Source organism: Homo sapiens, chromosome 2 (assembly GCF_000001405.40).
Source record: "Homo sapiens chromosome 2, GRCh38.p14 Primary Assembly".
Taxonomy (NCBI): domain Eukaryota; kingdom Metazoa; phylum Chordata; class Mammalia; order Primates; family Hominidae; genus Homo; species Homo sapiens.
The window spans coordinates 36551516-36675861 of NC_000002.12; the positions used below are offsets into that span (position 1 = coordinate 36551516).

At 39.8% G+C, this 124346-nt stretch overlaps 1 protein-coding gene and 1 pseudogene across 3 annotated transcripts, besides 9 other annotated features; both read right to left on the reverse strand.

The window, feature by feature from the left end:
• Positions 1–742: 742 nt before the first annotated feature.
• On the reverse strand, positions 743–46653 carry FEZ2 (fasciculation and elongation protein zeta 2). Of its 3 annotated transcripts, NM_001042548.2 has the most exons (9): positions 46362–46653; positions 39388–39496; positions 31838–31954; positions 29775–29916; positions 27082–27350; positions 9270–9350; positions 6923–6998; positions 4168–4233; positions 743–1664 (listed from the first exon to the last, which is right to left on the reverse strand). In NM_001042548.2, the coding sequence occupies exons 1-9, from the start codon at positions 46625–46627 to the stop codon at positions 1648–1650; spliced, it is 1143 nt and encodes a 380-aa protein (NP_001036013.1). In that variant the 5' UTR covers positions 46628–46653; the 3' UTR covers positions 743–1647. The 3 variants fall into 3 exon arrangements, 2 of the variants coding, with proteins under 2 accessions (NP_001036013.1, NP_005093.2); NM_005102.3 differs by lacking the exon at positions 9270–9350; XR_244972.4 differs by lacking the exons at positions 6923–6998; positions 9270–9350.
• Positions 9563–10762: an enhancer, noted in NCBI's record as "P300/CBP strongly-dependent group 1 enhancer chr2:36788221-36789420 (GRCh37/hg19 assembly coordinates)". NCBI's record gives its function as "activates an origin of replication core promoter dependent on BRD2, BRD4, P300/CBP, MED14 and CDK7 cofactors, with strong dependence on P300/CBP, by STARR-seq in HCT116 cells {active_cell/tissue: HCT116}" and the evidence as "EXISTENCE:reporter gene assay evidence [ECO:0000049][PMID:35650434]".
• Positions 45794–46721: an enhancer, noted in NCBI's record as "H3K27ac hESC enhancer chr2:36824452-36825379 (GRCh37/hg19 assembly coordinates)". NCBI's record gives its function as "activates a minimal SCP1, AML or CMV promoter by ChIP-STARR-seq in primed H9 embryonic stem cells {active_cell/tissue: H9 hESC(primed)}" and the evidence as "EXISTENCE:reporter gene assay evidence [ECO:0000049][PMID:30033119]".
• Positions 46102–46461: a silencer, noted in NCBI's record as "silent region_11350". NCBI's record gives its function as "represses an Ori minimal core promoter by ATAC-STARR-seq in GM12878 lymphoblastoid cells {active_cell/tissue: GM12878}" and the evidence as "EXISTENCE:reporter gene assay evidence [ECO:0000049][PMID:35858748]".
• Positions 46502–46721: a silencer, noted in NCBI's record as "silent region_11351". NCBI's record gives its function as "represses an Ori minimal core promoter by ATAC-STARR-seq in GM12878 lymphoblastoid cells {active_cell/tissue: GM12878}" and the evidence as "EXISTENCE:reporter gene assay evidence [ECO:0000049][PMID:35858748]".
• Positions 46722–47648: an enhancer, noted in NCBI's record as "H3K27ac hESC enhancer chr2:36825380-36826306 (GRCh37/hg19 assembly coordinates)". NCBI's record gives its function as "activates a minimal SCP1, AML or CMV promoter by ChIP-STARR-seq in primed H9 embryonic stem cells {active_cell/tissue: H9 hESC(primed)}" and the evidence as "EXISTENCE:reporter gene assay evidence [ECO:0000049][PMID:30033119]".
• Positions 48576–49501: an enhancer, noted in NCBI's record as "H3K27ac hESC enhancer chr2:36827234-36828159 (GRCh37/hg19 assembly coordinates)". NCBI's record gives its function as "activates a minimal SCP1, AML or CMV promoter by ChIP-STARR-seq in naive H9 embryonic stem cells {active_cell/tissue: H9 hESC(naive)}" and the evidence as "EXISTENCE:reporter gene assay evidence [ECO:0000049][PMID:30033119]".
• Positions 66932–66981: an enhancer, noted in NCBI's record as "active region_15575". NCBI's record gives its function as "activates an Ori minimal core promoter by ATAC-STARR-seq in GM12878 lymphoblastoid cells {active_cell/tissue: GM12878}" and the evidence as "EXISTENCE:reporter gene assay evidence [ECO:0000049][PMID:35858748]".
• Positions 98660–98859: an enhancer, noted in NCBI's record as "active region_15576". NCBI's record gives its function as "activates an Ori minimal core promoter by ATAC-STARR-seq in GM12878 lymphoblastoid cells {active_cell/tissue: GM12878}" and the evidence as "EXISTENCE:reporter gene assay evidence [ECO:0000049][PMID:35858748]".
• On the reverse strand, positions 104807–105426 carry RACK1P2 (RACK1 pseudogene 2; annotated as a pseudogene).
• Positions 108471–108765: an enhancer, noted in NCBI's record as "tiled region #2322; HepG2 Activating DNase matched - State 5:Enh". NCBI's record gives its function as "activates a minimal TATA promoter and a strong SV40 promoter by Sharpr-MPRA in HepG2 cells {active_cell/tissue: HepG2}" and the evidence as "EXISTENCE:reporter gene assay evidence [ECO:0000049][PMID:27701403]".

Here is a 124346-nt window from a genome sequence, read left to right on the forward strand (position 1 = left end):
TATTTTCATACATTTTAGAAGCATCAATTTAAGAATGAGCTATAAACAGACCAATGTTGAATCTCCTTTAAAAAAATATATCCCCCTAAGGACTTTCTACTATATCATATACCCTTTAAAGCTACATTTCTTCAGTACAAGGCGTCATTTTTACAAATTCAAATTAATTTAAATTATTAATATTACTGTGTAAGTACATGTATCTGGGGAAAGGGCCAGTAAGTTCCAAATAAGAACATTAATAAAACAAGGAAACCATCTCGAGTTTCTCATACCCCTAGAGATGATGGCTGAAATGCCAAGCAGGCATTAAACTTCAAACCGCGCCCCTGCCTTTGCAGTCATGGTGTCTCAGTTGCTGAGTGGAGTGAGGAATATGTTAGCCCTGTTTGTTTTGCTCACAGGTGTTTAAGTGGAATTGTGAAAGCCGCCTGTAGCAGGTCCTATATAGACTCTTAATTCATTCATGTCGTCTATGGGAGGGGTCTGCATGGCTGTTTTTGAAATGTCTCACAGCCCCAGAAAAAGAGCAGGACTTACTTCTGTCATTCCACAGCAGCTCAGCATACTCTAATAAACGTCCTCCTCTTCCCCTTCGTAGCATTCTGGGACTAATCAGGGTTTCATCTGCTCACATATTGTAGCGATGGGTTCTGTGTGGAATTAAGGGAAAGAATCTAGCACTGTAAGGAAAAAAAAAATACAACACAAAACTCCCAAATATAAGGCTCTCAAACATGTATTTTTACTTCTTAAAAAATTTATTAAATGCCATTGATTTGACTGGAACCAGCAAAAGTGCTCATGATATTGATGAATCCATAAGTAGCTGTATCTAGAATTCATACTTAAGAAAAACACACAGGCATGAATAAAATAGGACACAGTAATGAGAATGGGCAGTTCTGCAGTGTACACTTTCTCAAGCACCTCAGAGGACACACACTTAAAGTACAATTCTTCACAGACACATGAAGCAGAACATTTGAAAATCAAAACTTAAATACAAGATTCTAAAAGTGAATGGCAATTTAATGGTTAAAATTTGACCAGTGGTGAAACAAGCAGCAAGCTACAAAATCCATCACCACCAACAGTTTCAATGTTAGCACTAAGTATTAAACCAAAGTAATGCATATTCTGGTTTTGCTTCTTCAAGAACAGCCCGTTTATTCTGTTTCAATCTCTCTGAACAATACTGGTAGGTAATAGTTACACTGACAATTCTCACAAAAAAACAGTGTTGGTTCTTGCCATCACTGAATTTATAGTATAAATCTCCCAAGGCTTTAATCTAGTTCATCAGTGCAGTTTAGATAAGAAAGCCATAAAAACAAATGGGCATACTGTCAGTTAATGAGAAATACAACTGCACATGCACAATTAATATTACTCTCTCTTAATCTACTAAGAGAACAGTTTATTAGTAGATTTAACAAAAACCATCTCTAGAATTCAAAATAGTGCCCATATTTCCGTTGGTTCTATAATATAAAGAATTAGTGTAGTCAAGATCTGTTAATACTGAATCAAACCCAAGTTCAAATGTGCTGAGTTTCCAATAGCAAGAAGGGTAATGGTAGCCAGCTCTCAGAATAATGCTGTCGGAAATCTAGCTTGGAGCCCACCGCAGATAAAGTTGCTGCTCTATGTAGGACACAGAACTAGAAGAAAAAGAGAACTTTTAGCTACAAATGTATATTTTGTATACATTTACACAAAACATACATTTTACATGTACATTTAAAAACCATTAAGTAATGAGAACTAAATGTTAATGCAAAGATCTATGTAGCAATTTTTTAAAGGTTTTAAGAGGCTATACCCAACAAGGATGAGTTCTCTCAACACACATTAGAATTTCCCAGAAATGAGATACCAAAAGGCCATGTCTCTTAGGGTGCCACTTGGAGATAGAAGCCCCTAACATTCGCCCTATACCATGAGGCTTGTGACACAACAAACAGGATCCCTAGGGAAGTCAAAGAAGGGTGCAAGTTTCTGCACACATTTTTATTCCTAACTAGCAGCACGGCAGCAGCCACGCGTACATTACTTCAGAATCAGCCTTGGGTACTACTGTCAAGGCAGCAGTGGCGGCAGGCTGCAGTGGGGTCATTAGGCAGGTGCGAGAAAGAGAAGCTCAATTAGCCCATACAGTGCCCACCCTACTCCCTTTTCTCAGGCCAAATGAGACCACTTTTCTACCTTCTTTCACTTCTGACATTTGCATTAAAACTAAGTGGTGTATTTAGGCAGCCAAGCCACACTCTCATCTGTGTTAAAACAACAACAAACCACCCAAAAAAGGGGAAGGAGTATTCTCCCCTTGAGCAATATCCCCCTCCCGGGCAAAGTGTCGTATTATTGGTCCCCAAGGAAGAGGAACAGTTAACCAGCTGTGAACTTTCAGGATGGGTGGAAAAGAGCATTTTCAATGACCCGACTTCCCCACCTTCCCACACACATTTGGGTAAATACATCTCCACATTGCACTCCCGTCTTCATTTTCTCTGACTACAGTCTCCACTGTAGTCTAAATCCTTGCTGCTTTTCCACCCAGTCCTCACAATACAAAGCCAAGACAAAACCACAACACATGCACACAGACAGCTCATCAGAAGCAGGTACAGTATAGATAGAACTGGGCTTACAGACAGGAGCCAGCGGCCCGAGCATGAGGAGCAGAATTAGATGGGTGCTGCTTCCCTAAGGCATGCGGTATAGGTAGGTTCACAATTATAGTCCTAGGTTTTCAGAGTAAAGAATTAAAAATCATTTTTCCCCAGAGGACTCTGTTCTTTGGGTCATAACATCCTTCCATGCAGTTAAATGCTAAAATAGCTAGAGAATGCTTCAGAAGCTCATTCTATCTCTGGCCCTCATAGAGGCCTAGGAACCCGATATAATTAAAATTTAAGACATGTTCTTTATGTTCGTCTCATTCCTGTTTCACATCTAGAAGAACGAACCTCAGAACAATCCAGCTTTCATACCAATGCTAGCACAACACAAAAGCAAACAAAGATGTCAGGTATTAAAAAAAAAATTTTTCAGAATTTTATAGGGAGAAAAAGTCCTCCATCAGAAAAAAAGCTTATTTTTTAAAATGATGTCAACTCAGTCTGTTCTACTCCAGTGTCAACCCACTAGTGTCTAGCTCATGCTTCTTACTCTCACCGCATCAAGACTCTTACAAGTGAAATGTGTGATTCACTTTGAGCACCCTGTGTATACTACTGAGGTTCCCCTTTCATGACACTATGGTTTAAGAAAAGACCATCAGAGGTTTCTAATGTCTCAGAAATCTTCATCTTCCTTGTGCTCAGCTAACTTTAATGGAGAAGAGAGAGAACCCAGAGAAGAAGACTGTTACTAGAAGAGGATTGCTCTCAAAATTTGATCAAACACTACAAAGATGCATTTTGTGATGCTTTCAAAATCTGGTCCCTGAATACCTGCTACTTTAAAAAAATATTTCATCGTAAAGTATTAATTTTGCCTCTAATTAAGTTCTTCCGTCCCTTCTTTATCATCCAAACTTTGCTCTTTTCTCGGCAAAGCAACTCAACCTCTCACTCTTCTTTTGCCTCATCAATATTCCCACCCTGTGTGAGCCTCACCTTGCCTCTAAGATTTGTGGCTGCTTTTTCACTTTCCTGGGTTTATGCAAGTCCATTCTTTTTATTTCCCCGCTTCCCTCCCTGTGTCTTACATCAGTCCCTTTCGTATTCCCTTTGGCACTGTTCACAGATGTGACTCTTCCTTCCTTCATCCGTCCTCACTAATGATCTGTCCTCCTTTCCACTGTCCTCAAGATGACAGAGACCACCCTTCTCAAATTTCCCAGTGCCAATCTGCCAACATCTGATACCCACATGATTATGGTGCCATCTCACTAATTTTCTTCTACTACCTCTCTTGATGTTTATAGTTTAACTGTGGAGATTATTTCCAACCCAGAACCTCCAATAAAACTTAAATTATATAAAACCATGATATATAATGTTGGTAGAAGTCAGTCATGTAGCTAATCCTCACCCTGCATAATAAGATTAATGAAAGTTGTGCATTGGGAAGTTACTGTCTAATGTATTAGCAAGGCGATGTATTTACTGACTAATCCAAACCTCCCAGCCATCGCACCTATACCATTATAAAACTCACCTTTCAGAATATAATCAGTTAACAAGCTCGGAACTTTTTCACTGTCCTCCTTCATGGCACGAAGAACTGCAAAATAGAAGAGGGGAAAAAAGACAACAATTAAAAATTTAGATCAAAAATATTATTTAATTTCAATCATTGTGGCCTTAATCTTCCTTAATTATAGGATATAACTGACTCATACAAATTATAGGTGATTTTCCTGATAAGGGGATACAACAATAAAGGCCCAATAATTTATTTTAGTGGAGTAAGTCCACAAGAATTTATTTTCGGTAAGAATATCCCACTTACCTGAGAGTTGCTTCCCTGATTTAAAATTTCCAAACAGTGGAGACAAAAAAAGAGGAACTGGGTTATTTACAAGGAGCCTTCGCTCTGTAATAATACCGGAAAGTGGGTTACTATAATGTGCACCTCAATGAACTCTGTGCAGCAAGAAAACCTCAGTGCTGCAGATCAAGCAAACTAGAGAAACTCTTAAAGAAATGGACAGCTATACCCTCCAACAAGCGTATCCTGTCAGACTCCTTAGAAACTTTCAAAGAAAAGACCCAAATGAAGAACAGACTTCCATGAAGCAGCATCGGGCATCTGCCTGGCTGTTGCCTCCTCTGCACTAGGGAGAAACCTGGGAGAATTAGCCTCATTCTAATTTGACAAATTTATCTTCTAAGTAAAAACTAAAATAGAAAAAGCAGCCACCTAGTATAACGTTTTTCTTTTTTAAGCTAGACCATTCAGGTTGAGATAAACTCACAAATATTATACTTTAACAGAGATTGCCAACTCAAATTTTCTCCAAAGCATCCTGGTAAAAATATTTCACTGTTTTTCCCCACCAATACGACAAGGCAAAATAGTGTAACTGTCAAATCAGCCTTCCTGGGTTTAAACCCTGGCTCTGCCACTTCCTAATTGTGTGACGCTGAGCAAGCTACTTAACCACTTTTGCACCAAGCTCTTCATCTGTGAAATGAGAATAATAATTAGATTTAATCTCAAAGGTTTGTTATGAGGACTAAGCTACTAATTCAGATATAAAGGTCATATCATAGTGCCTGGCACATAGTACATGCTATGTATTAACTGTAACTAACACTACTCAAATTATTTAAATTTTTATTAACTATTATTATTGCACCCAAAATCCCCTAATAGCTTTTATCAGGAAGACTATATATCCATAAACACTGTGACTGTCTCCACAGGGCTCTTCTTTTGGAAAGAAAAGGAGCTTTGGACCCAAATATGTCCAGAGATTCCAAACTGTGACAACCTATAAAGACATCTCGATGCTGGAATTATGATGACTTTAGTTTGACCAATGAAGTATTTGTTCTTGATCTGAGAAGCTGAGGCCTGCCAGTAATTCCTGGCTTATGAGCAATATTTATGTTCCCTTCTTTAGAGGGCTACCATGTTCAGTATTTCTGCTTCCAATCATGTTTAAAATTTTTTCTAACTTCTAAATAAAATCACATACCAAAAACCAGCATCATTAAAAGTATAATTGCCTGGGAATTAAGAGATCCAGCTCTGTAACTAACCATCCCCCTGTGTGATCTTGGACACATATAACTTAAGTTCTTCCTGAAAATAAGAGGGCTAGCTACCCAGTTAATCTCTTGATTTTTTATTTCAGACTGGCTGGCATCACTTGATTTATCCATATTTAAATATAAAATTTTTAAAGAATTATTCACCAAAGGAAAGAATAAAAGCTCCAAGTTAGCAGGCAGGGAGCTAAGAAATAAGACACTTGCTTCTACTCTTAGGTTTTCCTTGCCCATTCCTCTTAAATTTCCAAAATAAGTATCATCATCCATACTCATCCATGTGATGCTCTTTCATTTGGTTCCCCCCTAATTAGCAAGTATCATAAATATTTACCATAACAAAGACCTAACAGATCAGCAAATTCAATCCCTCCATTTTAACGGCTAATTGATAGTAACTTAGCCAAAATCATACATATATTAATCTATTTACTGTGAGGTAAATAGAACAAATATTTTTTATCCTAGTTTTTCAATGTAAGCAAAAGAGAGTAAGTAACTTCCAAGGATATCCCTGAAAATAACAGGGATAGAACCAGAATTCAAGGCTCATTTGCGGCCATCATAAGAGATACTCAATATCATGTATATTTAAATCTAACAATTTTTTTTTTAAGGCAAGCCCCTTGAAGGTGCATTATCTTTGTCTGCTTTGTTCACTAAAGTATCCCAAGTGCCCAGATCATGGCCTGGTACAGAGTAGGCCTTCACTAAATATTTGCTGAATGAATGCATGTTCTTAAAACATCACTGTCAATTTATGTTCTACCTATAACTACTACCTCGGGTTCTACATTCATAAGAAATAAAAAGTGTTTACCGTAAATCTTTCCTATTCAGTTACTGACAATCATAGATATATAAGATCCATAAGGAATTTTATTTATGATAAATGGATATGTTCTTAAACATGTAAGAGATGATGGAGATTTAGGTTATGCTTTTTCCCAAAATTTTAGCTCATAAATATTTCACAAGGTAAGAAAAACAGAAAAAGTACAAATCAACACTAGAGTTACTGTTGTATTTAATGTCACAGCCATTTTTGGCTTCATTCTTATAAAAATAAACAATTATATGCATCATTTACATCCTAAACTGACAAAACACTAACAACAAAATCAGCCAACTAAAGTCAGGTGTTTACCAATCAGCAAAAGGAAATCAGGTAATAGTTTCATTTTGTCTTTGCTCACTTTTTGTTAATATTTGAAGATCTTCAACAGACGGTGGTCCGTTTTTTTTCTCATAAGGAATGACTGTAGTCAAATACTGCCAAGTTTAAAAAAAAAAAGTGTCACTTAAATCGGAATTACCTTATCTGCAAAAAATTTGATACTGTTACTAGAAGGTCTATCTGATAATATAAAACACAAGCTACTTTGGTAATGAAAACACAGGTATTGTATGGGAATAAAGTTATCTTACTATCTCAGATGGAGCTCATTTTTTTTTGCCCACCTCTATTTGCTTCATACAAACCTAATGTCAACAGAAACAACCACCTTTTTGCATTTCAGTTATTGAAAATTTCATAGGACTAAGTCTGAGGATGGTTTACTCAATTTGTTCATTTTTAAAGTGAAGTATTATCTCACATTCTACTTGCATATTTTTCAACACATTTTAAAAATAGCAATTTAAACTAAAAACATAGTTTTAACAGTTCTGCACAATAAAGTAATTTCCAACAGCAAAATAATTCTGTTTCAGACCATTTTTATTCTGGTTGAACAAATGGTCCACATATATAACATGACAACTTTGAAAAACACACACTAGCTTCTTTCAGAAGCTAACAAAGACACACTTAAATCGTTTTAGAAATGCGTTACTATTATTTTAAATTATTGGGTAAGTCATTGTAAACGTTTTTAGGCATTAAAGGAGAAAAGTTAAAGTAGAGAATGGCCTAAGGGGAAATGAATAATGAAAATTAATGTCTGAAATTGAGATAAACTTCCTAGTTCACTACTTGTAAAGGCTCACAAGTAACAGCGCCATGTCTTTTAACTAATCCCATGAAAGCATAATCCATAAATGATTGTCCAGATTTTCCTGTTCTTACCATCCCACCAAAAAAATAGTTCCGTGCATTTCACATATGCTCATATAGAAAGCCAGTGGTTTTTACCTGGAATCTCTTAGCTCCACCCATTATTTAACCTCGTGCCCTAAATCTCAGCTCTGTGGCTAATCCTCACTGAGTGATCTTATCCTGCCCATAACTGAAAAACAGGATAAAGAAAGCTGCTTTACAGTAACTGGATCCCTAAGTCCAGAAAAGTGGTAAAACTGCATAGTTCAATCTCTGAGACACGTTAAGTGTCCCACCGTCTTTTTGACGTAGACTTCTTGCAGGTGATGCCCAATTGTATAATCGAATGTTTCTTTGTAAAGAACAACAACAACAAAAGGCCAGAAATGATGTCCTCCTGGCTTCACTCTGCATGTGTGAGGCAACCTGGAGAGGCACCAGGCGGCTGCACCCTGGCCCGCTCTCTGGCTACCTGGCTGCATCTTCAGGCCTCCCTGCTCCACTGACAGTCTGGAAGATTCCTTGTCTTCTTTTGAGGTTGAGAGAGGTGAGAGGCAACGGAATGAAAACAAAAACTCAAACATCCCTTCATGGAGCTCATTGATGAGCTGCAAATGTCAGTGTGAGGCTTCCCTCTTTAATAGGAATGATCTCCCTTCCGGAGAAACACTTAACTACCTGCAGTAAAAACTCCAGGCATTTGATCTAGGCGTTCTTTTGCTAAACTTCCTACAAGCTACATTTTGTACACCTTCTTAATCTGCACAGAAGAGCTAACTTAAAGACTTTTCTTTTTCAAGGTGAAAATTTCATATAGTGAAAGGTAATTTTAAGCATACCCATTAATGTGAATGTTTCCCATGTTCATGATATTCCTTCAATCATTATACAAAAATGTGAATAAAAAGCAAATTGCTAGATACTTGATTATATATTCATATCTGTGTATAATTTTGTATAAATAATGTCGCATGCCTCGTTTGGCAGACAACTGAGTTGGCTGACTATGCAATACACCTTAAAAACACATGAATTTCATTTAAAGGAGGTAAGATACACTCTATACATATTTTTGACCTAGAACTCTAGTCTCAAACATACCGACATCTGGCCTTCTTCCCCCAAAAATGACATCTTGCGACTTAGACTTTTAGAATTAGAGTCACATATTTTAGTTTAGTTATTTTCACAAGCAGATTTTCTACACATGCAATACATTATGTTAAAATGTTAATATTTGTTTAAAACTAAGAGTGAAAAATGGAGCTATAAAACACGTCTTAAGAATGCATTTAATCTATTGTCGAATTTGAAAAATGCTTTTTCCTCAAAGGGAAATTCTGTTCATTATCAAGACTATAAATATAATGAACTTTTATAATAAACTTTTATTTCTCTCGTTAAGCAATGGTCTTAGTAAATTAGTAAACTACCAGCTTTCAGGATCTTCACTTACACAGAAAATGAAAAAGCAGAGAATGAGGAAAATAAGGATAACCGAGCACCTGTTTCTCTCCACCTGAATTTCCAAAGGTGTGGCGGAGGCCATTCTGAATGACATTTGAGATCCCTTCCATGCTGAAGCGCTAAAGGCGGCAATATACGGCCCAGAAGAAAAGGACAGAGAAAGAAGTTCAAAGTCTATTAGTAAGAATGTACCATGATGACTTATGTGCCCAAGAGGCAAGCAGTTAGAAAATGCCACTACTCATCCAGATAAAGCACATAAACCCATGCTCTTTTTAAAATGCTGTTGCTTCCATTTCTTTGCAAGTTAAATGCAAAAGCAACTGTTTTTATGCTACTATATTCATGCAGGCATTTTTCTGATGTAGCTAATTGTTCCAATGTAAATGTTGTAAGTTGTACACATATTTGTTCTATACAAAATTTACTGTGTAATTTTTAAGATACTTTTTGATATTATTTACCTACATTTTATCAGAAGTCTGAAAACTTAAGATGAACAGTATGCGTATTTTCAGCCTAAGTTTGTATAATTCTACCATCAGTTTGGAGAACATTAACATAACATTTAGCAAATGAAAATGCTGTTACTTGGAGAGCTGATTATTGCTTCCCACTCACTCTTCGGGCCACCTGCCACTGCCTTGGTGCAGAAATGCGAACTAGAAGATGGCATACGCTTCCTGGAGAGCAGAGTGGATCCCATGTGCCAGCCAGGCCCCCAAAAACTTCTCCAAAGACTTTTCCACTCCGTTTCTAGGAAACAATTCTACTTTCTTTCTCCCAGCAACCTCCAAGACTTCCTAGAATTCTTTGTACTGAAAAGGGAGTATTTTTTTCCTAAACAACTTATCTTGATTTGTAACCAGTCTACAATGTCATCAAGCATAGTAAAAAGCGTCTGGTGGCACCTCTATGGCGGCTGAGTCAAAGGAGTGAGATGGATTCTTACAGCATGACTAATTAAGGGGAAAGGCTTCGTGAAAAGGAAGTGAAGGCCTGACTCACTTGATGGTTCCTTCCCCTGGAATTTTATAGAGGAAATTTAAATCAGTAAACACATTTGAGGAGTCAACATAAAGAATATTTTACCAGGCCCCAAGGGGCAGAAGAAAGGAAACCAAGGGAATGGTCATCAAGAAATACATATAGTTTCATCCAGTGGTTCTCAAAGTGTAGTCCAGGGACCCCCTCCCACCCAACTCCTGCCAAGAGGTCCCTGAAATCCTCTCAGGAGTTCAGGAGTTCAAAAATGTTTTCTTAATACTACTAAAATATAAGTTGTCTTTTTTACTCTCATTCTCTCATGACTTACAGTGAAATATTCCAAATGACAGACTGAATGCAGAAGCACATTTGTGAATCTAGCTGTCTTTAATCAAGCCAGATGTTAATGAGATTGACAAAAATGCACAGCAATGATATTTTTTCATGATTTTGTAAAATATTATTTTTCATAAATATATGCTCTTTATAATGAATTTATTTTTGGTATTTTTCATGAATTTATATTTTTAATTTTATCACTTTTAATTTGTAACATGGCTAATATTAAGTTTCTTGGGGTCCTTGATAAATTTTAAGAGCGTAAAGAAGTCTTGATAACAAAAAGCTAAGAAATGCCAACAGGCTGAATCACTGAGGGAGCTATGTGCTTCTGTATCAGTCATGTAACTCTATGGAGTTACTGAAAATCTGAGTTCCAAATTTTACTACCTTACAGGAGACTGTACAAATATGCCTCTCCTCCTAAACCATCCAACTTCCCTACCTAGCCTTTCCCAGATTTGCAAGCCAGTTTTGCTTCAGCAAGAATCAAATGTCTAGTCAAGATACTTTGCTGACTACTCTTCACTTCACTGAAAGCATAACTATTAGCTTTGATGGAGGAGGCTAGTTATAAAACAAAAACCTACAGAAAACTATTTCTGTAAATTTTTCCAATGCTATCATAATTCATTCATATTTTTTAAGCAGATTATCAAATGAGATAACATCTTAGGCTTCAGAGTATATAATAACAATTATGAGAAACTATTCTCAAATAACCAAGTCAGTTTATTTTTTAAATTATTTTCATAAAATATATTTTCTTTCAAATGTGACAAAGAGAAGAGTACTTGTTTTTAAGTACTTAGTCTATATTACCTGGCTCCATTATCTATGAGCATGTTTAAGCTAGATACAAATTCATAAAATCTAAAGCTAGATAAAAAGTTTCAGAATCCACCTATCAGGAAACTAAGACACACTTTCTATTTGGAAAGCACATTCCAAAAACACTAGCTTTGTTTTCGCAATCAGAAAGCCAATTCCTGTCACTAGAAAAAACAAAAGTTGATGCAGTTTCAATTTCGTAACATGCAGATGTAATTTAGGTTTTCTTTATTAAATGTGTGGTTGCAGACATTACTGAGCCATCTCAACTACTGACAGCCTGACTACTTGTGAAAGATGGCTTTTGTGCCACCAGAATTTTAGGCTTAGGGGAAATTAGTGAAAATGCAACCCCATGGGAAGCCAAGGTAACCTGGAAAAACAAAACTAACAGCTGATGCCAGTGAAAGAAGGTAAAGTAAGGAATGCAGCAGAACCTCTGTCCTTGCTGCTGATGGCTGCTGAGTCAGTGGCTGCAGCTGACAAGACCCTACTGTCCCCAGCTCTTTCACTGGCAATGAACCAGGGAAGCAATGTGCAGCATGTACAGTTCAATCGCCTCTTGATCCATTGGAAAATTACAGAACAAGGAAATCAGAAGGTTCTACAGGAAAAAAAAGAAAAAAAAAAAAAACTAAAATCTACGTCTGAGAACGTGCTCCTATCAAACGCTTCAGTTGCAATCAACTCCTACCTCCCCAGAAGTCAGGCAGCATCAATATTCTCCCTCCACTGCATTTCCAAACTCTCCCTCTCTACTAGCTCCTTCCTGACAGCATCCCGAAATTCTCAAACCCTCAACCTCTTTCCTTTCCCAAGGTTTTCCTGAAACAGCTCTTCCCAACATCATTTATTTGATCTGGAAGACCACGGCCACTTTTCAGATCTCTGAGACATCCAGGAATCCCTCCTCCCTGAACCGCTTCCTTGGATTCAGAGACACCACACTCTCCCAGATTTCCCTCACCCCAACCCTCCTGCTCTCTAGTTGCTTCTTCTAAGAGGGGCCACTTTCTTCACTCATCCCTTAAATGCCAGTGTTCCCTAGGATCTTGTGCCTCTTTCTTGACTCACCTCTCAGATGCTGCTGTGCCTCTGGATTCTGTCCCTATTTAATTATCATGCACCCCCTCTGGGTATTACCAATCAATAGCTTCATCTTCTGCTTCCATAAATTGATAGCTCCACTTTACTAAGATCAGTAAAGTGCTAAGAACAGAGACTGGCACATGGCAAAGCTCAGTACATGTTAGCTATCTTTACTGTAATTTCCCTGAGCTTCACTCTGCATGTTTAATGGCCAATTGGACATCTGTACCTATTGTATGTTTAATGGCCTATTGACAAGCCTATGTTCCTGTCTATATTTAATATCAATATTTCTAAAACTCATATCCAAAACTGAATTCAATGTCCTCTTCCCCACCAAAACACAAACAAAAAAATTTAAAAACCGGTTCCTCCTTCAGCATTTTATTCTCCTCGTTCATTCATTTCCTCTTTCTTTCAAAAAACATCCTGAGCCAGATACCATTCCAGGTATTAGAGATTCAGAGTGAACACATCAGCCAAGGCCCCTCCCACCCTCCTGACCTTACATTCCAGCATAAGGGGGCACAAAAAGCACAACACGTAAATGAAGCGAATGCTGCAGATAACTAACACATGCCCTATCCCTAGCTCCAGCAAGGCGATTAAAAACTGGATGCCTACTTTCTACTCGGACGCCAGAGAAAAGCTGCCTGAGGAGATGACATCTGAGCTGAAATATGACGTATACACCCATCCTAGATGAGCCACAAAGGACAATGGACAAGGGAGATCTTCTCAGAGAACAAAACCAAAAGCAGCCAACCGGGCCAACTCGGGAGTTCACGCCACAGCTAGTGTGCAGGAGGTCTTGCAATTCTCATTCAATGGGATGGAACACAGCATCTATGGAATATGTCCATTCTCTCCTCCTTTTTATAAGATGTTATTGCAGCAACCCTGTCTTCTCTCCCCCGTTGTGTGCCAATGTGTTGCAATGGCTGGCTTAACTTTCAGACCATAGGTTGACGGAAAAGAGAGACATCCCCTCATTTGCTGGACTTGAAGCTAGAAGCAGGTACTGCTGACAAGATTTACATACCTCCCTTTGGGGAAGGGGCACATGTGCTTTATCTATGTTTGCCCTCGTCAACAATCAATGACCTGACCCTAACTCCTCCCTTCTTTGGTGTCCGAAACAATCAACCTCACCAATATCTCTGAAATTCAACTATTTATATTTCCATCCCTACTTTCACTTCCCTGGCTCAATTCTTACATGAAATCGCTGCAACAGCCTCCTAATTAACTTATCTCCAGTTGCCTCCTTCCAATTAGTTCTCCTTGAAACCACTGAAGTTCTCTTCCAAAACAGACAAACCCAAACATGTAACTACCTGACCTAAAATCCATTTTTGGTTCTCTAAACCCTTTAAACAAAAACCAGGTGCCTCAGAATGTCGTACGACGCCATCCATTTTCCAGCTTCCACTGTGCAATTTCCATAGCCTCTTCTTGAGTTTCTTGCCCCCTCACCTTCTAGCTTTCACCATAATGAGCAGCCTGCATTTCCCCAGATGTCCCTAACTGTCCCCTCCAAGTGGTGGCACACACCACCCCCTCTGCTGTCTGTGCCTGTTCCCTCCTCCTTCTACCTGACCTCCGGGTGCAACTCAGCCTTCCCAGACCCCTAAACCTAGCTAGGGGCAATAGTAATATATGTCCACCTTGACCACAGAACAGAGCCAGGCTCAGAAAACACTAAAAACGTGGTAGTTGTTTTGAATATAGCAATTATCACACCCTGTACCTAGGTTTCTCCACGTTGACACTACTGACATTTCCAGTCAGATCATTCTTGTCACGGGGGTCAGTGTAGTGGGGTGGGATCTCCACTAGCACCTCCGGTCTCTGTTCACCAGGATGCCAGCAGTACCACCCCCATCCTTCCCCACCCTGCCCAGTTGTGACAACAACAAATGTTTTCAGACATTGACTCATGTCCCATGGGGGGCAAAATTGGCCTGGTTGAGAATCACCGCACTAAAGCACATTGGATGGTTCATCATTCAATCTGCAACCCATGGGCAGCACATTCCTGGAAAACTGAAATTGGTTCTACATCCTTAACACCCATGCCAGGGACACAACTGTGGATCAATTAATGTTTGCCTAATAGTAGTATAAGAAAAGTTCAGGAGATGGAGACCATCCTGGCTAACACAGTGAAACACCATCTCTACTAAAAATACAAAAAATTCGCCAGGCACGGTGGCGGGCACCTGTAGTCCCAGCTACTCGGGAGGCTGAGGCAGGAGAATGGCGTGAATCCGGGAGGCGGAGCTTGCAGTGAGCCGAGATCGCGCCACTGCACTCCACCCTGGACGACAGAGCGAGACTCCGTCTCAAAAAAAAAAAAAAGTAATCAAGATATTTTTAATGGGGAGGTAGAGTGCACAAGATCTAAAGAGAAACAATAAAGAAAGAAAAATGAAAATTCTGGTCAGGTTAATTTTTCATAAATTCAACTCAAGTTCTCAAAATCCTTAAGGACAGAAAAAAAAAAATGTCAGATACTTCTTTCATATGCTCCAAAAAGCAAAAACCAGACCAGTATGTAGGAGGCATCTGACTGATAGTCAGTGACTTAACCTGCAAAACGCTACAGCGATCATTACCAATACCAGTGGGATACTTCCAGATTTCTGTATGAAACCAGGAATCATAGCTCAGGCAAAAGTCTTAGAATCAAGAAATTTTTAAACGGTCAACTTGGACAGAAAAGTGCTGAATTAGAAATCGAAGATCTGGGTTCTTTCCCAGCTTTGCCACTAATTGTGTGACAGGAGGGCAGTCACTTTACTGCCAAGGCCTGTTACCTCACCTGTAAAACAGATGATTAAATCATATTAACTTTAAACGTCTTCTTATTTGTAAATCCTACGAGTCTATGGATTAATTCAATCAAAAAGATCCATTATTAAGCAAATTAAAAACACACACATACGCATAGACACACACACACTCTCTCTCTCTCTCTATAGGACTAAATAAATGAGTGCTCCAGAATGGCAGAACTGCACAGCCAGATGATACATTCAGAGTCCAGTGGCTTCATTTTCTTATGAGGAAATGACTACATTCTGAAGGGAGAGACAGGTCTTAGGCATCTTTCCATCCCCGCAGCTTGCATAGTGCCTGGGCCATAGCAGTCATTTTTAAACGTCTCATAAGCTGAGGCTGTGACACTCCTAACACCAGAACCCAAGAGCCTTAGAGCCTATGATCGTTTCACCATATCATGAGGTGTCTTGACTTCTTGCAGGAGAGAAAGAAAAAAAAAAAGCCCAAAATAAGTGGAGTATGAACAGAATAAAGATGACAGGACAGAACATCAAGTTATTTTTCAGAAGAGTGAACAACGGAGTTCTGGAAAAGTCCACTGAAGAATCTAGTCTAGGAAAGTAAGATGAGATTAATGAAATAATCTTGTTGGCGTGGTTTATAAAACATAAAACAATGGAGTGACTAAGAAATCTCAAACCCCGGCCAGGCACGGAGGCTCACGCCTGTAATCCCAGCACTTTGGGAGGCCGAGGTGGGTGGATCACCTGACGTCAGGAGTTCGAGACCAGCCTGGCCAACCTGGTGAAACCTCATCTCTACTAAAAGTACAAAAATTAGCCAGACGTGGTGGCGGGTGCCTGTAATCCCAGCTACTCGAGAGGCTCAGGCAGGAGAATCACTTGAACCCGGGAGGCGGAGGTTGCAGTGAGCCAAGATCGCACCATTGCACTCCAGCCTGGGCAATAGAGCGAGACTCTGTCTCAAAAAAAAAAAAAAGAAATCTCAAACCCCTAGCTAGGATAATCAAAGAGTAGCAAGTAGGAGATCAGTGAACTAGAAGGATAAAGGAAAAGAGAGACCAGGGCAGTGAGACCAGGAAGAAACAGGAAACGAGCTGTGTAGAGCATACTGTGCATTCTGTTTTATAGCTGCCCTGTAAATTCCAAAAAATAACACACCCTTTTGGAAGGCAAAATGAATTTTAAAAAGATAAAACCTCAGAGGCAGGTTAAATATACTTTTTAGTAAACGTCACCTCATTTAGAAACACTACATTTACAACCTTGAGAGCAGATGCGGTATTATTAGGTGCTTATGGTGCTTAACTGGGCCAGAGGGAAGATTTTCTCTATGCTTAAATTTTATAAGTAGGAGGACAAGGAAAGGGAGAGACAGAAGGGGTAGGGGAGGAGGGAGACAGAGTGGGAGGGGGAAGGGAGGGAAGCATTTCTTTGATAACATTTCTCAAGGTTAAAGTACCAAAGACATACCAAAGCGCCAACAGAACTAAGTCTCAGGGTTATGAATGCTGAATGAAATGAAGGACATTAAAGATTTGTTACTAAATAAATAAGTAAATAATTTTTTAAAAGAAAAGAAAAAACAATTTGTTACAGTTTAATTTAAATAACTGCAATAACGCAGTATATCAGAAAACCCAATCCTCCCTCCATTTAATCTACCATTTCCAAGTTTGAAATAAAGAATCCAAGTGTTCAAATTCAAAGTGAAGAACTGGTGAAAATTCTGAATCTGAAGTTATTTTGTAATTGATTCATCCATTTCCCACTACGTCTTTAGGAAGGAGTTAATAGTGCTATAAAATGCCCCCTCTCAGGATGGAATTTTTGATAGGAGCCCATTTGTGAGCAGGGAAATGATTAAGCATTACAGTATTTACTTTATTGTTGCCCTCACTACTGACAAATGCCAAAGTAATGTGGCAAGGACGGAGGAAGAGGGTATTCAATACACAGCTTCAACACCAGTATTTACGCTGAGAATACTCACCACTGCCTCGTGGTTGTTTCCTTCCCTGGCATAAGTATGTATTGAAAGTCTCAAAATCAGTCCTTATCTGGAAACTTTTCTCAGACAAAACCAGTAGCAACAATGTATAAACAGGATATAGATTTATAAAAATTCACCAAAATCTGAAAGACGAAGAAATGGGCCAAGATCCCCAAGGCCCATTTACAACATCCTTGCAAAGCTCAGAAAACGAAAATTCAAGCCAAGGATCCTTCCATCCACCTCTAAATAACTCCACATCCTCATTCCAATGCATGCTGGTTCTGTGAGCTAAGGTCCCTGTTAAGCTTTTGTTTACTCATTTATGAAATGGAAATAATAACAATAATACCTTCTTTATAGAGTTGTTGTGAAGGTTACATGGAATAATCCATGCAAGTACCTAGCAAAGTGCTCAGCAAATATCAATATTCAAAAAAGTATTGGCTATAATTCCTAAAAATAAAAAGGATAGAATAATATTTTAGACACAACTCCCAAAGAGAAATAACCACACCTTTCTACTTTTCTCCAGAACAGCAAAAACAGCATTTCAAGTTCTTCTAATATAAATAAAATTGCAGCTGAGAAAAAATAAATCCCCGATTATAGTTCCTAGCTGATAGGACTGAAAACAACATAAAGAGACATTACTATCTATGACTAAGCACAGAATCAGCAAAAAAGCTTAAACAGAAAACAAGTTAACACTTAAATAATTCGGTCTTTCTGAACAATAAAAAGAAAAGAGCTAGAGAACACTATGCTACATAAAAGTGAACAAGAATCAGATACAGTGCTGCAGTTTGTTAGTTCTTCTGTGGTATCTTAAATATATCAGCTTCTTCTACACACAGCATATTCACCAGTTCAACCAGCTTCACAGAAAGCAACATCCAAGACAGGGAAAAGCAAGACAACAAAGGGCTCAGGAAATTTACACTATTCCCGCTATCAAACTTGTTTCTCAGCCTCACCTGACACCAACTGGTACAGATTTCTAACTGGCCAGGAAATCATTTTAAAATCTCAATATCAAAGCTCAATGACAGAAAAAAGGTTTGAAAAAGCACTCAAGGAATGCTTTTCATCTATTTCTGACTCTTACTCTAATCTACTCTTACTTCATTAATATTCTTTATACTCAGGAGGTTCAAATGAAAGCAAAATGAAAACATAATTATTGTTCCTGATAAATCACGACACTTTCAATAGCTTGAATATGATTTTCAAACATTATAAAACAGTAGGTTTAATTTTTAATAAATTAAAATAATCAAAATGAGGAAACAAGTGTAAAAAATTTAGAGTAAAAATATTCAAATAGTTAAGATATTATTTAAGATGTAAAAGTAATATCTTGTTTTAATACTTCAAATAATTTTAATGTGAATTATAAAGCAGTTATAAAAGCAAATTCTACCAAAAATTTTTTTAAAAAAACAGATCTAAGTAAATTAGAAAATATACATTATACCAAAGCAGATACACACTTGAAAATCTTCAATATTAAACAACTGTTATATGAGTTTATTTTTATGGCAGAAAAAATATAATACAAAGATCTTCAAAATTAGCATTAAATAATTTAATTTTTATCTTTGAAGATCTTTTTAAAATTTTTTATGTAACTTAATATTAATGTGGAAACTAAACTAATTATTGCCAAATATTTTCAAAACCACTAAAACTAGAATATAATAATTGATCTTGGCAATTTTAGAAATTCCTTCCTGAAACATAAATACTCTAAGTACAGTCATGTGCTGCTTAAAAATGAGGATACATTCTAAGAAATGAGTCAGGCAACTTTGTCGTATAGACCATGACAGAGTGTACTTACACAAACCTACATAATTGTATAGTCTACTCCATACTTAGGCTACATGGTATAGTCTACTGCTCCTAGGCTACAAACCTATATAGCCTGTTACTGTACTGAATAATGTAGACAACAGTAACACAATGGTAAGTATTTGTGTATCTAAATATAGATAAACATAGAAAAAGTACAGTAAAAATACAGCATTATAATCCTGACTCCATCATCTATCTATACGCAGTCCATGACTGACCGAAATATCACTATGTGGCACAAGACTGTATACAAGAAGAACACAATTTCCTGGCACATTACAGCTTTTATGTGAACTTGTTTATATTAACAATGACCTCTCTAACACATAAAGAAGTCAAGAATGGACTCCTGATTTTTACTACATTAACTGATGGATCATGAAAGTTCACTATTACCAGCCTACCACCAAAAACCATTGCAGAAAACAAAGTGTAGATGATAAAAACATATCGAAAACTGATGATGACATATATTTCTCTAGGTAATATTATTTTTCATAAAACAAATTTGTTCCACATCTAAAGTAATTCATAATTCATAGGTTTGAATTATTAAAATAATAGCCATTATATAGTCAAGTTTTTCTCCACCCTACAATGACCTTCTATCATGCTAATAGTAATTCTTAGTAAATGCTTTGCACTAAAGAAAATGCAGCAAGATACTATCAAATATCACCAACAAATTATTGTTAAAATGTGTCAATATTTACATTCAAGAATGCGTATCAGAGCCGGGCACGGTTGCTCACGCCTGTAATCCCAGCACTTTGGGAGGCCGAGGTGGGCGGATCGCTTGAGGCCAGTAGTTCAAGACCATCCTGGCCAACTTGGTGAAACCCCATCTCTACTAAAAAAAATTAGCCGAGTGTGCTGGCGGGCGCCGTCATCCCAGCTACTCAGGAGGCTGAGGCAGGAGAACCGCTTGAACCCAGGAGGTAGAGGCTGCAGTGGGCCCAGATGGCACCACTGCACTCCAGCCTGGGCAATAGAGCAAGACCCTGTCTCAAAAAAAAAGAATGTATGTCAGGTAGAATTTAGTATCTCAAGCACCACTGCTTAGATAAAGGGGAAAAAGGCTGGGCACTGTGGCTCACTCCTGTAATCCCAGCACTTTGGGAGTCCAGGGCAGGTGGATCACCTGAGATCAGGAGTTCAAGACAAGCCTGGCCAACATGGTGAAACCCCACCTCTACTGAAAAAAAAAAAAATACAAAAGTTAGCCGGGCGGGGTGGACCACACTTGTAATCCCAGCTACTCGGGAGGCTGAGGCAGGAGAATCGCTGGAACCGGGGATGCGGAGGTTGCAGTGAGCCGAGATCGCGCCCCTGCACTCCAGCATGAGCGGCTGAGTGAGACTCCGTCTCAGGAAAAAAAAAAAAAAAAAAAAAAAAAAAGATAAAGGGGAAAAAAACTCATGCCTTTTCCACTTCTCCTCTAACCTTCTTTTAAAACCACATTTTATCACTGTGTATAATACAACATTTTTATTCCTTTTGTTTGTCTCCATATTTAGAGAACACTGGTCTACCTGCTCACTCTCTTTACCTAGCCACCGGGATTCAGACACACACAGCACAGAGGTCTGCTGTTAGACAAGAAGCTGCCACACGTAGCTTGGAGATTGGCTGGCCAAGGTGTCACTATCACTCAGGCTGCTGCTGAAGGGGCCCCAAGAAAAGGAACAATTCAACATAATCTCAAGATAAAACAAAGTAACCTTTTAAATACAAACTTTAGAAACATTACAGTACTCTTTTTATCTATGCAAACTCACTTAACTGGAGTTCATAACTTTTTGTTCTACTTTTTAATTTTACTAAGTCTAAATCAGAGATTGGCAAACTTTTTCTGTCAAGAGCCAGGCATTAATTATTTTAGGCTTTGTAAGCCACACAGTCTCTACGGCAACCACTCAACTCTGTCCATATAGCCCCAAAGCTGCTACAGATGATATATAAATGAATGAACATAGCTGTGTTCCAGTAAAACTGTATTCATAAAACAGGTGAAGAGTTGATTTAGCCCTTGGACAGTAGTCTGCCTTGACAATCCCTGGTTTAAATCATCTGAGCAAATGTGCTGTTAAAAAAATTCCAAATTAAAAAGAAGGGGGGAAAAAGCCAGGTCCATGTTGTTTTAAACAGAAGCCCCAAACAAAGGCTATCAATCATATTATAACATGAGCTGAGTCACAGAAACGGAGCAATGTAGCTGTGAAAGAAAATATATACAAGAAAGAGTGTATATCATCTAAGCCCTAGCTCTCCCCCATCCTTCAGCAATTCTCTCCCTAACCCCCGAAAAGCAATAAATTAGGGTAATGTGATTCTTTTTACAGTTTTTTCTTTTCTCTACTACCGTTAGTCACTGATTGCTAATATCCCAAAAGTTGTCCGTATAAACTTTTTCAGGGTTGACTGACGCAGTTATGCATTTTTGATGGTGGAGTGTAACACAGTAGAAATTCTCTCTTCAAAGTTCAATGTCATTATGGCAAACAGAAAAGACTATCGATTCCTATCTTCTCAACAAGACTTAGCATAAACAACCTTACATGTGACATTCAATTCAAAGATTTGTTACTAGATACTCAGAGGGTAACTATTCCATTTTCATACATATAAGTTTACTAAGTTATGATGCTAAGCAGGTAGGCCATAATGCCCAGACAACTGCAGATAACACTAGATGAACAGCAACTACTAAATTACAACATAACCTGGTGTTGTTCAACCTATTCTTGTATTCATGAGAACTGCTACTGAAATTCAATGACCTGTGAATGTCTGATGTAACAGAAGCCTGGCTCCCCCAATAAAAATCCCCAATAGAACAATAATAATTCAAATACTACAAATCTAAATCCTCCGGGATTCAATCTCCTGTACACTGAAGTTTCAATTCAACAAACATGCATTAAGTGATGTGCGAAGAACAAGAAATTAGGTGAGGTGCTGGGAAAGCAGTGTGAATGAGCCTTTAAAGAGCTTGCACTCTGTTAGAAGAGAGGTTTAAGCCAATGATTACAACACAGTGTGGTACTTCAATATCACAAGTATGTGTACCCTCACAAATAAATATGAAAACACCTCATAACAGGCATATAAACATAATAGGCAACTCATAAAAGAATACAAATGGTCAACAGATCAAACCCATTGTTTGCCTGTGCAGTGTATATTCAAAAGCTCTTAATATCTCCTGTTGGCGGGAGGTGTGGGAAAATGGTCACTCTTACGCTCTACTGGGCTACACTTCTACACAATAATTTGAAAAGCTGGTCATTTAAAGCCATTTAAAACTCTATATTCTTTGACTTGGAAATTCTATCAGTTTCAGTGAGTGGATAAACTAGTTTTGCTAACCAAAAGAAAATAATTCAATTTTAGGAAAATGGTAACTTTGGTTTAATAGTATAAATTTCAGACTCCTACAAGATATCCAAAGGGAATTGTCTAGTAGGCAGTTGGACATATATAACAATTAGCATTTACTCATGGTGTTTGCTATGTTTGCTAATCTTATATACATTATTTCATTTAATCTCTCCAAAATTCAAAGCCGTCTGTATGTAGGACGAAGATTCAAACACAGCTCTTAACCCAAAGCTCTTAGTCAATATTCTATTGTCTTAGACAATATTCACTGTCCATGGGTTTGACACCTGGCAGAAAGATCCAATATAGAAATATATATTTGCAAGTTTATCTTTCGTTCACTCATTCATTCAGCAGAAATTTATTAGGTACCTAAGGTTGGATCTACGAATACCGAGAAAGTAAAGTTAAATTTCTTATCATTAGGGACATAAAACAGAGATAGGCATGAAAACAAAAAATTGCAGTATGATACAACAGTGATAATAGAAATACTAAAGAGGAGTAACACTAACCCCTCTAAAAAGAGAGAGTAGTCAACTCTGCATCGGACAGAGTCATCAAGGAAGGTTCTAAGAAAGGAAGACAATGCTTGGCCATGATTTTAAAGGATGAGTGAGAAAAAAAAAAAATCCCCCAAGTGGACAGAAGCAGCAGGTAAGGAATTTGATTCCAGAAGAAGAGCATTGAATATAAAGAAGTGTCACCCAAAACAGCATGGTCAGCACAAAGAAATACATGTAGGTCACCATAGTGATAAACAGACAGTGCCCTTTAACCACTCTCTAACCCCCCATCCTCTGCTCCTCCAGATGCTGCAAAAAAGGACAGAGGAAATATAAAGCCTGCCACTCTCTTGAGTTGCACTTCCCAAAGAGGTCCACTCCTTTAACCTCCTCTTCAAACGGAGAATTGGAAAGGGACTAGGCAGGCTCCCTTGTCAATGAGGAGAAGCAGTGGTGTAGTGACACTCTCCAAAACAGCTTCCCAACAGCATCACCATCTACCACCTCACCCAGCCTTTGGTTTTCTTCATGGCCTTTATTTACTACTAAAATTCCATCATCTATTCATTTTTTCCTTGTTTATTGCCTTTCTCCGTCATTAGACTATAAGCTCCAGGAAGGCATGGGATGGGCCTCATCTATTCTATTCTATTCACCACTGTGGTTTTTCTGTTTTTTGTTTGAGACAAGGTCGGGCTGTAAGTGGAGTGGTGTGACCATGGCCCACTGCAGCCTCAACCTCCTGGGCTCAAGCAATCCTCTCGCCTCAGACTCCCAAGTAGTTGGGACTACAGGTGCATGCCACCACACCTGGCTAATTTTATAATTTTTATTTTGTAAAGACAAGGTCTCACTATATTGCCCAGTCTGGCCTCAAACTCCTGGGCTCAAGGAATCCTCCCACCTCAGCCTCTCAAAGTCCTAGAATTACCATCATGAGTCATCCTGCCCACTGTATCTTGAAGAACACCTGCCACAGGAAAGCACTCCACAAATCCTTGCTGAATGAATGAATATTGTTTCATCTTACCCAACATACAGCATTATGGTTATTTTAAACCTAAAACTCCAATCAAAATCATATTTCACTTTTATAAGATAATACTTTCTGTAACATTTCACATATTTTCATGGTCTAATGAAATTTTCCAATGCTCTAAATAGCATCCCTATGCCCTCTATTTTTTTTTTCACCACAACAAATATTTAAAACAAAATCTGTCTCCAAGTTTAACTCTGCTCTATACCCACTCCAATATTTCATTAGAGTATCTTTGGACCAAAGAGAACAAGGTAACAATTTTAGATTAAGTGGTATGCCAACTACAAATTGATGTACTGCTTCAGTGAAACATACATGAAGAAAAATGGAAGCTATTCTATACTTAACGAAAAACTTCAAGTCCTGCTAATAAAACAAAAATATCTCAGGCAGGAGAAAAAAAAAAGTGACTTATGTTATTGGAAAAACAGGTAACATATGACAATTCTAAGGAGGTCACCATTTTTTAGGAATTAGTATCACTGATAATAGCAAACTCATAGAGACCAGGTCTTGCCAAGACTGCATGTGATATAAAATGCTTGGTAAAATGTTTGGCAAGCTCCTGGAATCTGTTTATCCAACTGCCTATTTCACTTTGGGTTTCTTTTGAGCAACCTACCACTATTTTCAGAATCACCCTTCCAGCCTACTTGTGTCACAGATAGGAAGGTCTTTCCCTGGCATTTTAGGCTTTTTATTTTTTTTTTTTGAGACAGAGCCTCGTTCTGTTGCCCGGGCTGGAGTACAGTGGAGCAATCTTGGCTCGCTGCAACCTCCGCCTCCTGGGTTCAAGCGATTCTCATGCCTCAGCCTCCCGAGTAGCTGGGATTACAGGCATGCGCCACCACGCCCAACTAATTTTTGTATTTTTTAGTAGAAACGGAGTTTCACCATGTTGGCCAGGCTGGTCTTGAACTCCTGACGTCAGGTGATCCGCCCACCTTGGCCTCCCAAAGTGCTGGGATTACAGGCGTGAGCCACCGCGCCCGGCCGCATTTTAGGCTTTAAAAGGATACAGGAAACTAGTACTGCAAGCTTAGCCGTGCCATTACTGAACTGATTAAAATTTTTGACACAAATTGTAAATCAGGCAAAATGCAACTTCAAAAGTTCAAATATTATGAAAAATATTTACTGTTACTATGAATCTATTTCAAGACCAATGAAGGCTGAAGTAAGACCTAACTGTTGCCTTGCCAAATCCATTTCTCAATATAAATGCCATGTAAAATTACACAATAGATTTACTCTAACCCTTTTTACATGGGAGTTACAAAACGAAGCCTTTAAACCCCTCTAGGGATAAATTTACTTTTCTCAGCCAAGTGTTAACAGCAATAAATGGAGGATTTACATGTAATCCCTAAAAGCAAATAGGCAGAAATTACCAACCATGCTATGACTTTTTAACTAAGCATTTTATTTAATCTCACTTGCATAACAGGGCAATTTAAAGGGTGCCAGTTCTAAAAATATGAGATGCAAATGCAAAATAGTGTCCCTAATATTTTAAAGCAAATTTTCTAGGATTGTATATTCAAACAAATGTGGGTTGGTTTTGGGTTTTTTTCAGAGTACTCACTAGGAATAACTAAATAAACACCTATTCAATCAATACTGCCATTTCTTAAAAATAATAGATACCTGAGAACTTTTTTCAAAGTCAGTGCATAAGCAATGTCCTTTTTTTTTTTTTGAGATGGAGTTTCGCTTTTGTTGCCCAGGCTGGAGGGCAATGGCACGATCTTGGCTCACCGCAATCTCCGCCTCCTGGGTTCAAGCAATTCTCCTGCCTCAGCCTCCAGAGTAGCTGGAATTACAGGCATGCAGCACCACACCCGGCTAATTTTATATTTTTAGTAGAGACGGGGTTTCTCCATGTTGAGGCTGGTCTCGAACTCCTGACCTCAGGTGATCAGCCCACCTCGGCCTCCCAAAGTGCTGGGATTACAGGCGCGAGCCACCGTGCCCAGCCACGATGTCCTTTCAAAATAGATACAAATGAACATTACACTGAAAAAAATGGATTTATTCATAGGCTAATTACAGCATAATAAATGAGCTATATGGTAAGACTCTTTTTGTGTTAACTGCTCATTGGTGGCCCACCATCCTAGAACTGTATTTCCAGGATTCCATCAGCATCTGCTTAATGAGATCTATTTCTCTGCTAAGTATTCTTTAGATAAGTAAATCAGACTTTATCAAAAACAGAACTCATATTATTGCAAGCCATAATAGCTAGTTTGTGATTTGTAAGACCATGTTATTGATATCACAAATTAAAAAGAGATGTCCCATTTAGAAAAAGAGATCCCTTTACCCAACCATCATACTCTAAAAATAAAACCAACATTTCTTCACACACAAACAAAATCAAGGTGGGAATACACAAGACTTCAACACAAAAAAATCTTATCAAAGGGTCAGCGTTTCAGATGTTCTAAACTTGTTTTCACCAGTCAGAAATAGTCTAGTCTGCCAAATACTAGGCCACATGGCTGATGTCACTTACCTTCTTGTATTCCAACCTCACTGAAAAATCAGGAGGAACCTGTTTACAAACAATTTGTGCCTTGAGCAGAGTTCTGATACCTCTAAATAAACCCCTTCTAATTTCTTATCACACAACTCGTAAGAGTTCAGCAAAAATAAGAAAAAAACTACTAGCCAAATATACATAACCACTCTTCACATTTTGATGTGGTAAAAATGTTCACTTGCTAAAGCTTCTTTTCTTCAAGACATTCTCCTTTTTTGCCCCCTCTTCCTTCCACTTACATCCTTGCTAAACATTTCAGTATTATTCAGATAACCAGTACACCCTAGTCAAGAAAACGACTTTCTGAAGAAGCTGAGCACAGCGGTATTCTGGAATAAAATCCCACTGGGCTCTGATTAGAAGTGTTAACACTCCTGCCCATGTACAACCTGTCGCACCTGCCACCAGCCCCAAAGGCTGGGACTACCACAGAACCTGTTTCCAGTGTTCGACGCCTCCTGCAAAACATCACTTACTGTGCCGGGCATATGACTTCTCTCATTCTTCCCATTCTGAGAGCTGCCATTTTTTAGTTTCTTTTTCTTTTTTGCTGTTTCTTTGTGCTCTTTCTGTTTGTTTTGCACTTCAATAAGAACAGAAATAAAGCTGTTTTTCACTTCCTTTTCAAACTCCAGTTCATCTCGTAAAGCCAACTGCTGCACCAGCTCCTCAGAGTACTCCTTAATGGCAGTCTCAATTTCTTCCAGGATTTCATTTAACTCAGACACTGAGAGCCTTTTCACTCCTGTGACCAAAAGCAAAATACAGCAGATATTAAGACAAAAACATTTCAAGGAAGCAAAACAGAGTAGTCACTAGGAATGACTAAATAAACACCTATGTAATCAATGCCAAAGAGCAAAAATCATATTCCAAGCAATTAAATTGACTGTGGGTGATCTTCTCAGAATTCTACAACTTCTGGAGATCAGATCTGAGTAGAGGTAAGTGGGCAGGTGAGTCACTTCTCAGCTTGCTGGCAAGAAAGTCTAACAAAAGTTTTTACTTGTGCAAATAAATCATTGCATGAATAATACTTCAGTCAAGACTGTGAAGGCTTGTACACGGAAAAGAACAAACACAAAAGTCGAGGGAAAGTACAGAATCCACCTGCTGACAAAAAACTGCAAGCCGTTCAGCAGGGTTCTGGGATATCTCTGAACAGGAAAGGAGTTGATCTGAAAGAATTAAACTAAATATACACTTAATTACATAAGTCCTGATCTGTGAATTTTGTTGAAATTGGTGATATGGTTTGTATCTGTGTCCCCACCCAAATCTCATACAGAAATGTGATGCTGGAGGTGGGGCTTGGTGGGAGGTCACTGGATCATGAGGGCAATTTCTAACAGTTTAGTACCATCCCCCTGGTGCTGTTCTCATGACAGAGTTCTTATGAGACCTGGTTGTTTAAAAGTGTGTGGCACTCCCCCCAGCCCCCTTCCTCCTGCTCCAGCCATGTGAAGATACCTGCTCCAGCTCTGCCTCCCACCATGAGTAAAAGCTCCCTGAGGCCCCCCCAGAAGCAGATGCTACCAGGCTTCCTGTATAGCCTGTGGAACCATTAGCCAATTAAACCTCTTTTCGTATAAATTACCCAGTTTCAGGCATTTTATAGCAGTGCAAGAATGGACTAAAAAAACTGGGAAGACAAAAGGGAACAATATTCCCTGAAACCCCATTTCAGTCTTTTCTCAGCACTTCTGCCCCTTGTGACAGATAGGACACTGTTAAAGTCCCAACCCACAGGGCCTCAGAATGTGGAGAGGGGGTCTTTAAAGAGGTAAATTAAGGTTAAATGAGGGCATCAGGATAGGCCCTAACCCAACATGACTGGTATTCTTATAAAATAGGGTGATCAGGACACAGTAGGAAGACCACGTGAAGACATAGGGAAAAGGCAGCCATCTGCATGTCAAGGAGAGAGGCCTCTGAAAAAAACCAAACCTGCCAACACCTTCATCTCAGACTTCTGGCCTCCAGAACTATAGAATATAAATTCCTGTTGTTTAAGCCACCCACTCTGTGGTACTTTGTTCTGGCAGCCCTAGCAAACCAATACAGATTTTAGTATCTGTATCAGGTATCAGGACTGTATTTGGGAGTCAGGACGTTAACACTGTTTAGCCCATACCTACAGGAACATGGCCAAATCAGACCATCTGAAAGAATTTGGTCTGTCTGACCATCTGTATGTTGAAGCCATACAACCCAAAGGTCTTTAGGTAACTAAGCTTTGGACTGGGCATGCCATAAAGATAAAACTAGGTGACAACACGAGTTGAGCAGATACAGACCCCATCAGTGCCTATTCAAGGAAGGGACCAGTCATATGGCAATGATTAGATACACACCTTCCAACCAGCCTCAGGCTGTTCACAGGCTGGTTATATTTATTCAGACATTTTTCATGAAAATCAACTGTAGAGTTTCTAGAGTTCATTATTCTCACATATGTCAAACAGATCCATGGTTCCCAAAATTCTTCATAGTAACACACAAGACTATTTGTACAAACAGGAATTGCATTTGACAAATAATTACTGAATATCTATTCTACACTTCAAATATGATGGGGTTTCTTATAGACTCAATTGTGTCCTCCCCAAAATTCATGTGTTGAAGTCCTAACCCCAAGTACCTCAGAATGTTACAGTATATGGTCTTTAAAGAGGTAATTACATTAAAATAAGGTCATTAGGATAGACCCTAATCCAATATGATTGCTGTCCTTGTAAGAGGAAATTTGGGGCCAGGCAATGGTGGCTCACGCCTGTAACTGCAGCACTTTGGGAGGCTAAGGCGGGCGGATCATGAGGTCAGGAGTTCGAGACCAGCCTGGCCAACATGACGAAACCCCGTCTCTACTAAAAATGTAAAAATTAGCCAGGCGTGGTGGCGGGCACCTGTAATCCTAGCTACTTGGGAGGCTGAGGCAGAATTGCTTGAACCCGGGAGGCACAGGTTGCAGTGAGCTGAAATCATGCCACTTCATTCCAGCTTGGGCCAAAAAGTGAAATCCCGTCTCAACAACAACAACAAAAATGTAAATTTGGACACAAACACAAACAGAAGGAGGATGAAATCAAAGCTTTCTGGAGATGATCATACTATACATTTGATACAGACAAAAAGCACAGAAATCATTGATTTCAGCAGGCTCCCTTACTCTCTTCATAACTGCCGGTACTAGACCTCTTGAGAGTTTGAATTTCCTGGGAAAGCATTGAAAGCCGATCTGACTGTGTAGGGGTTTCATCATCTTCTGGGTCCGGTGATTCCTGCATCATTTCTTCAATTTCTTCAATAACCTTCGAAAACACACACACCACTGTTAATCAAATATACAAAAGGAAAATGATCTATCTGGAACACAGTGCTCACCTAAGGCACCCAGAGCAGAAATGCACTGAATTCTCCATTAACCAATGGTGTTCAGGTGTGGATGCTCCAAATAATCAAAATTTTTACTGTAGGAGTGAACATGGTTTATCAAGAAAAAATTACAATATACTAAACACAAACCTAAATAGAATTGGATTTACTACGTCCATCATGATTCAGAAGGCCCTAACATGTCTTGCAAAGTCTAGGTAATCGTGCTACAAACACATAATAATTTACTTCAGACACACCAGAGCTAGATCATACAGTAATCGTTAGAAGAAAGCAAATAACAGAAAATTTACCATAGACATACAAGTGCTCAATTTAAAGGTATCTCATCAAAAATTCTGACATAAAATTTATAAAATACAATAGCACAAAAAAAGTATATATAAATGGGAAATTACCTCTATGACAGCAAAATATTCTTTCAACAGCAGAAAAATAATTTTATATATTAATTCAACGAAAAAAAGGGATTTTTTAAATTACTCAAAAAGTAGAAGTCCAAAGAGAAAAATGCTGTGAAAAGCAGAAAAACTTCAGAAATACATTTGACTTTAAACAATGATCTACTGTCTAGTGCAGTGCTGCTCAAATCTTACAACAGTATCTTGCCCTTTTCCAGATTCTAAAAGTTGAGAAGGATATAGAACTCAGCGAAAATGTAAAGGAAACCCAGGAAAATTACTCAATAGTTAGAAAAAAGGACCTAAAGTTAAAAAAAAAAATTAAACACAATTAAATGAAGGAGTAAGACATCATGAGCATATTTCCATGCTTTATGAATTAACAAGCTTAACAGGTAAGATTTCCACCAAGGAAAAACAAAGGCAAATCTGAAGGAGATGGGATTATGTTAATTATAAGAAGAGTCTCCAAAACAGGAAATATAATAAGGTACAATGAGCCACTCAAGGATCCTACAGAATCTGTTATTCTAACTCTTAAAAAAAGGGAGAGTTTACGGTATTAGGCAGGTCAGTGAGGGGACAATGAATTCTCAAGGTCATGTCTATCCCTAGATTACCCTCTACCTCAAAACAACCTTCCAACCTACTATTACCTTGCTTTTTTAAGCACCACATTCTTCCCACGCCTAGAACAATTCAACCACAAATATGACTAAGGAGGATCCAAATAACACAATTTTAATGTAAATTTTTAATGTACTCCTCCCAAGCTTGCCATAATGTATCTCCTTACTGATCTCATCTTTCCAGCCTAAAAATAGAGTGTGGTAGAACTCACAGTCCGAGTAGCCATGGAACATTTTATTTCAGGAAGAAGTTCTGGCATCACATTTCAACAATACAACAGAGGTGGGAAGAGTATTCAGAAAATGAGAAAGCTGATTCGACTGGTTTTAAGTGAATACAGGGTTGACCTTATTAGCGCATTCCACGGGAATAATGCTCACTTCTTTCTGGGGCACACAATATGTTACTTTAATACATGCTAATGCTTTTTACCCAGGGTTTTGAAGATACTAAATAATTTCTACACAGATACTTTACAGTTTGTCCGTGTTTGGGTAAATCTAAAGAAACAAGGAAATTCACAATATTTTTCTGGTTTGGGGTTAAGCAACAACCTTTCCTTGGTACCTTGCTATAATCTTCAACAAGGCCTCTGTTGGAAACCTTCCCAACTAACATAATCCCTTCTGCTTCAGATCACAAATACTTATTTTTCTCTGTGGAAGAGTTAACTATTAAGCCTGTATAACCAGAAAAAAATAGGAAAGATAAGTAAACCAACAGCCATCATTTACTGTCATAACAAGAAGCCGTTTTTCAGCTCTAGAGTCTCCTTTCCTTGCGTTGCTGAGGATCTCCTCTATACCTGGTCTGCCGTGAAGAGGGGTTCATCATTAACACAGGAGACGATGATTGAGTGCATATCCAGCTGTTCTCTCAGCTCTTCATCATCTGATGTATCAAAGAGCAAACTGTCACTTACCTAAAAACAAAAATACCCATCATTAAAAGCAGGACATCCTCATCAAAACAAAGTTAACAGCTCTGAGTAAAAGAGGCTGCAGAGAAAAGCAACTACTAAGAGCCTTCCCTCAAGAGGGAGAAATTATTACAATCACTCTGTACCAGGCAATGAGTATATATTCATCTTGAACAGAAATGAGAAGAATGTAGAATAAATATGAAATCACTGAGATGCTGCATAAGACTGCTATAAAAGCTGACAGATATGCAGAAAAAAATACGGTATTCATTAGCAAGTCATAGGGAATTACAGTGAATAGAAGGGAGAATATGGGCAGGGTTAGCAACACACACTAAGATTGGTAGACGTTAACATTCTAAAGAAAACATAAAAGTTAGTTACTTGCAAACTAACTTCTAATATCTGAGTAAAAGATGATCAACTCCCTGAAAGGCGGGATCTGTCCATGAGCGTCACACTTAGCCCTTCCAATTGCACATTCCTTCTTAACAAAAAATAATAACCCTAGGTTCCAAAAACATCTTTAAACCTAACTAAGCTGGTGATTCACCACTCACCTCCTCACCATCTTCCACCCTGCTCTGCGCTCCAGGAGGACGACCTTTATGGAAGACATCAAAGGATGCCCTTGCTGTCTGGCTTCCAGGTGGGTTAAACCCCATTGGCAGACACTGGCAGACTGGAAGGTGGGATGGTGAAGGCTGGGCATGTATTTTGCTGTCTTCCTCCCTGTCAGACTGTCATTTGTTGACTATGGCTCTTCACCAAAGCCATAGCTCTGATTAGCAGACTTCTCCCACAAGGCCAATCTCAACAGTTTATGGTAATTTCTCCCTCTCCTTACCTCTTCATGCCCAGGACTGCTAAAGTACCAGTTTCTGTTGCCAGCCCTGGGGGATTGCACCACATCAAGTTTGTTTCCCTTAACCCTGCCCACACCAATATAAACAGCCTTAGAGTTTAGTACCAGTACTGATTGTAAAAACTTTGCCTGAAAAAACTCAGCAGATTAAAATGAACAAGGGAACATCTGTCTATCATCTACCTATCTGTCATGACATGACTATTCAGGTGTTGAATGGAACTGAAACTAGAACTCTATTCCTCAGGAAGGATTAGCACACACTGAGTTTCCAAAGAATAAATGGGCAACAAGGATTACGTAAGAAGCCACCATGTCATTCTATTACATAGTGTAGAACTAACATGATAAAATTTTACCTGGCAAAATTATTTATCCATGCAGAGGATATATGTCTAAAGCTGAGGACACAATGGAATGGATGTAGGTTCCTACTGCTTCCCTAGTTCTTCATAACATGAGCATCTGAAGTTTGCAGGTGAACACAGCCTACAGAGTAAGAAACCTGCACGTGAGAAGGGCCAAGGGAAGAAGCACTGGCACACTGACTTTCCAACATTAGGCTGGGAGAAGGGCCCCATCAACACTGCACGGTCCACCTACAACCCTATAATGCAACTCCAGGCTCCTGCGCAGTGACGACAGCCCTTCTCATTTTATTTCTTACTGCACCATCAGCCTAGCAAAGGCCTGGCCATGACCTTCAACACAGCATCATGAACTAAGAACACTGTGTGGAAAAAAGGAGAATCTAAAAGCTTCCAGGGAGGGAAAAAAAAATCACATTAAAAGGATCAGGAATCAAAATGTCAAGTGAATTCTCAATAGCAACAATAGATGCTAGAAAATAATCGATGTAACTTCCATGTTTGGAGAAATTCCATCCTAGAATCCTATATCCAGCTAAAACAAGTAGGCAGGGGCTAGGATAAAGACATTTTCAGACATACAAGTTCTGAAAAAATTTACCTCTCATGTGCCCTTTCTCAAAAAGCTACCAGGAGGAAAATGAAAAAGAAAAAAGATATGTGGTCTAATAACAAGTGACAAAGAGAATTCTCGTAATGATAGTAAAGTGAAAATCCCAGAATGATGACTGTAAAGCTACACTAGAGAGTAACATTCAGATTAGAATTTTTATTGCAGAGAGCATGGAGAAGAGGGAGAGGTGGGTGGGGAGGGAGAGCAGAAGGACTAGATAGATTACCTAGTGCGGTCCATTTACTAAAATGAGTTCTACGGCTCTATTGAGGCTGAACTGGTCAGCTAATTATAAACTAAATAAACCACAAAAAGGCAGGTAGTATCCTAAGAAAAAACCTAAGTAGAAAAAGAGAAAATGTAAACATAATATATCATAATGGGTCAACTGTGCACATTTAAATAGTAAATATAAATGATGAAGATTAATTCAACCCCAGATGTTATGTAATTACATTGGGAAGATGGGGAAAGGGAAGTTTTTGGGAGGGTATAGTGTCAGGGATTGGCAAAGGACAGAAGAGAGCTAAACCTTCACCCTCTGGGTAGAAAATAAATAAAGTCTAAAATTGAGAAAATAATATCAAGTAAAATGGCATGAGCATGTTATCTGCTAAAAGAAATAGCTGATATCATTTAAAGTGGCCACCTCTGGTAAGGAGAAATCAAGTGGAGCAGAGACTGCCTTTTCATTTAAGTCCTATAGTTCTAATTTACTTTTTAAACTATGACAGCTGTTCCTTTAATAATTTAATTTTTTAAAGAAGGAGAAAGATCAAGAGACTAGGCTCTTGATGAGAGGGGATGTATGATTTCTATACTGTAGAAGATGAAAATGTGGCACACTGTGATCACAAAGGCATGTCGATACCATGGAGTAGACCTACCGATTAGTTTCATCGATCCTTACACTTCGAACACTTCACACCCCCTTCCCAATCACTCTTCCTATGTTGCAACTTGAGGACCATGATTTTGTTTTATTTTTCCCCTTCTGGCTTATAAATACTAAAAGTTTTAATTTTAAAATTAATCCGGGGTGGGCACAGTGGCTCATGCCTGTAATCCCAGCACTTTGGGAGGCTGAGGCGGGTGGATTGCTTGAGCTCAGGAGTTTGAGAACAGCCTGGGAAACATGGTGAAACCCCATTGCTACAAAAAATTAGCCAGGCATGATGGCACATGCCTGTAGTCCCAGCTATTCAGGAGGCTGAGGTGGGAGGATCACTTGAGCCCAGGAGGTGGAGGTTGCAGTGAGCCAAGATGGTGCCACTGCGCTCCAGCCTGGACAACAGAGCCAGACCATGTCTCAAAAAAAAAAAAAAAAATTACTCCTAAGGAAGCCCAGGTTGCCATGGCTCACACCTGTAATCCCAACACTTTGGGAGGCCAAGGTGGGAGGATCTCCTGAGGTCAGGACATCAAGACCACCCTGAGCAACACAGGAAGACCTCGTCTCTACAGAAATATATTTTCTTAAAATTAGCCAGGCATGGCGGTACTCGTGTGTAGTCTAGCTACTCAGGAAGCTGGAGCGGGAAGATCGCTTAAGCCCAGGAGTTGGAGGCTGCAGTAAGCTATGATGGCGCCACTGTACTCCAGCCTGGGCAACAGAGGGAGACACTCTCTCAATCTATCAATCAATCAAATTGCTTCTGTGGAAGACATTATCTTTTTCTTATTTCTACTCTTAAAGGTATAAAGATGCATACAAAAGTCCCTGTCCTGAAAGAAATGCACATGGAAGGAGAAATACAGCACAGAAGATGTTCTTAAGCTGAAATGAATGATAAGCATTCTATCATATAAGTATATTCAAGAATGGCACCAGATTTAGAATAGGGTTATGGCCAAAACACATGAGTAATAACAGTAAACTATTATAATAAATTTCCATGACAACAGAAATGATCCCAGATCATCTTTCCAGAGAGAGAGCCAAGTCCATTCCCCACAGAGATGGCATATGCTAAGAGCTGGAATATCTTTCAGGCTTTGCAAACTAGCCCTGGCTGTCATGGGTATCATTATTCACTCCTCCCTTCAGCATTAAATGTGCCTTCTCTTTGCCAAGCATTCCCATCACTCCTTCCAATGCCAGGGTTAGATACAGACCTGGTGGTACTGTTTCCCTGTATAAAACTGAAGATACATCAAATGGAAAAAATGTGCCCACGTAAGAATTTGAAAGATACCAGTTGCCTTACTCTAAAAAAGACATATCAAATTTAGAAGTGTGCCATCTTAATCTTCAATCAAAGAAAAATTTAAAACTGCAATCTAGCAAACTAGTTTTCCTGAATGTTTTTCTCTTTTTAATGCAAAAACCATTCTTCTTTTGTCAAAAAAAATTTCTATACACTTGGTTTTATAAGTAAAATAATCTAAAGAATGCTTTCAAAGGGTAAATTTTACATAGCTTAGTCACGGCACGAACAGAGCACCAGGTGGCAATGGTAAATACAGTCACTTTGCCAGATTAAAAAAAAAATGCTTAATTATATACCATGTAATAGAATGACGTGATGACTTCTTACATAGTCCTTATTGCCCATTTGTTTTTCAGAAACTCAGTGTGTGCTAATCCTCCCTGAGAAACAGAGTTCTGATTTCAATTCTATTCATCACCAGAATAGTCATGTCACAACAGAGAGATGATAGGTGAATGATCACGTGTTCACTTTCATCTGCTGAGTTTTTCCAGGTAAGGCTGTTTTTTTTTTTATTTTTTGAGACAGAGTCTCGCTCTGTCACCCAGGCTGGAGTGCAGTGGCGTGATCTCGGCGCACTGCAACCTCTGCCTCCCAGGTTCAAGCAATTCTCCTGCCTCAGCCTCCCAAGTATCTGGGATTACAGGCATGCGCCACCACGCCTGGCTAATTTTGTATTTTTAGTAGAGACGGGGTTTCACCGTGTTGGTAAGGCTGGTCTCAAACTCCTGACCTTAGGTGATCCATCCACCTCAGCCTCCCAAAGTGCTGGGATTACAGGCATGAGCCACCGCGCCCAGCCAGGTAAGGCTTTTTAATGTCAGTACTAGCATTAAACTCTACGTCATTACTAATCACTGCCTTGGCCATATCATTACCGTGGCATTGAAAATAACATTCAAAAGGCAGCAAAAGGGAGCAACCTCCCAAGATGCAATCTAAGAACAATACAAGACATACAGCAGTCCCTCGGTATCCAAGGGAAATTTGTTCCAGGACACCCCAATAGCAAAATCTGCAGATGCTCAAGTCCCTTATATAAAGTGGGGTAGTATTTGCATATAACCTGTGCACATCCCCCTATAAGCTTTAAATTATATGTAAATTACTTATAATACCTAATACAAGGTAAATGGTTTATAGTTATATTGTATATAACTATACAATATTTATATTATAAAGTTATATTGTATCGGTTTTCGGTTTTTTATTTTCATTATTTTCAATTGTTGTGTTGTTATTTTATTGTGGGGTTTTTTTTTCAAGTTTTTTAATCCACAGTTGGCTAAAGCAGCAGATGTGAAACCAGAGAATATGGTGGGCCCGCTGTACATTTAGTCAATGAAATTGGATTAAACTGTCTCACTCACGCTGCTAATGGGCCTGACTTTGAAACTATGAATGGAAACTCTTCTATGCTATTTTTTAATATGTCAAAAAAGTAGTACCCATGGACTGGTTTTGGTGCATTCTGCATTATTTTAAATAACATAGAAAATATTTTTTTAAAACCTTTCTATCACGATCTCTGGCCCTACAGTTTCACTGACAAGGCTATTCACTTATTCACTCAATAAAAAGGTATCTTCAAACTTACTATGTGCCAGGAACAGTATAGTTACTATAAAGACAAATACAAATACCTGCCGGGAAGTCACAATCTAGTGACAGACCCAGAAACATATGATTAACAAGAGAAGGCAGTGGTAATTTTAGAGACAGGGACAAAGTGATCTGGGGACTAGCACCCATGAGACAGCAAGGCTAAACCCCGTGGCACAGATAACAAGTCCTTTCAAAGTTCACAACCCCACAAGTGCCATCAGTTCCCCTAGAGGGGAGTGTGTTTTCCTTCCGTGCAGGAATTTAGGCCATGGCTAAATGACCATCTGTCAGAGATGCTGGAGGTGAGGATTCCCCCCAAGTGAGAGGCTGGATTAAGTGTCCTTTAAAGCCCCTTCCAACTCTAAAATTGTATAATTCCATGAGATCAGCAAAGGCTAAAACAGTAATAGGAAGCTTCAGAGAGGAAGGGAAACTTGAACTAAGCCCAAAATGATAGCCAGGACCTAAGTAAACAAGACAGAGCAAAAGATCCCTCATTTTATTCCTTTTCATTAAATATATGCCAGGTCAGTCTGCAAAGCTTAATGGGATTAATGACTGGCACAGTCAGGAAGATTTCCATAGCTACTGAATACTGGGAAATACAGCCAGAATTCTACATTTTACTAGAAAATAATAACAGTAGGCTTTTCTGATCACATATGTAAGAAAATCCTTTTAACAAAACATTAACAATACTATGTAAAATAGTGACAGGCCTACTGCACTATATTCTCAATAATCACATAATTACACTTAATGAAATATAGAGCACGCAAGAAGATCTGGCATGAGTTTACATTATTATTTGATAAGGAACTTAAACAGCCAGGCCCTGAAACTTAGATAATTTGGATATGTTTCTCATCAGATTTAAAAAAGCTTAACACTGTGATTTTCCATTTCAAGTAATTCTCAACCCTTTTCTGCCTCCCTACCTGTCCCACCACTCGTGCTCACACTTCTTAGTCAAGACATCTTCACTTTACAATACCAGGATGTACACAGGAGACCCCAAGAAAGGTAAGTTAGCCAAGACCGTATTTTAAAAGCCAAGAACTAAAATATCTTTTAAAGGTTCTCCAGTATTCACAGGAATACACAGTCTCCTGACAACATATCATGTCTAGCAGGTCACTACACTCATTAAAAAGTTAACTCCGTGTTGAGATTCCAATACTCTCAGTATATTAAACCAAAGGCTAGCATTTTTACTGAGGGTTTCAGTGCACCAAATTTTACTGAGTGTTTCAGTGCATCATCACTGCCAGGTGCAGTGGCTCACACCTGTAATCCCAGCACTCTGGGAGGTGAATTACCTGAGGTCAGGAGTTCGAGACCAGCCTGGCCAACACAGCGAAACCCTGTCTCTACTGAAAATACAAAAATTAGCCGGGACTGGTGGCTCATGCCTGTAATCCCAGCTACTCGGGAGTTTGAGGTGGGAGAATCGCTTGAACCCAGGAGGCAGAGGTTGTAGTAAGCCACTGTACTCCAGCCTGGGCAACAGAGTGAGACTCCGTCAAAAAAAAAAAAATTGTGATGGAAATTTAGCTACACATAAAAAATGAGTGTGCTGGAGAAGAACTGGAGGAATGTGCCAGCAAGGTGATGGCCCTACAGCCAAGACATCAAGACAGAGCCACCCAAACTGCTATAATTTCAGAAATGAGAGGCAGGTCAGTGAATCTGTGTTAAGCAGAAATGCTACTGTTTTAGTTCTATTATCAGCATCAGTTATTCAAACACTATTGGTTCAATTCCTAACTTACCCCTTTTTCTGAGAGGTTCAGAGTAAGCAAGTGCAAGGTCCTAGTATGCGATGACTTCCAGTCTACAGGCATCACATTCCCATAATTATCTGTCAGGGCATTCCAAATCCTTAAAAAGAAGAAAGCTACAATCAATGAAAATTAACATTCTGTATGTCTTTCTTAAACAAATATTCAGTGAAAGATGAACAGCAAATGTCAAAGGAAACAGAGAAAAACAGACAGCACATTGTTTCTCAGAAAAACATCAACAAAGTAGAGTCTCCTAAACAAAAACGAGGTGAAAAATCACATAACTGGGCTGACAAGAAGTCCTAAGGGAAGGTGAAGCCGTACAGAAAACTGCCAATAGGCAGTAGGCAACACTTCCATTATATTAGGTGCTAGGCACTGTTCTAAGCAATTTACATGTATTAACTCATGTAATCTTCAAAAACAACATTAGAAGGGGGAACCATTATTAACCTCATTTTACAGATGAAGAAACTGAAACACAGGGCGGGGAAGAAATGTTTCCAGGGTCACATGAATAATAAATACAACTGTGCATTACACTTATTTTTCTTCTGTAACTTCAAACAAACAGACCATTTCAAAAAGTGAAAAATCTCTCTCAAACAAAAGGTTTGTTATCCTTTCTGGAGAAAGAATTCGCTCTCAATGTGAGAACAGGATTTAATATCTAATTTGTAATAAAGAAGCTAAGCACTAAGGCAGATACAACAAAAAGGAGAAAGAGAGGGAGTTCACAATAAAACACACCCAGGCTCTATCCAATGCAGTTACCTGACCTTATTACCCAACAGCATTACAGGGAGGCAAGAGGGTCAAATGGTAAGGGCATTTGACTGAGACTAGGGAAACAAACTCTCATCTCCATCCTTCTTCAAATAACGAGTCATTGGCCAGGCCCCTTAACCTCCCTAGGTATCCTCTGCCCTTCTATAAATGAGAGACCTGGACAAGAAGCAGATACTCCTTCCAGCTCCATTACTCTAAGCATTAATTCAAATGAGGTGTATTGAAGAGAGTCCCAAACCACACCAGATAAGAACACCAAACTCAAATTTCACAACCAAAATTCAGGTTTCAATACCAAAGTAATAATCAGCACAATAAAACATGATGTTTTATGAAAAACTAAAGTTCAGAGATACAAGTGACTTGAAATCTAATTGGGATACGTAAAATCAAACACTAAACATACAAGCTACTTACTAGCTAGAGGTATACACAAAGATGTCATGTAGAAAAAAACACCCTAAAATGTTTATTAGGTATCTAATTGTGAATAAGCAATAGGCTTTCTTTCCAAGTGTGTAAGACACTAGGATACAAAAACAATCCTGGCTGGGGCATAAACATAAGAATGAATTTTTTTTTTAAGTTCCGGGGTACATGGGCAGGATGTGCAGGTTTGTTACACAGGCAAACATGTGCCATGGTGATTTGCTGCACCTATCAACCCATCACCTAGGTATTAAGCCCAAGAATGAAAATTTTAAAATACAGACATAACATAGTTAACAAATAGGGATTGGGCGCTAAAAAGAAGCAATAGGACTGCAACGGCTAAAAGCATAACATCCCAAATGATGTTTGGCTTTAAAATGCACGTTAGGGATGGGCCTGGTGGCTCATGCCTGTAATCCCAGCATTTTGGGAAGCCAAAGTGGGAGGATTGCTTGAAGCCAGGAGTTCAAGACCAGCCTGGGCAACAAAAGGGAGCCCCACATCTCTACAAAAAAAAAAAAAAAAAAAAAATTGGCCAGGCCTGTGGCATGTGCCGCAGTCCCAGCTACTTTTGGAGGGTAAGGCAGGAGGACTGCTTAAGCCCAGGAGCTCAAGGCTGTAGTGAGCTATGATGGCACCACTGTACTCCAGCCTGGGAGACAGAGCAAGACCCTGTCTCTAAAAATATATAAATAAAATAAAAAATAAAATTAGCCTTAATAAAAATGTGAACCCAAAAATCTCTAGAGAACTAACTCATCTACCCAGCAAAGCTCCCATATGCACAGTCCATTCCTATTCTCCTCTCTGTTGGAATATCTCCTCTAATGCCAGTGAAGTAGAATTAGAGGCAATGTCTGTGGACTACTAAATTTGCTGGGTTTCTGTGGACTACTAAACTTGCTGGGTTTCTGGCTCATACCTTCCTGGATAAGAAATTTTCAAACACTGAATGACTGTATAGTCCATTTTCATGCAGCTGATAAAGACATACCCAAGACTGGGACGAAAAAGAGGTTTAATTGGACTTACAGTTCCACATGGCTGAGGAGGCCTCAGAATCATGGTGGGAGACAAAAGGCACTTCTTACATGGTGGCAGCAAGAGAAAAGGAGGAAGATGCAAAAGCAGAAACCCCTGATAAACTCATGGACAGCGGCCCTCTTCTCACAACCCCACTAGGCAGTGCCCCAGTAGGGACTCTGTGTGGGGGCTCCAACCCCACATTTCCCTTCCACACTGCCCTAGCAGAGGTTCTCCATGAGGGCCCTGCCCCTGCAACAAACTTTTGCCTGGGCATCCAGGCATTTCCATACATCTTCTGAATCTAGAAGGAGGTTCCCAAACCTCAATTCTTGACTTCTGTGCACCTGTGGGCTCAACACCACATGGAAGCTGCCAAGGCTTGGGGCTTGCACCCTCTGAAGCCACAGCCTGAGCTGTACTCTCGCCCCTTTCAGCCACAGCTGGAGCAGCTGGTACACAGGGCACCAAGTCCCTAGGCCGCATACAGCAGGCAGACCCTAGGCCCAGCTCACGAAACCACTTGTTCCTTTTTGGGCCTCCAGGCCTGTGATGGGAGGAGCTGCCATGAAGGTCTCTGACATGGCCTGGAGACATTTTCCCCATGGTCGTGGGGATTAACATTAGGGTCCTTGCTACTTACGCAAATTTCTGCAGCTAGCTTGAATTTCTCCCCAGAAAATGGGTTTTTTTTTTTTCTATCGCATAGTCAGGCTGCAAATTTTCCAAACTTTTATGCTCTGCTTCCCTTATAAAACTGAATACGTTTAATAGCACCCAAGTTACCTCCTGAATGCTTTACTGCTTAGAAATTTTTTCTGCCAGATACCCTAACTCATCTCCCTCAAGTTCAAAGTTCCACAAATCTCTAGGGCAGGGGCAAAATGCCACCAGTTCTCTTTGCCAAAACATAACAAGGGTCATCTTTGCTCCAGTTCCCAACAACTTCCTCATCTCCATCTGAGACCACCTCAGCCTGGATTTTATTGTCCATATTGCTGTCAGCATTTTGGGAAAGCCATTCAACAAGTCTCTAGGAAGTTCCAAACTTTCCCACATTTTCCTGTCTTCTGAGCCCTTCAAACTATTCCAATCTCTACCTGTTCCCCAGTTCCAAAGTCATTTCCACATTTTCAGGTATCTTTTCAGCAACGCCCCACTCTACTGGTACTAACTTACTATATTAGGTTATTTTCATGCAGCTGATAAAGACATACCCGAGACTGGGAAGAAAACGAGGTTTAATTGGACTTACAGTTCCACATGGCTGGGGAGGCCTCAGAATCATGGCAGGAGGCAAAAGGCACTTCTTACATGGCGGCAGCAAGGGAAAATGAGGAAGGAGCAAAAGCGGAAACCCCTGATAAGCCCATCAGATCTTGTAAGACTTATTCACTATCATGAGAATAGCATAGGAAAGACCAGCCCCCATGATTCAATTACCTCCCCCTGGATCCCTCCCACAACACGTGGGAATTCTGGGAGATACAATTCAAGTTGAGATTTGGGTGGGGACACAGCCAAACCGTATCACTGACTATAGACCTAATCCTGGCAGGAATTTAAGCAGGATACACTAGCAGGTGAAGACAGTCCAGAATTTGAGGAGTTTGCTTTGTCTGCTGATTTGCTCCTTCTTAAACAAGGCTATAAGAAAAAGGCAAATGGGATGGAATATTTCACTTAGAAGTGCCTGTCAGTGAGTTTGATCTTCCAAGAAAATGAAAGCCAACTAACAGTCTCCACCAAGGTCAAAACAATGGTAGTTGGAAGGACACAGAGGCAACTCTAGTGAAAGATTTCTAGAATTCTGCAGTCAAGACATATGAACTGCCTTCATCTTTATCACCAAGTATTACAACCAGTCGTAAACAACGGTCAGGACAGCTCTTTTGCAAGGAGGTCAAAGTCCTGCCAACATCGAATCCTGCAGAATACTCTTATAAGTAAAACCTCAGTACGTAAATACAATCCATATTTAACCAAAACAAAAGCTGAGGCTCAGAGAAGTTAAATGAAGTGCCAAGGGTCGGGGAGGGCTTTGGGGTGATTCAAGCACATTACATTTACGGTGTACTTTATTTCTATTATTACACTGTCATATATCATGAAATAATTTTACAACTCACCATAACGTAGAATCAATGGGAGCCCTGAGCTTGTTTTCCTGCAACTAGATGGTCCTATCTGGGGGAGAGGGGAAACAGTGACAGATCATCAAGCATTAGATTCTCATAAGGTGTCTGCAAACTAGAACCCTCACTTGTGCAGTTCACAATAGGGTTCACGCTCCTATGAGAATCTAATGCCGTGGCTGATCTGACAGGAGGTGGCTCAGGTGGTAATGCAAGCAATGGGGAGGAGCTGTAAATACAGATGAGGCTTTGCTCACTCACTCAGCCACTCACCTCCTGTAGTGTGGCCCAGTTCCAGTACCGGTCTGTGGACCAGGGGTTGGGGACCCCTTGACCTAAAGCACAGCAATATCTGAGTAAAACAATTATCAATTATATCTAGTGAAAAGGGAACTGGAACAGACTATCAAGCAATGATGAGTATGTTTTTGCAATATAAAAGGGACAATGCCAGTGATGACCAGCTCCCAACTCCCGGAAAAAAAGAGATTTCATATGCATTCCCAAGTCAAGAGACATGCATTACCACCAACATATCATCTACTAAATACCATTAACAAGAGCGACAAAATATTTTTAAGCAAAGGCTAAAATAACCTACTCTCCTGACGGTCTAAGTGAAACAAAAACTCTTAACGATCTACGTACAATCCTCTAATTGATTTAAGTCAGCTACTCTTGAAAAACCCAAATACATAATACATCTACACTAATTTTTAAATCCAGAATGTGTCCTGGGTTTAGTGATTCAGAGTATCTAAATCTACATATACATAAAATTATCTTCTCTTTGGGAACAGGCTTCCAAAAATGTCATCTTTTGCTACTGACGGCATGCATGTGTGTATAAAATCCAATTATAAGTGTTTCCCTTCTCTACACCTGGGCAGAACACTGTACTGAGGAACCAATAAAAGGAGATGGTCTCCAAACACAGGTGGGCCTGCACCACTGCTCAGCCATGTTTACAGGCCCCACTCCCAAGGCTGTCTTTACAAGCTTCCTACCTTATTCCTGATAAATCTGTTTGTTTCACAAAGGAAAGGAGACAATCAGGCTGGAAACTCCTTTCCGTGCCCGTGACTCCTGTCCTGTCTCTCAAAAATTCTTCCCTAACCTCTAAGAGTCTCTCCATCCCATCAATGCTCTGAAAATCCATTCCTTCCCATGTCCTCATTTTTGAGACAAAGTCTCGCTCTGACACCCAGGCTGGAGTGCAGTTGTGCGATGATGGCTCACTGCAACCTTCGCCTCCAGGACTCAAGCAATCCTGCCATCTCAGCCTCCGGGCAGCTGGGTCCGTGGGACCACGGGCATGCGCCACCGGACTTCACTAATTTTTTTTTAATTTTTTTGTAAAGACCAGATTTCACGATATTGCCCAGTCTGGTCTCGAACTGCTGGAAGCAAGCCATCCTCCCACCACAGCCTCTCAAAGTGCTGGGATCACAGGTGTGAGCCACCGCGCCCAATCTTATTCCACTCATTTTACCTTCAGCCTCTCCGGAGGCTCCTCTCCCCCTATATACACAACATGCTCAAGTCCCTTTACTCTCACCATTCCTATTTACCATCTTTTGGGGGTAAAACCATGGTACCTAATTACAACTCTTACTTAACCAAATTATAATTGCGGCTCAGGTGGTTTAAAAAGTGCCCTCAGGAACTCTGCGCCTCACCTCTCCCAGCTGTGATAAAACCCCGTGAACCTCCTATCATTGCTCTTAGGTGATTCTGTAATTATTAATATTACTTGTGTATGCCTTGGTCTCCCCACCAGACCATGCGATCGTTACCATCAGTAAGCAGGGCCCTTCGTTTTCGTCTCTGTGGCGGCTCGCACTCTACCAGGGCTCCCGGGTGGGTCCCACAGATTCCTGTGCCCTAAATGCTGCCTCGCACGTTGGTACTTATGCACAGGCAATATACTCCACCTAGAACGTTAGACTTTTTTCCACCTGCCAGGCACACTCCCACTCATCAGTCAGATCTCGTTTGCACATTTCTTTATAAAGTCGTTCCTTACTCTCCCCAAGACACACGCTTTTAAGTCTCTCACATTTGGTACATATAACCATTGCAGCGCTAATTACATCCATACATGTATTTGTTTACAAATCTATCTCCCATCCTACGTTGTGTCCTAAGTGGGAGGGACAGTGCCCAGTCGTTTTGGTGTTCCCTGTGCGAAGCAGCGCCTGGCACTCAGCAGGTGCTTAATAAATGCGACTTGAGTGAATGAATGGCGACACACGTGCCCCAGGAGGTGCCCCAGGAGGTGCCGTCTCTAACTATGGGCTCTGCATGGGCGATTCCCTTCTAATACAAACGAGGGTTTGGTTTGCAGGAAGGAGGGCGGGAGGTACCGAGGCGGAGGTTTTCAGGGCTCGTGGCGGCGGGGGGCAGGGGATTTAAATTGCTGGGCGAGCCGAGGCCGACGGCCGGAGGAAGGAGGCGAGAGGGCGGGGACTCCCGCGTCCGGGCGGAAGGAGGGCGCAGGGAGGAGCTGCGGCCGTAGGGCTGCCGGTCGGGCGAGGGGTAGGGGAGGCTCCCGCCCACTCCCGGCCGGGGCCCCGCACTCACTCGTCCCCCTGCAGGAGGCTGCGCTCCGTGATGGGCCGCACGGCCGTCCTCGGGGGCTCGGCGCCCGGATCCGAGGGGCGGAAGCACAGGCTCAGCTTCTCCTCCAAGCTGCAGGCCGGGGCCGGGAAACCGTCGGCGCCCCCACCCGCCTCGGCCCCCGCCTCCGCCCCAGGCTCGGGGCTCGCGTTACAGTTCTCCTGGTCCAGGAGGCTCCGGGCCGGCTCCTGGAACTCATAGAAATCCTGCCAGTCCCCGTCCGCCGCCATCGCCGCCCGGAGCAGTCGCGCGCCCCGCCCAGGCCGGCCCAGCCCGCCCAGCCCGGCCCCGCCCCGGCCCGAAGCCCCGCCCCCGCCCGCTACCGTGCTGACAGATCCCAGGCTGTCCCAACCCTGGGTCTCCGGTGGCCTGAGTCTTCCTGGAGTTGAACGCGGTGCTACTAGAAAGCCAAGACCTTAACTGCCTTGAGTCACTTCCTATATTCTCTATCATTTAGGAATAACTTCCCTGTTAGCTTCCCTTATTAGCAACTTGGCCTAAATGTGGCTAAAATAAAGGACTTCTTTAAACTTACGACCTAATATCAGATTACGCCCCGAAAGTCGTTTTCCCCAAGGTAACCTGCTCCTTTCCTAACTTGCCAACCAGAATAACAGCCAGAGTCAATGGGAAATGTTTAGGTGGTACCGAAGTTCATTCCTCAAATATTTTACCTCTCACGTGCAAAGCACTGGCTAGATCCTGCAGAACATACAAAGATAATTATGCCAGTTAACATTTGCAAAGCACTTAGAGCAATGCCTAATAGTAGATACCCTATGTGTATGTTATAACTAATACATGGGTGCCCCATACACAGGGCTTACAATGTCGGAGTGATAAGAGTAACAAGAAATTGTTTAGACCTCATAAAAACTAAGTGTGATTGGGCGGTTCAGTTTTGCAAGATGAAAAGAGTTATGGAGATGGATGGTGGTGATGGTTCCACGACAGTGTTAATGTGCTGAATGCCACTGATCTATACACTTACAGATGGTTAAGATAGTAATTTTATGTTTATTTTACTACAATACAAAAAAATTGGAGTAGGCCAGGCGAGGTGGCTCACATCTATAATCCCAGCACTTTGGCAGGCCCAGGTGGACGGATCGCTTGAGGTCAGGAGTTCAAGACCAACCTGGCCAACATGGTAAAACCCCGTCTCTACTAAAAATACAAAATCTAGCTGTCAGGCCTCTGAGCCCAAGCCAAGCCATCGCATCCCGTGACTTGCACATATACACCCAGATGGCCTGAAGTAACTGAAGATCCACAAAAGAAGTAAAAATAGCCTTAAGGATGACATTCCACCATTGTGATTTGTTCCTGCCCCACCCTAACTGATCAATGTACTTTGTAATCTCCCCCACCCTTAAGAAGTTTCTTTGTAATTCTCCCCACCCTTGAGAATGTACTTTGTGAGATCCACCCCTGCCCGCAAAACATTGCTCTTAACTTCACCGCCTGACCCAAAACCTGTAAGAACTAATGATAATCCATCTCCCTTCGCTGACTCTCTTTTCGGACTCAGCCCGCCTGCATCCAGGTGAAATAAACAGCCGTGTTGCTCACACAAAGCCTGTTTGGTGGTCTCTTCACACGGACGCACATGAAATTTGGTGCCGTGACTCGGATCGGGGGACCTCCCTTGGGAGATCAATCCCCCTGTCCTCCTGCTCTTTGCTCCATGAGAAAGATCCACCTACGACCTCAGGTCCTCAGACCGACCAGCCCAAAAAACATCTCACCAATTTCAAATCCAGTAAGCGGCCTCTTTTTACTGTCTTCTCCAGCTTCCCTCACTATCCCTCAACCTCTTTCTCCTTTCAATCTTGGCGCCGCACTTCAATCTCTCCCTTCTCTTAATTTCAGTTCCTTTCATTTTCTGGTAGAGACAAGGGAGACACGTTTTATCCGTGGACCCAAAACTCCGGCGCCGGTCACGGGCTGGGAAGGCAGCCTTCCCTTGGTGTTTAATCATTGCAGGGACGCCTCTGATTATTCACCCACGTTTCAAAGGTGTCAGACCACGCAGGGACGCCTGCCTTGGTCCTTCACCCTTAGCGGCAAGTCCCGCTTTTCTGAGGAAGGGGCGAGTACCCCAACCCCTTCTCTCCTTGTCTCTACCCCTTCTGTGATTTTTCTGGGGCAGGGGCAAGAACCCCTCAACCCCTTCTCCTTCACCCTTAGCGGCAAGTCCCGCTTTTCTAGGTGGCAAGAACCCCCAATCCCTTATTTCCACACCCCAATCTCTTATCTCTGTGCCCCAATCCCTTATTTCCGTGCCCCAACCCCCCTTCCCGCTTTTCTGGAGGGTAACAACCCCGAACCCCTTCCCTCCATGTCTCTACGCTCTCTTTTCTCTGGGTTTACCTCCTTCACTATGGGCAACCTTCCATCCTCCATTCCTCCTCCTTCTCGCTTAGCCTGTCCTCAAGAACTTAAAACCTCTTCAACTCACACCTGACCTAAAACCTAAATGCATTATTTTCTTCTGCAACACCACTTGGCCCCAATACAAACTTGACAATGGCTCTAAATGGCCAGAAAAGGGCACTTTCGATTTCTCCATCCTACAAGACCTAAATAATTTTTGTAGAAAAATGGGCAAATGGTCTGAGGTGCCTTACGTCCAGGCATTTTTCACACTTCACTCCCTCCCTAGCCTCTGTTCCCAATGCGATTCCTCCCAGATCCTCCTTTCCCTCCTGCCTATCCCCTCAGTCCCAACCCCAAGCGTCGCTGAGTTTTTCCAGTCTTCCTTTTCTACAGACCCATCTGACCTTTCCCCTCCTCCCCAGGCTGCTCGTCGCCAGGCCGAGCTAAGTCCCAATTCTTCCTCAGCCCCAACTCCTCCACCCTATAATCCTTCTATCACCTCCCCTCCTCACACCTGGTCTGGCTTACAGTTTAGTTCCGCGACTAGCTCTTCCCCACCTGCCCAGCAATTTACTCTTAAAAAGATGGCTAGAGCTAAAGGCATAGTCAAGGTTAATGCTCCTTTTTCTTTATCCCAAATCAGATAGCATTTAGGCTCTTTTTCATCAAATATAAAAATCCAGCCCAGTTCATGGCTCGTTTGGCAGCAACTCTGAGACGCTTTACAGCCCTAGACCCTAAAAGGTCAAAAGGCCGTCTTATTCTCAATATACATTTTATTACCCAATCTGCTCCCAACATTAAATAAAACTCCAAAAATTAGAATCTGGCACTCAAACCCCACAACAGGACTTAATTAACCTCACCTTCAAGGTGTACGATAATAGAATAAAGTTGCAATTCCTTGCCTCCACTGTGAGACAAACCCCAGCCACATCTCCAGCACACAAGAACTTCCAAACGCCCGAACCGCAGCGGCCAGGGGTTCCTCCAGAACCTCCTCCCCCAGGAGCTTACTACAAGTGCCAGAAATCTGGCCACCAGGCCAAGGAATGCCCACAGCCCAGGATTCCTCCTAAGCCGTGTCCCATCTGTGCGGGACCCCACTGAAAAATCGGACTGTTCAACTCACCTGGTAGCCACTTCCAGAGCCCCTGGAACTCTGGCCCAAGGCTCTCTGACTCCTTCCCAGATCTTCTCAGCTTAGCGGCTGAAGACTGACACTGCCCAATCGCCTCGGAAGCCCCCTAGACCATCACGGATGCCAAGCTTCGGGTAACTCTCACAGTGGAGGTTAAGTCCGTCCCTTCTTAATCAATACGGAGGCTACCTGCTCCACATTACCTTCTTTTCAAGGGCCTGTTTCCCTTGCTTCCATAACTGTTGTGGGTATTGACGGCCAGGCTTCTAAACCTCTTAAAACTCCCCAACTCTCGTGCCAACTTGGACAACACTCTTTTATGCACTCTTTGTTAGTTATCCCCACCTGCCCAGTTCCCTTATTAGGCCGAGATATTTTAACCAAATTATCTGCTTCCCTGACTATTCCTGGACTACAGCCACATCTCATTGCCGCCCTTCTCCCCAACCCAAAGCCTCCTTCGTGTCTTCCTCTCATATCCCCCCACCTTAACCCACAAGTATGGGACATCTCTACTCCTTCCCTGGCAACCGATCTCATGCCCATTACCATCCCATTAAAATCTAATCACCTTTACCCCACTCAACGCCAATATCCCATCCCACAGCATGCTTTAAAAGGATTAAAGCCTGTTACCACTCGCCTGCTACAGCATGGGCTTCTAAAACCTATAAACTCTCCTTACCATTCCCCCATTTTACCTCTCCTAAAACGAGACAAGGCTTACAGGTTAGTTCAGAATCTGCACCTTATCAACCAAATTGTTTTGCCTATCCACCCCGTGGTGCCAAACCCATATACTCTCCTATCCTCAATACCTCCCTCTACTACCCATTATTCTGTTCTGGATCTCAAACATGCTTTCTTTACTATTCCTTTGCACGCTTCATCCCAGCCTCTCTTTGCCTTCACTTAGACTGACCCTGACACCCATTAGGCTCAGCAAATTGACTGGGCTGTACTGCCGCAAGGCTTCACAGACAGCCCCCATTACTTCAGTCAAGCCCAAATTTCATCCTCATCTGTTACCTATCTCGGCATAATTCTCGTAAAAACACACGTGCTCTCCCTGCTGATCGTGTCCGATTAATCTCCCAAACCTCAATCCCTTACTAAAGAACAACTCCTTTCCTTCCTAGGCATGGTTAGTGCGGTCAGAATTCTTACACAAGAGCCAGGACCACACCGGGTAGCCTTTCTGTCCAAACAACTTGACCTTACTGTTTTAGCCTAGCCCTCATGTCTGCATGCAGTGGCTGCCGCTGCTTTAATACTGTTAGAGGCCCTAAAAATCACAAACTATGCTCAACTCATTCTCTACATTTCTCATAACTTCCAAAATCTATTTTCTTCTCACACCTGACGCATATACTTTCTGCTCCCCGGCTCCTTCAGCTGTACTCACTCTTTGTTAAGTCCCACAATTACCATTGTTCCTGGCCCGGACTTCAATCCGGCCTCCCACATTATTCCTGATACCACACCTGACCCCCATGACTGTATCTCTCTGATCCACCTGATATTCACCCCATTTCCCCGTATTTCCTTCTTTCCTGTTCCTCACCCCGATCACACTTGATTTATTGATGGCAGTTCCACCAGGCCTAATCGCCACACACCAGCAAAGGCAGGCTATGCTATAGTACAAACCACTACCCCGCCTCTCAGAACCTCTCATTTCCTTTCCATCATGGAAATCTATCCTCAAGGAAATAACTTCTCAGTGTTCCATCTGCTATTCTACTACTCCTCAGGGATTATTCAGGCCCCCTCTCTTCCCTACACATCAAGCTCGAGGATTTGCCCCGACCCAGGACTGGCAAATTAGCTTTACTCAACATGTCCCGAGTCAGGAAACTAAAATACCTCTTAGTCTAAATAGACACTTTCACTGAATAAGTAGAGGCCTTTCCTACAGGGTCTGAGAAGGACACCACAGTCATTTCTTCCCTTCTGTCAGACATAATTCCTCAGTTTAGCCTTCCCACCTCTATACAGTCTGATAACAGACTAGCCTTTATTAGTCAAATTAGCCAAGCAGTTTTTCAGGCTCTTAGTATTCAGTGAAATCTTTATATCCCTTATGGTCCTCTGTCTTCAAGAAAATTAGAATGGACAAAAGGTCTTTTAAAAACACACCTCACCAAGCTCAGCCACCAACTTAAAAAGGACTGGACAATACTTTTACCACTTTCGCTTCTCAGAAGTCAGACCTGTCCTCAAAATGCTACAGGGCACAGCCCATTTAAGCTCCTGTATAGACACTCCTTTTTATTAGGCCCCAGTCTCATTCGACACCAGACCAACTTAGACTGTGCCCCAAAAAAACTTGTCATCCGTACTATCTTTTGTCTAGTCATACTCCTATTCACCGTTCTCAACTACTCATACATGCCCTGCTCTTGTTTACACTGCCGGTTTACGCTGTTTCTCCAAGCCATCACAGCTGATATCTCCTGGTGCTATCCCCAAACTGCCACTCTAAACTCTTGAAGTAAATAAATAATCTTTGCTGGCAGGACTATGCTGAATCTCCTTAGGCACTCTCTAATCAGATGTCCTAGGCCCTCCCAATTCTTAGACCTTTTATACCTGTTTTTCTCCTTCTCTTATTCCATTTAGTTTCTCAATTCATACAAAACCGTATCCAGCCCATCACCAATCATTCTATATGACAAATGTTTCTTCTTACATCCCCACAATACCACCCCTTACCACAAGACCTCCCTTCAGCTTAATCTCTCCCACTCTAGGTTCCCACGCCACCCCTAATCCCACTTGAAGCAGCCCTGAGAAACATCGCCCATTCTCTCTCCATACCACCCCCCCAAAATTTTCGCTGCCCCAACACTTCAACACTATTTTGTTTTATTTTTCTTATTAATATAAGAAGGCAGGAATGTCAGGCCTCTGAGCCCAAGCCAAGCCATCGCATCCCCTGTGACTTGCACGTATACACCCAGATGGCCCGAAGTAACTGAAGATCCACAAAAGAAGTAAAAATAGCCTTAACTGATGACATTCCGCCATTGTGATTTGTTCCTGCCCCACCCTAACTGATCAATGTACTTTGTAATCTCCCCCACCCTTAAGAAGGTTCTTTGTAATTCTCCCCACCCTTGAGAATGTACTTTGTGAGATCCACCCCTGCCCGCAAAACATTGCTCTTAACTTCACCGCCTGACCCAAAACCTATAAGAACTAATGATAATCCATCTCCCTTTGCTGACTCTCTTTTCGGACTCAGCCCACCTGCATCCAGGTGAAATAAACAGCCGTGTTGCTCACACAAAGCCTGTTTGGTGGTCTCTTCACACGGACGCGCATGAAACTAGCCAAACATGATGGCACACGCCTATAATCTCAGCCTCCCAAGTAGCTGAGACTACAGGCGCCCGCCACCACGCCCGGCTAATTTCTTGTATTTTTACTGGAGACGGGGTTTCACCGCGTTAGCCAGGATGGTCTCGATCTCCTGACCTCGTGATCCGCCTGCCTCAGCCTCCCAAAGTGCTGGGATTACAGGCGTAAGCCACCGTACCTGGCCAAAAAAATATTTTTTTAAAGGGAGGAAAAAGTAAATATTATCATAAGGAAATACGAATGTGTAGAGGCAACGAATGCTCAGGAGTTGAGAAGAGTGACATCTCTGGACTGGCATGATCAAATACTTCACTTAGAAGGTGGAGCTGGTTAGGTGATGAAAGATGAGCTCATAGTTTGAAAAATAAATCTGAAGTTAGTAATAGAGAATAAATTTTTCCCAATATGCTTTGTCCATCTCTTGGCAGCATGGAAACACATTTTCATGAATACATGTTAATACCAACATTTTCTTGTTTACTAGTCCAATAAATGTTGTGTTTTACTTTAGTGATTTGTCCCATATCAAATGAAATAGTTCTGTGATTAACCCTAAGATACTGTTTAATTAAAAGAAATGTTGTTCCCTATTTCCTTTGAAACCATAAAGGGAGTGGATGTTGATCCCCAGTTAGCCAAGAGCTAGAACTAATTAGTCAACAGTGAACAATAGCTTTTGGATTGATGAGAAAACATTCTGACTCAGCTATCTGAACATTACTCAAAAGTGATGCTCCAAAGTATCAAAGAGCTATTTTTCTCCAGGTGTTTGACTACAGACACAAAGTTATGAGGAAACTATCTAGTTGATGCAGACTCTCTAAATTATGTACATGGCTAAGATAAAATTCATTTATTTTTCTTGACTCATATTTCCATTTACCTGTTATAATGTGTCCACATATGAGTGAAAATGATTGCTCTTAGAACCCAAATGTAGCACTGTCAAAATTTCCAGATGTTCTTAAATAAATTGCCACTGGTTTAGCTCCAATGGTATTACAATTTTATTTTAGTCAAATTTCTTACACAGGATGCTTTTTACTTTTAATTAAATATAAATTACTTGATATTACCCTATGCATTTTGAATATCCCTTTGGGAAAACAAGATGAAAATCACTTTTCTTGGTCAACTTATGTTTGCACACTCATGGTAACCTTGGCACTCAACGCTATCCATAAGAATGCTCCAAATAGATATGTCTGTGAGAAAACACTATATTTCTCTATAGTTTTGCCACTTCATAGGGACAGAGCAATTAGATTAGAAAGAAACTGTAGAGTGGAATAAATTGTTAATTGGTGCTTTGGTAGATTTTAAATAGTTAACTGTAAACATAAACACGTAACAGCAGAAAACTGTTTAAATACTTGTAAATTTAAACCGTTTAAATGTTTGTAACCAGATAAAATTATAAAGTAGCAATGTTTCTCTGCAGTGCCTACCACACATCTCTCCTTCCCATGTTTATCTGGGGACTTCAGGTTGCTCCACAGCCTTCCAGATCATCCTACAGGAGGAGAGACCATGTTCCACTCAGGTCGTGGCCCCATTCCCTTATCCCCGCCTTTTCCTTTAGTTCCTTTGGTACTGGGCCCAGACTTCTTTAAGAGAATCCGGCTCCAAGTTACTGTTTTGTAAACCCCTTCTCTTAATAATTCCTGACAGCAAGCTTAGCTCATTTCCCAGCAACTCTCATACCCATCAGCCAAATTCTAGCTTCCTACACTGCCACAAATCTAGAAAAACCACAGGCTTCTTGCCAGCCTCACCTGTTTTGATCAGTCCATCAATACCCAAAAGCTTCCAATTAAGAAGAGGTTCTTTCACTTTGTTATATCTCACATAACCTACTTCTACTAATTTGTCCGCGAAAATCTATTTATTTTGGACCTTTTATTTCCTACCAACTCCTGAAGGCCATAAGAAAATGAACATGTGTAAACATGCTTGCTCACTTGATATATTAAGAAAAGCTAGCCTATTGAATTAATTTTCAGCCCTTGATTCAAAATTAGAAAGAGAATATAGAAGAACTTTTAAAGAGAGCTTCATAGCACTTGAGCATTATATGCATATTAATCATTTAAGGTTTAAAAGGTTACTTTTCTGGTTTGACAATGTACATAAATTTTGCGCATATATATCAGAGTGGAAGTTTATATGACAAAAAATTTAAAAATAAGTTATTCAACATATAGGTCACCTGTCTTGGCCCATTTTGTGTTGCTATAACAGAATACCACAGACTGAGTAATTTATAAAGAAATTGATTTCTCACAGTTCTGGAGGTGAGGAAGTCCAAGATTATGGTGCTGACATCCGGTGAGAGCTTTCATGTTGTGTCATCTCAAGGCAGAAGGTGGAAGGGCAAGAGAGTGTGAGAGAGCAGGGAGAGAAGGAAAGTCAGACTGATCCATTTATCAGAAATCTGCTTCTGCCATAACTAACCCACTTCTGGGATAATGCTATTAATTCATTGATGAGGGCATTGTCCCCGTGATCCAAACACCTCTCAAAGGTCCCATCTCTCAAAACTGTTGCATTGGGGATGAAGTTTCCAACACATAAACTTTAGGGGACACGTTCAAACCATAGCACTACCTAAAAGTATAATCAGTCAGAAAATATAAGAACTGCAAAAGACACTGTTGAATAGAAAACCAAAAAATATCTGGTTGTTAAAGTATCATATTTAGCAAAGGCCAGAGGCATTATAAAGCAACAGTAAAATAATGAGAATGTATGTAAATGAAAGTTTATTGAGAAGATCTAAGGTAATTGCTGATATCATTTATAACTAGAAGAAAAAAAACAGCTGATGACACAAAAGTAAAAATAATTTAAAAATCTATATGGTGACCCAATAATTTAAGGAAAGGTTGCTTGCTTGCCAAAAAGGAAAGAGCAGCTTCTCTTCACTTTTTCTCCAGTAAGAAAAAAAAATCAAATTAACCAGACACAGTGGCATGTGCCTGTAGTCCAAATTACTTGGGAGGCTGAGGCAGGAGGATCACTTGAGCCCAGGAGTTCATTACAATGAGCTATGATGGCACCACTACACTTCAGCCTGGGTGACAAAGCAAGACCCTGTCTCTTAAAACACAAAAATCAAGAAACTGTTGAGGAGACAAAGACCACAATCTAGAATTTATTAATGAATATTTCATTCCAGTTCATTCAAGTTCGATAGAGATAAATCTTCAGTGAACAGCCATACCTTCCATTTTAATGATTAAGCCAGCGTCCTGATCAGGCAAAACCACCTTGAGAAGAAGCAGTAGTAGGCTCCAAGAGAAGGAACCAAGGTGACTGGCCACGGCTGCACCCTTACAAGGCACCTCAATAGCTGGGTAGGGAAAACTGCCAAGTGCATGCCTGCTTGTGTTCTGAGTAATCAAATGCTGGTGTCTTAAAAATAAATGGAAACAACCATTGGCAGTAGTTGTTTATCTGACATTATAATTTGTTTACCATCCCTCCTATTTTGCCTCTTGATGAAATCTGTATTTTATACTACAGTTATATAAATTAACTTCACTGGAAAGTAATACAAAATTAATAAAATAGACTATTGTCATTGGTGGACTTGAGTTTTCAGGGAGGCATTTGAGGCACTAATTTGAGAAGAAGAAAAAAATCAGTGGAAATGGGAAATCTTTCTCTGGCCCGTACAGGAAAGAAAAAAAAAAAAGATGAAGAAAAGAGAAAAAGCTGTGAACCTTCAAGAAAACAGGAATAAGTCCACTTCCCACTGAATTGGGGGAAAACCAGTGAGAAAAAAAGCAGAAAAAAGTTACAATGAGCACAGTGACTGTCAGTAGGTGACACCGTAATAGAGTAACAGGGCACATCTGGAGACTAGGTGGCATCAAAAGAGGCACCAACAGGTTTATAGAGAGAAATTGACATAGACAATTCAGAGGCATTTGCAGCTGAAAAGAAACAAGGAGACTTGAATTATATTTGGGTAGCGTTATGTTTTATTTTCTGGCATACTTATTAATATAAATTTCTTATAAGAGTACTTGTCCCAAATTTTCCTTAGTTTCAAGTGTTGGGGCAAGGGAACCATACTATCCAGCAATATTCCACAAAATCAGCCAGATGAGTCTGCCAAAATTTGCACTAAGGGTAGTATAAGAATGAGCATTAGGCCAGGCGCAGTAGCTCATGCCGGTAATCCAGCACTTTGGGAGACCGAGGCAGGCGGATTACTTGAGGCCTGGAGCTCGAGACCAGCCTGGTCAATCATGGCAAAACCGCATCTCTACTAAAAATACAAAAATTAGCGGGGCATAATGGCTCATGCTTGTAGTCCCAGCTACTCAGGAGGCTGAGGCACAAGAATCATTTGAACCCGGGAGGCAGAGGTTGCAGTGAGCAGAGATCACACCACTGCACTCCAGTCTGGGCAACAGCGAGACTGACCTCAAAAAAAAAAAAAAAAAAAAAAAAAAAAAAGGATGACTGTTAAACTGTCCTATTCCTTTGGAATTTTATTTTCTTAGGTCTTTGTTTTTCATTTGTATTCTTTCCTCTAAGTTTTTATATTCAAACATATTAAAATTTCCTGTCTTTAAAAAAGGAAAACTTCATTGTAAACAAGGTAGGGATGAAGTGGGACTAAAGGTGAGGATGTCTATTTTACATTAAACATTTTAATTTTTTTAAGCTGTAAGTTTAGTAGGATTTTTTCTTCTCTTTTTAAGTGTGATCAAAATGTCTTGACAGCAAAAGAGCTGCACCAATATTGCTCATCAAAATAGCTTAATCAAAATGTTATGTAGCTAAATAAAAATCCCACTTAAGTCAGATGGGTGTTGGTCTACAGAAACAAAACAAAGTAGCCTATTAAGATAATTGTTTACATAATTTAAGCAAACAGACATGTAATTGCTCAATTTTCTGCCTGATTTGACTAGGGCAGACATAAAAGTAAGCTAGTTGTTTCTAATCTGGTATTAAAGGGTTTAGCATAGGAGATTTGTTAATTCCTTGTTCTTATTGTTTAAAGAAAGAAATGTTAGTTTCATTCCATGTTGCAAAGACAGAGACAGTAACTTTGTAACTCCGGAGGATTGATTTGCTCTTTGGAAAACTGGATTAGTGCATACCCCGGATGTCTGTGAGTCTCACCAAACTGGGATTTGTGATGAACTGAATTACCACCAGTGCCTGAATTTCAGTATCTCATTCACCCCCAGCCATGGAAATGCAAGACTCCTGGTACCCCAAGTGCCTACATTGTGCTGTTGATGTACGCAGGTCTGTGGGTAAGTGAGCACGGGAGACAGCAAGCGCTCTCCAGACTGCATCTACCCAGATGGGCCAGCTAAACTCAGCCTCAGCCTTCTCCTTTTGTTATGAGCTAAACTGTGTCCCCTCAAAATCCATAGTTGAAGCTGTAAGCCCCAGCACCTCAGAGTATGACTGTATTTAGAGATAAAGTCTTCATAGATGTAATTGAGTTAAAATGAAGAATTTTTGGCTAGACACAGTGGCTCACACCTATAATCCCTATAATCCCTGCACTTTGGGAGGCCGAGGCGGGCGGATCACTCACTTGAGGTCAGGAGTTTGAGACCAGCCTGGCCAACATGATGAAATGCTGTCTCTACTAAAAATATTATATGTATATGTATATATATTAGCTGGGCATGGTGGCTTGAGCCTGTAATCCCAGCTACTCGCGAGGCTGAGGCAGGAGAATCACTTGAACCCAGGAGGTGGAAGTTGCAGTGAGCCAAGATCACACCATTGCCCTCCGGCATGGGCGACAGAGTGAGACTGTCTCAAATTAAAAATAAAAAGAAAAAAGAGAGAAAAGAAAATTTGTTAAGGGTGTGCCCTAATCCAGTCTGACTGGTATCTAGAGGAAATTTGGACACATAAGAAAACAGCATGGATGCACTCACACAGAGGAGAGACCACGCGAGGACACAGTGAGATGACGACCATGTGCGGGCCGAGGAGAGACGCCTCAGCAGAAACCAACCCAGCTGACACCTTCGTCTTAGACTTCTAGCCTCCGGAACTGTGAGGACATGAATTTATTTTGCTTCAGCTGTCCAGTCTGTGATATTTTGTGATGGGAGCTCTCACAGACTGATACACCATCCATAGTCATCCCAGTGGTTCCTGGGAGTCTCCACAGAGATGGGACAGATATGATTCTGTTCTTCCTTCTGGCTTCTTTGTCGTCTTGAATATTGCTCTCTCCTAGAAATAACAGCAACTGGCCGTTAACTGGGTGACTTACTAGTGAGAGCAGAACCAGAGCTTTCTGCCTACCCTATGACCCACCTACAGGTGAGAAAACTAGAAATTCTAAAGAAGAATTCGAGTCGTTGAGATGCAGAACTGTCAGCCAGATTAGGAGGGAGGGCCTGGGGTGCTTCCTACTCAAGCCAATTGTGAGGGCTTCCTGAGGAGCAGAGTGTGGGCCAATCTCGCAAGAAGGATCAATAAACAGTGTCTTTCTCCCCAGCTGGTTGGATACTTAGATGAAGGACCTGGACACTGCTGCCCCTGTGAGCCCAGAGTGGGACACCATGAGCGAGTTCCTGGGAGATCCTGATTGAAGTCCCCTGGAGTTTGGAGACACATGGGAAGTTAAAAACTGAGGCAAACTCTTGCCTAAAGAACTCTGAAGGCATGAGGCTGGGGAGCTTCCCATGATGACAGTGCTGAGAAAGAGGTCTACAGAGTGAGCAGCCCATGCTTACACCATCTGTTGGGCAAGGATACATGGTTTTCCCTGGGGCCAAGTGGAAAGACAGCCCTGAGGAGAGCTAGACTTGAGTCACCTTGAAAAGGTCCCACGAAAAGGGTTAGCAGGGTTGAGGAGGCCCCACCAGGAGACCACCCCAACGTAACAGGAAGAGAGGATGCAGAGTGGGGGAGGATGTGATGGAGAAAAGTGAAAGCACAAACCAGTTCCCAGGTCAGGTCTGAGCAGGCCGGGAGGCTAACACAAATATAAGATAGAGGTTGTGATTTACATTGAATCAGACTTCTTCATACCTAATAGTAAGACTGTTCTTATATGTGAAAGTCACTGAAAAGCCATGGACTCCAGCCAAAGACGACAGCCAGGAGTGTGGAAGGGAAATGGGACAGTTCATGTTTGAAGATGAGGATGGGAGGAGAAAGGGAGCTTTAGCCTTAGTGTACTGTAGCAAATTCAACCCTTTCAAATTTTAGCTCTAACCACCTTGGACAGACACCATTGCAGCCCTCAATTTTCATCTCTCCGAGATGGTTCCCACCCCCTGCCTCACCATGCACAGAGCCCTTTCATTTTCTTTCAAAAACGATAGCAGTGTCCTGATAAATATCAGTTCATGAGAATATAAATGCTTAAGACGTTTGCTATTCCAATACAATGAGACTCAACTTTGAGATCACCTGGCACCACCATAGCAGTAATTAATCTACATTTAAACCACCAATCAAGATCAATGCCAAGTAGAAATAGTTACTAGAGAATGGAAGTACAGATGAGAACTATCTCAATGAAAATGTCTCCAAAATTCCAGGCTGTGATCTGGATGCAATGCAATTGCTTACATAGGTCAGAAATCAAGGGAAAAAATTTACCAGCTCTCTGGTCCCATCATGAAAGGGTGATGGATTGAGGGTATTAACTACTGGAAATCGCAGGGGACCAAAGACACCAGTTTTGTGGAATAAAGTAAGTTTGAGATAAAGCGCAGTACAGACGGTCAAGGTAATGCTGCCTTTTGCTTCACCTTCAGAAGCTGAGGGTAACAAGGTTATCTTTTGCTATGAGATGCTTTGATTTGAGTCAGCCAAGTGTAGGGCTTTGGTATTTGACAAATAAGGACTCTTTCTCCTTTGCTGAACACCTGGTTTAATGGTAATATATCATCATTTTTATTTGTCAAAACAATTTTTAAATTATTCATTTCCTTTTCAAGTTTGCTTTGCCACAAACCTCAACTTCCCAGCCCTCTAAATAGGGATACCTGTGTTATGCATTTGTTGATAGGAAAAAAAAATAGGTCCTTTAGCCTCTCATTCCTGATAAGATTTTACTCCTTAGTTCAATAATCTTCCATGAATGGGGTAAAAACAACCAAAATTTTGGAAGCACTAGAGAGCATTTCCTTTGTCATTAACACCCAAGAAATAGTACAGAGAACTGAAGATACCTCTCCAATTCTCCCAGTAAAATGCATAGAGAAACAACAGCATATGGATAGACTCTTGCATTTAAACAAAGGAGAGACCTCTGTAAGCTTCTATTATTATGGGTGGTATCCTACCTATGAATGATTTATAAAGTGGAATTTGTTTGTTTCTCTGAATTGTTTTGAGGATCGATTTGCTTCTAAGTTTGTTCTGTATCTAAAAGTGATATTAAAATAGTCTCCCATAGGCAAAGGGTGACATTAGCAAAAGACTGTGCTTTTAATACTCCATGAAACAGGCATTGATTTCTATATCTGTTTAATAATAAATGTTAAATGACCCTGGAAGCAGAGACACATCTCCAGTGTCTAATAAAATAAACAATGTTTACTTCTTTGAAATTAAATTCTTTAATCAAAGATCACTGTAGGGAAATACAGCATTGACGTCTTCCAAAAATGTCAGAAGAGTGAAGAAAGACTACAAAATTAATAACTTATACATACTGTATTTTGCAAATGATAGTGGTTATACATGTGCCAAATTATTTTTGAAAAATCAAATTTACTTGTAATTGGTTTCATAGAATAATAGTATTTTCCCTATACCCTTGGAATTTGTAATTAGCCTCTGTAGTTCTCTAAGTCACAGAAATTTCTTTTTTATGCTTGGCAACTGAATTATCATATTGATTGTTTTGACAATTTGAAAATAGCTACCTTAAATGATGGGCAAGACACACCACTAGATGTTGTTGTACAATTTTTAAATCCATGTATTCACTCATTTGGCCCAGTTGTAGTCTTCAAATATTATTCCTTACGCAAACCTCCTACATACGTCCCTTATTTTATCAACTTTCCTTTAAATTTATCTATACAATTTCTCTTTCCTTATCTATAAGTATTTTAATTATTTTCTACTTTCTCATCTAGTTCTTCATTCTTTTATTTTCTTCATTTGCTCCCAAATGACTTTCTCTACTTTGGAGAATGTCATGAGAGTTGGACTCGAGCCATTTATGTGTTTAGAACAGCATTTTCCCAATTCCTCCAATATTTTCATTGCTATTTAGAAAGGCATTTGAAACTCTCCCATCCAAGTAGTCTTTTCTGGCTAACTCAAGCTGAATCCTAAAAGATGAATAAGTCACCTATTATTCTCCTAAGGAAACTCCTGCCTTCCTCTTACAGTTATACCTAGTGATGAGGCTGGATAGGACCTCACCAACCATCTCTAGCAGGGTGGGCACACTGGGGGAGTAGAGGACTTGCAATCAGACCTGTCATTAGAATTCCATCAGCCTGGAGGGTTGCGTGGAGGTGCTCTGCTACAGGTACTGAAGTTATATCCAAGTCATTAGCAGAACAAAATATTCAGAAAAGAGTGTAGGACTCCGTAGCTCCCTATAGCAGGCTCACTGGGCTCTCTAGCCTCACAGTGGAGCAAAGCACAGTGACAAGAGATTCAGAAGCAGGCAAAGCCCAGAGACTCAGCAGGCAGGAAAAGGGCTGAATTTAGGTGGTCTTCTAACAAATAGCCAGGCCTCTCCAGGTCATTGGCTGGTCTTAGAAAATGGGGAAAGGTTGAGCCTCCATGTAGGATCTGGTGCAGAGGTAGATTTCCCATGAAACTAAGGAAAAAAGCTTAAGGGACCCTTACTTGCACAAGGCACTTACAAAACCCCAGGAGAGGCAATGCAATGCATATTAAAAAGTGCTGTCAGTTCAGAGAATATTAAAGACTAATTGCTGCACAAAACATTTGCATTGCCCTGAAATCTTAGTGCTCATATAAGAAACCTGACAGCAGTTTTAACAAATTTGACGATAATCTTGCACATTTACCTGACAATATGGCTTACAACTTTGTAAAAGTAAACCCTTAGACACATTAAATGTAACAAAGCTTAAATGAACAAAGAATGATTTGCAAATCCGGCAGCCCCCAGACCAGAATAGGTTCAGGGAGGCTCCAGCACTACGGCCCAGTCAAAAAAGGTTTGTGGATCAAAAAAAGAAAAGGGACACACAGAAAACAGAAGTACAGAAACAGCCAGATTGGTTACAGCTCAGTGTTTGCCTTATTTGAACATACTTTGAACAGTGCCCACCTTTGGCTGAAACTCAGTGATAGGCACAAGAGTAGGTTACAGCCTGTTCACACATCCAGTTAGGCTACAGTTCACTAGGTACAGGGAAACCTTTAAAATATATAAAAAGGCAGCTTTAGACTAAACTTTTTTTTAACAAAGTCGTAATGTAAGCAGACAGAGGAGCCCCAGGGACTATGGGAATTTAATCAAATTGAGCAATCAGCCTGTTTTACAGCCTCCTGCCTTGCAGCCTGTTTTTCCCCAAACCCAGTGTGGAATTTGGTCAGCTGGAACCAGCCACTGACAGATCCTGGCAACATATAGATGAACCCAAGTGAACTTTCCCCATTACCATGCTAAAATCTCCACCCCAGCAGGGGCTATAGCGTCATTACCATAACATGTGACATATGTGCCAGCATCATGACTCATGCATCTGCGCCACTCGGACCCCGCCCCTACATGCGATGATGCACTCTCTCCCCTCTCCATCGCCCCATAAAACTCTCCTGTCACTTTCCCCTTTGGGGACACTGCTTTGGAGAATCCCCCCAGGGTTCTCCTTACTTGAGACAAATAATAAAACTCCTATAGCTCAAAACCTGTGTTCTCTGGCAGAGTCATTTTTTACTCACCAGGCAAATGAGCCCTGGTTTTTTTCAGGTAACAATAAACCTGAAACTTTTCTAATCTATCAGTAACAAAGAAAAATATTTTGAAAAACTAGGTTAGAGGAAAGACTGAGTTTTCTATTGTCTATGGAAAACAATGTTGTAAAATTGCAGTCCTGTGAAGAGCCAATTCAAGAGTAAAAGCCAGGATCACTTGAGTCCAGGAGATGGAGGTTGCAGTGTGAGCCAAGATCGCACCACTGTACTCCAGCCTGGGTGACAGAGTAAGACCCTGTCTCAAGAAAAAAAAAAAAAGAAATAAAGAAAGAAAAAAAAAGAGTAAAAGCCAAATTGTAAGGGGAAAGTGTCAATGAACAAAGTCAAACTCTATAAAGTATTTGAAGAGATTTATTCTGAGCCACATATGAGTGACCAGTGATTAATGACACAGCCCTCAGGAGACCCTGAGAACATGTGCCCATGGTGATCAGGCTACAGTTTGGTTTTATACATTTTAGGGAGACATAGACATCAATCAATACATGTAAGAGCTACATTGGTTCAGTCTGGAAAGGCACAACTCAAAGCCTGGGAGGCTTCCAGGTCATAGGTAGATTTAAAGATTTGCTGATTGGCAATAGGTTGAAAGAGTTAAGTTATTGTCTAAATACTTAGAATCAATAGAAGGGAATGTCTGGGTTAAGATAAGGGGTCAGCCGGGAGCAGTGGCTCATGCCTGTAATCCTAGCACTTTGGGAGGTTGAGGCGGATGGATCACCTGAGGTCAGGAGTTCAAGACCAGCCAGCCTGGCCAACATGGTGAAACCCCGTCTCTACTAAAATATAAAAATTAGCCAGGTATGATGGCAGGTGCCTGTAATCCCAGCTACTTGGGTGACTGAGACGGGAGAATCGCTTGAACCCGGGAGATGGTGGTTGCAGTGAGCCGAGATCACGCCATTGCACTCCGGCCTGGGTAGATGAGCAAGACTCTGTCTCAAAAAAAAAAAAAAAAAAGGTAAGGGGTTGTGGAGACCAGGGTTCCTATTATGCAGATAGAATCAGTAGAAGGGAATGTCTGCGTTAGGATAAGGGGTTGTAGAGACCAAGATTCCCATTATGCACAGGAAGCCTTCAGGTAGCAGGCTTCAGAGAGAATAGGTTGTAATATTTCTTATCAGAGTTGATTCTCTCCTGGATCAGGAAAAAGGTCTAGAAAAGGAAGGGGTTTCTCTTCAGAATGTAGATTTTCCCCACAAGAGACAGCATTGCAGGACTATTTTAAGAGATGGTAAAGAAACATAATTTGGGGTAAAATACATTAATTTCTTTCAGGGCCTGCCATCTGTCATGTGATGCTATACTAGAGTCAGGCTGGAATTTGTTATCTTATTGCTACATGGAGTCTCCTTTGTTAGTCTTAAGATCTGTTTTAATGTTAATGCAGGTCAGCTGGGCCTGAATTTCAACAGGGAGGAGGAAATAATGAGGAATGTCTGTCTCTTGATTCCCATCATAGCCTAAACTGGTTTTTCAGGTTAACTTTAGATTGCCCTTGGCCAAGAGGAGGGGGTCCATTCAGATGGTTGGGGGGGCTTAGAATTTTATTTTTGGTTTACAAAAGTATTGCAGAGATGTGTTAGAAAAGTAACAATTTAAAAATATTATGTTGTATTTCTAGATTGTATACTGTTTGTGATACTTGTTACCTTTTAAGATATATCATGTTATTTTTTCTCATTCTAAATATTTACTTTAATAGCTAATTTTGTATTGTTTTTCTTAAGCAGATTCCACCAAATTACATAAGCTTCAGCCTCCACAAACTCTGAATCTGACCCTCATCAAGTGGGCTGTGCTAAGAAGCTGGGTGGAATGAGCTTGGCCTGGCCTGCCACCTATCATTATTTCCAAGTATGTAATTGTTGACCTAAAAGGAAGATGCTGAGGCAAAATTAACAAAAGCAGAGAGTTTACTTGGGCCAAGTTTGAGGACTGCAACCCAGGAGCATAGATTCAAGGTGCCATGAATATACACTCTGATTAGCAGCAGTTACAAGTACATTTTTTTTTTTTTTTTTTTTGAGATGGAGTTTCACTCTTGTTGCCCAGGCTGGAGTGCAATGACACGATCTCAGCTCACCACAACCTCCACCTCCTGGGTTCAAGCAATTCTCCTGCCTTATCCTTCCGAGTAGCTGGGATTACAGGCATGTGCCACCACGCCTGGCTACGTTTGTATTTTTAGTAGAGACAGGGTTTCTCCATGTTGGTCAGGCTTCTCCATGTTGGTCAGGCTGATCTTGAACTCCCGACCTCAGGTGATCCGACCACCTCAGCCTCCCAAAGTGCTGGGATTATAGGCGTGAGCCACCGCCACCCAGCCACAAGTAAATTTTTAAAGGAAACATTTAAAAATTTTGTTTATCAAAAATTTACATTAAAATAACATATTATTGATTGGCTATATACTGTTCTTTGTATCACAAATTCCAGGAACATGAAGATAATGGGTGAGGCAACTAGTTAGGAACCAAACAACTTTAAACAATTCCCCGTAGGCATGGGTGTGTGTGTGGTGGAGTTTGACAGAAGCCCTATACTCGAGTCTTTTGGGGCCTGATAAATTTTATGCACCTCACATAGCTCAGGATGCTCTGAGCAATTTTTCTTCTCTCATAATCCATGAAGATACAATGTTTAAGGCTTTAGTTAAAACTACACAAGACTGACTTATACTTCAGTGTTTTGTGGGGAGATGTTATTAAAGCCAAACAAGGATACTTGTGTGAGAAGCTAGCCCACCTCTCAACCAGTCTTCTTCTGGGCCACACAGCTGGACTACATTTCCCAGGCACCCTTGCAGCTCCATGTGGTCACGTGAATGAGTTCTAGCCAATGGAATGCAGATGATGGAAGCAATGTACAGCCCTTCCAGACTTAAGCCATGAAAACCTCCCACAATTGCTCACCTATTTCTTCCCTTTTCACTGGCTTAATGCACATGAGCACAGTGACCTTACAAGCCACTGTCAAACATGGCAGAGCCACACAATGAAAGGAAGTTAGGTCTCTGATCCACTGCTTGGAAGAAAACTAAATTTGAACTCTTATTCTTCCAGTTAGCAAGAAATAAACTTTTTATTCTTAAAACACTGGGATTCAGAGGTTTATCTGTTACAACAGCTAATAATATCTCAGTGAATACTGCTTCTGTTAGTGGACAAATAGCACTCCTCTTAAATTATGTTATAAGATCCTACTTGCTTGTGTATAAACATACGTATATTAACGTATATGTTTTGTGCAGATAAACATATGAAAATAAATATGTCTGAAGTCACATTTTCTCTCTTGTAGGTCCCATTTTACATTACTAGTTAATTATAGGCTACAGCAGGGGTCCCCAACCCCCAGACCACGGACTGGGGCTGCACAGCAGGAGGTGAGCGGCAGGTGAGTGAACATTACCGCATTACTGTCTGAGCTCCTCCTCCTGTCAGATCAGCTATAGCATTAGAGTCTCATAGGAGTGTGAACCCTATTGTGAACTGTGCATGTGAGAGATCTAGGTTGCCTATTCCTTACGGTAATCTAACTAATGCCTGATGATTTGAGGTGGAACAGTTTCATCCCCAACTATCCCCTCCTCTTCCCCTGCCATCCACGGAAAAATTGTCTTCCATGAAACCAGCCCCTGCTGCCAAAAATATTGGGGACTGCTGGGCTACAGTATGTGATTAGCATTTCTGATATTTGGGTATTTGAGCAGGTACTAAAATTTCTGAAGAAATAGACCTATCCCAATCAGTGTAATAGACCTTTAAAGATTGTGACTTTCTCTTTATTAGCATATTTAGGCTCAGATCTTCCAAAGATTCTAGAGAAAGAATTCCTGCATTGGGATGGAGGTTGGCATAGACAACATCTATGCTCTTTGTCAACCCTGATTATTTCTAGGTTTCACATCCTAAGTACAAAGCATGGTTTCACAGGACTCCCTGGATCAAATTACATTAATGATAAAAATTCATGTTTTAATGCACTTGCCCTAACTGACTGCTATGGTTTGAATGAATCCTCAATGTGGGATTATTCAGAGGTGGGGACTTTAAAAGTGATTGGATCCTGAGGGTTCTGACCTTATGAATTGATTAATCCACTCATGGATTCATGGATTAAAAAATTAGTGGGTTATCTGCTGGGCACGGTGGCTCATGCCTGTAATCCCAGCACTTTGGGAGGCTGAGGCTGGTGGGTCACCTGAGCTCAGGAGTTCGAGACCAGCCTGACCAAGACGGTGAAACCCCCGTCTCTACTAAAAATAGAAAAATTAGCCGGACATAGTGGCAGGTGCCTGTAATCCCAGCTACTCGGGAGGCTGAGGCAGGAGAATTGCTTGAACCTGGGAGGCAGAGGTTGTAGTGAGCCAAGATCGCATCACTGCACTCCAGCTTGGGCAACAGAGTGAGACTCCATCTCAAAAAATAAAAAAAATAAAAAAAATTAGTGGGTTATCATGGGAGTGGGACTGATGGCTTTATAAGTAGAGGAAAAGAGACTTGAACTAGTATATTGACATGCTAAGTCCCCTCGCCAAGTGATACCTTGTGCCACCTTGGTGTTCTGCAAAGAGTCCCTACCAGCAAGAAGTCTCTCAACAGATGTGCCCCCTCCACCTTGTACTTCCCAGCCTCCATAACTATAGGAGTAAATTCCTTTCCTTCATAAATTACCCAGTTTCAGGTATTCCATTGTAAACAACAGAAAACAGACTAAGACAGTGGCTCATGCAGGCTGTAAGCTCATACTACGTCTGGCCTTACCGTCACCCAGGGAGATACCTCACATCTGCTTAGAATTAAGTCCTTTCAGCTTCTCCTTCTTCTGGCTACTAGGGTTCCTTCCAAGGACTCAGCTTCTGCTAGCCACCAGTGGCACATCTGCAGGACACAAATGCTGGGTCCCAGGATAGAAGTACCAGAAGAGAGGCTGAACACTGCACATGCTTCCAGGCCCCCACAGGTGCTTCCCCTACAACCCCATCATATCTAGTGTGTGCCACTGTAGCAGCTCTGGGCTATTGCTCGTTCTGATGAGCACCATGGCCTCTGCCAATTCCCTGTTACTCCCATTGAGAACAATGACCTGTTACTCAGCACAGCTCTAAAAGGACAAAAAGATCTGTGGGGAGGTGGCAGGAAATACCCCTTTCAGCCTTTTCTTATTCTCATCTATGGCACCCCCTTGCCTTAGAAAATTGTAAGTCTTTGAGTTTTTTACACCTTTTATACTTTTAAGTTTTTATACTTTTTATATCTTAATAGTTTCCAGTCCCTACAGCCAGATATGAATCTATGTGATTGGGTTAGAAATACTTTGAATTATAGATATTTCTTTTTACTCAGAGACATGCCTTCCCTATCACTTAAGAGTCCTGGCTCTGTCTACCCTCAGGATGAGTTTTCTTCCAGGAGATACCTCAGAATATCGTGCAGATACCCTCTAGGTGAGCTCAATTGGCTAGACCTGCTGGAATCCCAGCTCAGGCTTGGGTGTAGTGACCCTGAACCAGGTGTCCAGTTAATAAACATGCTCTGTACACACCTAATTCTCCAAGAGAATAGACCCTTCAGTATTTCTGATGTTTCTCTGAACTTTCTCGATGACAAGTCTAGGCAAATGAAAGACCCTAACATAGTGGACATAAGCAAGATTTCAAAGCATGAAGCTAGAATGGGATTCCTAGTGTCAGTCTAGTACCTTTTAATATCAATTCTCTGAAATGAGAATAAAGTTAATATTTATTTTATTCTATTACTACTGTGAGCCATTAAAATTGGATTTTTGGAAAGCAAAAGGAAAGGAGGAAGGGAGGGAAGGAAGGAATAGAAGGTGTGTAGAGGCTATTCACTAATTTGCTCTCTGAAACACTTAGGGGAAGAAAGAACTTTAAAAGGATCATGGAGATCAGATTTTTAAAAAATTTACCTTCTTAATCTTATATTTTCTAGCATTTTCTCAAACCTATTTGACCCACTCCTCACCTCCAAACATTATTGAGCAGCCATTATGATCCATAAATAAGAGATTAAAAGATTTAAGTGTAATTAATGTGACATTGATTTTGAATCTAATTCTTACACTATAAAATGATTTTTTTTAAAAAACAACAACTTGGCATGCTTAGGTAATATGTATGCCCCTTCCCAACTAGGTGTATATTAAAAAGGTTAAGAGTGACAATAATCTAAATTATGAAAGAATCCAGGCATTCTTATAATGTGCTTTGACCTATGGATACAAAAGGTCAAATGAAGCAGCAGCAGTGTACTGTATTTCTTTTCTGAAAAATGAAATGGGAATTATACAGTACTAATGTACAGCACTTAAAAAAGGGAATGGAACTAGCTATCACAGTATGTTAGGAAATGACTGGTGCTTTTCCAAAAAACATCAGGAGAACAGACTTATTTCTGAGGTATTTGAAATCTGACAACCTCAATCTGTGATAATGAACATTCTGTCTGTGGGCTGAAGCAATCAATGGCTTCCCAGGCGAGGCCTTTGACCTACTTCATGACTGCTCTCCAGTTCACCTCTCAGACAAAATGGCACTGCAGTTACCACCACCACAGAAACGACCCACAGACTTGAATGACGGTGACCTGACTTAATAAGGAAGAGAAAAAAGGTGTAGATGACACCAATCACAGCTGCCTCACCTAACAGCAATAACTAATATCCAAACTAAATAAACTGGTGAGGTTCAAACTGGTTGGCATGCCTTTCTTACACAAAAGTAAGTCACAAAAATTGAAGGGTTTACAAACCATGCTTGCCAGTTACCCTCTCCTGCAGCACTGAGACTAGAGCAGGATCTACAGCTTTTATGGGTTTTGTAAATAAAGATGTATTGGAACATGCTCATTAGTTTACACCATGCCTTGACTACTGTCCATGACAACAGCAGATGTCAGTAGCTGAGACAGAGACTGTACTCCCCACAAATTCTAAAAGATTTATTATCTGGTCTTTTACAGGAAAAAAAATTGCCAGTCCCTGGACTGGAGGGACAGAGCTGAGGAAGTGGTGGTATTTGCCACTGGAAAGTGTAAAACCATGGACACCCTCTCCAGCATCTTCTTTTATTCCTGAGCGCATAAAATAGTCTCTGGGAGGGAAATGAAGTGGAACAGACTATAGAAAAATTATGCTTCTCATAATGAAAGAAGAAAAGCCTGCAGGAAAGGAACAAGAGGCAAATATGCTATTTATGGTACACCATTCTGCTGTTTGCTCCAAGATTTTTCTTCAGCCCAACTACTGTTCCCCACTCAGAGTGAAAGCTTCTATATACAAACTAACAGAAAAGATGGATCAATGATCTTCTGTTTTGGAGATGAAAATGTAATTTCTTAAATAAAATAATAAATAAGAAATTAATACGAATAAAAATAAAGCAAAGAAAAGCAACACAACAGAAAAAATGGCTCATCCTCCAGTGATATGTATCTAGAATGTATAAAATTTTATAAATTTATAACATTTAAAATTTTATACATGCTAGATATATATTCATTCAACACATAATTTCGTCTCCTTAAACCACCTAAAAAAAAGGCAGAAAAGGGCATTAGCTAAAAATGTCAAGCATAACTTGAAATGTGAGGTAGTGCCCGGAGAAGCATCTGTATACTAATCAAAAACCAATTTTTGAGACAGCAGGTCTAGAACATAGAGATAAGGGAGGTGGCTACACTGACAAAGAAGGAAGGCAAGACTGCTGCTAGTGGAGGTCTGAGCTTCTAGTCGTTACTTCTCATGGCACAACTACACCCACGGCAGAGCAGCTTCAGGGACCTCTTTTCACTGGAATTGTGTGCAGGGCTCATTGGCCAGGAGAGCCGCCCTGATTCCATGGGGAGCATCTTACTTCACTAAAGTGAGGTAATTCTGTACCATCCTCTTTGCCCCTTGGACAGCCCTTTGTTACCAGATAAGAAAAGATATAAATAGAAGAAATAATAAAAACATTTTAAGAAGCCATGTATCTCTAATTTCATTATCTGTTAAACCCTACATAGCTCTAGGTTAAAACAATATTTTATGGAGGAAAATTTTAAACCTTAATTAGGTCTTTAGAATAAAATCTCAAAACAGAAATTATATACTAAATGATTAGTAGAACTGATTTATGTAGTAAATGATTAGTAGAACTGATTTAGTATTAAAAAATGTTCATGGAAGGAGGCAGAGGATCAGTAAAAAATCAGGTACTTTGCTTATTACCTAGATGATGAAATAATCTGTACAGCAAATCCCCGTGACACACAGTTTACCTACCTAACAAACCTGCACATGTACCCCTGAACATAAAAGTTAAAAAAAGTTTAAAAATGTAATAACACACTGGGATTATATTTGAAACATAAATAAGAGACAAAAGATGAAAATCCCTAATGTATAAAGATATTTTATAAATCAGTGAAAAATAGAGATAGCTGTAAAATAAGTGAGGATCATGAATAATCAATTTATGAAAGAACAAATGGCTAATAAACATTTTAAAAGTTCAGTCTAAATAGTAAACAAAGGGCAAGATATGGTGGCTCATGCCTATAATCCCAGCATTTTAGGAAGCTGAGATGGGAGAATCACTTTAGCCCAGGAGTTTGAGACCAGCCTGGGCAACAAAGCGAGACCCTGTCTCTACAAAAGTTTTTTAAAAAAACTAATAAGGCATTGTGGCATGCACCTGTAGTCCCAGCTACTTGGAAGGCTGAGGTGGGAGGAGCACTTGAGCCCAGGAATTCAAGGCTTCAGTGAGCTACGATTTCACCAGTCCACTCCAATCTGGGTGACAGAGTGAGACTATATCTAATAAAAAAAAATAGTAAACACAGAAATACAAATAAAAGAGATCATGGAAATATTATCTACTAAAAGCTTAACAGTTTTTCTATTATTAGTAGTGATCTGCTATCTATCTGCAATGGATTTTTATGTATGGTATGAGATAGGCTCAAATTTCTTTCTTTTTTTTCCCACATGGAGTCAGTTATCTCAGCACAGTCAATAAGGCTGTTCATTCTCCGCCTTTTTGTGATGTCTTATTCTCATGAATTATATGACCTTACATATAGGTTGTGCTTCTGGACTCTATTCTGTTCCATCTATTTGTCCAGCCCTGTATAAATGTCACACTATATTAATTACTATAGTTTTTAAATAAATCTTGATGTATGCTAAAGCAAAAAGCCTTGAAACAATGAGCTATACAGTACCTATCAAGTTGGAAGGTATTTTTTTTTTTTTTGAGACAGAGTCTCACTCTGTCACCTATGCTGAAGTGCAGTGGCGTGATCCCAGCTCACTGCAACCTCTACCTCCCGGGTTCAATTGATTCTTCTGCCTCAGCCTCCCAAGTAGCTGGGATTGCAGGCGCACGCCACCATGCCCAGCTAATTTTGTATTTTTAGTAGAGACAAGGTTTCACCATATTGGCCAGGCTGGTCTCGAACTCCTGACCTCATGATCTGCCCACCTCGCCCTCCCAAAGTGCTGGGATTACAGGCGTGAGCCACTGTGCCCAGCTGGAAGGTAATTTTTAAATGATATCAAATGTATTCTTTATGGTGAAGATCATAATCGCCCAAAGGTTCTTCATGACCACTGCACAGACAAAACCAGTCCACTAAAACTGTGGTATTGCAGTAAAGAAAGAGTTTAACACGAAGCCAGCCACACAGAAGAACTGGAGCTATCAATCAAATCAGTCTCCCCAAGGGCTGAAAGGTTAGGGTTTCTCAAGGACAGCTTGGTGAGCAGGGGACTAGGGAATGTGTGCTGCTGATAGGTTGGTGATGCAATCATAGAGGTGTGGAAAACAGTCCTCATGTACTGAGTTTGCCCCTGGGTAGGGGACTACAGGGCCAGTGGAGACATGAGTCACAAGTCCAGGTAGGGTCAGTCTGAAACACCTCTCAAAAACCCAATAATGATATTATTTATAGAAACAATTGGGGAAGTCACAAATCTTGTGACCTCTGGCCACATGACTCCTGAGCAAGCAGTAAGGGATATAGAAACTATACCTACGTAGCATCGGGAGATACACCTAATGCTAGATGACGAGTTAGTGGGTGCAGCGCACCAGCATGGCACATGTATACATATGTAACTAACCTGCACATTGTGCACATGTACCCTAAAACTTAAAGTATAATAAAAAAAAAAAAAAAGAAACTATGCCTACGTTTTAGCAGAATTCAGGCCCCTCTTATAATCCTAATCTTGTGACCTTTTATTAGTCTTACAAAAAAAGGGGATCAGTTTTAGGGAGGAACTATTATCATCCTTGCTTTGAAGTTAAGCCATAAACTAAATTCCTCCCATGGTTAGTTTGGCCTATGCTCAGGACTGAGAGAAGACAGTCAGCCTGTGAGACTAGAAGCAAGATGGAGTCAGCCATGTTAGATTTCTCTCACTGTTATAACCTTTGCAAAGGCGGTTTCAATTCCCACCCTGGGTTTCGGCATACCTCATTCCTGAGGTGTGAGCTACAGAGATGGGAAAAGGCCAACAATCAGTTTAACTTTTCTGCTGACAGGGGCATAGTTGGGGTCAGGGTTGGGTCTGGAGTGAGAAGAATGAAACCACTTTGCAGTTGTCTACATAACTTTGTGTTGGAGTCCCAAGGTCTACATAACAAAAAGCAATAGTATTCTTATCCACACAGGCTTAGTACAGCGCTTAAGAGAACAGCAGACTATAAGACAAATGATGAGCCCAAACATAAGAGTGAAAGTTCTAGTTTCAGAAGTTCCCATAGAACTAATCTGAAGCTTTGAGGGATCCAGGTGAATGATCCAAGAACCAATCAGATATTAGGTCATCAACAGAGACTCAAAAATAATAGACGAGGCCGAAATCTAGTAAGAGGTATACTATCATTTTTCTAAAGCATAATTTTTCTCTCTCCAATTTTTCATTTCTACCAAAGACAAATCAAAGCAGGATCAATTTATTTGCAAAATAAGTTTCAGTCTTATTACAGTTTGCCTAATTATTTGCATAAAGTGCACAAGAATAATTATTTGCCATATAGGCTCTTTTTCAAAAATTTGGCTTTGCTGAATTTTTTTTTAATATACAGAACATCAGAGTAGACTTTTGAAAAGCCTCTTGAGCTCAGCCAAGGATTTATCTGTACCCGCAAATATCTGTGTGGGTTGGGTGAATTCCCCTCTTCTCAACATTCCAAAATAACTTGGGGTTCCTGGGCTGTCAGAAAATGACATTCTTTACTTACCACAGGCTAGGAACCCTTTTCAGGACCAGACATGAGGCCAGTTCTTCCAAGGGCCTTTTATCAGCTCTATAAGTCAACATTCATTCCTAAAAGTAGTCTGAAAACATGTCATTCTAGTCAAAGCCTTGGTAAAATAACCAGCGTCTCGAATTGTGTCCTGTTAACAAAACAGATTTTTACTGTACTTACGTAAATAACCATATTGCCATAAGTTAAGAATACTCACAATACTCCAAATTCTAGAGAAATTAGGCAGAGAGAAAGAAATATGTTTTACATTTTGCTCAATTGTTAGAAGCTATAAATAACTCAAAAGAAAAGAAGTTTTCTTGACTCTGAAAAGCAAAACAAAAAAATCAGCAAAGTTTTAAGCAAAAAGTCATTAAAAGATTATTTCAGTATTCTGTTCATTCAGTCCATGTGAATGGACTGTTCTACTTGATACTGGATCAGCAATCCTTATGGAAACATCAGCTTTCCATGAGAGTACTGGAAGTTTTTTTCTCTATTCCAATAGTACAATTTCTAAAGTTATCAGGAACCTGCATTCAAGAGCACGCAACAAAGTCCTATAGCTGATTATAAAACCACCTTTTGAGAAGGATCAAAGTAAAACAACAATTGTGGACGACAAGCATCTTAGAACAATCGTGGTTAAAAATACAACTGACAAGCAAATTTCTTTATTTTTGTGGCATACAATGATTTAACATAATCATAATTATTGTTGATAAAATACACAAAGTCATATTAGACTTACAGGAGTCTCACTACAATTCTGGAACACACACAAATAACACATTCATACAAATATAACCCAAAGAAAGTCAAACACTATTTCATACTTAACAATGCTTTTTGTGTGATTTTCACATACCAAATAAGGCAAATGTGCCTTTTGGACTTCAGGGAGCCTAATACCTAAAAGGTTAATGAGGCCAAAAGGGTTGAATTTAGAACCTGAGATTTTGATTTTGGAAGGTTTGTCAAATACCAAAGGTTTAAAACACTTTATATCGCAAAATAGAATCACAGGTTATTTAGCTGAAGTGATAACTCAAAAATTTCAAAGAGGCAAAAAACCTTTACTCTTTGATAGAGGAGACAGCTTTCCAAACAACAAGACTCAATAAAGACAGCATGAGGTCAACTGAACCTGAACCTCTCTCTTCTCTTTCCCCTCTTTTCTCTCCTTTTTACCTGCAGTGTACTCAAAAGGCAAAAAAATAAAAAATAAAAAATAAAAATCTTTCATCATCTCAATATTACATAAAAATTGTGTTCAAAAGAGAAAACCAAATTTTACCTTTGCATTCATGTATTATTAGTGTTAAGCACCACCGCCCCCCATCTTTTTTTTTTTTTTTTTTGAGACAGCATCTCACTCTGTGACCCAGGCTGGAGTGCAGTGGCATGATCACAGCTCACTGGAACCTCTAACTCCTGAGCTTAAGCGATCCTCTCATCTCGGTCTCCCAAGCAGCTGAGATTACAGGTGAACACCACCAAGGCCTGGTAAGTTTTTACATTTTTTTGTAGCAACAAGATCTCCTTATGTTGCCCAGGCCGGTCCAATTTTTGATAAAACCTTATAAACAAATCTATTCAATCTTAATCAGTTTGACCATTTGGACATAAGGTAAGATTTCCATAAACCTCTATAACTCTTTACAATTTTCTATTAAAGAGCAGATCAATGTTCCAAGGAAATCCTGTTATTCTGACACACGGGCCCAGATTCTGACCCTATATTAGTGTGCTTTTTATCTTAATGTTTAATTTAAAGAAAAACTAAATAGCTCCCTTTACATTTTGGCCAACTTGCTTACATCCACAGAACTTCTTTTACAAGATGAGTCTTTCACAAATCTTCTACAACTTGCTTAAATCTTTGGTTTTGTCCTATCCTTCTTTTAACTTAAGATAATCCTTAAAAACCTCTACATTAGACAAAATTACTTCACCTTTAACAAAAACCGTATTCCCATTCCTTTTTATAATCTTTTACCAAAAACACTTTTTACTTTCCTTATATACTTTGCATGTAAAACTGTTTCTCTGATAGTCTCTGTAAAACCAAAAAATGTTCTAAGGCCCCCAACCATCTGAATGGACCCTTCCTCTCTGCCAAGGTCATTTCAAAGTCAGCCTGAAAAACTAGTTTGAGGCCATGATGGACAGGGGGAGCTGGAACATGCCTCATTATGCCATCCTCTCTTTTGGACTTACTTATAGAATAGACTCTTTAAGTTTGATAAGAATCATTTACAGGCCGGGCGCGGTGGCTCACGCCTGTAATCCCAGCACTTTGGGAGGCCAAGGTGGGCGGATCACAAGGTCAGGAGATCGAGACCATCCTGGCTAACACCGTGAAACCCTGCCTCTACTATAAATACAAAAAATTAGCCAGGCGTGGTGGCGGGCGCCTGTAGTCCCAGCTACTCGGGAGGCTGGGGCGGGAGAATGGCATGAACCCGGGAGGCGCAGCTTGCAGTGAGCCAAGATCAGGCCACTGCACTCCAACCTGGGCGACACAGCAAGACTCCATCTTAAAAAAAAAAAAAAAGAACCATTTACAATCTATTCTCTCTGAAGACTGCTACCTGGAGGCTTCATCTGTGTGATAAAACCTTGGTCTCCACAACTCTTTATCATAACCCAGACATTCCTTTCTATTGATAATAATTCTTTCAACCAATTGCCAATCAGAAAATTTTAATCTGCCTATGATTTGGAAGCCCCCACTTCCAGTTGTCCCACCTTTCTTGACTGAACCAATGTACATCTTACATGTATTGACTGGTGTCTCATGTCTCGCTAAAATGTATAAAAACCAAGCTGTACCCTGACCACCTTGGGCACATGTTCTCAGGATCTCCTGAGGGCTATGTCACAGGCCATTGGTCACTCATATGTGGCTCCAGATAAATCTCTCCAAATATTTTACAGAGTTTGACTCTTTTTGTGAACTTCTCCATTACATATGTTACAATGTTAACTCTTAGCAACATTTATTTTTAGTGAAAAACCTTGTAAGTAAGCAATTTTAACCATGTGTCAGATGCAGAGCCCAGGACAAGGATAGAGCTGCCAACAACGTCTGACTCTTCCTAGCACAGTGGGGGGACATGGCTAACTCCACATGCCCCAGGCCTTACCTAAAATCTAATGGCTGGAAAACAGACAAGTCCAACAATTATCAAAATATGTCACAGAAGTAGTTTATGACCTTAAAACATCTAGCAAAGACAGTATCCGAACTGCCTAATTCAGACCAAGTGTCTAAATTCTGAAGACATTTTTATTATATTTTACCAATTATCTTAAAAAATTGTCTTTATTTACCAAAGATTATTAAAATTATATGAACTAAAAGGCATTCAAATTTCCATTTTTCTGACAAAATATTTGGTTTAAGCACTTATCTTTTTAAGCCAATTAATTAGAGCTCCTTTATATATTTTGGTAGTGAAACATCACACACATGACATATATAAATACACAGACAGACAGAAGCAGATTTGGTAGAGTTATAAGATTCTTCATTTGCCAGTTTTTAGGTTTTTCTTTCCCACTTTAGACCACCAGTCTTTTGATTACCTATTTACTTGTTGCCCTAAACAATTGTTGGCTAGGCAGCTCTAAATTTGCATTTCTAAAGGGACAAGTCTTAGGTAAAACAAGATAGAGGATTCATATTTTACTCAAACCAAAGAAGCATGGTATGAGTAAAAGTTCAATTAGGATGGCTAGGAGAAGCAGACACCCTTATACAGGGAGATTTCCTTAAAGATGTAAGTTTCTTAACTGGATTACTGGCGTTAAGGTGGAGGCTTTTAAGGAACAAGGCCAAGAGAGCATGCAGTATCTACGGCCTAATACACAGGTACAGCTGGGAGACACAACAGATTCCCGCAAAATCAAGGGGATCCCATTTTCACACCAAATTCTGAGTCCCTGTAGAAAGTAAAAAGTTTCCTCTTCAAACTTCCCCTTCTTGTTAAAGAATAAATTGTAAGTGTTAGAAGTAACAGTTTCTTTTAAAGACTAACTTTCTTCAAGTCTCCTTGCTTTGTGCTAATAACTCTTTGTTAAGCCCTAGTCTGTGTAACTGTTGGACATGCTCACAGACACATTCCAGCTCACAGCCTATGTCCCTTCCTTATTTGGAAATATTATTGCTTCCTTAAACCTTTCGTAAGCAACTTCTTTGTTCTTCCTTGCACTTACCTATTTAGGAATGTTTCAGGTTATTAGCAAATTGGGTATCAGTTTAACATTGTGAGGTCCTGCTCCAGCCAATGGACGCAGGACATAGCAATAAGGATGACCCAAATGCGTGGCGGATAAATATGTCTGCTTTTCCTTTGTTCAAGTGTGCTTTTGCCATTGTTCCATCTGTGATTGAGCACCCTTTCTGCAGAAAGTAAAGATGGCCTTGCTGAGAGATCTTTTGTCTCTGTGCTGACATTTCTTCGTGGCACCGGTTGTCTATTTCTAACAATTTTGGTATTTCTAACAGTCCCAAAAAAGAGGAAAGTGCTATGGAATGAGGCAGTGCAATGCTTACACACTATATCTCACAGTAAGGGCATTTCCCTATGGCTGCTGGGCAACCCAGTGTCTAAGAGCCCACTCTGTAATCAGCCCATCCTCCATTTCATACCTTTTATGTGCCCAAGAGCATGCTTTTCTTTCCTAAATGCACAAAGGAGCATCACCCTATAGTGATAGCCACTCACTGTAAGCAACTGCCATCAGCCATCCCTAAAAGTCTATCTCCCATCTAACTGTTATATACCAAGAGTAAAAATTCTGTCATAATGCCAAGTAATTTCTGATGCCCCCAATGTCACAAGGGTCATGTAACACAATGCAAACAGAGCAGAGCCTTGGATTTTGAGAGGGATCTGTCCACTTACAATCCTTGGGTTCCATGAGGTAAACAGGTTTCACCCACAAGGGGGTCTGTGGTGTCTGCTCTGTTTTTCCCAAGGAGTCCCAGGCTGCTAAAAATATATTAGGTCCCGTCATGTGGGCATCGAGTGTGGCAAGAGGAAGGAGGGACAGACAGAAGTACCTGGAAAAACAGAATTCAGTTGATGGAGAAGAAAAAACTTTTTCCAAAAAACAAAATCTAAGAAGAGGAAAAGCATAAAGGCTTCAAAATATATGTAGAGCTTGTGATATCCAAGCTTGTTTTTGTTTTTGTTTTGTTTTGAGACAGAGTCTTGCTCTGTCACCCTAGCTGGAGTGCAGTGGTGTGATCTGGGCTCACTGCAACCTCTGCCTCCTGGGTTCAAGCAATTCTGCCTCAGCCTCCTGAGTAGCTGGGATTACAGGAGCATGCCACCACACCCGGCTAATTTTTGTATTTTCAGTGGAGACGGGGTTTTGCCACGTTGGCCAGGATGGTCTCAAACTCCCAACCTCAGGTGATCCACCCACCTCGGCCTCCCAAAGTGCTGGGATTACAGGTGTGAGCCACCGCACCCAGCTGGATATCAGCTTTTAATGAGGCTGACATTTAACCATAGAGCTCTTTTAAGGAAATACTTTTAAATAACTTATCACCAGACTCTAGCTGGGATAAACAGCCAACACCTGTGGCTTTTAAGCCTTATTTCCCGAAGGTATTCTCCCAAGTGAAACCATTAACCCTTAACTAAGGTTATAACTTAACCACACAGGCACAAGTCATCTCCAAAGAGATAGCAAGCAGTTTTTACAAGATCTAGAATCATCCCAAAAGTAGCTCAGATAAAAGAAAATTCAAAACAAGAATCCAAAGCTGTCCATGGAGGGCAAAAGAATCAATAAATGGCAAAAGTTCCACAACTATCCAACCAGAAAGGACTCATTCCCTAAGCAGGTGTCGAACCCAGGTGGGCATCATGAAAGGTCAAAGCCTTAGCTCCTGAGCTACAGCATGGGAAAACTCTTTCACTTTCCAGAAGGAATCTAGGACAGTCATTTTTGAGCTTGCAAAGGATTTTAACTGCTCAAGAGAACTTTCTAAGGCCAGCCATGACATTCTCGTATGTCCTTCTTTTAATTTAACCTGTTTAAAAATGTAATCTTTTTTTTCAATTGTTGATTTTAAAAAGGCCTCTAAAATCCTTTTTCTTTTAATGGTGTACTTAGGTCCAATAGTGGCTCAATCCAAAAGCCTTTTTAAAATTCATTCACTTGATTATTTCTTTGTTTATTTTTCAACTTTTATTTTAGATTCAGGGGGTACATGTGCAGATTTGTGACTTGGGTGTATTGTGTGATGTTTGAGGTATGAATGATCCCATCACCCAAGTACTGAGCATTGTGCCCCATAGTTTTTTCAACCCTTTCTCCCTCCCCTCCCTCCCCTCTCCAGTAGGTTCCAAGTTCTATTGTTGCCATCTTTATGTCCACAAATACCCAATGCTTAGCTCCAACTTGTCAGTGAGAACGTGTGGTATTCGGTTTTCTGTTCCTGCATTAATTTGCTTAGAAAAATGGCCTCCAGCTGCATCCATGTTGCTGCAAAGGACATAATTTCATTCTTTTTTCTGACTATGTAGTATTTCATGGTATATATGTACCACATATTCTTTATCCAGTCCACCACTGATGGGCACCTAGGTTGCTTCCAGGTATTTGCTATTGTGAATAGTGTTGCGATGAACATGTGAATACATGTGTCATTTTGGTAGACACATGTCTACCATGTGACTATATGTGTCTTTTTGTTTTCTTTTGGGTATATGCCCAGTAATAGGATTGCTAGGTCAAATGGTAGTTCTGTTTTAAGTTCTTTGAGAAGTCTCCAGACTGCTTTCCACAGTTCCTCCTGGGGAATGAATAGGGTATGAATGATGATCTCATCACCCAGGTACTAAATTTGCATTCCCTTTTCTCTACAGCCTCTCCAGCATCTGTTGTTTTTTGACTTTTTAGTAATAGCCATTCTGACTGGTATAAGATGGTATCTCTTTGTGGTTTTGATTTGCATTTCTCTGATGATTCACAATGACAAGCATTTTTTCGTATGTTTGTTGACTGTTTGTATGTCTTCTTTTGAGAGGGGTCTATTCATGTCTTTTGCCCACTTTTTAATGGAGTTATTTGGTTTTTGTTTGTTGAATTGTTTAAATTCCTCATAGATTCTGGATATTAGACCTTTGTTGAATATATAGTTTGCAAATATTATCTCTCATTCTGTAAATTGTCTGTTTACTCTGTTGATAGTTTCTTTTGCTGTGCAGAAGCTCTTTAATTAAGCTCTAAATTGAAAACTTGTCAATTGCTTTTAAGGACTGAGTTATAAATTCCTTCCCAAAGCCAATGTCCCAATGGCATTTCCTAGGTTTTCTTTTAGCATTCTTACAGTTTGAGGTCTTACATTTAATTTCTTAACCCATCTTGAATTAATTTTTGTATACGATAAAATGTAGGGGTCCAGTTTCATTCTTCTGCATATGGCTAGCCAGCTATCCCAGCACCATTTACTGAATAGGGAGCCCTTTCTCCATTGCTTATTTTTGCCAGCTTTATTGAGGATCAGATGGCTGTAAGTGTATGACTTTGTTTCTAGGTTCTCTATCCTGTTCCATTGGTCTCTGTGTCTGTTTTTGTACCAGTACCATGCTGTTTTGGTTACTGTAGTCTTATGGTATAGTTTGAATACTATAATGTATGGGTAATGTGATGCCTCTGGCCAAAACCCTTTTTAAGGCCCAGATGGTAATTTTCCAGGTTTTTACCATATAAGCAAGAAGTATTTTTAGAGAGGAAGTAGAGGAGGCATCTCCATGATCCCTAAGAATTCCTTCTCAGAAATGGGTGTAGGATAGCAAAAGATGACAAATGCCCCATAGGAATGGGACCTTTTAAAACAAAACTTACCCAAGGGCTGGACACATTCAGGACAAAGAGTGTGCTAGCAGTTCTTAAACTCCCAGTCCTTTCAGACCCCAGTCCTTTCAGACCAGCTGCCTCATATAAACCCCAAAATTCCCACCCTTCAGGTGGCACAGACCAAGAGAGAATACCCCCACATGGTCACAAACTCAAGCTCTCAAGGACATAAAACAAGACAAAGGGAAACTTTGTTCAGTTTTTGTTTCAGGGACCCACAGCCAAGTTTGTAACTGGCCAGTCTGCAGTACCAGCTTTGCTATTGTGAACAGTGCTGCAATGAACATGGGAGTGCATTTGTCTTTTTGGTAGAATGATTTGTGGGCTTATATGGAACGAAGGCCTGCATTCTATCCTACGGTATCTCTCTTTATGATAGAACAATGTAGGAAGACAAACTCATAGCACAAAGTACACCAGATTTACTACAGTCTAAGACTAATCTCACAAATCTTTTTTCCCATTAACAAAAACTTTGAAGAGGAAATGAACAGCAATTTTTACCATTAACTCAACCAGTGTGCACACAGAGAAAGGCCAGAAGCCTGGCTGGTAAGAAATTCTTGTCCTTTTGCCAGCTTGCCAGCTTTCTGTGTTTTCTTTCTCTGCAGCTTCTGGAAGAGCAGAGTGAATTTTCATGATTCTGCTTGCTCTGCCTAGCTGTGGGGGCCAAGCTGAATTACAAAAGAAAATCATCGTTTTTCATCTCATGAAACCACAGGCAAAAGCCACTCAATTTTTCAAGATGCAGCTAAATGGGCTGCATGGGGGAACTGAATTAACATTTCTCATTCTGGCCAGAACAATATACACCAACAAAAGACAGACACTAGTCACCTGCTCAAGCACCTAGGCACCAACCTGGTAAGGCTCAAATGTGCCCTTATTGGTCCCTGTCATCTTTGATTCACTCTAAGTGGGTTGAGATGACCTCTGACTAGTGAGCAGTCTCTGGGTAAGATGGAAGACTGGACAGTCACCCTGAGTTAGAGCTATTGAGTTTCCTTCAGGGCTCACTGAATGTGCCCAGACAAATAAAAAGGGTTCACCAAATTAGGCCTGCTGGACTTCCAACAGCAATTCTTTCAGGGGTCCTCTCCACATATGCAAACACACACAGTGAAGTAAACAGACAAATAGAAGGCCTTCAAAACCAAGATTGCAGATCAGATTCCAAATCAGAAGAGTATTCTTCCAAACCAGCCCCCTATTATCCATCCAAGTGGGGATAAATCTCCCCAAACCAAACCTCTTCCTGAAATTTAGGGAGAGCCTAATAGTCCCTGTAATGGGACTACAGTGACTTCAGAGAGACCAACAGATCAAGAGAAGGAAGGGAATGTTTGTTGCACCTAGAAGACTCATCAAACCAGGTTAAAGATGACTTACAGGAATGATTTCTCCATTGCAATGGAGAAAATCCATTGCAATGGGGAATAGTGCCCCATTGCCGATGTGGCACTATGGGTCAACAGTGCCTCACTGACAGGGACAGCACCATAGAGGGCCCACAGTTCAAGAGAAATAGCAGCCACTAGAGCTCACGTGCAAGTGTGTTGTACCAGTGGGAGCCTGATGAACTGCAGGCAGGCACCTGGATGGGTGAATCCCAGATGAGTCCTCAAATTTGTAATCACCCAGCAGGTTCTTTTTGCCTGCTGTACAGACAAAACCAGTTCACTGAGACAGTGGTATTGCAGTAAAGAAAGAGTTTAACTAACATCAGGCTGGCCACGCAGGACAACTGGAGTTATCACTCAAATTGGTCTCCCAAAAGTCTTGGAGGTTAGGGTTCCTAAAGGATAGTTTGGCAGGCAGGGAATTAGGGAAGGGATGCTGCTGATTGGTTGGGGATGCAGTTCATAGGGGTGTGGAAAACTGTCCTCATGTACTAAGTCTGCCTCTGTGTGAGGGGACCACAGGACCAGTTGAGTCATGAGTCCAGGTGGAGTCAGTCTGAAACACCTCTCAAAAGACCACTCTTAGTTTCTACAATAGTAATGTTATCTATAGAAGCAACTGGGGAAGCCACAAATCTTGTGACCTCTGGCCACATAACTCCTGAGCAGTAAAGGATTACAGAGACTTATAAAAAGATTATAGGGCACCAGGCAGAGGCCTGAGGCCCCCATTCCAGGGCCTAGCACCTGGATGACATTTCCAAACACAGCCTGGGCCAGGAGAGAACCTGCTACCTTGAAAGGAAGGACCCAGTCTTGGAAGACTTCATCACCTCTTGATGAAAGCTCCGTTAGGCCCTGAATAATCTCCACAGTGGTAGTACTTGCTGCAGGACTTGGGTGAGACTCCAAGCCATGTTGGCTTAAGATGTGACCCAGCACATTATCAGCTGTGGTGACTATGGGGAAAGACCCCTTCTGCTTAAGGAAAGGAGAAGGAAGAGTAAAGGGACTTTGTCTTGCAGCTTGCATACCAGCTGGGTCACAGTGGGGTGGAGCAACAAGCAGTCCCTGGGGTCCCTGATTCCAGGCCTTGGTTCCTGGATGGCATTTCTGGATGTGCGCTGGGCCAGAAGGGGAGCTCACTGCCCTGAAGGGAGAGACTCAGGACTGGCAGCATTCACCACAAGCTTACTGAAGAGCCCTTGAGCCTTGAGTGAATACTGGTGGTAGGCAGACAGCAGTCACCCCAGGCCTGGGGTGATGGTGGCCAGACACACAACCTTTTCTCTGCTTGAGGAAAGGGGAGGGAAGAGTGGGAAGGACTTTGTTTTGCAGGTTGGATGCCAGCTCACCCACAGTGGAATAGAGTACCAGGTAGGTTTCTGAGGTTCCTAACTCCATGCCCTGGCTCCTGGGCAGCATCTCCAAACCTGCCCGGGGCCTGGGAGAACTTGCTGCCCTAAAGGGAAGGACACAAGCCTGGTTGGATTTGCCACCTGCTGATTGTAGACTCCTTGGGCCATGAGTGAACATAGGTGGTAACTAGGCAGCGGTCACTGCGGGCCTTGGGTGAGACCCAGTGCTGTGCTGACTTCGGGTCTGACCCAGTATAGTCCATGTGGTAATGGCCAGGGTGCCTGTGTCACCCCTCCTCGAGATCCAGGCAGCTCAGAACAGAGAGAGACTCCATATGTCTGGAAAAAAGTAAAGGAACAGAACAAGAGCCTCTGCCTGGTACTCCAGGGAAATTCTCCTGGATCTTACCCAAGACCACCAAGGACCTACTTCTATAAGTGTGCAAGAACCACAGCGTTAGTGGGTTTGGTGTGCCACCTAATGAAGATACAGCTGCAGTGACCAAATACTTAGATATCTTCAAATACCTGGAAAGCGTTCCAAAGACAGATGGGTACAAACAAGCCTAGGCTGCAAAGACTATAATAAATACCTAACTCTTCAATGCCCAGAAAATGACAAACATCTGCAAGCATCAGGACCATCTGGGAAAATATGACCTCATGAAATGAACTAAATAAAACATCAGTAACCAATCCTAAAGAGATAGAGATATGTGACCTTTCAGACATTACATTCAGCATAGCTGTTTTGAGGAAGCTCAACAAAATCTGAGATAACATAGAGAAGGAATTTACCATATAAATGTAATAAAGAGACTGAAATAATTAAAAAGAATCAAGCAGATATTCTGGATTTCAAAAATGTAGTTGACACACTGGAGAATGCATCAGAGTACACTAACAGCAGAATTGAACAAGCAGAAGAATTAGTGAGCTTGAAGACAGGCTATTTGAAAATACACAGTCATAGAAGACAAAAGAAAAAAGAATAAAAAAGATTGAAGCATGCTTACAAGATCTAGGAAATAGCCTCAAAAGGGCAAATCTAAGAGTTTTAGCCTTAAAGAAGAGGTAGAGAAAGAGATAGGGGTAGAAAATTTATTCATGCAGCACTATTCACAATAGCAAGACATGGAATCAACTTAAATGCTCATCGATGATAGACTGGATAAAGAAAATTGGTGCATATACACCATGGAATACCATCCAGCCATAAAAAAGAATGATATCGTGTTGTGGGGACATGGATGGAGCTGGAGGTCATTATCCTTAGCAGACTAATGCAGAAACAGAAAACCAAATACCACATGCTCTCACTTATAAGTGAGAGCTACATGATGAGAACACATGGGCACATAGAGGGGAACAACACACACTGGGGCCTACAAGAGGGTAGGAGGAGGGAGAGGATCAAGAAAAATAACTTATGGGCACTATGCCAAATACCTGGCTGATGAAATAATCTGTACAACAAACCCCCATGACACAAGTTTACCTATGTAAAAAACCTGCACGTGTATCCCTGAACTTAAAAGTAAGTTAAAAACCACAAAATGTATTGAAATGGATAATAAAAGAGAGCTTCCCAAACCTAGAGAAAGATATCAATACTCAACTACAAGAAGGTTATAGAACACCCAGCAGATTTAACCCAAAGACAACTACTTCAAGGCATGTAATAAACTCCCACACATCAAGGATAAAGAAAGGATCCTGAAAGCACAAAAGAAACAAGTAACATACAACAGAGCTCTGATATGTCGGACAGCAGACTTTTCAATAAAAACCTTACAGACCAGGAGAGAGTGGCATGACATATTTAAAGTACTGAAAGAAAAAAGTCTTTTACCCCTGGAGTAGTATATCCTGCAAAAACATCCTTCAAACATAAAGGAGAAATAAAGACTTTCCCAGACAAACAAATGCTGAGGGATTTCATTGACACCAGCTCTGTCCTACAAGAAATGCTAAAGGGAGTACATTAATCAGAAAGAAAAGGATGTTAAGGAGCAATAATAAATCCTTTGAAGGTGCAATATTCACTGCTAGTAGTAACTACACAGGAAAACATGGAGTACTATAACACTATAGCTGTAATGTGTAAACTACTTTTAAGTAGAAAGACTAAACAATGAACCTAACAAAAATAATAACTACAAGGCTACATGCAGTGGCTTATGCCTGTAATCCCAGCACTTTGGGAGTCCAAGTCATGAGGATCTTGAACCCAGGAGTCCGAGACCACCCTGAGCAACACAGGGAGGCCCAATCTCTACAAGCAATAATAATAATAATAACTAGGAGGGTCGTGGGCAGCTGTGGTCCTAGCTACTTGGGAAGCTGAGATGGAAGGATCACTGGGGCCTGAGAGGTTGAGGCTGCAGTGAGTAGATTGTGCCAGTGCACTCCAGCCTGGGCAATGGAGTGAGACTGTCTCAAAATCAGAATAAGAATAAGAATAATTACAACAACTTTTCAAGACACAGGTAGTACAATAAGATATAAATAGAAACAACAAAAAGTTAAAAAGTGGGGGGACAAAGTTAAGGTGTAGAGTTTTTATCAGTTTTCTTTTTGCTTGTTTGTTTATGCAAACGGTGTTTGCATAAAATAATAGTTCATAAGATAGTATTTGCAAGCTTCATGGTAACCTCAAATCAAAAAACATGCAATGGATACATTAAAAATAAAAAGCAAGAAGTTAAATTATACAACCAGAGAAAAATTATCTTCACTAGAGCATGACAGGAAGGAAGAAAAGAGGCAGGAGAGGGCTGGGTACAGTGGGTCATGCCTATGATCCCAGCACTTTGGGAAGCCAAGGTGGATCACTTGAGGTCAGGAGTTTAGACCAGCCTGGCCAACATGGTGAAACGCCCGTCTCTACTCTGAAAATACAAAACTTAGCCAGGTGTGGTGGCACATGCCTGTAATCCCAGCTACTTGGGAGTCTGAGGCGGGAAAATCACTTGAACCCAGGAGGTGGAGGTTGCAGTGAGCCGAGATCACGCCACTGCACTCTAGCCTGGGCGCCAGAGTAAGACTCTATCTCAAAAAAAAAAAAAAAAAAAAAAGGAGGAAGAGAAGACCACAAAACCAGAAACACACACACACACACACATAAACACACATACACAAATAAAATATTATAATGTATCAATGATAACATTGAATGTAAATGGAGTAAATTCTCCAATCAAAAGACATAGAGTGGCTAAATGGCTAAAACAAAACAAAACACATGACCCAATGATCTCTTACCTACAAAAAACACACTTCACCTATAAGGATACACATAGACTGAAAATAAAGGGATGGAAAAGATAATTTGTGCCCATAGAAACCAAAAAAGAGCAGGAGTAGCTACACTTGTATCAGACAAAATAGATTTCAAAACAAAAACTATAAGAAGAGACAAAAAGGTCAATATATTATTCAGCAAGAGGATATTACAATTGTAAATATATATGCACCCCAAACCTGAAGCAGAAATATATATATAAATATATATATGTAAATATATATATATATATATATATATATATAGCAAATATTATTAGAGCTGAAAAGAGAGATACATCCCAGTACAATAATAGCTGGAAACTTCAACACTCCACTTTCAGCATTGGACATATCATCCAGACAGAAAAACCAACAAAGAAACGTCAGACTTAATCTGTACTATAGATCAAATGGACCCAATAGATATTTATAGAATATTTCATCCAACGGCTGCAGAATATACATTCTTTTCCTCAGCACATGAATCATTCCCAAAGGTAGACCATACGTTAGGTCACAAACAAGTCTTTAAAAATTAAAAAAAATTGAAATAACACCAACTATCTTCTCTGACTACAATGAAATAAAACTAGAAATCAATAACAAGAGAAATTTTGGAAACTATACAAACACATGGAAATTAATCAATATGCTTCTGAATGACCAATGGGTCAATGAAGAAATTAAGAAGGAAATAAAGAAATGACAATGGAAACACAACATACCAAAACCTACTGGATATGGCAAAAGCAGTAGTAATAAGAGGACATTTTATAGCTGTAAGTGCCTACATGAAAAAGAGAAGAAAAACTTCAAATAAACAACCTAACAATGCATCTTAAAGAACTAGGGCAAAAAAAGAGCAAACTTAACTCAAAAGTAATAGAAAAATGAAATAATAAAGATCAGAGCAGAAACAAATAAAATTGAAACCAAAAAAAATGCAAAAGATCAATGAAATGAAACATTGGTTAAAAAAAAAAAAAACTGACAAATCTTTAGCCCAACTGACTAAGAAGAAAAGAGAGAAGACCCAAATAAATAAAGTCAGAGATGAAAAAGTAGACAACTGATACTGCAGAAATTCAAAGGATCATGAAAGATTACTATGAGCAACTATATGCCAATAAATTGGAAAACCTAGAAGAAATGGATCAACTCCTAGACACATACAACCTACTAAGATTGAACCATGAAGAAATCCAAAACCTGAACAGACCAACACAAGAGATAGAAACCATCATGAAAAGTTTTCCAGCAAAGAAAAGCCTGGAACTCGATGGCTTCACTCTTATATTTTACCAAACATTTAAAGAAGAACTAATACCAATCCTACTCAAACTATTCCAAAAAATATAAGAGAAGGGAATACTTCCACACTCATTCTATGAGGCCAATATTACCCTGATACCATGACCAGACAAAAACATGACAAGCAAACCAAAAAAAAAAAAAAGGAAGAAAACTACAGGCCAATATCTGTGATGAACATTGATGCAAAAATCCTCAACAAAATACCAGCAAATCGAATTCAACAACACATTAAAAAAGATCATTCATCATGACCAAGTGAGATTTATCCCAAGGATGCAGAGATGTTTGAATATATGCAAGTCAATCGGTGTGGTCATATCAACAGAATGAAGGACAAAAATCATATAATTATCTCAACTGATGTTGAAAAATCATTTAATAAAATTCAACATCCCTCCATAACAACAACAACAACAACAACAACAAAACACACTCAAAAATCTGGGCATAGAAGGAACATACCTCAACATAATAAAAGTCATATATATATATACAACAGACCCACGGCTGGTGTCATATTGAATGGGGAAAAACTTAAAAGCCTTTCCTCAAAGATCTGGAACACGACAAGGATGCCCACTTTCAACACTTATTCAGCGTAGTACTAGAAGTCCTAGCTAGAGCAATCACACAAGAGAAAGAAATAAAGAGCATCCAAATTGGAATGGAAGAAGTCAAATTATCCTTGTTTGCAGATGATATGATCTTATGTCTGAAAAAAATCCTAAAGACTCCACCAAAAAAAAAATGTTAGAACTGATTAACAAATTCAGCAAAGCTGCAGCATACAAAATCAACATACAAAAATCGGTAGTAGCATTTCTATATGCCAACAGCAAACAATCTGAAAAAGAAATCAAGAAAGTAATCCCATTTGCAATAACTACAAATAAAATATAATACCTAGGAATTAACCAAAGAAGTGAAAGATCTCTACAATGAAAACTATAAAACACTGATGCACGAAATTGAAGAGGACACCAAAAAATGGAAAGATATTCCACGTTCGTAGATTGGAAGAATCAATGTTGTTAAATTGTCCATACCACCCAAAGCAATCTATAGATTCAATGCAATCCCTATCAAAAAACAATGAAATTCTTCACAGAAATAGAAAAAAACAATCCTAAAATGTATATGAAAGCATAAAAGACCCAGACTAGACAAAGCTATCCTGAGTTAAAAGAACAAAACTGGAGGAATCATATTACCTGACTTCAAATTATACTACAGAGCCACAGTAACCAAAACAGCATGGTACTGGCATAAAAATAGACACATAGACCAATAGGAAAGAATAAAGAACCTAGAGATAAATCCATACATCTACAGTCAACTCATTTTCAACAAAGGTGCCAAGAACATACACTGGAGAAAGGACAGTCTCTCCAATATATGCTGCTGGGAAAACTGGATATCCACATGCAGAAGAATGAAACTAGACCCTTATCTATTGCCATATACATAAATCATATCAAAATGGATTAAAGAATTAAATCTAAGACCTCAAACTATGAAACTACTACAAGAAAACATTGGGAAAACTCTTCAGGACATTGGACTGGGCAAAAGTTTCTTGAGTAATACTCCACAAGCACAGACAACCAAAGCAAAAATGGACAAACAGGATCACATCAAGTTAAAAATTTTCTGCACAGCAAAGGAAACAATCAAAAAAATGAAGAGACAACCCACAGAATGGGAGAAAATATTTGCAAACTACTCATCTGACAAAGGATTAATAACCAGAATATATAAGGAGCTCAAACAACTCAATAGGAAAAAAAAATCTAGTAACATGATTAAAAGACTGGCAAGAAATCTAAATAGACATTTCTCAAAAGAAGACATACAAATGGCAATTAGCTATATAAAAAGGTGTTCAACATCACTGAATTTCAGAGAACTGCAAATCAAAACTACAATGAGATATCATCTCACCCCAGTTAAAATGGCTGATACCCAAAAGACAGGCAATAATGAATGCTGACGAGGATGTGGAGAAAAGGGAACCCTCATACGCTCTTGGTGGGAATGTAAATTAGTACAGCCACTATGGAGAACAGTTTGGAGGTTCCTCAAAAAACTAAAAATAGAGCTATGATCCAGCAATCCCACGGCTAGGTATATAACCAAAAGAAAGGAAATCAGTATATCAAAGAGATATCTGCATTCCTATGTTTACTGTAGCACTATTCAGAGTAGCCAAGATTTGGAAGCAACCCAGTTGGACAAATCAACAGACAAACGGATAAAGAAAATTTGGTACATATACACAATGAAGTATTATTCAGCCATAAAAAAGAATGAGATCCTGTCATTTGCAACAACATGGATGGAACTGTAAGTTGTTATGTTAATTAAAATAAGCTAGGCACAGTGAAAGTGCATGCTTTCACTTTTGTGGGAGCTGAAAAAAAATTACAGTAATTGAACTTATGGAGATGGAGAATAGAAGGATGGTTACCAAAGTCTGGGAAGGGTAGTGATGGCAGGGGGGCAGGCAAAGTAGGGATGGTTAATGGGTACAAAAATATAGGTAGAATAAACAAGATCTAGTATTTGATAGCACAGCAGAGTGACTATAGTCAACAATAATTTACTGTACAATTTTAAATAAAACAGTATAATTGGATTGTTTGTAACCCAGAAAAGATAAGTGCTTAAGGTGTTGGATAACCCATTTACCCTGATGTGATTATTACACATTGTATGCCTGTATCAAAATATCTCATGTACCCCATAAATATATACATCTATTATGTACCCACAAAACTTCTTTTCAAAAGTAAAACTATAAACTAAATTCTTTCAGTGATTACCTTGGCCTACTCCTAGGAATGAGTGAAGATAGCCGACCTGTGAGTCTACAAGGGAGATGGAGTCAGCCATGTTAGATTTGTCTCACTGTCATAATCTTTGCAAAGGTGGTTTTAAAGTTAAAGGGAAGAGGTACATTTGAATCCTTTGAGACGTGGTATAAATTAACACAAACTTTTTAGAGGGCAATTTGGCAATATATATACTATATCAGTTGCTGTCTAATCAGCCATTTTAGACAGAGCCGGCTTCATATGGGATTGATTATATTGATGCCTATGCTGGAGTTTTATATTTTGGCTCTGAGACTCATACCCTTTAATACTGCCTTTCTATATACAGGGGCTTGGGAGCCTGCAAACTGCATTTCTCAGACCACTTTCCTGCTGGGCTCCAGTTAAGCAGTATAGTGGGAGAGTAATTAGAAGGGAGGAGGAAGGAAGAAGTCATATTGGTTAGAAAATTGTTAGAAGGGCTAGAGGAACCAGGCCGGGCGCGGTGGCTCACACCTGTAATCCCAGCACTTTGGGAGGCCAAGGCGGGTGGATCACGAGGTCAGGAGATCAAGACCATCCTGGCTAACACGGTGAAACCCCGTCTCTACTAAAAATACAAAAAAAATCAGCCGGGCGCGGTGGCGGGCGCCTGTAGTCCCAGCTACTCGGGAGGCTGAGGCAGGAGAATGGCGTGAACCCGGGAGGCGGAGTTTGCAGTGAGCCGAGATCGCGCCACTGCACTCCAGCCTGAGCGATAGACTCCGTCTCAAAAAAAAAAAAAAGAAGGGCTGGAGGAACCAAAGTGGGAAGATGATGCTATCACCTAGAGGTCATTGATTGCAGGAAGCTAACTCTACCCCTTGGGCTGGAGAAGTGAAAGGGAGAAGGAGATATGACACAGAGCCCACAAGCTCCAGTACTGGCCCCGAACAGAAGGAGGCCAGGAGACCATAATCTTGTTGATGTTTCTGACCTTGTTGCTGCTGGAGTCTGTAATCATTTGTAGTTGTCTCCCATGGCTGCTCGTGAAGCCAGAAACAGGAAAAGCGTGGCTTCTCCCTTCCTCCTCTCTTCTGATTTTCCTCCACTAGCGCTGCTTAACTGAAATCCAGCAGAAAAGTGGTCTGGGAAACGCAGTTTTGTAGGCTCCCAGCCTCCCATTGACAGGAGAGTATAAAAGGGTAAATATGAGTCTAAAAGCCAAAATACAAAACTCCAGCAATGCATAAATAAAACATAAATGTTTATATTATTATAATGATTTTTCTATAAAAACGTTTAGGTAAACAAGTAACAAAACAAGAAGATTTTGCACAGACATTTGTAATGATGTCATACTCCTTAAATAATGTTGGCCATTTCTGGTTCTCGTTCTCTCCTGGCCCCCTTGTGGTTTGGTGGGGCCTTGCAACTAGATCTGACGAATGAGTTCAGAAGTGGCATGTGTCGTTTCTAGGATGCATTTAATTGCCAGTGTGAATCTCTCCAGAGCTATCTTTTACCTCTGGAACAGTGTCTAACAACATTTGAGATGGCGACTGTTCTGTTGGTCTCGGTCCCAATGTGACTGTGATGTGCAAATGTTTCTTGCTAATTCAATATGTGAGTGAAAAATAAATCTGTTATTTTAAAGCATGGAGATTTGAGGGTTGTTTGTTTTAATAACATAGATTAGACAAATCCGACTTACACACACTGAATAATTTATGAGAGCAAACAACTACCAACAACCCATGTGTACAAAAATATGAGAAAGTGAAAGAAATTATTATGCATCCACAGTACGGAATATGTCCTTGGCAGTGAGAAATGCTTTTGAAAAATATTAAATTAGATAAAGAACCCTTCACCATAAAAAACTACATGAAAACATAGAATATAAAACAATATACAGTCATGCGCCACATAACATTTCAGTCAACAAGGAATGGAATATATGACAGTGGTCCCATAAGAGTATAATGGAGCTGGAAAACTCCTATTGCCTAGTGACATGGTAACTAGCATAATGTCATAGAGTAATGAGCTTATGGTGGTCCTTCAAGAAATATTCCAGCAAAAGGCATTGATATCATAGGAGATGAAAACTCCATGGGTGCTATTGCCCTTGAAGACTTTCCAGTAGGAAAAGATGTGGAGGTGGAAGAAAATGATACTGATGACCTTGATCCTGTGTAGGCCTAGGCTAATGTGTGTGTTTGTGTCTTAGTTTTTAGCAAAAAAAGTTTTTAAAGTAAAAGAAAGTAAAAATTTTTAAGTAGAAAAAGCTTATAGAATAAGTAAAGAAACTATTTTTGCACAGTCATACAACATATTGTGTTTTAAGCAAAGTGTTATTACAAAAGAGCCAAAAGGTAAAAAAAAATAAAAATAAAAGAATTAAAAGTTTATAAAGTAAATTTATTGTTAAGGAAAAAGTGCTTTTTTTTTTGTAAATTTAGGATAGCCAAAGTGTATAGTGTTTATAAAATCTATAGTAGTGTATAGTAATGTCCTATGCCCTCACACGCACTCACCACTCACTCCTGGACTCACCCAGAGCAACTTCCAGTCCTGCAAGCTCCATTCATGGTAAGTGCCCTATACAGGTGTGCCATTTTTTAATCTTTTATACTGTATTTTCACTATGCCTTTTCTATGTTTAGATATGTTTAGATATACAAGTATTTACCATTGTGTTATAATTGCCTGGAGTATTCAATACAGTAACATGCTGTACAAGTTTTTAGCTCAGGAGTAATAAGCTATACTATGTGGCCTAGGTGTGTAGTAGGCCATACCATCTAGGTTTGGGTAAGTATACTCAATGAAATTGCCTTATGATGCATTTTTCAGAACATATCTGCATCATTAAGCAACATATGACTGTATATTAAATGAGATCAATACATAAGATTATATGCAAAGTGCTTTGTGCAGTAAGTGCTCAATGGTGTTAGTTATTATTGTATAATCAGGAACATGTAAATATCATTGTACTGGGCTTTGCATTCTGGCTGAACAGCACAGTGGCTTACGTGTTCCTATGGCTGTGGCATCAGGCAATGCTGTGGTCCCTCATGACACCTGTGAGCATAACTAACCGGCATCTGACCTGGACTTCCCTTTTGCTGCTGGGGCATGAGATACTGGGACATGAGAAGCTGGGGTTTTCAGCTAAACGGTGCTGCAGAACCCATTGGGTATCCATCTAACAGGGCCTTTGAGGCTGCAAGTTGCAGGCAGGGATGTGGGAAGGCCACTGTCTCAGGCCTATTCTCTGGCTTGCCCTGAGGATGGCGGCTTATGCTGCAGATGCCGCAGTTGCTGTCATGGATTTAGCCTCCCCAACAGCTGATGGTGAGACCAGGTGGTGCAACCTGGAAGTGTGGGGGCGTAATGCCCTGTGAAGCTAACTTTAATCAATTGGAAATAGAAGCCAGAGGCTAATTCTTTTGCCTTACACCCCCAGGAGGGAGCTGTAATAGTTTCATACTATCTCTCTGAAGACATCCTGTGAGACCAGGCAATCAACTACACTTGTTCACCAAGCCACGGTCAGCTTAATAACCCACATTTTTAAATATATGCTGTCCTTTCTCCTTTGCCTCCCTCCTGCTTCACGGGATGACATTCCCAATAAAGTATTTTAAAGTATAGCCTCAGGCATTGTTTTCCAGGGAATGGGCCTGTCTTCATCCATTAGGCCCTAAGCCTAATGACCCTAAGCTTTAAAGGAATACCTGAGGCTGGGTAATTTATAAATAAGAGGTTTATTTGGCTCACTGTTCTGCAGACTATACAAGAAGCATGGCTCCAGCATCCACTTCAAGTGAGGGCTTCAGGCTGCTTCCACTTATGGTGAAAGAAGAAGGAAAGCTGGCATGTGCAGAGATCACATGGGAAGAGAGCAAGAGAGAGAGGCGAGGGAGGTGCCAGGCTCTTTTCAACAACCAGGTCATGCAGGAACTAAGAGTAAGAACTCACTCCTTCTCGTAAGAATGGCACCAAGCCATTCCTAAGGACCCAGACACCTCCTACCAGGCCCCACCTCCAACAGTGGGAATCAAATTTCAACATGAGACTTGGTGGGACCAAACAAACCATATTCAAACCCTAGTAGGGCCTAAGACAGTTTTTTGGATTTTGCCTGTTTTTTTTCTTGTTTTTTGTTGTTGTTGTTGTTGTTGTTTTTCTTGACAGAGTCTTACTCTGTTGCCCAGGCTGGAGTGCAGTGGTGGGATCTTGGCTCACTGCAGCCTCCGCTTGCCAGATTCAAGTGATTCTCGTGTCTCAGCCTCCCAAGTAGCTGGGATTACAGGCACCTGCCACCACGCCCAGCTAATTTTTTTGTATTTTTTAGTAGAGAGAGTGTTTTGCCATGTTGGCTAGTCTGGTCTCAAACTCTCAACCTCAGGTGATCTGCCTGCCTCAGCCTCCCAAAGTTCTGGGGATTACAGGCGTGAGCCACTGTGCCTGGCTAAGACAGTTATTCATACTTCCATAGATATCTCATGGTTCCAAGTATAAGAGCAACACTCCTACCATAGTTCTCATGTTCCTGTCCCCATCTTCCTCATAGCAGCACATAGCGATGTCTTCCTCTACCATCACCCCCAGTGTTGTCCAGGAAGAAACATAAGTGATAATAAGACATAGACAGAACATACAGTGGAGATTTAGTGCCACAATTGTTTAAATCTTAGCAAATCTGTCAGAAATTTAGATCATTCTTTTAGAAAACCAAGGGAACGAATACAGCAACATTCCACTTCCCAAGACATGACAGCAGATGTGAGGCTTGATAATGCAAATGTATATAGCTTTTCTAACACTTTTCCGTAGGAGGATTTCATCACCGTGTGCTGCAACTATCACAGAAAGTTTATTGTTTCTTTCTTCCAAATTTGACCTAACTTTCTGCTCCCCCATTCACCTACTTGTACCTGGGGGACACAGACAAGCTCTTCTGTAGTTGGCTTCTGACCCACACAAACCTGTAAATGCCCAGAAACAGCGATCAGCCAAGTCTACTCTGCATGGAGATGTGCTTCAGTCCCCCTGGGCCCCTGGCTGGCTACCTTGAGCTTCAGAACTTCAGACAGTGCCTTGGCCTGAACCTCCTCTGGAGTGGAGCCTTTCTGGGGTTGTGGAGCCAGGCTCCTGGCTTCTTATGACTCCTGACACTTGGGTGTCCTGTTACCTGTGAGTCATCTTGCTTGTTGACTCTTGGCCTGCTTTCACTTCCTGACAACTGAGCTTGTGCTGGTAACTCTCACCCTTCAGGCACCGACCCTTGGCCTATGGCAGACACTCCTGGCCCCAACTTCTTGCCTTGACTAGTAACCCCTAGCTGTCCATTCCTTGGAGCATAAAATCTGATCACTCATTTTTAAAGACTCCACAACTTTCTCTTACTCACACTAAATAATACTAGTATTTTTAAATGTTAAAGTCTAATTACCAGTGGTCTCATACTTGATGAAAGCAGAAGCTGACAGGAGTTAGATAAAATGTGATCATGAAAGCTAAAAGAGGGCTCTATTACGATAATGACTTCTCTTTATAAAAATATAGTAAAATGGTAATTGTTTACAGAGCACCTACTATGTGCCAGGTACTGGTCGAGGAGTTTTACAACTATTATCTCTTAAATCATCTAAATAGTCCTACAAGGAATTTATCTCCATCTTATAAAAAAAGTGAGGGGTATCCATTCCATTTCATGACCTCTGCATATTGTACAACAGTCATTCAATACCTTGAATTCTCTCATCAGTTCTATTAACTTTTTCATAACAAAGATAGTGACTTAATAATACATATTAACTTTAATGTGACCTTAATACCTTCGGTTATTGGTCATCTTCCAAGCCAAGATAAGTCCTGAGGTTTATAACAACCCATAAGTATAATTTAGTATTATGTATCAAAATTTAAAATGATCATTTCTTTTCCTCTCAAAATTTTACTTCTAAAAATACATAGAATAAGTTCTCATACTAGATAAATGTATGTATACGAGTGTTATTATCCTGTAGTTTATAGCATCAAAAAACTGGGAAGAGGCTGGGTGCGGTGGCTCACCCTATTATCCCAGCACTTTGGGAGGCTGAGGCAGGCAGATCGCTTGACAACAGGAATTTGAGACCAGCCTGGGTAACACTGCAAAATCCCATCTCTACTAAAAATACAAAAAAAAAAAAAAAAAGGCAAGTGTGGTGATGCACGCATGTAGTCCCAGCAACTCAGGAGGCTGAGATTTGAGAATCGCCTGAGCCCAGAAAGTTAAGGCTGCAGTGAGCAGCAGTGATCATGCCACTGCTCTTCAGCCTGGGCAATAGAATGAAACCTTGCGTCAGAAAAAAAAAAAAAAAAAAAAACTGGGAACAAACTTGACTATCCATCCATCAGCAGACAATTCTTAACTCAGTAAAGGCACATTCATACAATGGCAGGCTACATACTACAAATCCATTTAAGAGGAGCAGGATAACTCAAAGATTTCCTAAGTCATTAATTGGAACTCAATTCACATCTGGGTCCCAAGTTGTTATGATAAACTTTAAGTTATCTAAACTTTGGCATATCAACTGGATACATTATTCCTGGTATTTCTAGACCTAGAATGTTAGCCTTGTTTTAGGGAAAACTCCTTCTGCCTTCTTAGATATAATCTTCTCATTATAAAGATAGTGAATAGTGGTATTATTATTATTGCATATATTTATATAGTACCTTACATTCAGGATGTGCTTTCACTGGTGCACACAAATTCAAAGCTCACAGAAACCCAGTTTTACTGAGAATTCTTTTCTAACCCTAATACCAAGGAAATCCATAAGGCAGCCCTTTGCATGAACCTGAAGATAATGTTAAGGTGAAATGGTTATACGTTTATTTTCAGAAAATAGTGTGAAATAAGTAGATTACTCTTCCAGTGTCTCTATAATTGAAATGTCGTTGGAAAAATAATGCACAATGGAAGATAATGAATACTTAAACAATAAACAATGGAAGATAACAAATAATACATTCATCAAAGCAAAAAAAAGTGTGTAAAAGGATGTTTTATCAATCCCACTTTCCCTCTAGTATTGAAGCTAAGAAAAACAGTGTTGAATCTGCAAGACATTAGAGAATCTTGTACCAACACACCCTTCCAGAGGTGCCTACTAGAGAACCAGCTTCACCCAACCAAAAGATGACTGGGGAAGTACTAGCAAGAAACCAGTGGTGAGCACAAACATATTTAGATGTAGGACTAAAATGAATTTGGAGATAAGGGTGGGAAAATGTTATGCAAGTGCTATTTTATGCTCTGCTGTTGTAGAACTAACACATGTAACAAAATATGGGAGAAAAAGGGGAGAAAATGGATCACAGACCAAAATGTGAAAGTTAAAGCAATAAAGCAGTTAGAAGGGAACATAATAATATGTCTTAGTGACTTGGGGGGTTGGCAAAAGCTCCTTAGGTCACTGGAAGCAATAATAAAAACAATTTTAAATGATTAATTAAACAGCAAACTTAAAATGTCTGCCTATCAAAAGATACTGTTATAAAAATGAATAAGCAAACCACAGACTAGAAGAAAATATTTGCAAAGTATATATCTGGCAAATTGCTGGTATCTAGCGTATTGAACAAATCAACAAATAAACTAAAAACTCAATAATAAAATTAACAACCTAATTTAAAATGGGAAAAAAATCTAATACATACTTCATAAAATAAGATATATAAATAACCAACAAGCAAATGAAAAGTGTTCAACATCATTAATCATTAGGGAAATAAAAATTTAAATCACAATAAGGTACTACTAAACATCTACCAGAATGACTAAAATTTAAAAAGATTGACAGCACCAAATATCGGCAAGGATATGGGAAAACCAGCACTCTTATACATTGTTGGTGTGGATGTGAGACGGAACAACCAGTTTGGGAAATGGTCTCAAAATTTCTTATAAGCTAAGCATATCTGCTATGACCCAGCAATACTATTGCTAGGTATTGACCAAATAAAAATAAAAAAATAGTTCACAAAACTACTTGTATAAGAATGTTCATAGAAGCTTTATTCATAATAGCCCCAAGTTGGAAATAGTCTAACTGCCATACATTTTTATCTTTAATAAATAGGACTAAATTACTGACGCAAGCAACTACATAGATGAATCTCAACATTATGGTAGGCTGGGCACTGGTCTGTAATCCCCATGCTTTGGAAGGCTGAGGCACGAAGATTGCTTGAGGCCAGGAGTTCAACACCAACTCGGACAACATAGCAAGATCCCATCCCTACAAAAAATTTTGAAAAAAAAAGTAGCCAGGCACGTTGCTGTGCACCTGCTTAGCTCCTTGGCAAGCTGAAGTAGGAGGATCACTTGAGCCCGGGAGTTCAAGGCTGCAGTGAGCAATGGTCACACCATTGCATTCCAGCCTGAACAACACAGCAAGGGCCTGTCTCTAAAAAAAAAAAAAAAAAATTTAAGTTTTGCTGAGTAAAAGCAGCCTTACACAAAAAAGATGATACAATGTTTGACTTGATTTCTATGAATTTCTAAAGCAGGTAAAAATTTATGGTAGAAAAAATCAGAAGCTTACCTCTGGGGAAATGGGAATTAAACAGCAAGGGCCATGAGGGTACTTTCTGGTAATGCTGTATCTTGTTAGACGTTTGGGTTACACAGGCATATCCATTCTTCAAAACTGGCAAAGGTATACGTAAGGTTTGGGTACTTTACAGTATGTAAATTTTATATTAAAATACTTTAAACAAATAATAAACTCTAGTTAATGATATGCATCCTGAACTTTGAGGGTAAAAGTGTACTAATGTTAGAAATTTACTTTGAAATACACAAAAAATGAGATAGATTAACATATGGATAGAAGATTGGATATATGGATAACTATACCTAAAGTAAGTGCTGGACAGTAACATGTTAATGATACTGTCTAGGTGGTGGGTATATAGGCGTTCACTGTAAATTCTTTCAACTTTGCTGTAGGTTTGGAAATCTTCATAATAAAACGCTGGAGGAAAAAGAGGCAAGAGAATGGAGTAAGCAGAATAAGAACATAAGTTGCATCATAAGCAGAAGGACAGAGTCAGAGGATATCATTTAATGCTGACAAACTGAATTGTAGAAGTGTAAGAGTACAAAGATAAACACCATGAAAGATAATATTATTGACTAAAGTTGGAAAGTCAGGGAGAGATGAGAGAAGAAAGAAGACACAAGTCAATTTTGTTTTGCTCATAGTATAAAACCACTGGACATTTTCTAAGGAGAGAGAAAATTACCAGTATTTATAGTATGTATTAATAATGAAAGAAATGAGATTAAACAGAGTATATATCAATAAATGTAGATAGGCTTAAACTAACTGAAGATTAAAACAGATTTCAACATTTTGCTTTATACAAAAGACTTGCCTAAAACTGAGTGATCCAGAAAGGTTAGAAATAAAAGGTTAGGCAAAGTTGTGCCAGTCAAAAGTAAGCAAAAATAAAGCAAGGATCAAGGCTTTGATGTCAGACAAAGTAGAATTCAAGCCAAAAAGCATTAAGCAAAACAAAGAGGATACTGTATAAGTGTACTTTTCAATTCAGTAGTCACTAGTCACCTGTGACTCCTGAACATTACAAACATGGTTAATGTGATAAACTACATTTTAAATTTTATTTAATTAAATTAAGTGGTGCAGAGAAAACTTCCATTATCCCAGAAAGCTCTATTGGGTAATGCTTCTTCATAATGTTTAAGACTCCAATTCACAATGAATATATGGCAGTTATAAATATCTATGTATGAAATAACATAGCGTCTACTTTCATAAAATAGAAGTGATGGAAAGATGCAAACTCATATAATAAAAGATTTTAAAATCAAATCTCTCCACACAAGACAAAGCAAGTGGAAAGATCCAGTGCTCAAAGGCTGAAATTGAAAAAAATGTAAGTTGTAGGAGGACACAGTTGGCTGTTCATTTTTTACGTCCATAAAGTATCTCTAAATAGTCTCCTCTCCAAGCACAGTTTGCAGCCCTTGAAAATATCTGGTGGCCGCGCATGGTGACTCATGCCTGTAATCCCAGCACTTTGGGACGCCAAGGTGGGTGGATCATCTGAGGTCAGGAGTTCGAGTCCAGCCTGGCCAACATGGTGAAACCCCGTCTCTACTAAAAATACAAAAAAAAATTAGCCAGCCATGGTGGTGGGCGCCTGTAGTCCCAGCTACTCGGGAGACTGAGGCAGGAGAATCGCTTGAACCCAGGAGGCAGAGGTTGCAGTGAGCCAAGATCTCACCAATGCACTCCACTCCAGCCAGTGACAGAGCGAGACTCCATCTCAAAAAAAAAAAAAAAAAAAAGAAAGAAAGAAAGAAAAAGAAAAGAAAATATTTTGTGATGGTACTCAATAACTTTTCAGTGTTTCTAATGACTATGTGTTGCTGTAAGAGAAGTTATGCATGTACATGTAACTGCCCTAAAGACATTGGCGTCATAAGTGAACTAACCTTCAGAGTTGTGGTGAGAATACAATTAATGGGAATTTTTGAAGTGTTCTGAATTTTTAGGAAGAAAGTCATTGCATAAGCATTTCTTTTTTTGTCTTTTAACAGAGTACATTGGTCCCCAAGGAAAAAACCATCTTGGTCCCGCTTCAACTATTCACCCTAATTAAGTCCGTCAACCCTCTGGTCCACTAGTGGAACAATGCTCCTGACTCAGCTGACGTTTCCTCTGAGGAAAGCTATTTGCAAAACATTTCTTGAGACTTCCTGTCAGAAGCCTATAGCCTGGTGACTTGGGGAATTATCTAAATTTTTGGCACTTTAGTGGGAGCCAGGCAGAAGAAGGAAGCATCATGTTGGTCTTCTTTGTCTATTAAAGACCCATCGATAACCCACACACTTTGCCTTCCCAGCAAGTGCAGGAACAAATGTAAGGCAGAATGGTTCACCAGGGAAACAGGTATAGAGCTGGATGAAACCCCACCAAAGCCACAAAAGCTCCATCTACTTCCCTTCCTGATAATGACGGTGTCCCTTACAAATATTGTTCCAACACTCTAAAGCCACAAGATAGTTTTCTTCAATCAATAGGTGCTATAGTAACCATCCCTGTCAATTCCAAATGTCTGTAAGGGTGTATAGGGCCCAGGATTGCTTACAGGAGAAGGCTTCTTCCACCCTGATAATGATATTTTCTATGCATCATAAATTAAGGCCTTTATTTTCAAGGGTTTGACAAGAAGGGGTTTGATGGGTCTGCCCATCAGGTGTTGCAGGTTTCCTGTGTAGCCACAAGCAGAGTCTGGCCAACAGAAAACCTGGTCAGGTATGTTCACAACTAGCTTGTGTCGCAGATGCTGTTTGTTTTCTCCTTTCAACTTACCTATCATAATCTTTCCTTTAAAATTCCATATCTCACTATTGACCACATGATCCATAAAGATAGGAGCAACTAGGGTTAGAGCAGAGGCATTCAAAAGAAGCATTGAAAACATCCCCACGGCATGAAAGTACTTGTCCATGCTGAAGACCATTGAATGTCCTGTCTATCCTTATCTCCAGAAGCTGTATGTTACCATCAGTCAGCTGTGTGATCAATGAGGTTTTCTCAGTTAGTAGATGGTCAGCTTCTAGGTCTTGATAAGCCAATTTCAGCTGTAGTTAATAATGATGAAGTTGCTCTTGCTGGGTGAAAAATGAAAACACAATACCCATTCTGAGGAGCTTTCCTCATGAGCAGTGTATTTGCCAACACCCAGGACACACTATAACTTGATGATCTCCCTGTAGCATACATTAGAGGAGAAGATCACATTTAGCATGTCTTTGGCTTGACTGCCAAAGTAGTGTGAAATCTCAGAAGTGGTGGGTCTCATGACCCAAATGTGCCATCTGGGAGGATGACCGTATGAGTTGAGTGGGTGTGAACCCTCAGGGTCATGTTGTCTATAAAATGCTGTGGACGACACTTGGGAGTCAGAAGGTCTGCAGTTTTGCAGAAGACACCCTTTGCGGAGAATTTTTTTGATCACTCACATAGGGTATGGACTAGGGAACTGCTTCACGAGGGAAACTGAAGCTGTTTTGCTAAAGGAAACAAAGCAAAAGCCTAAAGCTATTTTGCTATTCCACTCTTTGTGACAAGAGCAAGTAAGCAGTCTGTATACAGATGCTCCTTGACTTACGGTGGAGTTATGTCTTAGTAAACCCATAAGCGGAAAATATTGTAAGTCAAAAATGCCTTTAATATACCTAACCTACTGGACATCATAGCTTAGCCTAGCTCACCTCTAACATGCTCAGAAAACTTACTTTAGCTTATGGCTGGGCAAAATCATCTAACACAAAGCCTATTTTATAATAAAATGTTGTGTTTCTTATGTCACTTATTAAATAGCATGCTGAAAGGAAAAAGCAGAATGGTGGTATGAAATATGATTATTGAATGTGTATCACTTTCATACCATTGTAAAGTTGAACCATTATAAATTAGAGACTATCTGTATACTGGTAAAGTATGCATCAAATGAACATCAAGTGCGACTTGAGGCTAAAAGAAGCCCCATACACCCTGTCTGAAGGATGAGTTAGCCTTGGTAATGCTGGTTTAATGGGCCCACTGGAGGGAGGCCCTATTTGGATTCGCTGCATTTATGCATATGGGTGTTTGGTTCTATTCCTTCTCCCAGAGAGGCTACTTCATTGACTTCACTAGTGAAGCTCAACAGGGTCCTCACAATGTGCAGGGTATGAAGAATTCCATTTTATACCTCTGCGTCCAATTCTCTGGGATATACCCTGTCTTATTCCCCTTCCTGTCAGTCCTGTGCTCAGCAGATTGTGCTCTGGAATTCAGGGTGTGGTTCAAGGTCAGGTTAGTTTTGCCCAGAGTCACAGAGCATACAACTGGCCATCATATAGTAGAGGTCTCAAAACCAGAGCCTAGACACATGGCCTCAAAACCAGAGCCTAGACACATGACCTCAAATTCATCTGCCAATCTGAAGGGATAGATAAAGAAATGCAGAGTGCTAATTTTTTGTTCATTCATTCAAGAAATACTCACTGATAGTCATGTATATGCTGGGCACTGTTCAAGAAGTTCACATCTTGAATGAAGTGAATCCTGAACTTCTTGAATGGTGCCCAGCATATACAATGAAATAAAAAAGAATACTTGTCCTTTGTAAGATCTATATTTGACAAGGAACTGACAATGACCAAGAAATACAGAAGTAGGCAATGGAAAGCAACCTATGAAGTGTGCCAGAATCAGAGCAGGCACCTGCAGCAGGTTGACATACCAGCTTGCATGGGCATGATGAGTGTATTTATGGAGCCTGAAGTTGGACAACAAAGCCAGTCAGCTTAGAGCTTATCTTTTTCCAGATTTTTCCATTTGTTCAACAGGAATAATGATATCTGTTTTCAGATGCTTTGAATTCCAGGTATGAAAAATGACCTCTGATGTGAATGCAAAATTGTTCTCATTCCTGCATGAAAGTTCTCTGGGCTTTTTGATCTTGTCACATTTCAAAAGCTGTGTGCTCCTGTAGAATGACCCCCTGGGCTCCAATCAGGAGATCTACTGTTCTGATTGAGCTCTGCCACCAGACGTGTAACCTTAGGCAAGTTGCTTAATCTCCTGAAACCTATCTCTTCACCTGTGAAATGACTGAGTTGGATCAGGTGATCTTTAAGCTTAAAATTTTTTCTGACGTCCTGTACAATTCAAAGAAAGGTCATCTCCTAAACCAGTTTCACCAATATAAATGCTACTCACAGGAAAATTTCCTTGTTGTGGTGTATGACCGGAACTAATTTTTATTCATTTAACGCAACATTTTTATTCTTCTTTCATTGACTAAAAATATATTTTTCCTACTTCTCACTTTTTTTCCTGTGTCTTTAATTTGCAAAGTTTTTAAACCCCTGTAGCCATCATCTGTGGCAATTTGGTTGCTCGTATGAGCTTTTTTTTCTTTCTCCAAGTCAATGTTCTCGACGTTGCTCATGTGATTATGACAACATGTTAATAATATAGATTAGCTAACATTTGTCGAGTGTTTACTATAGCCAGGCACAAAGCATCTCACGTGATCATCATAGCAACTCTAAGAGATGTAATATTACCATCTTTCTCTTATAAGAGGAGAAACAGATACATTGAGGGAGTAAGAGTTTCCCAAAGTTACACAGCTAGTGAGAACTGCGCTGGTATTGTCTAACTGCAGAGTCCAAATTCATGGCTTCTATTTCAAATTAGCTCAGCTGGTATAGAGATGCAATGGGGAGGAGGGGAGGACAGAAAGGGAGGGAGGGAGGGAGAGAGGGGAAAAAAGAAGAAAAGATTAGATTCAGGGAAAAAATTATTTATATTCTATTTTTAAATAATTGTAAATCTAAATAATTGTATTTAGTCCCATGGAAAATGTATAATATGAAAACTTAGAGTATCTGCTTTATTGAAAACTAGAGACTAATGAGAAAAATAATACTTTTTAGTTTAGCTATTACAGTATTATTATCTGGGCCTATTTAGGAAGTTGCAGAATGGCGGCAGCTTTCCAACTTTTATTCTGAAATTAGATCCTGGGGCCTATGGCAAGGGTAGGGCAGACAGCATATGGCCCAAGGTCAAAGACTGCCTAGGACAAACCCAAAAGTATGCCTCAACAGAGGTAAGAACTAATTCACAAATTCCATAACAATAAATGGCGACTGTGAGCATATGACTGACCCATTCTATTTTCAAGTAAGGTCAAGTCAGAAAGCTGAATTTAGGACAACTAAGAGCCAATAATATTCTTGGCTGGAAAGCCTGCCATTCATCAACAGAATCACATGTCTACAGAGCTCTCCAGCTTAACTAAGTTCATGACCATTTTGGGAAAGGTATGATGTCTTGCTAAAGCCTCAGCTTTGCTCATCAAGTTCTGGTGCCCACACCAGGATTTTCAGGCAGTTGTTCCTCTGGTGAGGTAACATTTGTTCTGTAGGAGATGGCCTTTAGCACCAGCACTCCTGTTGTCAAGAGGTCTTTGCACTCAATCACATCTATTGACAATCTGCAACCTGCTAGGTCATGGACTGAATGCTTCATCAAGGTTATTTATGAGTCACCATGACTTCAGGGTTTTTTTGTTTCATGCAAAGATCAGAAGTACAAAAATAGCTTTATTTAATCAGAAAGAGCTAGAAAATAACTGTCTTGTACATTCCTCCTGTGGTTATGGTTTCCAGTACCCTTTTCTTCAATTAATTATATAAATATACTCAACTTCAAGGATCTTATTTTCCCCCAAATCATTCATGTGGTAACAAGGGAATAGAAAAGCCTTCATGAGCAAGTACATTGATGTTCCACAAAAGCTTCTGAAACATGTACCTCGAGTAGACACCAGTCTGCATCTCATTTCTTTAAGGCTTGTTTACCTAAAGTATGACAGGAATATTTTTCAATCAAAGCTATGGGGTGTTGTTGTTGTTTTTAAAATATCTTTTTTAAACCACCTTAACCATTTTTCAGTGTATTATACGGTGCACATTGTTGTGCAAAGAATCTCCAGAAATTTTCGTATTGCATATCTGAAACTCTATAGCCATTAAACAGTAACTTTTCTTTTTCCCCTCCCCCTAACCCCTGCTAACCACTATTCTACTTTCTAAGAGTTTGACTACTTTAGATTCCTCATATAAATGGAATCATGCAGCGTTTGTCTTTTTGTGACTGGCTTATGTCACTTAGCAAAACATCCTCAAGGTTCATCCACGTTGTAGCACATGGCAGGATTTGCTCCTTTTTTAAAGCTGAATAATATTCCATTGTATGTATAGACCACATTTCATTTATCCATCCATCTGTTGATGGACATTTAGGTGGCTTCCACCTCCTGGCTATTGTTAATAACACTGCAATGAACATGAGTATGCAAATCAATCTTTGAGATACTGTTTTCAATTCTTTTGGATATATACCCAGAAGTGGGATTGCTAGATCATGTGATAATTCTATTTGGAATTTTTGAGGAACCTCCATACTATTTTCCATAGCTGCTGCACCATTTTATATTTGCACAAGCAATGCATAGGGTTCCAATTTTCCCATATCCTTGCCAACACTTGTTATTTTCTGTGTTTTTTAAAACAGTGGCCATCTTAATGAGTGAGGTATATTTTTTCACCATCTTTTATAAAGAGCAAAATAATAACCAAGCAAACAATTTCAAGTAATTTAATTAAATGTTATCAAATCAAATCAATCATCTAACACTATCATCTTCCTGGCACTAACTTATTCTTTGTTTTATGCAAAAGTTAGTCAATATACACAGAACCTCTCATGCAGCAATTCAACCTTTAGGTATACGTTCAACATAAATCAGTACTTATATCCACCTAAAGACATGTATAAGAATGTTCACAGAGCTTTACTCACAATAGCCCAAAACTGAAGACTACCAAAGTCCAGAGACATTACAACAGATAAATAAATTGAAGTATATTTACATAATGGAGTACCAAACAGCAGTGAAAAAAAAAAGAACTGCTATATGTGACAACTTTGATGAATTTTATATACATAACATTGAGTAGGCCAGGCCAGATGCAGTGGCACGCACCTGTAATCCCAGCACTTTGGGAGGCCAAGGTGGGTGGATTGCTTAAGCCCAGGAGTTTGAGACTAGCCTGGGCAACAAGGCGAGACCTTGTCTCTACAAAAAATACACACAAAAATTAGCTGGGCGTGGTGACACATGCCTCTAGTTTCAGACGCTTGGGAGCCTGAGGTGGGAGGAGCACCTGAGCCTGGGTGGTCGAGGCTGCAGTCAGCCGTGATTGCACCACTGCACTCCAGTCTGAGTGACAGAGTGGGACCTTGTCTCAAAAAAAAAAAATTTTTTTTTTTAGTAAAAGAAGCCGGATACAAAAGAATACAATGATCCCTTGGTACCTGGGCATGATTGGTGATTCGTTCCAGGACTGCCCCGATACTAAAATCCGAGGATGCTCAAGTCCCTCATATGAAATGGCATAGTGTTTGCATATCCACACCCTCTCAGTACACTTTAAATCAGCTCTAGATTACTTATAATACTTAATACAATATAAACATTATGTAAATAGTTATTAGACTGTCTTTTTTAGTGAATAATGACAAGGGAAAAAGTCTGTACATGTTTAGTACTGATGCAATTTTTTTTTCAAATATTTTTAGCCCATGGTTGACTGAATCCATGGATGTGTAACCCATGGATACAAAGGGCCAACAATACATACTATATGATTCCATTTGTAAAGTTCAAAAACAGGCAAAACTATGGAGATAGAGCTCAGTATGATTCCCATTGGTGGGGTATTGACTAGTAAGCAGCAGAAAGGATTATTTGGAATGCTGTAAATATGTTATATCTTGATCAGGATAGTAGTTGCATGAGTATATACATAAACAAAACCTCATTAAGCTGCATAGTGTATTTGAATCTGTACATTTTCTTTTATGTAACTATCAAAAAAGTAAAAGAAGAAAGATTAGTCTTAGCAAGAGAACCTATTTTGCCTTGATAAAATACCCTCCTCTTTGTTTTTTTAAGAGAAACAAATAACCAAAAAAAAAAAAAAAGAAAAAAAAATTCCACTAGTAAGTGAGTTTGGGGAATGTTGGAGAGGGAAAAAAAATGCCAAACTTAGTATTGAAGTGAACTTTAAAAAATGGCAGAGACCTTTGCCCGGCCACTCCACCATGTGGGAAGTGAGGAGCACATCTGCCTGGCCGCCTCCCCATCTGGGAAGTGAGGAGCGCCTCTGCCTGGCCGCCCCACTGTCTGGGAAGTGAGGAGCAGCTCTGCCCGGCCAGCGTGCAACCTAGTGTGAAGTTACAGCCTAGTGTGTGATCTTTCTGCCCTCCCCTGGTTTGCATTTTCGACGTTAAGGTTTACTTTTTAAATAAAACTTTTAAAATGGAGAATAAAAAAATGGCAGAGAAATGGAAGAACGGAGACAAAATAAACTTTATTTACCCTGCACCTAAGCCACTCCTTAGAAGTAAATTAGAAAAGTAAGTTAACTTGGAGGGTACCCATAGACATCTAATTTTCTATGGTGTCCTCAGCACTTGAATTTGTTAATTTTTAAATGCTAAACTTTATCACTCAGTTGTCATTCACAACAATTAATTGAGCGTGCACTTTGAGCTTAGCTTTGTTTGTATGCAGTTGTTGCCTTGCATTGTTAGGCATAGAGTTACATTTGCTTGTGTTCATTCCTATTGCAACAAAGCAATCCAATGATGGAAATAGAGGACTGAAAATCAAGCCATCCCTGAAAGATTAGTGTTGTACATAACTCAGTTCTAAATAGAGTTCTGTCAATTCTTCAATATTAAAAGCAAACATTGCCTCATGAAGTCATCCTGATTTATAGCCACGGCCCTTTATTAGCAATTATAACATGGCTATGTCTAGATTTTGAGATATAAAAGTAAACCATATAGTAAATCCTAGTTTAATTAGCCTGTGTTTTCCATTGTAAGAGGCTTTGGCTAGCAGTGCCTATTCTGGGATAAACAATTAGGTGGTACTGGATTCCTCCGGGATTAGAAAATATATACAATTAAAGACAAACTTTTTCTTGTGTGCTGAACCACATGAAAATAGTTACATTTCCCACCACTGCCTAGCCCAAGCACTGTCATCTCTCACCTGCACAATTATAATAACCTCCCACCTAGTGCACCTGATTCTCCTCTTGCCCTTAATGTATTTGCTGCACAGCAATGACAACACCTCCCTTAAAACCTCAATTCGATCATAACCCTTCATTGCTCAAAATCTTTCTAAGGCTTCCCGTCTCCCGCAAAATAAAATCCAAAGACCTTATAATGAATTAAAAGGTCCTATATTCCCTGGCTTTATTAGCCTCTCTCCACTCCAGTCAGCTGGCCCTTTCCTGATCCTAAACACACCTCACTGAAAGCCTTTACCCTGCTCCCTGCGCCTCCCCCGACCCTCCTCTGTTCCCTAGATAGCCCCTAGATAACTATATGGCTTGCTCCTGCATTGCATTCTTGACTGAGTTCAACTCTCGCCTCATTTTAAAGACCTTCTTACCACTCTAAAATAGTCGCTTCAAACAATATCTATTTCTTTGTCTTGCTTTGTTTTTCATCATAGCACTTGTCAGCACCGGCTGTGCTCTAAATGGATGTGCTTATTTGTTTATTTGCCATGTTTCTCCTCTATAATGTGAGCTCCCCCTACTGGAGAGCAAGGACTTTGTTTTGTTAACGGTTGTATTCCCGCCATCTAGTACAGTGCCCGGCATATGGTAGACATTCAATAAATACTTGCTGATTAATTATATCATGAATGATAATGAATATTTATAGATTATGCAATCTGTATGAATTTTAAAGTCGGGAATTTGAAAGTCATTTCTAAGCTATATATTGTCTGAGCTATTACAGTATCAACAAAGGTATGTACAAACAGATTGATGTTTATAACATTGAAAAAAAGTTTCAACTTTCATCTTTCAACCTTGAACCTCAAACTTCAACTTTCATCCTGGCAACATGATATATAGAGAGCATAAATCTTTAGGATCTGACTATGTTATAATTGTTGGCCATCAGACTCAGTGTGCAGCAGCAAACATAGCTGTATTGGGGTTACAGAGCTGTAGTCATTGTTCAGATGTAGCAAGATGTTCCCTATAGTTCCTGGATATATACCATCTGGTGCTGGAATACTGTAACTTCCACTTCCCCACTGTTCAAGAGAAATATACAGACATACATTGCTCTGCAACAAGAGTCAGCAGACTATGGCATGTGCACCACATCCAGCTCAGCAGTCTATTTTTGCACAGCCTGAAAGCTATCAATAATTTTTACATTTTAGAGGGTTAAAAACAAAACAGAACAAAACAAAACAAAATGTGATAGAGCCCATATGTGGCTTAAAAGCTTAAAAGATTTACTGTCTGGCCCTTTAAGGAAACGTTTGCTGACTGCTGCTCTGCAAATTAGGCTGATGAACATGACTTTGGGAAAGAGAAAGGGTTTTAAAAATGAATGCCTGGAACAGAGAAGGTGTTGAAATACATAGTTCGGCTTTCTGAATCAGTCCCTATTACAAGGGCAATGGGTTTGCTAACCTGGGATAGAATGAATAAACTTTTGCAAAGACAGGGAAATGATACTGGCAAGAAAAGCATAAACCTCTCTGTGAACTTTGAATCTTGAGTTTCAAAAAGGGAAAATCTAAATAAAACTAATTTTAGAACTAATCTAAGGCAAAATATGAGTGAGAAGAGAAGAATAAGCCCAGTGGCATTGGGGCCAAGTTACTCTTTGCGGCAGGAACTCCAAGATGTCCATCAGTAATCATTCTCCCTGGCTTTTAATAATGGAGCTTCTTAATTCAAGCTTGGAAGAAGGCTGTCCATCTAAGGACAACATTCCCAGTCTCCCATGCAGCTAGACATGGCCATATTCCAGTAAGCAGAATGTGAACAAAAAAGATGCACACCATGTCCATGAGACTAACTTCTGGATAAGGTGAAATTGCCTGTGTTTCCATTTGCCCCTCCATCTTCCCATTGGCTGGGAGACGGAAGATGCAGATTGAGGTTGCAGTCACCCTATCAGCCTTGAAAAGCTTAGCTTGGTAATTTTTTGCAAGAGCAAAATTAGATCCTGTTTCATTTAAACCATTGCCTTTGGTGTGTTCTCTGTGACATCAACTTACACTGAAAGTCAAGACAATAATATTGCTTATGGCATTAGGTTTATATACATCAACGCCAAAATTTTTTTTAACATAAGATAGAGCGATTTTAAATTTTTAACGAAAGATACAAGACATTTCTTAGTTATCACCAAACTTTTCCTTAAAGGGCCAGAAAGTGAATCTTTTAAGCTTTTAGGTCACATATGGGCTCTATCATATTTGTTTTGTTTTGTTTTAACCCACAAAGAATTATACACATGTATTAGCTCACAGTGACATCAACTTACACTGAAAGTCAAGACAATGATATGCTTATGACATTAGGTTTATATACATCAATGCCAAAAAATTTTTTAAACATAAGATAGAGTGATTTTAAATTTTTAACAAAAGATACAAGATATTTCTTAGTTATCACCAAACTTTTCCTTAAAGGGCCAGACAGTAAATTTTTTAAGCTTTTAGGCCACATATGGGCTCCATCACATTTTGTTTTGTTTTGTTTTGTTTTTAACCCACAAAGAATTATACGCATGTATTAGCTCACAAGATATGTAAAAATATTGTTATGTTTTCTTTAGAAAATGTTAAGGTTTTCACAAGGAGATACTACCTCACACCTGTTAGGGTGGCTGTTATCAAAAAGACGAGAGATAACAAGTGTTGGTGAGGGTGTGGAGAAAACGAAGCCTTTGTACACTGTTGACGGGAATGTAAATTGATACAGTCATGGAAAACAGTATGAAGATTCCTCAAAAAATTAAAACCTAAACTACAATATGATCCAGCAATCTCACTTCTGGGTACATACACAAAGGAAATAAAATACATATATATTTAAGAGGAGGGCCTTACTCTGTCGCCAAGGCTGGAGTGCAGTGGTGTGATCATAGCTCACTGTAGCCTGGAACTCCTGAGCTCAAGTGATCTTCCCACCTCACCTTCCCGAGTAGCTGGCAGGTATATGCCACCAGGCCCAGCTAATTAAAAAAAAATTGTTTGTAGAGACAGGATCTCAGTATGTTGCTCAGACTGGTCTCAAACTCCTGGCCTCAAGTGATCCTCCTGCTTCAGCCTCCCAAAGTGCTGGGCTTATGGGCATGAGCCACTGCACCCGGCCCAAATCAGTACCTTTAAGAGATATCTGCACTATCATGTTCACTGTAGCATTATTTACAATAGCCAAGATATGGAAACAACATAAGTGACCACTGACAAATGAATGGATAAAGGAAATGTGGTATCTACACACACACACGAATATTATTCAATCATAAAAAGAAGAAAAGTCTGCCATTTGCAACAACATGGATGAACCTGGAGGACATTATGTTAAGTGAAATAAGATACAGCAAGATAAGTACTTTATGTTCTCAGTTATATGTACAAACTAAAAAAGTTGAACTCACAGAAGCAGAGAGTAGAATGGTGATTGCCAGGGGCTTAGAGATGGAAAAAAATGGGGAGATATTGGTCAAATATACAAACTTTCAGTTATAAGGTGAATAAGTACTATGGAGGTAATGTAAAGCATGGTGATTATAGTTTATTATATTGTATTGTCTACTTGAAATTTGCTAACAGAGTAGATCCTAAGTGTCCTTATCACCACACACACACACACACACACACACACACACACACACACACAAATGGTAACTGTGTGGTGATAGATGTGTCAGTTAATTGAATTCTGGTAATCATCACACAACGTACACCTATATCAGATAATCACATTGTACACTTAAATATATATAATCCGTATTGTCAACTATACCTCAATGAAGATGGTGGAGACAAAAATGTTATGTTTTTAAAATTTTAAACTAAAACTTTGATTAACCATAAATTCATTTTTGTGCAAGAAGGTAAGGAATTCGTGGGTTTTGTTGTTCCAAAGAGCTACCCTGTTGCCCAAACATCATTTCTTCAATAACCTAGCTTCTCCCCACTGATTCAAAGAGCTAACTTTATTATCCACGCATGTATGCATTCCTTCTTTCACTCCACAAACACTGACTGAGTTACTGCTGTGGCATGTTCTGCGCTAGATGCCGGAGGGACAATGATGAGCAGAGAATGGTCCCAGCCATCGTGGAATATGGAGTACCGAGGAGGAGATCATAATAAGCAAACAGATAAGTATTGCAACTTGCAAAGTGCTGCGAAGGAAACAAATGACCACAGAGAGAAAATAATGAAGCGTAGATGTGGGGCAGTTTCCTCTCACAGACTGCTTGAAGGAAGTTCCATTGAATGGGAGCTGGAGCTCAAATAATAGGATTGAGCCAGCCTGGGAAAGAGTCGGGGAAAAGCGCTCCATGTGGAAGGAGCAGCTCATGCAAATGCTCCGTAGGGGGAAAGAACTTGGCTCTATGGAGGACGGAAACTGGCCAGCGTGGCTGAGACCTGCTGAGCATAGAGAGGCATGCTGTGAGTGAGGTTAGCGGGAGAAGCGGGTCTGGCCACTCAGTGTAGGAATATGGATTTAATTCCAAGTGCAAGGAAAACCACTGAAAGCTTTTAAGCCAAAGGTTTATATATAACCCTATTATGTTTTTAGGCAATGACTCTGGCTGTCTTGGGGAGAAAGCCTAGAAAGAGATTAATAAAAGAGATAGGAGACTATAATTTTTAAAATTGGGAAATTATTGCAGTAAATCTAGGGAAAAAAAACTTTCATATACCTTAGAATTTATTTCCGATATCTATTCCATTCCATTGATCTCGATTTTTATTCCTGCACCAGTTTTGTATAGCTTCATAATAGTTTTGATTTGTCATCGAGCAAGTTTTCTCATACCCCTCAACTCCGAATTTCCTCAATATTCCTGCATGTTTATTCTTCCATTTGATCTTTGCGATGATACTGTCAAGTTCCACAAGTAATCCTGATGAGATTTTGATTGAAAGTGCCTGAACTTTACAAGTTAATTTAGGGAGAATTAGCATCTTGGTAGTAGTAAGCCTTCCTGTCACCCAAAAGACATATCTCTCTCTACATTTATTTCTGCCTTCTTGTCTTCCTTTATGACCCTCTGTAAACTCATTTTTATACTAATTTTTGTATGCTAGACCTGTACATTTCTTTTGAAGTTCACTTCTTGATAATTTAGGGGGTTTTGTCTTTTTTTTTTTTTTTTTTTTTTATGGAGTCTCGTGCTGTTGCCCAGGCTGCAGTGCAGTGGCGTGATCTCAGCTGACTGCAACCTCTGCCTCCTAGGTTCAAGGGATTCTCCCGCCTCAGCCTCCTGAGTAGCTGGAATTACAGGCATGCACCACAATGCCCAGCTAATTTTTTTTTTTTTTTTTTTTTTTGTATTTTTAGTAGAGATGGGGTTTCACCATGTTGGCCAGACTAGGCTGGTCTTGAACTCCTGACCTCAGGTGATCTGCCTGCCTCACCCTCCCAAAGTGCATGATTACAGGCATGAACCACCATGCCCAGCTTATTTTTTGATAATTTTTGTTATTGTTGTTGTAACTGGGAGTTTTCTTTTGTTATAGGTCCTAATAAAACTTTTGTCATATTTCCACATATTTGTAATAGAAAGGGACAAAGGTAATGGAAAGAAGTGAGTTGACTACATTTTTTTCCTGATCCATCAGTCTCACTCCGGGGTTGTAGTTTTTGAAATTGAAAATCAGAGTATGCAGGCTTTGTCATCTGGTTCCACCACGACAGCTTCCCTTGAAGCAAAGGAAGCCTCCTGTCTCCTGACCCATCTGAGGGGAGATTATGGGGGTATGAGGAAGTGTGGGAATAAAAAAATCAATTAATACTTCAGAATGTCATCCCACTGTATTATATATAGATTATACATATTTACATTAAACCAGAAACGTTAAATGGGACTTTTTATGTTGTCTCATATTCTGTGACCCTCAAAGACAAAAGTTCACACATACAAGGAGAGGTGTAAAGCATATTTTGGGACTTGTTATAATGTAAACACACACACACACACACACACTCACCCCCCAAAATGCAAAACAGAATCCTCTGAGGGAAACATAAATTGTTTTATTTTATTCTCAGTACTCTTCTGTGTTTTCTAAATATTTGCTAATAAACCAACTTAATTTTTATGGTCAGAAAAAAAACTAAATAGCAAGCCTAACAGAGTTTCAAATAAATTTGAGAAAACAGGGGGAAGATTTCATGCTTAGATATTCTCAAAGAGCACGTGGCTTCAAAGTAATGCCTGCACCTAACAACTGAAACCTGACCATAAGATCCCCTGTAATTCCAAAATGGCTAAAGGACAGAAGTAGAGGAAAGAAAGGGAAGAGGATGAAAGGGGGAGAAACAAAAATTTAAAGAACTCAGTGTGACTCCACCCAGAACTCTTTGATGACTGGGAGAAGCCAGGCCTCTCAGGCTACTTTGTTGTCCCACGTTCTTCAGCAAGTGGAATCGTTTTCAAAATGGAACCCATGGCCTTCAACAGGCAAGGAAGAGGTAATAGGCCAAATGAGTTGATCTCAGGCTCAAATAACCAGAGTGCAGAAGAAACCTGTCAATGTCATATCAAAGCCACTTCAGGTAAGAGTTACAAGATCATAGACAATGGGAGGAATGTCTCAGGCCGCAGACAGACATGCAGGCCTGAACTTCAAAGAAAGGAACAAAACATGGTACAGAAACAACAGAGAGATGAGCTTGATATTAATTCCAGAAAAAAAAATCTAGTTTGGATGATTAAACACTGGCCTTAATCCTTTAAAAGTGCTAGCAATTCAGTTTTTTAAATCCCTGAAAGAAGTTACTCTGGCTTTCTTTCTACTCATTAAATGAGCTCTAGTTGGTATACGCATGCGATATTCTTTAAGAAAGAGTTTCATTGGGCTCAGATGAGATTTGTAACAGAACAATGTTGCAGAGGCTGAAAGCACAAGCCATTCCAGCCCCCAGAACTATCAATGTAGAAACCAGTATTTCTTCAATGGCTATTAATTAATTGCCAGGCACTGTGCTGGGTTTGCGACGACTAAGGACTAAGGAAATGTCCTGTCTCTCAGGACATTCCAGAGGGGAGATAGACGGTAGGTGCTATTATAGCCATGATGGTACTCAGAGACTGGCATATCTGGAACAACATAAAAATGACATATTATTTTTCCAGGCCATTGGGAAAAGAACTTTAAGTACTTAACATTTGAGGAGGTTCCTCTGGCTGGCAGGCAAAGCTTTGTCCTTCTGTAGTGAAGGTAAGCAGAAACTGAATGACATTCTTCCTGGGATACTCCAGGTCGCACTGGGATCAAGTTTGGATTGAATGTCTCTGAAGTCTCTTACGTCTCTAAATACCACACTTCTGTAAGATGAGTCAGGACTGGGAGAGCCAGAAGAGGTTTCCAGGAGGAAGTAAGACTTGATTTGCACCCAAAATGAGGACAGAATTTCAATAAATAGAAAGTAGAACACAGCAAATGTGACTGAGTTTCTTCTCACCAAATGTATGCCAGGTAAATTACATTCTCTTCAGAGATTCTGTGAGATTCCCAATGTTCTCTAACAAATCCATGTCATGCTTAAACTAACCAGAGTGGATTCTGTTATTTCCACTTCTGAAATTTGCCTATTGCATTGACTCATTGAAGATCTCATGGATCGGTTGGGTCACACTGTGACTTTGCCTTCTTATTCATCAGGCGTACTATGTGTCATGGAAGATGCTATTCACGCCTTAATAATTGTGCTTTTTTTTTAATATCGTGGGTACAGAATTTATGAAATGTTTACCCTGTCTCTCAGTATAGTGGATTCTCATTTGTTCACTCCTCCCACCTAAATGTACCATGTATTTCTCCAATGTGCTCCTCACCAGGTGGGTAATTCTGCTAACAGGCAAAAATGGATAGAGCAAGATGCCACCAGAGGATACATCTCCCTTCTCCGAAGCAAGACAGAAAAACAAAACCATGTTTTACATAACACATTCATTTTCTTCTCCCTTTTCTTCTCAAAATTGCTCTCTTACACAAAAGCTCTTTCATCCAGCAGGAATAAAAAACATTAGTAAGAAAAATGCATACCTAAATACTGTACATTTATACATTCATTAATGATGACAAAGAACAACTTCAAAAGAAAATAGAACCAATAAATAATTCATCTGATCTGCCTACACAATGCTGAACAACCAGTTTGCTGTCGTCATCAAATTAGCTGGTTATTTATATATGACATCGTCTCAACCCAATATTAGTGCAAAGTGGTATATTTGAAAGGACTACAAATTAATGGGACTTTAGATGACTAAAAATAATCTAAATACTCAAATAATTCTTTCCATATTCACAAATCCAAAGTCTAGAAGAGAATTTCTAATCTAGCATACTACTAGCATATTTTTACATTTCTAAAGAGAAAGCATAGACTTGTTCATGTCTCCAAAGTATTCAGGCCCAATTAATACCATTTAAAAGAAGATTGTGATATATTTGAAGTAAGATTATACAAACATATACTCAGCTTTTTAGTGAGGAATTGTTATTTCCATTTAAAGAAAACTATGTATTACATAATTAATTTACGAGAAATCAACTTAGTGCCTTTTAGGTGATCATTTGTGTCAAGGTTCCCTTTCTCTAAAGGGCATCTTGCAAAACTCAATAGTGCCCCATTGTGGAACTGTGGGACAACTGACAGCTAATCCAGGCTTTGCTATTCTTTCTTCTGTTTTGTTTTCTTTATAAGATAAACTTTCTCTAGTTTAGAAACTACAACTAAATTTCTTTAGGTGTTAACAAAAACAAAGAACCAATCATATCCATGAATATGTAAATATACTTATAGAAGAATGTATATTTCTTAGAAACAAAATGCTTTTAATATTTCCTAACTTGTTACTTTAATGACTATTCCAAAGAGTAAAGAGAAAATAAACGCTACTTGTCAAAAGTACTGCCTTATTTTTCTACATATCGTGCCCCAAAGGTAAGTACATTAAAAACTATAAAAAGAACATAGGCGATATCACAGAAAAATCTCTTCTTCTAAGGATGTGGGAGGAAAATAGTTATAAAATATAATGGCACCTTATTTTCAAGCTTCATCTCATGATTGAAACAATTAAATTTTAAGAGAACAGTATATATCATAATTCACACGCATATTTTTTCTTCCTGTTGTGGAATGCACATTCTACAAGTCTAAAATGGAGCAAAATCTTGGGTCCATGCTTAAAGATTGTGCCTGATATTTCAAATCCTACTGACAAAAAAACACCTCATCTGTAATGTCATCTATCAGGTTGTTGCATGGTTCTAATTAACATTTTCCTCCGCATATTAAGGCTAGAACTCCTTCCTTGTTTATTCCCCCACTCCCTCATTGCCCCAATATTCCTGAGTCTTCTCTTTTTTAGGTGAATCATCTCCAGAACCTTAAACACTTTTTCACAAGACTTGGTTTTGTCTGCTTGTCCCCTTGTTGCAATCTATAGGACTACTCTGTGGAGGACACCACCTCCGAGCTTAAACTAAAACTTAAAAGTAAAATCATATGAAAGACGAAAAGCAGGACTATCCAGCCAGATGAGTTTCTAAATCAATGAACAAAGCATCAAAAAAATTGAGTTTCTGTTAAAATATGTTACACCATCCATCATTGAAGAAGTACAAGTCAGCAGAAACCTAGAGCAAAAGATTTCAAGAGTAGTGGTAGTCTCATCATAACAATAATAATAATACTTTTTTTACAAGTTATAAATGATACTTACAGATATTAAAAGCCAAAAAAAGAAAAAAGTTATAAATAAAATGGCACTAACTCATTTTAAAGAATAAATAACGATGGTTAAAGCAAGATGCACTATGATACCTGACAAATTATACGTTTGTAAACACTACAGAGAAACTGAAAGCGTAGATGGAGCAGTGGATGCTGCAAAGCAAAGAATCACAGATGCACTGGCTGGCATTACAAAGACAAAGTGCTCTGAAATTAGTCAAATAGATGACAATGGTTTAAAGAAGATGATTTAAAAAAATAGGAGCGTGTACGACTACAGATAACGGGTTACTAGATAAATCACAAAATGCCAACAATAAAGAAACATAAGCAGAAAAAAAATTTGCTTAACTGTTTCCTGATCTGAAGGATCATTTTGGCATGTTGTTATTCAGCACATTAAGAGAGCCCATTTAGTTCCACTCAGAAATAATCCTCACTGACATGTACTTGTCACGATTTTATACTTTAACTAAGGCAGGATTTCCAGGCTGCCAGAAAGAAATAGGAAGCAACATTTAAAGATGAAAGTGATAAGAATGAATGTGGACCTTCTTTTGAGACTTTTGAAAAATGAAGAATCTTGTAGAAAAAAATACATGAAGTAGAAGAAACTGACATTGAATTGTGGATTATGTGCTCATCTTCAGGAAACTTGATCGGTTGGTGACCTGAGCAATCTTCTTCTGACAAGTGCCCTGGGGCCTTTGGCTGGGAGATAATTTTTTGTTAATTTCCTACTTTGAGGTCTTCTTGAACTCAGGTAGCATAATTTGAGCCCCAACCCTACATGAGTTATAGGTCTTTGATTACAAATTCTCAAAATGCATTTCTTTTTTCTACTCAGAGACTAACCCAAGACATCAGAGTTTCATGGCACCTCTGCTGTTGAGTGAAACTTTTTCTAATCTATCCTTTTCCTGAGGTTGTAGCTGTGTAATGACTCTGGCTGTATGCTGGGGAATCAGTTACCTTTAGGAGACCCTAAGTCTTCTCTTCTGGCCCTGTGTGAATGCTGAAACCGAAATCCCTAAATTACTAAAACTTAGAGTCCCTCCCCGACCCCTTCTCCCCAAGCCAGCGGCAATACCAGTTCACCTGTTTACCTCTCTGGTTTTATTCCCATCCAGACTTTTTTTCTTTCCTGGCCACAGGAGATTTCCCATACATTCTGCATATTATACAATAAACATATTTGTGCATCATTTTAAATAAATGTATAACTATTATATGGATCTATCATAATTTTTAATGTACCTATTGAAATGTTTGATTTTTCACAATTAGAAATAATACTTGGGCAAAGATTATAATTTATTTACCTACCTATTGAACTGTTTGATTTTTTTACAAATAGAAATATTGCTCCGGTAAATATCCATGTATCTAAACTTTCGTGGAAATGTGTAATGATTTCCTTAAAATAGATTTCTCGTAAAGGATTGCTAGGCCAAAGGTTATGCGCATGTTCAAGGTTTTCACTTCAGCCATAGACAGCACTCTGTAATACCTTTCTTATGATATTTACCTATTTCTTCCTTATTTTATACTCATTGATGGACTTAACTTGTATTCCTTACTAGATTTTAAACCTAATGGTAAGTAAATCCACAATATTCCACTAGTTTGAACAAAGCACTTAATAAAAATCTTCTGGCTTGAATGTAGCCAAAATTAGTAATTTTAATGGTTCAGAATCAATATTAATAAACTTGTCCTTGAGTTTTATTGGGACACAGCTGCAGCACAGAAAAATGGCCTCTCAATGCAGTTCCTACCTATCTAGGTTTTGTGCTAGATTTCCAGAGAGAAGAAAGGATGGAAGATTAAAGAATAATAAATGAATCTATGGTGGCAAGAGAGACAGAAAAAATGGCTAATAAGAATATAAAAAGATGTTCAACTTCATTAGTCATTAGGGAAATGCTATTCAAAGCCACAATGAAACACCATTTCACACTCACTAGGAAGGCTAAATTTTTTTAAAAAACACAAACAATAAAAAATGTTGGTGAGGATGTAGAGAAATTGGAACTCTCACACATTGCAGGTGGAAATATAAAATTGTGCAGTCACTTTGGAAAACAATTTGGCAGTTTCTCACAGTGTTAAACATAGTTACCATACAACCTAGTAATTTTATCCCTGGGTATCTACCCAGGAGAAATGAAAACACATGTCCACACAAAAACCTGTACATAATGTTTATAATAGCATTATTCATAATAGCCCCAAGGTAGAAACAACCCAAATGTCCATCAGCTGATGACAGGATAAACAAATGTGGTATATCCATTCAATAGAATACTATTTGAACATAAATGAAATGAAGTACTGATAGCA

What these genes read in the sequence shown, in the direction of transcription:
- FEZ2 (NM_001042548.2), bottom strand. Translation starts at nt 46,627, where the DNA reads ATGGCGGCGGACGGGGACTGGCAGGATTTCTATGAGTTCCAGGAGCCG. An exon ending in GAAGTCATATGCCCGGCACA is followed by an intron (nt 9,351 to 27,081) that starts GTAAGTGATGTT and finishes TGCCGCCTTTAG; the next exon opens with CGCTTCAGCATGGAAGGGAT. An exon ending in TCTTCAAATATTAACAAAAA is followed by an intron (nt 4,234 to 6,922) that starts GTGAGCAAAGAC and finishes TCTATTTTGCAG; the next exon opens with TTCTTCGTGCCATGAAGGAG.